Source organism: Bufo bufo, chromosome 3 (genome assembly GCF_905171765.1).
Source record: "Bufo bufo chromosome 3, aBufBuf1.1, whole genome shotgun sequence".
Taxonomy (NCBI): domain Eukaryota; kingdom Metazoa; phylum Chordata; class Amphibia; order Anura; family Bufonidae; genus Bufo; species Bufo bufo.
Window position 1 is genome coordinate 199,286,715 of NC_053391.1, and position 144,179 is coordinate 199,430,893.

Sequence of the window (144,179 nt, forward strand, 5' to 3'; positions counted from 1 at the left end):
TCTATAGACATTGCTTGTTTGTCATCATCTTTTGTTCTCTGGAATACTGAGTTCCCTAAAGTGTCAGACTCCATGCCACTATTAATGTCTCTATTGTGACTAGAAGGAAAGTCACAGTATGGTTTTAGGGTGTTAAGGGTTTATATAACAACAAAGATGTTCTGGCATGGACTAAGAAGGGACGTGCGCCCATTCACTAGCACAGATGTCTTTGAAGTGTTGAGCGTGGATTTGTACTGTCACCACAGATTTCAGTGCATTTGAACATTACTGGGGTAGCCGAATTATCTTTTTGCTCCCTGCCCTCATCTTTCGGTTCTTCAGTAATCTCTAGTGGTTGATACAATGTATCAGGGTGTAAAGCTGTGATGTGTCGGTTACTGCCACATTCTGAGCAATCCGCTTGTATTTTTCAGTCTTTGGCTATATGCTTACTGGATTCACAACACTTGAAGCAGATGCCGTTTTGTCTAAGAAAGGCTAACCTTGTCTTGATAGGTTAACTTTTGAACCCTTTGAACTTGTTTAGAGGATGGGGCTTTTTATGACGTGGGCAAAGTCTGTCAAGGCCTTCAAAGGTGTTTACCTTGTAGCTGCTTGGACAGCCTAGGTCCTCAGAGGCAATTGGTGTCTTGTGGGCGATCACTGAAGTCCTATTGTAGGATCTAGGTGGCTTTCCTGCCTTTGGCAGTTGACTGCTGGTGATGAAGGAAAAGTTGGGATCACACCTGATCTTAGCTTGCTGCTGTACAAACCTAGAAAACACAAGGAAAGTGGTGAAGGGGACATCATGTTCTTCTTTGTATTTGGCTCCAACACTCACCCATTTTTCTTGCAGGTTGTGAGGTAGTTTCTCCACTATAGGCTTAGTACCGTTGGCGGTATCTAATTGTGCAAGTGCTCTTAAATAGCCTTCTTCTTTGGCACACTGGACTTCCCAAATAACATCACCCAGCTCTTGAAGTTTCAAATTGTCTTTTCTGTTTAGCTTGGGGAAAGACTCAAGTCTTTTCATTAGAGCACCTTTAATTGCTTCTGGTGATCCATATCTTTCCTCTAGCCTTTGCCAGGCAATATCAAGTCCTGCTGAAGGGTTAAAAATGTGAATCCTGCGCATCCTTCTTGCATGCTCTGCTGACTCAGTCCCAAGCCATTTTATTATCAGGTCTAGTATCTCAGCTGCTGAGTCTGTCTAAGTCGTTGACTGCATTCAGAAAAGAAGACTTCCATGCCCAGTAATTCTCGGGGCAGTCATCAAACTTGAGAAAGCCTGAATTAACCATTTCTTTACGGATAACATATTTAGTGACATCTTGTGTACCCAGGTGTTTGGATTGCTGTAGTGAGGATTCATCTTTAATCGCTTTGGTACTGCAGACCTCATAGGTTTGTTTTCGTACACTTAGGGATTCTGCTGGTTTTGGTTTAAATTCAGCTGACTCTGGATTGGGGAACTGTTTTGTTGTATTGCTGCTTGAAAGTTCTTGGACATACTCCCTTGTGCGTTCTACTGAGGAAAGGGGTTTCTCAGGCACATCTGGGCCTTCGTAGATAGACCCACTTCCAGACCGCTTAATATCAGCATAAGCTGCAGCCTCTGCTGCTACAGCGGCAACTGCACGATGACGCTGAAGAATATGCAACCTTGCTTCCTGTTCTGATTTTTCTTTTTTTTTTCTCTTCTCTTTCCTTCATAATGGCGACCTCTTTCTCAGCAAATTCTAGCTGAACACGAGCTGCCTCTGCTTTGGCGCGAGCCCTAACTAAAAGGGCACTTGATGATGAAATCTGACTGGGCCTTGATGATCTAGATGGGTGTGAGCATGTATCATCTTGCTGGACACTTTGCATGCCCTCCCTGCCTTGATGTGTCCTGGGTAGCTGATCTTCAGTCTTATACCGTCTTCCTGATCTTAGACTCATTCTGTCTGTGCAGTGACTCCTATCTCCAAGCTTGTTGCGCTACACCTTTTCACTGTTCCGTTCTCAAAACACTGACTATGTGTGGTTCTAAACGGACAGCTAAACACTTGTCCGAGACTCCAGTAAACAGAAGCCCACTGCTTGTGTTGTCTACCAAAGTAATCCCACTTTATTTTATAAACTTTTCTTACAAGTTTGTTTTTTGTGAAAAGGTGATGGTGTCTCAAGCCCCTTGGGAGAGAAGCAGACAGGCTGCATCCATCGAGAATAGCAATCTAAAATGGCTGAAGACACCTCCTAAACCAAGGGTCACTTCCTGCCTGAGTGATTTACATAACCTGGATAAGGTTGCCACTCACTAGATGGCAGTGATAAACTACACAGCCTATATAGATGACTTAATTAGCCTGTAAAGGCAGCACAGGTACTGTGTCTGGGATTGTCATTCAGCCCTATTTAGATGAATGAGGCTGAGCTGCAATATCAGATATAACCCATTGACAAGAGTGGTGCTGTGTCTGAAAGGAAGGAGCTTTGATTTTTTAATCTCATACTGTATATCCCATTTGACAGGTAGGTCATAAGATGGATTTTATGTATGATAGATGGCATCTTGCTGAACATTGTACTAGTAAGAATTGTATATATTTTGGTTATTTTCCAATTCATTCCCAGTATTGTATTATATTGCATATACTGTATATTATGTACAGAGTTAGCTTGTTTAGTCACATTAACAGGAAATGAGAACAGCAAAAAAAAAAAAGGAAAGGATGATACAATTGTGTTTGTGACACATAGTATGGGCAAAATTAAAATGGAATGTGTCATCAGAAAATAACCTATTGTTTAAATTTCAAATTTAATTCTTGTCAATTTATGACAAGACTGTGAATCCAATAGATGGTGCTGTTTATAAGTAGTATAGATAGCGAATTTTCCATGCAAATAGTTTTTCAGCTGAAAAACAAGGCAGATTCTGCTCATTTGCATGTCCTTTCCATATGCCCATGTTTATGCAAATGAGTTTTTCTCATTAATGGCATTGGGGGATACAGCACCATGGGTATATGCCCAGCTACCACTAGGACGCAACACTAGATATCAAAAAGGTTGGCTCCGCCCAGGTGGGCTATACCCTCTCCACAGCACTCAGCTATTCGGTGTTAGTCTAGTGTCCGTAGAAGGCAGACATAACCTGCTCTTTTTTCGCAGGTCTTGCTGCTTTTTATTATTTTATTTCATTTTTATTCTTTTTCCTTTCTTCTGCAGGTGTCGACCTGCTGCAGGATGGGGCTCCATCATGGGACAACTCTTTAGTTGCACCCCCTGTGGGCACGTACTTAGGTAACTCGCAGGTCTACCAGTCCCCATTACTGCATCCGCAGTGGCATGCCAGCATTCCCACGGTCCCCGTGTTGAGTCTGCCATAGGGGTGACCCTGCGGTGCCCGAAGACGTCAGACGGTGAGTATTTCCTGTGCCCCTATCCCAGAGTTAGTGGGGGTCCCGGGCTAAGTCCCCTGTCGTGGCCAGCGGGTGGGTTCCACTTTGGTCGGAGGTCCTGGTGGTCTATCCCCTCTCTCCTAGGGTTCCTTCTCTCCTCCCTGGCCACCCCGCTTCCTTCCGCGGCCTCCCCTGCTCCCTCCCCTACCTTCCCCGCTACTTTAGTCCCCGGATTCTGCCGGGACTAGGCCGCTCTTTCCTCGGCCCATCCCTGGGCCCCATGTGCTCCATCTGACCTCGAACTGCCCCTCCCGGGCGTTGCTTCTCCCCCTCTCCCTCCTCACCTACTTTGATGACTGCCGCGATCCGCTCGCGCTCGGAGCTCCATCGCTGGCCATCTCATAAATTGAGGTCCTGGCTTCTTGGCCTGCTAGGCCATGCTCTTCCCGCCCCGCTCCTAGGTTTCCCGGGCTTTCTCTATGGCCCCTCCCGGCCTCTGGGAGGGGCTACCCTGTCCTCTGATCCCGGCCAAGAGCGGGCTTTCTGTTAGGGGGGGGCGGAACCTCTTCCCCCTCTGCCAGGAAGAAGATGCCATCCCATACTGCATCTCCCTGGTCCCTCTGCAGCTGCTGCAGCTCCTCTTTGGGACCTAGCACCTGGGGTGTGGTAGGACAGCCTATGGCTGACTTTGGTTTCCTTTTCCAGGCTCCCCCTCAGCCCTCAGTCTTCCCTTGGTGTCGCCAGGTAATTATGTGAGCCCGTTGCGCTTAAGGGTTGCCACGCGGTCAGCCTGTACCTATTTGTGCGCAGTAGCTCCCAGGCCCTCTCTTGACAGTCGGAGTAGAGTTCCCTGACCTACCCTTCTGTGTAGGTCTCTCCTGAATGGGCCTCTCCCCTGTCCTAAGCCATAGAGCAGCCTGTCCGACTCTACCAATCTTTGGCAGAGTCACTGCACCTTTTGCCTGCCCACATTGCGGCCACCTCTGCCTCTCCCAGGTACCTTTCCGCGCATGGGACACACTCTACTAGGTCCCGCTGACGACCTCGGGTTGTCACACCTACCTCAGCATCCTTGGGTCACTCCCATTCCCAGGACAGGTCTGAAGCTGGTGACAAATCCACCCGCTGCCGAGGGGGACACCTCTGCTTGGATTCTCTCTCAGTAACAGAGCATCAGGCGGTCTTTCACCATACAGATTTTCTCTGGGTGGTTAAAGACAAATGTCCACTGAGGAACCTCTCCTCTCCAGGGTTGGTATCCCCTCTAGTGGACTTTCGGATGGCACTCCCCTGGCTGCACACAGGTAAGTCAGCTGGCCACGTGTTTTGCATGCCGGCACACCTGTACGTACGCCTTCCCCTTCTCGGGGGGGGGGGGGTACTGGTACCACTGCCAAATGCTGTACCCAGCACTGCAGCTATTTCACTGTACCAGGGGCTATATTCAACACACCCTCCTAGCGTGTTTGCAGCGTACTCAAGTTGTGTTTAATAGTGTTTCTGGGTGTAGTAGTGCAATGACACTAACCTGAGACGGCTGACTCTCTGCATAGGCAGGTGATGGTAGGAAAATGTTCGTGACGCCAGTGCCAATTAAACGGTGGCACGCCGTTTACTGATAGCAGGAATAAATGAGGAACACCGTGATGTTAAAACAGAACTCCAACTTTAGTAGTTTTAAATATAGAGACATTCACGGAAGCGCAGTTCCTTTGCATACAGTCGATTTTTCAATACGGTTGATGCAGGCAATACAGATTGAGCAAGGTGACTACAGAGTGTTAAACACACAGGACTTGCAGTACAGGAGCTTGCACTCTATCTCTGACTGATCCTGGAACATAGCAAATCTTCTCCAAGGCCCAATACCTTAACTCTGGCGTATATCCTTGGTTTTAGCTTTATAAAGTACCTCCTCTGTTATCTTGAGTACCTCTTGCTTTTCTGCGCTTTTGCCTCTGTCTCTCTCCCTCTTTCCTCAGACTCTAGAAGCTTCTGAACGGTGGTCTTCCTGCTTCTGCATATATATATATTCAGGAGGGGAACCTTCTCCTTGGATTCGGAACCCGGTTACAGGGACTGCAATACCCTCTCCTGGTCCGCAGGCTTCAGGCCTGGACTTGTCTCTGACATAGTCTAAGCTCCAGCTTCAGACTACAGGCTGCAGCTTTAGACAGACACTTAGACTAGACTCCCTCTCACTTCCCTGACTGGGCCTTATATAAACTAGGGCTCTCTAGCTCCCTCTAGTGACTAGAAGCTGGAATGACACCCCTAGCAGGTCTGTACATGCAAGTGTCACAGTAACAGGGAAATACATAGCATTACATTACATGACAATTTATAAAGATGACATATACCAACTTCCCCATAAATAAGGGGGGACGACAGCACACCAAGTGACACTTTTGTAGTGACGGGCATTACAGTCCCCGTACACTACATGTTCCCGCCTGTAGCCAAAACAGCCATTCTGGTGCTAGTGTGCAACACGCAACCATATATACAGAGGTAGCCCTGGTTCACCAGAGTTAGTGCCTGTAGCCATTACAGTACACTATGCAGCCGTATTCTTCCCCTCCAGGCGAGGTATAGAGGCCGTCTTCAATTGACGTAGCTATTGCACCTGTCTGGTTCTAGTGTGCACCAAGCAGCCACATTGTCCCCTTAATAGGTCGAGTACCTGTACCATCTTTAGATGCCGTAGTCATTACATATGTCTGGTTCTATTGTGCTCCATCTCCAGAGGCTGTAGCCATACCTATGCCTAGTTCTAGTGTGCACCAAGCAGCCAGATTGCTCCCTTTAAAGGTAGAGTACCTGTACTATCTCCAGATTTGCTGTAGCCATTACACCTGTCTGGTTCTCTGTTGCACCATGTAGCCCTATTTGTCCCTTACCAGGCGAAGTAGAGAGGCCATCTTTTAATGCGGTAGCCATTGCACCTCTCTGGTTCTAGTGCGCACCACACAGGCATCGCTCCCCTCTTAAGTGGAGTTCCTGTACCATCTCTAGATGCTGTACCCATTTCACCTGTCTGGTTTTTAGGTCTGCACTACACAGCCGTATTTCTCCCTTATTGGTAGAGTACCTGTACTGTCTCCAAATACTGTAGCATTTCCTGATGCTGTAGCTATTTTCCACTCTCATTATAATGAGCACCATGCAGGCACATTACTCCTATTACAGGCGGAGTATTTGTAGTATCTGCAAGAGCTATGCCCTATAGTACAATCTGTGGCCCCTACGGCTCCTGTACTGCTTCTAGCATGCATATACCTGGTATCCATATTTTTCCCCCCTTCCTGGGCGGAGTAGAGTTGCTATTGTTAGATCCAGTATATGGCTTGCCTGGTCAGATCCTCCTGAACAAGGCCCTCTGAGTGCACCATGTCTTCTCATTGCCTCTGTACTAGGAATGATTTTCTCTTCATTGCCTGACACAATATTTAACAAGACTTCCCAGTCCTGTTATGCACCAGACAACTGCTCCCCCTCCACCGTGGGCAGGTTGTTGGCTGGCATGCTAGGGTTGTTCCTTGTCAACCCTATAAAGTAGTACTGCATAATGCGCAGCCGCGTTACCACATTTCATTATGGAGTACTCGCGTTGTTATTACTGCCTCTCTGCTTTCTTTTTACAGAGTTACATAGCACAGTCCTGGCAGAGTACAGGGATCACCACTGGATGTTCCTCCTACAGGAGTACGAAGTATTCTGAGCAGCAGCCGCTACTACAGTTTCAGGTCATCGCTGGATGTCCTCCAACATATGGAATCGTTCTGAGTGGTCAAAGAGAACAGGACTAGCTCTGAGGGAGTCTCCTCAGGTTCCTTTCGTCTCATCTGGGGGCTCATCTGCACCGATCCTTCTCAGAGTGGAGCACCAGGCTGTTCTCCATCATACAGCAGTATCTGGGTGGTCAGATGCATTCCCCCTTTAGTGAATCCTTTGTGGAACTCCTCTGGTTGTAAGGGTACCTCCTTTCCACTGAGGTATGGCAGTTTTCAGACTCTCCAGTGTGTATTGGTGCCCTCGCCTTGCCATTGGCGCGCCTATGTGGTGCCCCAGGAACGTACGCTTTCCCCTCTAAGGGAGGCTTTCATACTACTTCCAGATATATTCAGCAGTCCCTTCTGCTTGCTAGTTTTCCATTTTCAGCCAGGGTGACGGCGCTATTGTAGAGGCTCTATCTGCAGCTACTGTCGCCATTCCACCCTCCTAGGTCTAGTGTGTACCACATAGCCATTTTACTCCCTCTTCGGGTGAGTTTTTTGTACCATCTCCGGCAAACTGTGATCTATCGACCCTTGCATGACTCTTTCTGGACTTACAGTGGGCTGGCGTCGAGCTGCTCCTTCTTCAAGGTACCATCCCCAACTGCGGTACTCACCCATCCTTCCTGGTTCCAGCATGCTCCTGGAAACCTATTTCCACCCCTCTCCATCTCTGGGTGTTGTATCTGTCAACCATCCCAGTTATGGTATTTACCTGGTACCATTGGTCCCACTTTGATATGGCTGTGACAGGACTAGTGAGCGCCACACACCTGCCGGTGGGTGGAATTTTCCGCTGCTTGCTTGGCATCGGACATGGTCCCTTAGTTCATCCATGGTCCGGGTGTTCTTGGTACTCCCTTATGTTCTCTGATTAGTTGTGCTATGGGACAGAAAGGCCGTTCCCTTGGGCCTGGCCGCTGTCTGCACCTGTCAGTTCCTTCCCCCTTCTGTGGGGGTTCCATTGTGCTCTGCTGGTAGCTGGTTTCTACATGTCAGTGTAGTCTCTCCCGGTTTCCCTTGCCAACTTCTGCATCCTTTCTGACATATGGATGTCTGACGATTCTTTTACAAAATTCAGGCTGCTGTCCTTGCCCCTTCTGGGACAGTGTTATATAGTTGGCTAGTCACTACACTTGGGATGGTTGGTCAACCATGGTTGATGTTATTTCCTTGATATTCTGGCTATTCTTGCCCTTAGGTGATCCGGTTCTGTGGACCCTTCTTGAGTCCCTGACTGGGTAATCCTGCTTGGAGTCCCTGACCCCAATCATTCTTAGACCTTCTGGATGGACGCTCCCTTCTAGGGAAGCTTACCATGGCATTCTGACCGCACAGGCTTTGTATGGCAGCTGCTTCTTTGGGCCCGGTTTGGTCCTTTTCCCTCCTCGGTCCTCATAGGCTTGTTGCCCTCTTGAGTTTCCTGGTACCTTGTTGTTTATTGCTATGTTTTGCAATTTACATCATATTGGTCACTCTTGGGACGGATTTTTCCTTAGTCTAGGGAACTTTTCCTCCTTTGGCTGTTTTCTCTGGTAGGAAGGGGTTTCCACCTTCACATAGGGTGTTTCCCTTCTCCAGAGCTTTGGTCTGAGACAATCTAGAACGCTAGGTCATCCCATCTGACGTCCTTCTATATGCAGAGCTCTAGGTCGTTACCAACAGACATTGCTGCCCTCCTGTTTCTTCGGGGGGAGCCCTGGTTCTTCTAGATCCTTCTTCGGGCTCTGTAATGCACTTTTGGTCAACTCTTGGTTCTCGCGCAGGACTTCTGGCCGTGCTCCTTATCCTCTAGCATTTTATTTTTCCCACCTTTGGTGGAGCTGTTTCCCTTTGTTCCTTCTTGCATGTCTTGTTTCCCAGGCACTTGTCCTTGGGATCCTAACGGTCTCCAATATTTTTCTTTTTTCTTTGGAACCATTTTATGCTAGGGTTTCTCCTGGTCCTGTTGGGTCACATGTTTCTTCTGCACCTGTGAACCATTCTTTTTGCATGAGATTTCAATCCCACCCTCGAGGGCTGCTTTAGGATGTCCCATGGTGCTGTGTCCCCCAAGGCCATTAAGGAGAAAATTGGGTTTTTGTACTTACAGTAAAATCCATTTCTCGTTCAATGCATTGGGGGACACAGATCCCACCCTCTGTTTTTACTTACTCTCCCTAGATAATAGGAGTCCAAGATGCATCCAGCCATCCTCTTAATGCTGTTTCCAAACCATTTTGATGGGGTTTCCATCAATTTCTAACCTTTTTTTGTGAACCAGGCACCCTCTTCTCTTCCGAGCAAGGGGTGCCTGGGGTTCTCCTATTGACTTCCATTGTGCTCGGGTGCTCGGTAGAGCACACAAGCATACCGATGTGTTCCACCAGAGCCTCCGAGCACTTTGGTGCTCGATCAACACTAGTTCTATCCTATCTGCTTTATTTAAAGGTAGTTTGTTCCAGATCTTTATCCTATCTTTATACTTTCGAAACAATGGAACAAGATTAAATTCTATAAATCTAGAAGCATCTTTTGCAATTTCTAATCCTAAATATTTAAAGTTATCCTGGTAACCCAGTAGTGTAAGCTTTGGTTCCACTACCTCAACCTTATCACACAACGGAAGAAGGGTTGATTTATTCCAATTTATTGTTATACTGTACCCGAGAGATTGCAAAATGTATCCATCAGTGCCATAACATTATTTAAGGGTCTTTTAGTTTCACCAAGAGAAAAGAGAAGATCATCTGCATAAAGTGAGATTTTATCCTTATTTCCCTTCACACCAAATCCCACAATACCAGGACTCTCTCTAATCTTGGCTGCCAATGGTTCCACCACTAAAGCAAAAATTAGAGGAGAAAAGGGACAACCCTGCCTCATACCCCTCTCAATACAAAAGTTCTCAGACAAACGGCCATTGACAGATATCCGCACTCTCGGATCATTATATATAATCTTCACCCACTTAATAAACTCGTGACCAAAACCAAAATGTCTCAGGGTCTCCCACAAGAAGCCCCATTCCACGCTATATAAAGCTTTGGTCGCATCTAAAGACAGAATAGAGCAACCTTCGACATTATCTTTACTTATCCATTGAATATTGGTGAAGATCCTCAGCAGATTTAAAGAAGTATTATTATTTTTTTTTTATCAAGTCCCTCTTGGATCTTGAAGATCCAGTGGGGCTAATGGCTGTACTATACTTTGCAATGCTCTTGCATTGCAAAGTATAATACTTTTAGATGTCCTGTAGGTGGCAACACTGGACGCTTTTGCAAAGCATCTGGTTGCCATGGCAACCATCGGGTGCAGCCCCGATGGTGGAGAGAGGGAGCTCCCTCCCTCTATTAACCCCATGGATGCCGCTGCCGCGGCATCTAAGGGGTTACAGCAGAGTGTCAGCATAGAGCTGACACTCGCTGATGATGGCGGCAGCTCAGGAATGGAGCCGCCGCCATCAAACACAGCAGGGGGACCGCATCGGAGGCAGGGGGCAGCGCTGGAAAGGGGGGGTACGGCCAGCATTGAGGGAGGCAGCACAAATGGGCGCAGGAGGAATGTATGGGGAGGGGGCGGACCGCATCAGGGTAGCCTGCATGAATATGGATGGGAGCGGGGGGAACTGCATCAGGGGCAGGCGGGGACAAGGGGGATCTTGGAGGCACACAGAAGGGGGCACAGATCAGGGGGCACAGATCGGGGGGCGCAAGGACACTACCTGATTTCAGGCTCTGATCTGCAGAGCGCGGATCAGAGCCTGGAACAGGTATTTTTTCACTGCCGCGATCCGATTGGTTAGTCTGCATAGACTAACCAATCGGATTGATTGCCGGCAAGGGGCCACTCTGATTGGTCCCTTGCCGGTATTACTGCACTGTATGCTGTCCGTGATAGCAGCAGGACAGGGCAGAAGCTTTAATCCAAGTGCTTTGTAGCGCTTGGATTAAAGAGCTGGCTTGACGTTTATACACGTGGTAGCTGCACGGGGCATGTGCAAATATCACGTATATAAACGGATTTCAGTCGGGAAGGGGTTAAGGACTCGGGAACCATGCTGTACCGGTACGTCATGGGTCCCTAAGGGGTTAAGAACAGCTCAGGCAAAATGGCAGCCCCCATAATCATGTTCAGTAAATAGGATAAAAAAATCTGTAATCAGAAAATACAAACAGATTAGAAAAAATGATATATATATGGTCTTAAAGGGATTCTGTCACCAGATTTAACCCTATTAAGCTAGCTAAACCTAACTAGCCTATTCCTACTTTTATCTATGCCCCAGTTAAGCCAGAAATCTAACTTTTATAATATGCTAATTAGCCTCTAGGAGCAGGGAAGGGGGCACTGTTCCTGCGCCTAGAGGCTCCGTTCTCCCTCCTTTTTTCGCCTCCCTCCAAGTCCTGATTGACAGGGCCTGGCAGTGCTAGCATCTGTCTGCCAGCCCTGTGCTCTGGTGAAATTTCGCGCCGTTCAGCATTCCGCGCAGTGAGGGAAAGACACTCGTAGGCTGCCAGCTGGCAGCCTACGAGCGTCTTTCCCTCACCACGCCTGCGCCGGATGCTGAACGGCGCGAGATTTCACCAGAGCACAGGGCTGGCAGACAGATGCGAGCACTGCCAGGCCCTGTCAATCAGGACTTGGAGGGAGGTGACAATGGTGGGAGAACTGAGCCTCTAGGAACAACGCTGCTTAATAATGTCAGCTAACTTAATAGGGTTAAATCTGGTGACAGAAACCCTTTAACTGCAGAAAAGCTTATAGGTAGCACATTCCCTTTAAGACTGAAAGGTTGTACAGGATTTTAAGAAACTAACCAGTAGTAAATAGTATAAGATGAAAGGTTGTACAGGATTTTAAGAAACTAAGCAGTAGTAAATAGTATAAGATGAAAAAAGCATTACCCACCTGGTAAATCCCCTTCACCCCAGCGCTGCTGCTCCCGTGGGCCCCTGCAGCTATTACATCACATAAATCTTTCAAATGACTGCTGGCCTCAGTGGTCATGTGCTATACTTCCAAGCTTTGAGGCATGTGATCGGTTTCAGCAGTCATGTGAATGATGTAAGTGCTGTCAGCGCTGGATGACCATTGGGGACCACCAGTGTGGGAATTTATCAGGTGAGTAATGGATATTTTTTCATGGCTTACCATTTCTTGCTCTTAGGTAAGTTTCTTAAAACGCCCAACAACCCATTGACTCTTACACGTACCAAGATGTAACTGTATGTCATTGGTGCAGTGTACTGTAAGTGTATGGAGCGGGCTCATGTGCTAAGCACACTCTATATGTGGTCAGTGCCAGCTGTGAATACAGCCAGCACCCCACTGCGTTGACTGGGATCAGCGATAACTCAGATCCTGGTAATTCAACCCTCCCCGCAAAAAAATATACAAAAATATTAAAAAATCAAATCATTCCCCTTTCCCAATTCCACGTATAACAATAAACAATAAAAAATACAAATAATTGATATTGACGCATACAAAAATCTCCGAATGAATAAAATATAAAATTATTTACTGTGAGCAGTGAACACTGTAATGGAAAAAAATAGCCTATTTGCTGCTTTTTGGTCACCTCACCACCCCCAAAAAAAAAACTGCCACTACAAAATACAGAAAATACAGTGCAATCTGCAAACAGCAGGTTGTAGAGCAGAATGAGCTGAGCAGATTGATATATAGGTTTGTGTGAAAAGATGTAGTAAAACATGTAATTCTTTCTGATTTCATTGTTCACATGGGGAGGTGTAGTACTCTCTGTGTAAGTGTGTATACAGAGATAGCTGTCAGTCACTAACTGATGTACACAGGGGTAGATTTAAATTCAGGAGGAAGATTAGACATATAAAAGTAGAAATTACAATTTTTACTGAATTTTTCCCCACAAAACTATATATCAATCTGTTCAGCTCTTCCTGCTCTATAACATGCTGCCTGCAGATTGCATTGCATTTTGTGGTGACAGGTTCTCTTTAACCTCTTCCTAACATGCACCATTCCTGTAGGGTCTTTAGAGATTGAGCTCTCTCAGAAGTGGAACAAGAGCTTTAGCTGCTGGGTGCCTGTTGTTTTACACAGGGTGCACCCAGAGGCAATGCCTGTCATTGACAATAACGCTGATCACAGACATTTAACCACCCATGGTCAATTGCGGCCACAGCTTCTGAGAGGCCTTTTCCCAGGAGCGCTGTGCTCCCGGTCCCCAAACATCTCCCATATGTGTCAATCAAGGGAGCCCTACACTTACTATGGCAGCCTTGGGGCCTCTGAAGGATCTCAGGCCTGCCACAGCTAAATTCCTGTCACAGGGCTCCATAGCAACATAACGATTTCCCATAAGCTGCAGTGTTAAATCAAGGCAGTCTATGGGAGAAGTGTTCTAATGATGTGTGGATCAGTATTTCCCAACATGCAGATATCCTCTGTGTAGCTCCATGGCACTAAGCATGCTATAGCAATACTGAAACTTGCCACCTTGTAGGGTCTTTAGAGATTTCTGCAGCACATGTACCCGTTCATTTTAATGTGTGTATTCACATATCAGTTTTTACCACGGTCCATGGGTCCGCGTTTTCACGGATCCATCACGCCCATTATAGTCTATGGGTCCATGAAAACCACAGATGCAACACAGATGCCATCAGTATTTCATCCGTGTTTCACGGATCAATAGGAAGAGATGCTTTGAAAATTATTTGTCAGCATGTCAGTAAAACACGGATGACACACGGACAGCAAAAAACGGACACAAGGATCCTTCGCAGGCAGCTTCACTGACACATCACTGACCACCTGTTCACGGATTTAAGCACGGACACGGACGTGTGAATGAGGCTTAAATCTAAACTATGGACTTGCACCTTGCAGTTGCTCATCTATTCTGTTACACTGAAACTTGTGTATCTGAACAATTACTAAGTAAATGCAATGTACTTCTTTATATAGATCTAATACATTGTAGAACAATACATGCGAGCGCGAAAGATATGAAAGAGATTATAATAGGGCAGTTATCAGTCCATATACTGATCTTTGACAAATATTAGATATCCTATGTAGTTGTTCACGGTACATCCACCTTGCACAATGCAAATTAGTAACGTAAATATAAACAAGGTCGGTGGTGCTTTAAATGCAGCACTTTTTACACACTTTCCATAGTAAGCTCTAAAAGAGAAGTAGCTATGTCATTTATTATTCACCTAGTTTGCAGTACTATGAGGTGGTTCCTATTATTATCTAGTTACTGGGGAAGTACTACTTTACTATGATAAATAAGTAATGTAGTGTAAAGACACACCACCGATATCTGATGGGCTTGTTAATCTGTAGAACATGGGTAAACGGCCCAGCCTCTGGCCATGGATCATCAGACAGGCTTACCTGTGCCCTAAATAGTTGCAGAGAATGGTCGATTCAGGCCCATTCTGTCTTCCATGTACTGATCATAGGTATCCGGGTAGGTCTTGGCAGATATACGGTATGTGAGCACATGTAGACAAAGCACAGACATAAATATATAAATTACAAGTTTTACTGAATGGATTCCGACAAATATATATCAATCTGCTCAGCTCAGAGGTGGACTGGCCATAGACCCTACAAGTAAACTTCCCAGTGGGCCGATACCCAGTAGACCACCTGAGCCCTCCACACAGTCGGCCAATGGCAGTTTTTGGGGCAGTATTTTGTGATGCACTGTGGTATTAGGCTCGATTGGGGTGGTATAATGTGCTACAATATGATATTGCTGGCCCTGCCTACTTGTGTTGGTCCTGCCTTCTATCAATTTTGAAATGACTACAAAATGGGGCCACTTTTAGGCCTCCTGCACACGACCGTTTTTCCCCCCCGTTTACTGGCCGTTTTTTGGCGTTCCGTATACGGTCTTTATACGGAACCATTCATTTCAATGGTTCCGCAAAAAAAAACGGAATGTACTCCGTATGCATTCCGTCTCAGTATTTCTGTTTTTCCGTTCTGTTTAAAGATAGAACATGTCCTATTATTGCCCGCAAATCACGTTCCGTGGCTCCATTCAAATCAATGGGTCCGCAAAAAAACAGAACACATACGGAAATGCATCCGTATGTCTTCTGTTTCCGTTCTGTTTTTTGGGGAACCATCTATTGAAAATGTTATGCCCAGCCCAATTTTATCTATGTAATTACTGTATACTGTATATGCCATACGGAAAAACGGAACGGAAAAACGGAACAGAAACGGAAACTCAACGGAAACAAAAAAGGGAACAACGGATCCGTGAAAAACGGACAGCAAAACACTGAAAAAGCCATACGGTCGTGTGCAGGAGGCCTTCGTTTTTTTTTTTTCCAGTCCGCCCCTGGCTTAGCTTCAGGTCCTCTTTTAAACTGTCCAAAAATTCTCACCAGATTGTTAGAAGCAACAGGTTTAATGGTATTTTAAATTTAAAAAAATTGAAAATATACTGGAGATATATAGATATCCTCCACCAGATATTCTCTGCCTGGGCAATGGCTTTAAAAAAAAGTCAAAAAACTTTCTTTTTTGAGGTGCAGTTTCAGGTTTGTTATACCGTGGGTAGGGTTCCCATCTGCAGTACAGTATGAAACATGATAGACAAGGCAGGAGATGGGTAGCTCTGTAGGGCCAGTAATAGCAGTAGCAGTAGTAGCTGGAGCTATGGCTGTACAGTATGAAACATGATGAACAGGCAGACAGCAGCAGTGGCATCATTGGGTCGGTGATAAATAGCCAGCCCCCCTGTCAGCAATGGCAGATCTATTCAGTGGCATCAGCTAGAAGTGTGCGAAAACCCTCACCCATCCAAGGCTGATTCATTCTCACAAATGCCTTTTTTCATTCACGCACGGGGAGAAGCAGCAGCGGCAGTGCGGGGACCAGGAGCGGCACAGGGAGCGGGGAGCCAGGTAAGTATATTCGATGTGAGGAGCCTGGGCATATAGGGGGCATTTAATAGTCTTGGATAACCCCTTTATTAAAAAAAAGGCCAGTCATATATTTATTAGGCTAATATAGTATTAAAAGCCAGTGCTCTCTCAGGCATAGCCTTCATATGTTGATCATTTTATGATGCTCTAATAGCATTACAATGCAGTGCTCAGAGTATAATTAGGAAACGGCATTTCTGTCACATCTTAAAGAGGACCTGTCACCTCTCCTGACATGTCTTTAGTAACGACTTGCATTTATTCTCATGACTCCTATTCCTGCTAGAAATTTTTGGATAAAGGTACAGATGGAAGTTACCAGCTGTGGGGTGTCCCTGCATAGTCTGACACTGGCAGCATTGGCTGGATAGTGTCAGAATGTGCAGGGACACCCCCCCCCCCCCCCCCCCAAGTGATAACCCATCTGTGTCTATAGCCATAAACTTCTAGCAAGAATAGTAGAACAACGGTACAACATAGAGTCATGAGAATAGATGCCCCAGAATTGTTGTTATATGGGGAATATAAGTAGTTACTAAAGACATGTCTGGGACGGTGAACGGTCCTCTTAAAATTAGCTAAATTTACCATCACAGGCTCCAGGGCCAGTTACAACCTTATCTGGTTTCTAGGCAACCAGAGGCTCCATTTCCTGGTCTTCACCACAAGCTTGGAGTTGGATTGCCCAATGATGATGTACGGACTAGGGGCCTATTTAACCTCTTCAAGACACAGCCTATTTTTGCAAATCTGACAAGTGTCACTTTAGGAGGTAATAACGTTAGAATGCGTTTACCTATCCAAGCCATTCTGAGGACCGTACAAAGTGAAAATTGCAGCTTTTCCACAGACATGGCATCTAAGTGTCTAATATGCTGTGCCCAGATGGTGGCATCTGAGACACACCATGCCCTTTCAATTGTTAGGCGGGTTCTACCAGGCACTGAAATGCTAGAAATGTGGATGGAAACTGCTGTTTGGATGCGCTGCAGGTTCAAAAAGGAAATGTTGCCGTTTGGCTTTTGCAGTGCAGATTTTCATGGATTGGTTTACAGGCGCCATGTTCCTGTTGAACAGCTTCTGGCGACCAGTACAGCTATTTTCTGACAACCGTAGGTCTATTATTTTTCTCTTGACGGAGATGTGTGGGGGCTTATTTTTTTGCAGGATGAGTTGTCATTATTATGGAGCGAACCACATTGTAAATGTGTCATGATGTCATGACACCTCTCATGGTATTGTAGATATTAATTTACTATATTATTTACTTACCTGAACTGAAGGTTTGAATGGACTGTTCCAAGATAACTGCAGTTTGGCAGGAGACATCAAGATGAAGCTTGATTGGTAAATGATCAAATGGCTTTTCTGGGCCTATAAAAGAGCAGACACAACGACATTAGTGCATTCACGTAAGTATAATTTTTCGATACAGACCTGCTTGACTTTCAGCATGGAAGAACTTCTCAAGCTGATATTCAAAGCGGAAACTCACGGGGGGGGGGGCGAAGACTGGCTACGCAGATGTCTTCAATCCGGTCTGGACACAGAAGAAATCCATTTTTATTCTTCTGATACAGTCTCCGACGTAGGTCCCATCGCGAGCACTGAGTGCATCGATCTTAGCTCCGTCACTGGCGCACACATGCGCAGTGACTCTGAAGACGTATGTCCGCCAAAGAAGCGTCAAATAAAGCATAAGAGATCTTTTTCTCCTTCTCAATATGCTTCTATACCACCAACAAAGAAGACCAAACATCCATCTATCTTAAAATACATTATTCTTCTTCTGATAAGATTCAGCTGTTTAAAGAATTTTTACAATTTATGTCTGGAAAAGAAAATTCTGATTCATCATACAATGTTTGGTCTAAATCTTCTAATTGAACACAAATTACTCCTTCTCCTAATTTTCAATCAGAGTTTATTCCTCCAAGAGTATTACCAACCACTACGTGTAATCCAATTACTCTAAATCTGGAATGTAACACACTTCCTGCGCTGGAACTTGGCACAGGAATCAAAGAAGCTTCTGTAAAAAAAGCTTTAACATGACAAATGTCTCCACTAGGTTTTCATTTAACCCAGAGCGTAAAGGAAAAAATTCGAAAAAAAGAATATGTAGAAATTTTCTCTCTTTTACCTTCATCTAGAGAGAATTAAAAAATATATACAGAAAAGGATAACAAATCCATTGAAGATAACAAGAGACCTCAGCAGAAGTCATTCCTGAATTGGCTGTAAGCATTTTGCATATATGCGGCAGTATTGGGAGAAAAACATCCCAATCTGTGCACGGGCTTGTTTTATCACGTAGATACAATATTGGAAGCATATAAAGATTTTGGAGGGTTCGGTTGGTGTTTTATATGACGAGTCATTTAGACAAAAACTTTCAGTATATCCAAATCTCAATTGGGGAAAAAAGGACGTTGGGCTTTGGCTGAATCTGATGCTTCCTCAAAGGAATTATCTTTTTTGCCAACAATCCAACAGTCTCAACAACATCAAAGAAGGGATTTGTTTTGCCTTCAATGAAAACTATTGTAGATGGCAGACAAATTGCAAATATAGACATGAGTGTTCATTCTGTTCCGGATAACATCCAGCAGCCAAATGTTTTAAAAAACAAGGTATTCATTTCCCACATTCAAATAAAGATCAACAAGCAAAGTGACACCGCTGAATATATTAAGACTAATTCAGTGGCTAAATCTTTATCCAAACAAACAGATCGCCACACTTTTAATTGATGGTTTTTCAAACGTTTTTTTCATACCTGAATTTTCAGGCCCAGGCTGCGTTAAAGTTGATAATTCATTATCTGTAAAACAAAATATTTATATTGTTAAGGAAAAAAATTATTCTGAAATACTTGCCGGTAGAATAGCTGGACCATTTGTTTCACCACCAATCGATTTTCCCTGAAAAGGTATAAAAAACTAACAAAAAATCATACTTACCTCAACTATTTGCTCACGACGGACGTCCGTCGCCATCTTGATTGAGGATCTCGCACGTATGACATCACCACACCGGCCGACGTAATGATGTCATCAGGTGACGCGCAAGAATTCGCGCTAGATCTTCAATCAAGATGGCGGCCGGACCATCGTGAGTAAATGGATGAGGTAAGTATGATTTTTATTTTATTTTACACAGTGTTGTGAGATGCCGTGATCAGCTATGAACACGGAATCTGAGGGGCACAATGATGGGGAGCAGAACAATCACCGCTCCCTGTCATTGCAGCCACTAGTGATGGACGAACATCGGCCGGGACGTTTCGCGAACGCGCATTCGCGATAAAATGTTCGCGAACCGCGTGTTCGCGGCGGGCCCCATTGACTTTTAAGCAGGCAAACCTGAAAAACCTTCAGGTCATATTTGCAGCCATCAAATACTTACTAGAAGTGCACAAATAGTCCCACAACATGTGACATACCAGAGGCGGATCATTGGCAAAAATCCCCACAAAAAAAATGTATTTTAATCAGGGGCCATTTTTATGCGTCTTAAAGGGAAACTCTCAAAAATGTGCCCTGCTGGAGCCTAGAAATTTTTTATTTTAGGCCACGGGAGTACAGGCCCCAAACATTAGGCATTTACCTAACAGAAAAGAACTTGTAATTATGTGGCTGGCTGTACATTTGGCAGTCACTGGCTAAAAATTTTACTGCAGGCCAGTACAGGCCCAAAAATTAAGCATTCACCTGACAGAAAAGAACTTGTGATGATGTGGCTGGAGGTACATTAGGTGGTCACTTGATAAAAATTTTACTGTCGGCCAGTACAGGCCCCAAAAATGAGGCATTCACCTGACAGAAAAGGCCATCTATGCCGCTGTATATACATAAGACAAGGACCATTCTTTGTTTTGGGTGGTGGCGGATATGTGTGGGCTGGCATTAGGAAATTCAATTACACGTGGTCGTCAAAGGTGTTGAATTCCTCCAAGATTCATGCCTCTTTCATTTTTAGAAATGTGAGGTAGTCCACACTGTCGTGAGCTAGGTAGGTGCACTTATCGGTCATGATCCCACCTGCTGCGTTGAACGTCGGACAGGACACTTGACGAGGGGAAAGCAAAGAGTTCCATGGCAAATTGTGCCAGCTCTGCCCACAGGTCAAGCCTGCACACCCAGTAGTCCAGGGGTTTCTCGCTTCTCAGAGCTTCCACATCGGCCGTTAACCCAATGTAGTCAGACACCTGTCGGTCTAGGCGTTCCCTGAGGCTGGATCTGGAGGGCAGCTGTCGATGGGTTAGCTGCAAGAATGATCTCATATCAGAAGTGACCAACACATCTTCAAACCGCCCTCTTCTTGCAGGCGCGGTAGGATTGGTACCCGCACCTGTTTCTCTGTGCGTGGAAATTCCTCTGCCAGCAACAGAAGAATGCAGCATCTCTCGCAGCAAGGCCTGGAAATTCTGCATTCTACCAGGCCTCTGTGATGCGGGTAACATGTCCGCCAGTTTGTGTTTGTACCGTGGGTCTAAGTACGTTGCCACCCAGTACTGGTCCTTGCCCTTTATGCTTTTTATACGTGGATCCCTCTTTAAACACTGGAGCATGAAGGCCCCCATTTGCACTAAATTGGAAGCGGTGGAGCGCCCTGGCTCCTGCTCATCGCCCAGGAGAATGTCATCCTCGGTCTCCTCCCCCCAGCCACGGACAACACCAGGGATCCCCGAAAAGTTTAAAGTCCCCCTCAAAGCCTGCTCTTCTTGCTCCTCCTCCCCCCAGCCACCATCCTCCTCTGACTCCTCTTCAGACTCCTGCTGACTTGTCTCAGATCCTGCTCCTCGACGGCTTGATCAATGACACAACGCAATGCACGCTCCAGAAGGCATAAGGTACAATGTCACTGATGGTGCCCTGGCTGCGACTGACCAGTTTGGTGATCACATCAAATGGCCGCAGAAGTCTGCATGTGTCGCGCATGAGCAGCCACTGGCGTGGTGAAAAAAAACCAAGCTCCCCAGAACCTGTCCTGCTGCAGAGTTCGTACAGGTAGTCGTTAATGGCATGTTGCTGCTGGAGCAGCCTATCAAGCATATACAAGGTGGAGTTCCAATGAGTCAGGCTGTCACAAATCAGACGTCTGACGGGCCGGTGGTGTTGCCGCTGAACGCCAGCAAGGCGAGCCATGGTCATGTAAGATCTTCTAAAATGGCCAGAGATTTTCCAGGCCTGCCGCAAGACGTCCTGGACCCCGGAGTATTTGGCAATGAATCGCTGCAGGGCTAAGTTCAGGACATGTGCCATTCATGGCACGTGTGTCATTTTGCCCTGTTTCAGCGCGCTCAGCAGATTGGCACCGTTGTCGCACACCCCTTTACTAACTGTCAAACTCAGTGGGGTTAACCACTGATCGGCCTGTGACCTCTTGGCTTCCAGGCACAACAGCTGCAGCACAGCATGGCAACGTCTCACCTGGCACAACGAATAGGTTCTGGGAAGCTTGGGGGGCGCAGCGGAAGAGGCGGTAGCAGTGGAAAAGGAGGAGTCAGCAGAGGAGGAGACGGAGGATGGAGTAGGAGGAGAAGAAGAGGCAGGCCTGCATGCAATCCGTGGCTGTAACACCAAATCCACACGGGAGCCACAGGTTACATGCTTGACGGCCGTCAGAAGGTTCACCCAGTGGGCAGCAAAAGTTATATACCTTCCATGCACGTGTTTGCTAGACCACGTGTCTGTGGTCAGATGTATCTTGGCACCGACACTGTGTACCAGAGATATATTCACTTGCCGCTGAATGTGGCCATATAGCTCTGGGATGCCCTTCTGGGAGAAATATTTCCTTCCGGGGACCTTCCATTGCGGTCTGCCAATGGCCACAAATTTTCTAAAGGCCTCCGAGTCCACCAGTTTATATGCCAGTAGTTGACGGGCTAGCAATTCTGACAAGCCAGCGGTCATCCGTTGGGTAAGAGGCTAATCCAGCATCATCAACTTTTTACGCTCGAACATGTGGGCCCACGGAAGCCTGCCTTCTGCCAGATGAACGCAACGACAGCATGGTGGATGGTGGAGTGGAGGACAAATGGGAGGAGAGAGGAGAAGAAGAAGAAGAGGCAGGACGTGGAGCGCCAGGAGTGTGGCTTTGTGGGTTCTGACGGCGTTGCTCCCACTTGGCTCAGTGATGGAAGGCCAGGTGCCTTCTTAAGGCGGTCATCCCTGGGTGAGTGTTGGGCTTACCGCGACTTATGCGGTTGACAGCACAGGCTGCAGATGGCAACACTATTGTCAGCAGCTGACACGTTAAAAAAAGTCCACCCTGCGGAGCCATGTGCCGGTGACCTGGGAGCGCCAGAAGTGACCGTGCATGGTGGATGGCTCGCTCCAGATAAATTTGCAGTCTGCTTTTTGCCTCCTGTGCCCTGGGAGCTCTGCCTGCTTCTCCTCCTTCTCCTCCCTCTCTGCTGCTCCGTCTCTCCCTCTGAACTTCCCTCCTCTTCCTCTCTTTTGGGCACCCACATGACATCCTTCGACACGTCATCATCGTCACCTTCACCACCACTGTCATTTGAGATCTCGGAGTAGTCAGCGGGGACCTCCTTGGGCTGATCTGGGTACTGTCGTCAGACCGCTGGGTGGCTGCCGTTGCTACCTCCTCATCCGATGTCAAGAATGGCTGTGCATCGATAATGTCTGGGAATGGACGGAAAAATAATTCCTCTGACTCAAGTGGATGGGCTATGGTGGTGTCTTTGGGGGTGCACATAGCAGAGAGTGAGGAGGATGCAAATTCAGAGTATGAGGAGTGTGCAGAAGCAGAAGGCTGAATGGGCCACTCAACTAACTCTGGTGCATCCTTTGAAGTACCGTGATTGCACACGCCTTCTCCAACTTCCCACTTAGGCTCCGGCCTGGTGCACTTGCCCAAGCCCTACCACACCTGCGGAATGGCCTACCTCTTCTTCTGCCTGTCATTTTCAAAATCACCCTGTGCCTAAGTACCTAGCGAAGAGCAGTATTTGTGGAAGCAGGTATATCACAGGCCTCTATCAATATTTGGTGGAAGCAGGTATATCAATCCCATTAATCAGTATTTTGTGGAAGCAGGTATCTCACAGACCTTAATCAATATTTGGTGGAAGCAGGTATATCAATCCCCTTAATCATTATTTTGTAGAAGCAGGTATCTCACAGGCTTTAATCAATATTTGGTGGAAGCAGGTATATCAATCCCCTTAATCACTATTTTGTGGAAGCAGGTATATCGCAGACCTCAATCAATATTTGGTGGAGACAGGTATATAAATCCCCTTAATCAGTATTTTGTGGAAGCAGGTATCTCACAAGCCTCAATCAATATTTGGTGGAAGTAGGTATATCAATCCCCTTAATCAGTATTTTGTGGAAACAGGTATGTGACAGGCCTCATTCAATATTTGGTGGAAACAGGTATATCAAACCCCTTAATCAGTATTTTGTGGAAGCAGGTATATAGCAGGCCTCAATCAATATTTGTTGGAAACCGGTATATCAAACCCCTTAATCACTATTTTGTGGAAGCCGGTATATCACAGCCCTCAATCAGTATTTTGTGGAAGCAGGCATCTCGCAGGCCTCAATCAATATTTGGTGGAAGCAGGTATATCAAACCCCTTAATCAGTATTTTGTGGAAGCAGGTATCTTGCAGGCCTCAATCATTATTTGGTGGAAGCAGGTATATCAATGCTCTTAATCAGTATTTTGTGGAAGCAGGTATATCGCAGCCCTCAATCAGTATTTTGTGGAAGCAGGTATATCAATTCCCTTAATCATTATTTTGTGGAAGCAGGTATATCGAAGGCCTCAATCAATATTTGGTGGAAGCAGGTATATCAATTCCCTTAATCAGTATTTTGTGGAAGCAGGTATATCGCACCCCTCAATCAATATTTGGTGGAAGCAGGTATATTAAACCCCTTAATTAGTATTTTGTGGAAGCAGGTATATCACACCCTTCAATAAAAAAATTTGCCACAACAGTTATATCACACCACCCTGTTTATTTGGGACAACAGGTATATCGCAGCCCTCAATCACAATTTTGTGGAAGAAAGTTTATCACACCCCTCAATCAGTTTTTTTGGGGGAAACAGGTATATCACACCCGTTGGAAATAGTTGTTCCAATAGCGCTTGTCCCTCTATATAGCTGCGATATCGCAGCAGAAACGCACACAACTGCTGCACAATACAAATGCACTATATACTTTCTATGTTAGAAAGTAGATTATAGGTATATCACATCCCTCAATCAGCTTTTTTGGGGGCAACAGGTATATCACACCCGTTGCAATTAGTTGTTCCAATAGCGCATGTCCCTCTATATAGCTGCGGTGTCGCAGCAGAACCGCACACAACTGCTGCACAATACAAATGCACTATATACTTTCTATGTTAGAAAGTATATTATAGGTATATCACACCCTTCAATCATTTTTTTTTTCTTGCAACAGGTATATCACACCCGTTGCAATTAGTTGTTCCAATAGCATTTTTCCCTCTGTATAGCTGCGGTATCATAGCAGAACCGCACACAACTGCTACACAATACAAATGCACTATAATATACTTTCTATGTTAGAAAGTATATTCTAAGTATATCACACCCCTCAGTATATCACACCTATCGATAGCACACCTATACCAGTCCTTAAAAGGACTTTTGTGGCCCTATTAACTAGCGTTTGGTGTCCCTAACAGCCTGTCCCTGCTCCACAAAGCAACCTCTCCCTACACTGGCAAAACACAGAATGTAAAATGGCTGATAGATCGGGTTCCGTGATAGGGTGGGGGTGTGTCCATGTGCTGAAACGTCTCAATTGGCTGTCCTGTCCCACCTGATGGATGTGTCATGAGTCAAAGTTCGGCGCAATGCAAAAGAATTTGGCGCCCTGCTGCCCTCTGCGTACCATGACAGCCAGGACTTCAGTAGCGTCCTGGCTGCTGCCATGGTAACAGATCGGAGCCCCAGGATTACACTGCTGGGGCTCCGATCGGAACTGCCACCAATGAAGAAGGGGGAGGGGACCCTGTGGCCACTGCCACCAATGATACTAATACTCGCTGCCTCCTATACTTGAATTAATTACATTCATTGGTGGTGCAGTGGCCACAGCTGCTCCCCTTCTCCTCCCTGCTATCTCCCCATTGGTGGCAGCGGCAAAGCGTCACAGTGGAGAGGGAGTGAGGGACTCCCTCCTTCTCCACTGTGCTAGTGAAGAGAACATGGTAGGTGCTGAGAGTGGCGCATGCCATGTTCTCTATTATGCCACGCAGGTGCAGCTGCTTCCCATCAAAACCACAAGAGGCGCACTTGAAGCTGCAAAGAGCCGCATGTGGCTCGAGAGCTGCGGGTTAGCCACCCCTGCTATAAAGGAAATAAGAGAGCTAGAAAGGGTTCAGAGCCATACAACTAGATGGGATGGAAGGTTTCTCTTATAAGGAGAGGAGAGGCTTAAAAACTGGGCTTGTTCAGATTTGGGGGAAAAAAGCACTGTAGAGGTGATCTCATTTACATGTATGAATATATGTGTGGTTTGCACGAAGAACTTGTACATTATTTATTTATTCCAAGGGCTTTATGGCTACTTTCACACTAGCGTTGGGGGCTCCGCTTGTGAGCTCCGTTTGAAGGGTCTCACAAGCGGCCCCGAACGCCTCCGTCCAGCTACTAATGCATTCTGAGTGGACGCGGATCCGCTCAGAATGCATCAGTCTGGCAGCGTTCAGCCTCCGCTCCGCTCAGCAAGCGGACACCTGAACGCTGCTTGCAGCGTTCGGGTGTCCGCCTGGCCGTGCGGAGGCAAACGGATCCGTCCAGACGTACAATGTAAGTCAATGGGGACGGATCCCTTTGAATTTGACACTATATGGCTCAATTTTCAAACGGATCCGTCCCCCATTGACTTTCAATGTAAAGTCTGGACGGATCCGTCTGAAGCTACTTTCACACTTAGAATTTTTTCTACAATATAATGCAGACGGATCCATTCTGAACGGATCCAAAGTCTGCATTATATGAGCGGATCTGTCTGGGCAGACCCCAGACGGATCCGCTCTGAACGCAAGTGTGAAAGTAGCCTAAACCAGGGGGCATTCATTCATAGGCAATGTAGACATCGATAAATGAAAGGGTTCTTTACAGTTAGATTAGTCAAACTATGGAATGCTCTACCCCAAGAAGTAGTAATAGCAGATACTAAATTAGCATTTAAAACGGGTTAGTTGCTTATCAAAAAAACAAATGGCATTGAGGGTTATAACTAATCTAACAATGAATGAATAATTCATCCAGAAAGGTGGAACATGATGGACCTGTGTATTTTTTAAACCTGTGTAACTATGTAGCTATGTGATTGTGCAGCTGCTAATGTTGATTAAAAAAAAATTGAGTCCCCAATGTTTTGCTCAGGGACTTCTACAGACCATGATTTAGCAGTGTATGTAAGGCCTCTTCCACATCTGCGGCTGTGCTCCCCGGCAGGCTGTTCCGGCAGAGAACAGCCTGTCAGAGCTCACTGGATCAGGCATAGCCCGCCAGTCCCCATTGACTATAGTGAGATGCAGTGATTCATCCATATTTGCCGGGTAGCGGCTGGATCTCCACTAGATTATAGTCAATGGGGGCCATCGGGCACATGGTAACATGCGGCTGTACCAGATCCAGAGAGAGATCTAGGAACATCCTGCCAGAGAGCTGTAATGCTGTAACGCTAGTGTGAAACTAGCCTCAGATGGAGCATTCTATTAAAAATATCAAACAAGCTTTTAACCCTTTGAAGACCCTGAGAGTTTCCATTTTTCCATTTTCATTTTTTTTTTACTTCCCGTTCCTCCCTTGCCAGAGCCATACATTTTTATCTGTTTTTTGTAGGACAAGATGTCTGGTACTTTCTAATGGCACCATTTAATATTGCATACAATGTTGTGGGAAGCTGGAAAAAAATTCCAAATGGGGTGGAATTAGGAAAGAAAATGCAATTCTTTTTTACTTAGGTGACTATAACAAGCAATTATTAGACTGCCATTTGCATTTATTGATGGATTTTTATCAATTACCAAACACAATTCAGTAAACTACAAGGTAACAGCTTCCCTGATCTCAGCCAGGGGAAGCTGTTACCGACGCAGGAGCACATGGCTTCTGCGTTTTCACCACTCACACATATGTCCAAGGCACCTAAGAGGTTAAATTTCCGCAAATGGCATTATTGGCTACCACAGGCATTAGTCCTGGGTGTCTCCGGAGTGAAAGAGCAGGCACCCTGTGGCAGTGGCGGATCCATAGCCTGGTCTCGGGAGGGGCACTTCCAGATTATTTTTTGTCTGCCGCCACAAAACAATGGTGCTTATAGAACAGACTACACAGTGTAGCGGTATACTGTAAATTGTGTGGCACAGTGTATGCTATATGTGTATAACATAAACATATTTCACGTGAAAACTTACAATTACTTGGCTTGGTCCTTGGGGATCTCGGACACCACTTCAACACTTAGACTGGGGGCTCGGTGGAGCTGATGTTGCGTTTTATCCTAATGAGAAAGATTTCATAATAAGGATTTGGAGAAGGGGCAGAGGAATAGCAGAGCAGGGAGAGGCTGGTGCTGCTACTAGGGGGTCATACCATGGGGAGTAATAAAGCCCACTATAATGCCTTCCCCAGTAGAAATAATTTTCCTTATAATGTGCAAAAAATACCCCCTTGTAATGCCCCCAGTTGAGCTAATGTCCCCATAGTGCCCCTATAATGGGCCAGTATAAAATACCCCTATATAGTGCCCCCAGTAAATGCCCCCATAGTGCTCCTCTCCCCCCTTCCTCCTAGTGCCCCCCATAATGTACCAGTATAAAATGCCCCATATATAGTGCCCCAGTAGATGCCCTCAGTGTCCCCCATAATTTTCAAGTATAAAATACCCCTTCTTAGTGCCCCCCGTAGATGACCCCATAGTACTCCTCTCCCCCCTTCCCCATAGTACCTACCATAATGTGTCCCAGTATAAAATGCTACTGTACAGAGCCCCCCATATAAAATACCCCTTCTTTGTGGCCTCAGTAGATGCCCCTATAGTGCCCACCAATAATGTGCCAGTAATAAGTGCCCCCAATAATGTGCCAGTAATAAGTGCCCCCAATAAAGTGCCAGTAAAATGTGCCATAGATGCCCCCAATCATGTGCCAGTAACAAGAGCACCCCCCATCATGTGCCAGTAATAAGAGCCCCCCATCATGTGCCAGTAATAAGAGCCCCCCCATCATGTGCCAGTAACAAGAGCCCCCCCAATCATGTGCCAGTAATAAGAGCCCCCCCCAATCATGTACCAGTAATAAGAGCCCGCCCATCATGCCATTAGCAAGAGCGCCCCCCCCCCCCCCCATGTGCCAGTAAAAGTATTGTACATATAAAAAAAAAAAACACTTATACTTATACCTCTATGGCAGCGATGCGATGCAGGCCTCCTGTGGCCTGTGTCCGGTGCCGTGCGGCTCAGGCGGCTCGATGAGGTCATCGCGCCGCCTGCTCTGGCCTCTGATAGGCTGCCGGCCTTGTGCCGGCAGCCTATCAGACTAACAGGGAAGGGACACTCCTCTCCCTTCCATGCACCGCCGCAGCACAGCCATCTGTATCGCTGTCCTGAGGATGGCGATACAGATGACTATAGAGATGAGCGCTTCCACAATGGAAGCCCGCATCTCCCTGTGCCCTGCCGTCGCCCCCCACTTATGAGCAGGGCAGCGCCGCCAGCTCGGGGGGGGGGGGGGGTGGTGCAATTGCCCCGTTGCTCCCCACCTGGATCCGCCAGTGCCCTGTGGCCATCTTTAAATACCCAACTTGTACTGTAATAGGAAGATGGGGTTAACGAAAAATGGTTTGGAAGACATAATATTATGCAAACACCACTTGAAAAGTTAATGCTTAAAAATTGGGATCCTCACTACTACCAAACCAAAATTGTGTCATCATCTTTTCACCTGGTGGGACTTTCTGTAGGGCATCTTGAATTCTGCACCTTGGTCTGCTATATTCATATGCGCTTATGGAAAATAATGGCTACTCTAAAAGGAATCTGTCAGCAGTTTTGACCATACCAAACTGCTTACAGCACTGGGTAATCGCTGGGAAGAGCAGTACAAACATACCTTTCGTGGAGCTTTTGTTATCAGGAGTAGTGTCAATATGAAGTTTTTTTCTGCCAGATTCAGAAATGTTCTGAATAATAGGACTCGGTGGCTGAAATGTAATGACTATAGACCACGCAATATCTCGTTAGGAATCTACAAAAATGCATGATACAATGGTTAGAAACATACTAAGACCTCAGTTCAACTCATTTCCCAGATTCCGGGACTATGGACAAGTAGCATAATCTATGTGACCAGAGTTTCACATCTGGAATATTGTTTTCAGGAGGATTTCTGCTGATCATTGATAACCGTGCAGCTGTACTTCTCATTCTTTAGTTTGAATCTGTACATTAACCCTACACAAATCGTGTCCCTCTCTAGTGACTATGATACAGTTGCAAGAAAAAGTATGTGAACCCTTTCAAATGATATGGATTTCTGCACAAATTGGTCATAAAATGTGATCTGATCTTCATCTAAGTCACAACAATAGACAATCATAGTCTGCTTAAACTAATAACACACAAAGAATTAAATGTTACCATGTTTTTATTGAACACACCATGTAAACATTCACAGTGCAGGTGGAAAAAGTATGTGAACCCTTGGATTTAATAACTGGTTGAACCCCCTTTGGGAGCAATAACTTCAACCAAATGTTTCCTGTAGTTGCAGATCAGACGTGCACAACGGTCAGGAGTAATTCTTGACCATTCCTCTTCACAGAACTGTTTCAGTTCAGCAATATTCTTGGGATGTCTGGTGTGAATCGTTTTCTTGAGATCATGCCACAGCATCTCAATCGGGTTGAGGTCAGGACTCTGACTGGGCTACTCCAGAAGGCATATTTTCTTTTGTTTAAGCCATTCTTTTGTTGATTTACTTCTATTCTTTGGGTCGGTGTCCTTTTGCAACACCCATTTTCTGTTGAGCTTCAGCTGGTGGACAGATGGTGTTAAGTTTTCCTGCAAAATTTCTTGATAAACTTGGGAATAAATTTTTCCTTTGATGATAGCAATCCGTCCAGGCCCTGACGCAGCAAAGCAGCCCCAAACCATGATGCCCCCACCACCATACTCCACATTTGCGATGAGGTTTTGATGTTGGTGTGCTGTGCCTCTTTTTCTACACACATAGTGTTGTGTGTTTCTTCCAAACAACTCAACTTTGGTTTCATCTATCCACAGAATATTTTGCCAGTACTGCTGTGGAACATCAAGGTGCTCTTGTGCAAACTGTAAACGTGCAGCAATGGGTTTTTTTGGACAGCAGTGGCTTCCTCTGTGGTATCCTCCCATGAAATCCATTCTTGTTTAGTGTTTTACGTATCGTATATTCGCTAACAGGGATGTTAGCATATGCCAGAGACTTTTGTAAGTCTTTAGCTGACACTCTAGGATTCTTCTTCACCTCATTGAGAAGTCTGCGCTGTGCTCTTGCAGTCATCTTTACAGGATGGCCACTCCTAGGGAGAGTAGCAGCAGTGCTGAACTTTCTCCATTTATAGACAATTTGTCTTACCGTCGACTGATGAACAGCAAGGCTTTTGGAGATACTTTTTTTAACCCTTTCCAGCTTTATGCAAGTCAACAATTCTTAATCATAGGTCTAGTGAGAGCTCTTTTGTGCGAGGCATCATTCACATCAGGCAATGCTTCTTGTGAAAAGCAAACCCAGAACTGGTGTGTGTTTTTTATAGGGCAGGGCAGCTGTAACCAACACCTCCAATCTCATCTCATTGATTGGACTCCAGTTGGCTGACACAATTAGCTCTTGGAGAGGTCATTAGTCTAGGGGTTCACATACTTTTTCCACCTGCACTGTGAATATTTACATGGTGTGTTCAATAAAAACATGGTAACATTTAATTCTTTGTGTGTTATTAGTTTAAGCAGACTGTGATTGTCTATTGTTGTGACTTAGATGAAGGTCAGATCACATTTTATGACCAATTTGTGCAGAAATCCATATAATTCCAAAGGGTTCACATACTTTTTCTTGCAACTGTATGTAGGGAGACTCATAGTGGTATCGCTAAAAATCAGTCCACTTCTAATTCCAACTAAAATCACCCCATGGCCACGAATGCAACCTACAGTCTAGGGTGGACCTACTTGTTGGTTCCTGATAGGTGTGATTTACCAGCTTGTAAATCTTGCTTTTCCACAATACCTTGCTCAGAAGTTTCCATGATACACTATAGAAAATGGAAGTGATGACTGATAACGTATTTGCGCAATGGGTTTTTAATAATATCGAATGAACCCTCGACATTTAGGTATTCAATCGCTGGGTGAAGAAGTAAAAGTCAAGGATTGCAGGAGAGGCTCTAGATTCATTGAGGCACTCAATTCTGAAGAACTTATAAAGTTTTCCACAAGTTTCATCCAAACGATACAAAGAGTGTCTGCACCAGGTTGGCCCATCTCACACATTGGTGGCCTATTGCTGGATAGGCCACCAATGTCAGCTACGTGCAGCGATCTCCTGTATAGTACGAGGATGAGGGATCGCTATTGCGATCCCTCGTCCTCATACAGAATCATGGTTTCTGAAATGATTAGAGTATCTACACATTTTGCTCGTTTATCGGGTGATTGGCAGCACATTTAAATGGCCAGATTATCGGGAATGAGCGTTCCTAGGAACAGTCGTTTCCGATAATCTGTCAAGTAAAGGATCCCAGCAGACGTGACTTGATGCTCATAGGAAATTTATTGCAGAGTAACAATATGTCCCATATTCTAGGACGCGTTTCGGCTATGGTAGCCTTTTTCAACAGGTAAGTATCCATTACAAAGCACAGGTTCTACACCTATAATGCCTGGGGATAGGGAACCTCCCCATGACATCAGACACCGGAAGGGGTGGTACATACAAAGTAGCAAAAAATAGCAAAAAATATAGTAACCATATAGCAGCAAAAGGAATGTATCAAGACACATATATTATATATTATAGATACCATCTCAGCGGAGAAATCCTTCATTGGGTAGAAGATGTCTAAAAAATAATAATGATATATATTAGATAACCAGAATTAACAGGAATAATGCATTAGTTGACAAAGAATCTTAAATATGCATGATTTCATAGTCCCTGTTGAGACCTCTTGGGTGTAGGGTATCCAGGGTATGGATCCAGTAAGCCTCCCGGCGTAATAATAATTTCTTAATATCACCTCCCCTTCTGGGTCTAGTGACTCGTTCTATTACCTGGAACTTCAATTGGGCAATAGTGTGTTTACATTTTTCAAAATGGGAGGGAACTGGAAACAACAAGTTCTTAGTCCGAATAGTGGACTATGTGCTTTCCAATGCGATCTCTGATGGTTTGCATTGTTTCTCCAATATATAATAACCCACAAGGACATTTAATTAGGTATACTACATTAGTAGATTCGCAGGTGAAAAAACCATCCACCGGATATATACGTCCAGTATGTGGGTGATAAATATTGGGTCCTTTGATTATATTTGAGCACTGGAAGCAGTGCAGACACAGAAACGTACCTTTCCGCTGTGTGGCTAGTACACTCTGTTTGAGTGTACCTTTCGGACTCCCCATATCAGCGCGTACTAGCTTATCTCTGTAGCTCAGGGTTTTTTTTGTTACAAATAAGCGTTTTTTTTTTTGAAAATAGCACTGAGGATGAGGGGAGGGGCTGTGGCCACTGCTCCACCAATGAATATAGATAACCCCTTAATACAAATGTGGGCGTCAGGTATCGGCCGCATTACACAGCCCGCACCCCGCCTCAATGAAAGGACACGTGATCCCGCGAACTACATCAATTAACCCCGGTTCGGGGGGATCCCTGTCATTAAGGTCGCCCACATTGGTATTAAGGGGTTAATTATACTCATTGGTGGCGCAGTACGCCCCTCCCCCCCCACAGTATTATATTCATTAGTGGCAGTGGCCACAGGGTCCCCTCCCACTCAGTTTCTTCACTGGTGGCAGTGGCAGCTTCCGATCGCGATTTGACTGCTGGTGCTCCAATCGGTTACCATGGCAGCCAGAACGCTACTGAAGCCTTCCAAGGTTGCCATGTTATGCTCCAAGATGCCGTGTGCACAAAGCACAGTGTGAGATCCTGTTCACCCTAGTAGATCTCTATCCCTTCTATGTTATATATCCTCCTCCTTCTCTATTATATCATACATCCCTTCTATTTTATATACCTCCCTCCTTCTCTATTTCATACATCCCTTCTATGTTATATACCCCCTCCTTCCCTCTCTCTCTCTCTCTCTCTATATATATATATATATATATATATATAGTATGTGAATTCCAGCAGCACTCACTTTAGAGATTATCCGGTGCAAGCGTCTCGCCTTTGACAACAGGCTTGTATATTCATAGAAAATCAATGCAGCACTCTTCTTGTAAAAAAACGCAGTGTCTTTATTCACACATGTGACACAAAATAGGCGAATTGCCTATTTTGTGTCACATGTGTGAATAAAGACACTGCGTTTTTTTTACAAGAAGAGTGCTGCGTTTATTTTCTATGAATATATATATATATATATATACAGTACAGACCAAAAGTTTGGACACACCTTCTCATTCAAAGAGTTTTCTTTATTTTCATGACTATGAAGGCATCAAAACTATGAATTAACACATGTGGAATTATATACATAACAAACAAGTGTGAAACAACTGAAAATATGTCATATTCTAGGTTCTTCAAAGTAGCCACCTTTTGCTTTGATTACTGCTTTGCATTCTCTTGATGAGCTTCAAGAGGTAGTCCCCTGAAATGGTTTTCACTTCATAGGTGTGCCCTGTCAGGTTTAATAAGTGGGATTTCTTGCCTTATAAATGGGGTTGGGACCATCAGTTGCGTTGAGGAGAAGTCAGGTGGATACACAGCTGATAGTCCTACTGAATAGACTGTTAGAATTTGTATTATGGCAAGAAAAAAGCAGCTAAGTAAAGAAAAACGAGTGGCCATCATTACTTTAAGAAATGAATGAAGGTCAGTCAGTCAGCCGAAAAATTGGGAAAACTATGAAAGTAAGGGCTATTTGACCATGAAGGAGAGTGATGGGGTGCTGCGCCAGATGACCTGGCCTCCACAGTCACCGGACCTGAACCTCATCGAGATGGTTTGGGATGAGCTGGACCGCAAAGTGAAGGCAAAAGGGCCAACAAGTGCTAAGCATCTCTGGGAACTCCTTCAAGACTGTTGGAAGACCATTTCAGGGGACTACCTCTTGAAGCTCATCAAGAGAATGCCAAGAGTGTGCAAAGCAGTAATCAAAGCAAAAGGTGGCTACTTTGAAGAACCTAGAATATGACATATTTTCAGTTGTTTCACACTTGTTTGTTATGTATATAATTCCACATGTGTTAATTCATAGTTTTGATGCCTTCATAGTCATGAAAATAAAGAAAACTCTTTGAATGAGAAGGTGTGTCCAAACTTTTGGTCTGTACTGTATGTATCTATATATATATATATATATATATATATATATATATATAGAGAACAAAGAAGTAGGACTGCACTCCAAGATAGTGATAAAATCAGCAAGTGGTTTATTCACCCATAATATGGCAAGTCTTGCGACGTTTCGGCTCACAAGAGCCTTCCTCAAGCATGCTTGAGGAAGGCTCTTGTGAGCCGAAACGTCGCAAGACTTGCCATATTATGGGTGAATAAACCACTTGCTGATTTTATCACTATCTTGGAGTGCAGTCCTACTTCTTTGTTCTCTATACCATTGGGGATTGCCGTTACCCTACGTTGGACCTTGCACCCACATGCTGGCTGGTGCTCCCACTGGACTTTTTGTTCTCTCTCTATATATATATATATATATATATATATATATATATATATATATATATATATATATCACTTCTATGTCATATACCTTCCTCCTCTATAGTATATCATTCATCCCTTCTCTGTTATATACCACCTCCTTCTCTACAGTATATCATACTGTATATATACCTTCTCTGTTATCTACCCCCTCCTTCTGTATGTCATATATCCCTTCTATATTATATTCCCCTTCCTTCTTTATATCATATATCCCTTCTCTGTTATATACCAACTCCTTCTCTATAGTATTTCTATCCCTTATCTGTTATATACCTCCCTCCTTCTCTATATCATATATCCCTTCCATGTTATATACCTCCCTCTTTCTCTATATCATATATCCCTTCTCTGTTATATACCAACTCCTTCTCTATACTATATCATATATATCTCCTCTGTTATATACACCTCTCCGTTTCTATATAGTATATCTATCCCTTATCTGTTATATACTCCCCTCCTTCATTATATCATATATCCCTTCTCTGTTATATATGATATACTATAGAGAAGGAGAGAGGTATATATCTACTCTGTTATATACACCTCTCCTTCTCTATAGTATATCTATCCCTTCTGTTATATACTCCCCTCCTGCTTTATATCATATATCCCTTCTCTGTTATATACCTCTCTCCTTCTCTATAGTATATCATATATATCTCCTCTGTTTTATGCAACCCTCCTTCTCTATAGTATATCTATACCTTCTGTTATATACTCCCCTCCTGCTTTATATCATATATCCCTTCTCTGTTATATCCCTCCCTCCTTCTCTATAGTATATTATATATCCTTTCTCTGTTATATACCTCCCTCCTTCTCTATAGTATATTATATATCCTTTCTCTGTTATATACCCCCTCCTTCTCTAAGGTATATCATATATCCCTGTATCCCCCTCCCTCTCTTTAATATGATCATACATCCCTGTTACCCCTCCTTCTCTACAGTATATCATATATCCCTGTATCCCCCTCCCTCTCTTTAATATGATCTGATCATACATCCCTGTTACGCCTCCTTCTCTACAGTATATCATATATCCCTGTATCCCCCGCCCTGTTTATAATATATCCCTGTATCTCCCTCCCTCTCTATAGTATATCCCTGTATTCCCCTCCCTCTCCATAATATATCATATATCCCTATCCACCTCTATAATATATCCCTGTATCCCTCTCCCTCAATATAATATATCATATATCCCTGTATCCCCCTCATTGTCTACAGTATATCACATACCCCCTTCCTCTCTATGTTATGATCATACATCCATGTATCCCCCTCCATCTCTACAGTATATCATATATCCCATGTAGCCCCCTCCCTATCTATAATATATCCCCCTCCCTCTCTATAATATACCATATACCCCATGTAGCCCCCTCCCTCTCTATTATATATCCCCTGTAGCCCCCTCCCTAATGTCATGGCCGGAGTGTACAGATGTAGTCACAGTAATGGGGGGAGGGAGGGGATGGGGAAGTTGCACTATTGTTTCCCCGCGTCAGCTGCCTGCAGTTTGGGATGACAGAGGACGGCTCAGAGGGATGGATGTGGCCTCTCCCAGTCCTGTGTCAGAGGCCCAATCACTTCAGCCGGCTGACAGCGGCCAATCCGGGAGCTGTTTACATGGAGCCCGGCCGGAGCACAGCCTTGTCCTGATTGTGCGGGGCTGGGAGGAAACCTGACTGGAGCCTGTCTCGGTGCGTCCTGCTCTGCAACAAAGGAGGAGAAGTGTGAGTACAGCTCTGGACGACCTCTCTTCTGGGGGCTCCAGGGGTGATGATTTACGGGCTGCTGACCCGGGGGGTGGCTGTGATGCTGTACTGATGGGTATCAAGGGCCTCCTGTGCAGGGTATACACTACACTGCTGGTACTGGAGCTGGATGCAGGGACTGGTACATAGTATATGGTGTGTGCCAGGGTGTACACTACACTGCTGGTACTGGAGCTGGATGCAGGGACTGGTACATAGTATGTGGTGTGTGCCAGGGTGTACACTACACTCCACTACACTGCTGGTACTGGAGCTGGATGCAGGGACTGGTACATAGTATATGGTGTGTGCCAGGATGTACACTACACTGCTGGTACTGGATGCAGGGACTGGTACATAGTATGTGGTGTGTGCCAGGGTGTACACTACACTGCTGGTACTGGAGCTGGATGCAGGGACTGGTACATAGTATATGGTGTGTGCCAGGGTGTACACTACACTGCTGGTACTGGATGCAGGGACTGGTACATAGTATGTGGTGTGTGCCAGGGTGTACACTACACTGCTGATACTGGAGCTAGAGGCAGGGACTGGTACATAGTATGTGGTGTGTGCCAGGGTGTACACTACACTGCTGGTACTGGAGCTGGATGCAGGGACTTGTACATAGTATGTGGTGTGTGCCAGGGTATACACTACACTGCTGATACTGGAGCTGGATGCAGGGACTGGTACATAGTATGTGGTGTGTGCCAGGGTGTACACTACACTTCTGGTACTGTAACTGGATGACTCCTGTGCAGGGACTGGTACATAGTATGTGGTGTGTGCCAGGGTATACACTACACTGCTGATACATACTGGAGCTGGTTGCTTCGTGTTCAGGGACTGGTACATAGTATGTGGTGTGTGCCAGGGTGTACATTACACTGCTGATACTGGAGCTGGATGCAGGGACTGGTACATAGTATGTGGTGTGTGCCAGGGTGTACACTACACTGCTGATACTGGAGCTGGATGCAGGGACTGGTACATAGTATGTGGTGTGTGCCAGGGTATACACTACACTGCTGGTACTGGAGCTGGATGCAGGGACTGGTACATAGTATGTGGTGTGTGCCAGGGTGTACACTACACTTCTGGTACTGTAACTGGATGACTCCTGTGCAGGGACTGGTACATAGTATGTGGTGTGTGCCAGGGTATACACTACACTGCTGATACATACTGGAGCTGGTTGCTTCGTGTTCAGGGACTGGTACATAGTATGTGGTGTGTGCCAGGGTGTACATTACACTGCTGATACTGGAGATGGATGCAGGGACTGGTACATAGTATGTGGTGTGTGCCAGGGTGTACACTACACTGCTGATACTGGAGCTGGATGCCTCCTGCACAGGGTATATATGTGTGTGCCAGGATATATGGTATTACCTATGGACACTTCCTAAGCAGGCTATATATGTGTATGCCAGGGCATACTCTATTAGAGCAAAGAATATATATAGGTGTCTACCATTTTGTACACATGAGAAATGCTGTATCTTTCTACCTCTTATGATGTTGTGTGTGTGTGTGTGTGTATGTATGTATGTGTGCGTGCGTGCCGTTTGTGCACCTCTGTGGCGTCTGCGGCCCTGTGTGTGGCGTTTGTGGGCGCCTGTGTAGTTTTGCTTGTTCTTAGAGGCTGCATTTTTAGTGAGATTGCTCCATACAGTACATCTATCACCGGAGAAGGTATCTGCAGCTGAAGGGTTACACCGTGTACCAGAGGAGCCCTACAGGATTTCTTCTCACCTGACAGCACCATGTTGTGTCCTAGACCTAGGGTACACCTAGTCAGTGACAGGTTCACACAGTAGTCAATGTTCGGCCCGCCATCCTGAGAGAAAAGCCCTTAGTAAACATGGGCCCCCTGCTGCACTGTATTATCACATTTACTCCGGGTCCATGGGGTTGAGTCTTTTTTTTTCTTCCCTCATGAATATGTGTTTGCTGGTTTTTGTTTTAGCTACTAGGGTTATGGACCTGTAGCTGTGATGTGCTGCCACCTCTAAGGGTACTTTCACACTAGCTTTTTTGTTTTCCGGTATTGAGTTCCGTCCTCGGGGCTCGATACCGGAATAGAACTGATCAGTTTTATCCTAATGCATTCTGAATGGAGAGCAATCCGTTCAGGATGCATCAGTTCAGTCCCACTTCTGTTTTTTGGACGGAGAAAATACCGCAGCATGCTGCAGTTTTATCTCCAGCCAAAAATCCTGATCACTTGCCGGAATGCTGTATCCGGCATTAATTTACATTGAAGTGTATTAGTGCCGGATCCGGCATTAAGTGTTCCGGCAAAACGGATCCGGCTTTCCGGTCTGTGCATGCGCAGACCTTTAAAAATGCGGAAAAAAATTAATACCGTATCCGTTTTTCCGGATGACACCGGTATTTCAATGCATTTGTCAGACGGATCCGCCTCCGGATCCGTCTGACAAATGCCATCAGTTTGAATCCGGATTTGCTTCTGGCGACGGTACTGCCTCCCGGAATCCTCTGCCGCAAGTGTGAAAGTACCCTAAGCGCATTTTATTTTATTTATTTTTTTAAACGGACTCGCCAATTTTTTTTTATAAATATGAGACTATGCAGGAGCCTTATCAAAACTGGTGTAAAGTAGAACTGGCTTAGTTGGCCGTATGAACCAGTCAGATTCCATCTTTTATTTTCCAAAGGAGCTGTGGAAAATGAAAGGTGGAATCTGATTGGTTGCTATGGGCAACTAAGCCAGTTCTACTTTACACCAGTTTTGATAAATTTCTTCCAATGAATTTGTTAAAATGATAGAGTTTGGCAGTTGCAGAGAAAGCTGAACCTCTAGGAGTAGGGGTTTCCCGGGAGTTCGATAATGATGAGTTATCTTGAGGAATCCATATCAATATCGTCCGTATCTGATCTGTGGGGTTCCGACAACAGCTGTTTGAAGAGGCTGCAGCCTCTTCTTAGGCCAGTGACATCACGTTCATCAGTCACATGGCCTTTATGCCGCTTAGGGCTCTTTCACACTTGCGTTCTTGTCTTCCGGCATAGAGTTCCGTCGTCGGGGCTCTATGCCGGAAGAATCCTGATCAGGATTATCCTAATGCATTCTGAATGGAGAGAAATCCGTTCAGGATGCATCAGGATGTCTTCAGTTCCGGAACGGAACGTTTTTTGGCCGGAGAAAATACCGCAGCATGCTGCGCTTTTTGCTCCGGCCAAAAATCCGGAACACTTGCCGCAAGGCCGGATCCGGAATTAATGCCCATTGAAAGGCATTGATCCGGATCCGGCCTTAAGCTAAACGTCGTTTCGGCGCATTGCCGGAGCCGACATTTAGCTTTTTCAGAGTGGTTACCATGGCTGCCGGGACGCTAAAGTCCTGGCAGCCATGGTAAAGTGTAGTGGGGAGCGGGGGAGCAGCATACTTACCGTCTGTGCGGCTCCCGGGGCGCTTCAGAGTGACGTCAGGGCGCCCCAAGTGCATGGATCATGTGATCACATGGATCACGTCATCCATGCGCATGGGGCGCTCTGACGTCATTCTGGAGCGCCCCGGGAGCCGCACGGACTGTAAGTATACTGCTCCCCCGCTCCCCGCTCCTACTATGGCAACCAGGACTTTAATAGCGTCCTGGGTGCCATAGTAACACTGAACGCATTTGGAAGACGGTCCCGTCTTCAAATGCTTTCAGTACACTTGCGTTTTTCCGGATCCGGCGTGTAATTCCGGCAAGTGGAGTACACGCCGGATCCGGACAACGCAAGTGTGAAAGAGGCCTTAGTCCCATTCAAGTGAATAGGCCTGGGCTGAACTGCTAGCTAATGTACAATGCGGTGCTTGGTTAGCACACAGGAGTGAGCGGCCTCTTCTACCTGCTGATGGGTGGGGGTGCCAGAAGTCAGCCCCCACTGATTAGATACTGATGACCTATTTTGATGATAGGTCATCCATATTCTACTCCTAGAAAACCCCTTTTAATTGTTTCTCTTCTAAAAACCAACTGCAATCATTGTAAAAAAAAACTGAACATGTAACCCTAGCCCCAGTCTGTTTTACTTAAACTAACTCATAATTAGGCCTCATGAACACGGCCGTTGTTTTGGTCCGCATCCGAGCCGCAGTTTTGGCGGCTCGGATGCGGACCCGTTCACTTCAATGGGGCGCAAAAGATGCGGACAGCACTCCATGTGCTGTCCGCATCCATTGCTCTGTTCCGTGGTCCGCAAAAAAAATTATAACCTGTCCTATTCTAAAGAATAGGCAGTTATATTAAAGGCTGTCCATGCCGTTCCGCAAAAACTGCGGAACGCACACGGACGCCATCCGTGTTTTAGCGCATCCACGATTTGTGGACTGCAAAACACACAACGGTTGTGTGCATGAGGCCTTAAGCAGATCCAAAATCTTGGTACCTGTGCCATGTACTAAAAATCAGGGCCCTCACAAAGTCCATAGATGTAGACCTAGCAGCTGGCATTGTTCATATAGTGCCCTTGTCCTCACGCTTTGCAGGTGCGATAGAGGTCTTTGAGAATGCTTCCTCAGCAGCGTGCTGCGCTAAACTCTTCTACCGCTGTAGGTAGGTTCACTACTCCCACCTGTTATGCAGATTAGAAGACGTATTTAAAGTCGGGATCCTGCTGTCAAACCAGACACATTGGAGGTGATTTTCTGCTTCATACCAACGGGAACAGTATATTGTGAGTCATCCTCTATTTATAGAGCTGTGGATGGCGAACCAGACGGTGATACCTGTGAGTGACAGCTCGAAAACAGCGCGTTCCAGTCTTCTCACCAGAGCAGTATTTCCAGTATATAACGCCTCATGTGCCATCTGGCCGCCTGCCAGCTTGAGGAGAGCACATCACTCATGTCCATAGACCTCTCCTATACATCAGTTTGCTGGGTCTGGACAGTGGTTATAAGACATACCTACGGTGTGCTCAGTCACCTTAGGCTACTTTCACACTAGCGTTTTTCTTTTCTGGCTTAGGACTCTTTCACACTTGCGTTGTCCGGATCCGGCATGTACTCCACTTGCCGGAATTACACTCCGGATCCGGAAAAACGCAAGTGTACTGAAAGCATTTGAAGACGGAACCGTCTTCAAAATGCGTTCAGTGTTACTATGGCAGCCAGGACGCTATTAAAGTCCTGGTTGCCATAGTAGGAGCGGGGAGCGGGGGAGCGGTATACTTACAGTCCGTGCGGCTCCCGGGGCGCTCCAGAATGACGTCAGAGCGCCCCATGCGCATGGATGACGTGTCCAATGCGAACACATGATCCATGCGCTTGGGGCGCCCAGACGTCACTCTGGAGCGCCCCGGGAGCCGCACGGACGGTAAGTGTGCTGCTCCCCGCTACACTTTACCACAGCTGCCAGGACTTTAGCGTCCCGGCAGCCATGGTAACCATTCAGAAAAAGCTAAATGTCGGCTCCGGCAATGCGCCGAAACGACGTTTAGCTTAAGGCCGGATCCGGATCAATGCCTTTCAACGGGCATTAATTCCGGATCCGGCATTGCGGCAAGTGTTCCGGATTTTTGGCCGGAGCAAAAAGCGCAGCATGCTGCGGTATTTTCTCCGGCCAAAAAACGTTCTGTTCCGGATGAAGACATCCTGATGCATCCTGAACGGATTTCTCTCCATTCAGAATGCATTAGGATAAAACTGATCAGGATTCTTCCGGCATAGAGCCCCGACGACGGAACTCTATGCCGGAAGAAAAGAACGCAGGTGTGAAAGAGCCCTTAGAGTTCCATCACAGGGGCTCAATACCAGAAAAGAACTGATCAGTTATATCTCCATGCATTGTGAATGGAGAGTAATCCGTTCAGGATGTCCTCAGTTCAGTCGTTTTGACTGATCAGGCAAAACATAAAATCGTAGCATGCTACGGTTTTATCTCCGGCGAAAAAAACTAAAGACATGCCTGAATGCCGGATACGGCATTTTTTCCCATAGGAATGTATTAGTGCCGGATCCGGCATTCAAAATACCGGAATGCCGGATCCGTCCTTCCGGCCTGCGCATGCGCAGACCGGTAAAAATGTGAAAAAAGATACACGACGGATCCGTCTGTCCGCCTGACAAGCGGAGAGACTGATCCGTCCTTGCAATGCATTTGTGAGACGGATCCGCATCCGGATCGGTCTCACAAATGCTTTCAGTCAGCGGCAGATCGGCGGATCCGGCGGGCAGTTCCGACGACGGAACTGCCCGCCGGATCACACTGCCGCAAGTGTGAAAGTAGCCTTATTTGTGTAAGTGTCCTCCATGTATTATGTGCGATCATAAAACCTATATGCAAGGTGCCGCCTCTGGTTACTACCCACTGTGTTTCCTCATTGTTGGCTTCACTGTCATTAATAACTGCAGAATGGCTGCATCATTTTGGCCTCCTGCACACGACCATATGTGTTGTGCGGCCCCCAAACGGCCGATCTGCAAAACACGGATACCGGCCGTGTACATGCCGCCATGGTATACTGCCCGCATATTTTGTAGCCCTATTGAAATGAATAGGTCCGAATCCAATCCCCATTTTTTGTGGCTGTGTTATCAGTCATTGATAGCATTGTGTGTATAGTGCGATAGCTGTCAGTCACTGATAACACCTCCTCCCTGTACCGATAGCTCTTCACAGGAGGTGGAAAAAGCAAAGATATAAATGTATACATTACAGGTTTTACTGAATCTTTTCCCCTAACTAAAAATATCAATCTGCTCAGCTTCTCCTTCTCTATAACATGTTTTTTTTTTTTTTGGGGGGGTTTTGTGTGTCTGGCTGATGGAACCCTGGTGATCGGCGGATACAAATGGGTGTCGTGTAATATACTGTAAGACCACTTTCAGGCTCTCGCTATTTTACATTAGAATATCAAAGCGAAAAACCAAGACGGGGTCTAAAACATGGAAGAGGTACACATCTTTTCTTTGGAGGTTCTTCAGTATTTTCTTAATCCTGCATTTAGACATATAGGACATATTGATTGCTGGCCTAAGGGACGAAAAAAACAAAACCCATTTATCCTAATTACAGGATTACCCTAAATGATAGTCAGGTCTGTTCTGACTCATTTTCCCTGAGGTTTTAATGTCCTTTCTCCGCTCTGTGCCTGGTCTTTGGTTACAGTAGTAAAACCAGCTTTTTGATTAGAGTAATATTGACAAAGTGTCTCAAATTAGACAGCTGTCAACTGTGTGTAAACGGCCCCATAACTGTCCTCTGAAGGGAGAGATTGGGGTAAACGGGGAACGGTCTTATCTGTATGGCTTGTCTTAACAGGTCAGCTCTGAAAAATATGTTGGTGCCATATAAACAGTGACCATAACAAAGGATATGAGACGGACAGCCATGAGTATACAGTAGTTGTTGCTTACTGTGCCATGATTCGTGTCTCTACGGGTGAGTCCACTTCTAGGCAATGAAGGTGTGCAGTCTCTTCCTGTCCCAGGCTTCTGCTGTGGCTCTACTATTTGGCGCTAGAAGGTGACAGCAGACCAGGTGGCTATTGAAAGCAACCTCAGCTTGTTGGATGCCACTTGGAGGTTCAGGTAGTTCCTTTTCAGGTCCAGTTGTTATGTTGTTTTGGTCTTCATCTCTGATTCCAGACTTTGGCTTATTTCTGACCACTTTCCTGCTTAACCTCCCAGATTCTTGTCTGGACTGTTTTCTGGGATGTTACCTCTACTTGGATTGACTTCTGGTTGCCTATCTCCAGCCTATTTCTATTTACACTGCTCTACAGTTGCCAGTCTCCGAGTACCTGAGGGAAACCCTGCAGCAAAGTCCACATCTTTCAAGGTTAAAAGGTGAAAACCAGAGTGTCCCTTACATTACTCCCCTCAGTGCAAGTCAGATTGTGGCGCAGAGGGTACACTCTCTGGTCTGAGATGTAACAATGGTATAAATCAGAAAGCTGGGAAAATGCCCCGAGCTAGGTTGTTGATGTCTTTGGATGTTCTTATTTTTGAAGCAACTAAACAATGTAGGTTGGCTCCTGGAGTGATCAAACTGGTTCTTAAAAGAATACAGGAACCCGATCGATCTCATTCGCCATATGTTTTATGTTCTATTTTCCTTGAAGGGAATGAGTTAAAATGTTGCACGCCAGAATTACTTAGACTGTATGCAGTTATATACACTACCCACCTGAAAGCAACACAAGATATGTACTGGTTTGCGGCCTAAAGTGTATGTTTTCATCCATAGACTGATGTTTTTATACAAGGATGCAATCCACATGACTTCATAAATACGGCAGTGGGGGAGGATTCCCCTTTATTATTTGGGGGGGGGGGGGCGGCGAGAGGATACCACTTTTTTTAAATGAATTTTATCTGAGTAGATCCTTGTTCCCTCTCAATATTAGGTGGGGATATGGCTGAGTTCACATCACCGTTTAGTTTTCTGTTCTTCTGATGGATCATAAAAAAAATGGATCTGTTAGGCTTGCATGCAACGGTTTTCGTCCGATTGTGGCTGGATCTCCATCATTCGCAATTATAGTTAAAGGACGACTATGATTTAGCTTCCAGCAGTGCCGGAATATAGAGAGATCTAAACTCTAATGTGAAACCAGCCTTTGAGCATCACTTGTGATATGCATCAGTTTGTGTTATTTTTGACGGGAGAAAAAGTACTGCATACAGGACTTTCTCCTTTCAGAAATAACTGATCTCTGACGGAACCGACACAAACTGATCATAACCGAGGCTCGAAATAAAGGATTATGTTTCTGTTCTTCTGATCAGTGATGTGAACTTGACCTTAGATAGCTGTTCTCATTCTCGGTACCACAGATTGCCATATAGGCTGACTTTCAAACTTGCTGTTTTCGGTAGGACCGGCCTGACAGCTGTTAAAGTTGTATGGGCAACTTTAAAAGTCCCTGTTTACAATCAGACGATTAGGGCAGTTATCAGGTAGGAGTATTCCTAGGAACGCTTATTTCTGTTTATTGCCCTGTGTAAAGGTGCCACCGATTAGTAGATGAATGAGAAACGGTCGTAAAAGTATATGAAATGAAAGCGCCCTCGATGTGAACACCAACAACGTATTTTCTGGGCTGCAGATCATTCTGTGTTCACAGGGATCTGCTGCCCAGAAACAATGAATTGGTATAGGGAGAAGTGATCGCAGTAGTGATCACTTGTCCCCACACAGAGGAGGTGATTGCTGCATGTAAATGCAGTTCTCATCTCTGCTCACGATCAGGCAATTATCAGACACAAGTGGTTCTTTTCTCCTAATTGCCTGTGTAATGGCAGGGCCGATTATCGTGAATGTACGAACGCTCGTTCCAGATAAAGTGCAGATTTCAAAACAGAAATTCCACCTCAACTCCACACCAAAAACCACGTGTGGTACTTTCAGTTTGCAATGCAGAAAATCCGCAGCAAAAAGGAAGAAATCTGCACACAAAAACTGCAAAACAATTGGCTTTCTGTGGATTTCTAAATCTACACGGCAGGTCAATTACCGCATGGAAAAAAAAGCCTGTCAACGCAGTGTAAATGCACCCGGATGCAGACCTGTTCATTTCATGGGGGTTGTAAAAGATGCGGACAGCACACCGTGTGATGTCCACATCTATGCTTCTGTCCGTGGCCCTGCAAAAAAGATAGAACATGTGCTATTCTCGGACAAGAATAGACATTTCTACACAAGATGATCCGATCCGCAAAATTCAGAACGCACGCGGCTTGTGTCCATGTCTGTCGCATCTGCAATTTGCGAACCCCAAAAAACTGATACAGTTGTGTGAATGAGCCCTTGTTGTCCGCTTTTTATTATTGATTACCTATTCCCATGACAGGTCATCTATATCAGATCGGTGTGGGTCCGACTCTCGGCACCCCCGCCGATCAGCTGCTTGAAGAGAATGCAGCGCTTGTATGAGCATTGCCTTCTCTGTATTGTTTACCTGCTCTCCGGAGCAATTGCTGGTGAACAGTGTGACTACAACTAGGGCATCCCCATTCATTCTATGGGACGGCTCTGTCCTATTCACTTGAAAAGATGGACCCGTCTCATAGACGTGAATGGGGCCTCCATACTTGTAAGTACACTGCTCACCACTGCAATTGCTGCGCAGAGAAGGCAGTGCTCGTACAAGCGCTGCAGTCTTTTCAAACAGTTGATCAGGGAGGTGTCGGGGATAGGTCATCAATAGTAAAAAATAAACAACCGCTTTAAAAGTATCCTATTTTTTATTTTATTTTTTGTTCCCTAGGGTATTCATTTAAGATCTGCACCTCCATTGTTTCAAAAGCTGACCCAGACAACTGAATGCTTAAAATTAGGGCGGTCTCCATAGACATTAGATGATGTACCCCTGAAATCAGGATGTTGGGTTGTACAGCCAGCATAAGGTTGGTACTTGCACATAAATGATTGCTAGTGCTAATGTAACCATTGTCCTTTATAAAGGACCCCTTCTGCAGCTGATTTCCAGGCAGTTCTGGACATCTGATTGAATCCGTATGAAGCAGGACGATATTTAGTCATGAATGCAGCTCTGCCTGTTTATTTTCCTTACATTCCTCACTGACCCAGAGTCCTAGGGCTGAAATTTCCATTATGTGTATGGAGAATGAATGGGGCATCTCATCACTGGAGAGCGGGTTACATTGCTGCCAGGTTTTAAAAAAATGTCATTTTAAACGTGTGATAAGTCCTACTGAGCATAATGCTGCCTATGGTAGAAAGGTATCCGAACACGCAGTGCCGCTTGCTGTGTGGCTGCAGACCGTCGGAGTGCCCCTGCTGACCCCTTCTTATCGCCTTATTCACATAAAATCCCTTGAAATTATTTAGAACTGTCCTCTCCCATTGAGAATATTTCTATTAAGTTTACTGGGTGTGAGTTGGACTAAAGACACGTCCATGGCAAGTGTAGAGTCGCTAAACACTTCTCCTGCCAAGGTGATAAGTACTGTCTACAGGAGGCATGACGCTCTCTGTAACCTACGTGGTCTTCAGAGCCTCTCCTCAACAGGTCTTCTCAATTCTTAGGTATCGTCGGCAGCGTTCGATTTCACATAACACAAAATCCTAAGAGGATAGGTCATGAAAATCATGCATGCCAAGACATTCACTTCAGGTTTATCAGCATAATTAAAAATATAACTTGCCTGGGCCGTACTGCAATCCCTTACATGTCAATGTGAAGTATCAGGTAGCATTGAGTACTGGTAGCAGTTTAGTATTTCCTCAGTACTACAGAATAATGTCTTAGCACTGTAAGGCCTGCTCTCCAGTAGCTTAAAGCGAACTTTTCACCTGGATTTCACTTAATAAACTATCAAAAGTACCTTATAGATCATCCTCATTGTGTTACCATACAGTCTTGTCCCGCTTTTCTGTCATGTATATGCATGAAAAAATCGCCTTATAAAGTACTCTTCTCCAGCTCCACAAGTCACGGTAGAAGTCAAGGGGGTAGCCCTTCCCTCACTCCAGGATGTAACTCCCCTGCCCTAACCCCGCCTCTATGCAGTCTAATTGACACCCGGCTTAGTCGCCGGGACCGCGCTTGTGCAGGCGGCGCATGCGCCATCAGACTCAAGCGCGATCCTGTAACTGAATCGCGCGTGAGGAAGAGAAGAGAAGACAGGCAGGCAGGCAGGCAGGCAGGCATCGGGGACGGCGCATGCGCGATTCAGTTGCAGGATCGCGCTTGAGTCAGACGGCGCATGCGCCGCCTGTACAAGCGCGGTCCCGGCGACTGAGCCAGGTGTCAATTAGACTGCATAGAGGTGGGGTTAGGGCAGGGGAGTTACAGCCTGGAGTGAGGGAAGGGCTACCCCCTTGACTTGTGGAGCTGGAGAAGAGTACTTTATAAGGCGATTTTTCCATGCATATACATGACAGAAAAGCGGGACAAGACCGTATGATAACACAATGAGGATGATCTATAAGGTACTTTTGATAGTTTATTAAGTGAAATCCAGGTGAATGGTTCGCTTTAAAGGGGTTGTCCCATGAAAAATATTCTACAGTTTTCAAACCAGCACCTGGATCTAAAAACTTTTGTAATTACATGTAATTGAAGATTTAGCATAGCCACTGAGTTATTCAATAATCTGTATCTGTATAGCGCCACCTGCAGTTTGTTTTCTTATTTCCTTGTCCGGCTCACTGAGAAGGCCGCACATGCGTTTCATCTTTCAACTGCCTCCTGAGCTGTGATAGGGAGAGCTGAGACACGCCCCCTTAACGGTAGCAGAAAAGACACTCCCCTGAGCTGTGATAGGGAGAGCTGAGACATGCCCCCTTAACTGTAGCAGAAAAGACACTCCCCTGAGCTGTGATAGGGAGAGCTGAGACACGCCCCCTGCGCTGCAGCAGAAAAGACACTCCCCTTGAGCTGTCAGCTTAATATAAATCGGAGCAATGAATGTGGAGATCTCTGGATCCATGTGAGGTACAGGGCTGGTTCTAGCTTTGTTAGAAAGATGACATCATGTCCTATATGATGGCTAATTTTAATTTTTTACATTAGTCATGGGATAACCCCTTTAAAAAGGTATTCCCATCTCCCATTCGCTTCTGTGAGAGTTGTGGAAACGGGGTAGTACTGCCCACCCAGCTGTTTCTGTAACCCCAGCCACCTGGCCACCGCATATGCTGGTTGTTTCAATCTCAGCCACTTTGACCATAATACTAAATTAATAGAGATTGACACTTTATGACTGTATAGATTTGTACATAGTGTATGCCGATTGCGGCACATCTCGAATAACCCCTTTAAACAAAGGCCTCTACAAGATACCTATCAAGAGTTAACGCTTCAGTAGGAGGGGAGTATTGGTATTCTATGCCTGACATCCCGGAAAAAAGTATATTTGAGTGTAGTATTGCTGAGAAATCTTGTGGGGGTTTTTTCTGACAGCAGATTACGACTCAAAATATTCCTCCTACTTGTCCTTTCCAGCTGGATGCCAGGTACCGCATACAGCCCACACAAACCCTGGTACTGAGCGTTTTATAGAGTGATCTCTTGACATCAGCTATTTTGGTGTATATTAATTAATGGATATCCTGTGCATTCACTGGCTGACGGTGGGGTCCTCTGTCCAGCTCTTTTAACCCCTTCTCTTAGTGAGACAAATGGAATGATAGCATGCACTTTAGTCTGATTTCTTAGTAGGTATGACCTCTTTCTATCATGTGTAGAGAATTTCTGTGGTTTATTCCCTCTCCCGAAGCCTTATTATCAGGTTGTAGCCTTCAGATTTCCAGGATGTTCTCAGTTCCTGAATACACAGTGATTTGTGTGGAGGAGGTCCGCCAGGTGCTCACTACATAAAGAACTTCAGTTTCTGCTCAGTGGAGAGGTAAAGCACCATATGATTATCTGCCATTATGTCCTGTGCACTTTTCCTTTCAGGGTTGAAAGGAAGTATTCTAGTTGAACTGTTTGCCTAGTGTGGGACGGAGTTATTTCCGGGGGCCATTCTTTGTTTGCAGCTTGTTTTAAAAAGGTAATTTTATTGAAGGGGCAAACGTTTCAGTATGCATCAGTAAAACCAGATATAAAGTACCGAACCCCCAGAAATAAGCCCCTTGTAATATGCATTACATTAATTTAATCTTTATTCAGAATTTTTTTAGTTTGAAAGCGGAGTTTTCAAATAGACACGTGTAATATGATGTTCCTCACATGTTAGGGCCAATTAACAATTCAGTTTGATTTTGGAGCCTATGGAGTACCCAGGTGAAACCCACGCAATACATTCAAAGTCTCTATAGATGTTGGCCTTTGTCAGATTTGAACCCAGGACTCCAGTGGTGCAAGTCCACAGTCCTAACTATTGAGCCACTGTGTTCTTTAGAAGGGTTGTCCCACCATAAAGATTTTGCAGGATAGGCGATGTCTGAGAAATTTTGACCTTTTACAATACTGTTGGATCATTTTCGACAATTGTGTTGCCTTCACAGTTTGCAGCGCGACCTCATTGACAATCATGAGATGCGGTGTCCCGGTGCAATATCACAGTCTGCATGTTACTGTGTAGCCCTAGCTTTAAGGTACCTTTTATACCTTGGTGTATTGTCAGCCGAACCGTGGCTATGAGGAACTCCAAACTCAACCCCCGACTGATGTTATCAGGGGAGAGAAGGATTGGGCAAAATAAATGTTTTCACCCGATCCTTTTATTCTCCTGGGAGATAAGCCATGTCCAGAGGTGTCTGGCAATGGCTTTCTCCCGTCTCCCTATTGAATACACACACACGTTCTGCTGAGCCGAATGTTTGTGTATGAGAGAGTCAGGAGAGATAGCAGTTGGCCCAACAATCGTTTGGCTGACAACCATTAAAGGGATTGTCCAGGTTCAGAGCGGAACCCGGACACCACCCGATCTGAACTCATTCACCATGAATGAGTGGAGCATCTGAGCTTTTCACGCTCAGATGCTCCCCCTTGCCCTGCGCTGAATCCGGCAGGGCAGGGGAATTTTCTTGAGATCTGGTGACATACCGGGCTCTCCATGGGTAAATCTAGGCAGAGGCACTAATGGGTGGTCTTTAGCGCTGAGAGAGCCTGTTTTTACAGGCTACGGCAGCACTAAAAACCACTCATTAGAGCCGGTGACGTCTTCCTCCTAGCTGTGTCCAAAGGAGTGCAGATCAGGTTGGGTCCAGTTTCAGCTTTGAACCCAGACAACCCCTTTTAAATGTGTATGGGTGCCTTTAGTCCCTAGAGGAAAAAAGTTCCAAGCGACCTTGTGTCTATCATAAAAGTTTGGACCAGGAAGTTGCATTTCCTCTGCAGTTTTACCCTGATTGTCAGCTGTTGTGTAACCCGTCCCTAGCCTAAATGCGTATACACAGCTATGTTTGTCTGCAAATGATTGCATGTGAACAACATTCACGAGCCATGCTGGGATTAAAATAAGCGGTTTTAAAATGTGCAATTTGTAGCTGTAGTCAGGCATTATGGAATTGAAGAGGTACCAGTGGGTCATGAGCCTCCCACGGAGAGAAGCTTGTGTAGGTGGAGCATGTAAATCCCATTATTCACGTAGCATTACAGCTGAATGACCTCCCAGGTCCCCTTACGCAACATCGCTTTCCCTTTGGTGAAATTCCTTTTTTTTCTGTTAGGTTGGTTCAGGATCTACTAGATGCAGAGCAGTACCCATCTCTAAAGGGAGTTATCAAATATTACCTTCACATTCTTGATTTGCTGCATCGTGGAAGGTGACGTCATTGGCTACACTGATGACAAAACTGGCATGGTGAACTAATGTGTATTGTGGGGGTGGATAACTTGCAGCCAGGTTAATGTGGATATTGGGTGAAGGTAGCCACATCAATATTTAATTGGACATTATCTAATGAGAAGTTAATAGAAAGACCACGTGGAACCTCCATCTTCTACCCAAACGGGAGAGTGGCTAAAAAGAGTGTCTCTCGCTGTGGAGGACCCAGCATGTCCGTGGATTACACGGACATCCCAATGGAAAATGAGCAGTGCATCATGTCTCCTCTGATGCTACAGGGATATTGAACACTTGCTTCCAGGTTCCCGAGTGCCAGGAAAGCAGGTAAGTAATCTTTTTCTTAACCGGTCCAAGTCAGGGGGGTTGTCAAAAAACCCTTTATGGAGGTTTCACTATGTCTGGCGGGCCAGGTGTTTACTACTCCAGGTCCTTCTTGAATCCTAGTACTGTGGGTGGAGGTGTGGATGGCTGGCAGAGTGATGCAAACCCCGTTCCTGCCGTAGTGAAACTCTGAGATTGAACTGGAGCCAAGATCAGGGAGGTAGTCACTGTAAAGACGGAGGGTGCGACACACAGAAGTGTTCAATAATTACTGCCTCCATGGAAATCATTGCTATTGAGATGTAAACATTTGTAAAAACTTGATATTTGCTGAGATGAATTTATTCTTACACCTCTACCTGTACATCCTGCCTATATTATACCACAATTATGGTACATGGATCCAGTTATGGGGTCTAGTAACAGGTGTAGCTTCCAGTAATCTGAATCAGATTTTTAAAAAGAAATCCATGCTTATTTTGTAGAAACGTGTTGATGAAAAAAGGTATTCAGATTCAGTGGCATATGCATAGACTTTAATGGATCAAATTAGTAAAAAAAAAAAAGTACACGTGCCTGCCCGTAAGACGCACCTAGGTTTTAAAAGAGGAAAATCGAAAAAAAATATTTTTCATCAGACCCCAGCTCAGAGCCCTAATTAAACCCCCAATATTAATCAAACCCCAATCAGATCTCAGTTCATACTCCTGTTAATAAGACTCCTATTCAGACCTCAGATCAGACCTCCATTGTTAATAAGACCCCTTATCAGACCTCAGATAAGAGACCAAAAATAAATCGACTAACCTCTCCTGCTCTGGACCCTGACGTGGCTCCTGAGATCCAGCTTCCTGCTGAACTGTGACCCGATGTCTCACTGCATGATGTCACCGAGTGCGCCAACGTCATCACACTGTGCGCAAGTCATGGCCCAGAGCGTGGCTGAGGAAGACCAGGAAGCGATGAGTACAGAGCCAGCACAGGTAGCGCTGCATTTTCACCCTGGTCCTCCTGTAATAATGAGGAAAAGTATTCATTTTATTGATAGGTTTGGTTGAAATAGTCTGTTTTAGTAAACTTTAGACTGTGACCTTAAGGCTACACTCACACGACCGTAAGTGTTTGGCGGTCCGCAAATACCGGCTGTGTGCGTTGCACATTTTGCGAAATGCACACTGCCAGCACTATGATAGAAATGTCCATTCTTGTCTGCAATTTTAGACAAGAATAGCACATGCTCTATATTTTTGCATTAAAATGAATGGGTCCGCACCCGTTCCGCAAAATTGCGAAAAGTATGTGGACCCAGAACTACGGTCATGTGAATAGACCGTAAAGGACCTTTTAAGGACTGTGACCTTTAAATAGAAGAGTCCTCTGCATGTGATCTACATGTCGTAGTTTTATTCCGGCCGCCTCTTGGCATGTTTGCCGTGCTGCCGCTGTAACTCCGGCCCGCCCCCACTGTAGTCAAAGGGGCCTGAGTGGTAGTCCGGGGGTATGTGTGCACTATTGGCAGCACGGATCCGACAGGCTGTTCACCCGCTCAAACAGCCTGCCAGAGTTCCTTGCCGCTAGTGTGAAAATACCCTAAGGCTACATTCACAGGAACATGAAAAATGGCCGCGTGATGACTGTTTAAGTAACGACCATGACATGGCCATTTTTAGAACCAATTGAAGTCAGTGGGGCTATTCACATGGCCAGACTGACCCCACTGAAATCAATGGGCCCATATTAGCAGCCTTATAGACAGGAGTGCACCGTCTACCGGACATTTAAAACGGCTACAAGGGTCTTTTTAGGAGTTAACGTAAAACGTGTGGGGACACTCACTCGTCGTACTCTCTCTCCCCACTGGATGCAGCAGGACCTGCACTCCCACTGTGATGACGTCACATGATCATGCTGGGAGCGCAGTGAGGAGCGAGTGTTCTCATGCGTGCAAGTGGATAAGGCTGGGGCGGTTGCATAAATAAAGGGAACACTTAAACAACACAATGTAACTCCAAGTCAATCACACTTCTGTGAAATCAAACTGTCCACTTAGGAAGCAACACTGAGTGACAATCAATTTCACATGCTGTTGTGCAAATAGGGTAGACAACAGGTGGAAATTATAGGCAATTAGCAAGACACCCCCAATAAAGGAGTGGTTCTGCAGGTGGTGAACCCAGACCACTTCTCAGTTACTATGCTTCCTGGCTGATGTTTTGGTCATTTTTGAATGCTGGCGGTGCTTTCACTCTAGTGGTAGCATGAGACGGAGTCTACAACCCACACAAGTGGCTCAGGTAGTGCAGCTTATCCAGGATGGCACATCAATGCGAGCTGTGGCAAGAAGGTTTGCTGTGTCTGTCAGCGTAGTGTCCAGAGCATGGAGGCGCTACCAGGAGACAGGCCAGTACATCAGGAGACGTGGAGGAGGCCGTAGGAGGGTAACAACCCAGCAGCAAGACCACTACCTCCGCCTTTGTGCAAGGAGGGACAGGAGGAGCACTGCCAGAGCCCTGCAAAATGACCTCCAGCAGGCCACAAATGTGCATGTGTCTGCTCAAACTGTCAGAAACAGACTCCATGAGGGTGATATGAGGGCCCGACGTCCACAGGTGGGGGTTGTGCTTACAGCCCAACACCGTGCAGGACGTTTGGCATTTGCCAGAGAAGACCAAGATTGGCAAATTCGCCACTGGCGCCCTGTGCTCTTCACAGATGAAAGCAGGGTCACACTGAGCACATGTGACAGACGTGACAGAGTCTTGAGACGCCGTGGAGAATGTTCTGCTGCCTGCAACATCCTCCAGCATGACCGGTTTAGCATTGGGTCAGTAATGGTGTGGGGTGGCATTTCTTTGGAGGGCCGCACAGCCCTCCATGTGCTTGCCAGAGGTAGCCTGACTGCCATTAGGTACCGAGATGAGATCCTCAGACCCCTTGTGAGACCATATGCTGGTGCGGTTGGCCCTGGGTTCCTCCTAATGCAAGACAATGCTAGACCTCATGTGGCTGGAGTGTGTCAGCAGTTCCTGCAAGACGAAGGCATTGATGCTATGGACTGGCCCGCCCGTTCCCCAGACCTGAATCCAATTGAGCACATCTGGGACATCCTGTCTCGCTCTATCCACCAACGTCACGTTGCACCACAGACTGTCCAGGAGTTGGCAGATGCTTTAGTCCAGGTCTGAGAGGAGATCCCTCAGGAGACCGTCTGCCACCTCATCAGGAGCATGCACAGGCGTTGTAGGGAGGTCATACAGGCACGTGGAGGCCACACACACTACTGAGCCTCATTTTGACTTGTTTTAAGGACATTACATCAAAGTTGGATCAGCCTGTAGTGTGTTTTTCCACTTTAATTTTGAGTGTGACTCCAAATCCAGACTTCCATGGGTTGAAAAATTTGATTTCCATTTTTTAATTTTTGTGTGATTTTGTTGTCAGCACATTCAACTATGTAAAGAACAACGTTTTTCAGAAGAATATTTAATTAACTCAGATCTAGGATGTTATTTTTGTGTTCCCTTTATTTTTTTGAGCAGTGTATATACACTCACCTAAAGAATTATTAGGAACACCTGTTCTATTTCTCATTAATGCGATTATCTAGTCAACCAATCACATGGCAGTTGCTTCAATGCATGTAGGGTTGTGGTCCTGGTCAAGACAATCTCCTGAACTGCAAACTGAATGTCAGAATGGGAAAGAAAGGTGATTTAAGCAATTTTGAGCGTGGCATGGTTATTGGTGCCAGATGGGCGGGTCTGAGTATTTCACAATCTGCTCAGTTACTGGGATTTTCACGCACAACCATTTCTAGGGTTTACAAAGAATGGTGTGAAAAGGGAAAAACATCCTGTATGCGGCAGTCCTGTGGGCGAAAATGTCTTGTTGATGCTAGAGGTCAGAGGAGAATGGGCCGACTGATTCAAGCTGATAGAGCAACGTTGACTGAAATAACCACTCGTTTCAACCGAGGTATGCAGCAAAGCATTTGTGAAGCCACAACACGCACAACCTTGAGGCGGATGGGCTACAACAGCAGAAGACCCCACCGGGTACCACTCATCTCCACGACAAATAAGAAAAAGAGGCTACAATTTGCACGAGCTCACCAAAATTGGACTGTTGAAGACTGGAAAAATGGTTTCTTGAACATGACAATGAGTTCACTGTACTAAAATGGCCCCCACAGTCACCAGATATCAACCCAATAGAGCATCTTTGGGATGTGGTGGAACAGGAGCTTCGTGCCCTGGATGTGCATCCCTCAAATCTCCATCAACTGCAAGGTGCTATCCTATCAATATGGGCCAACATTTCTAAAGAATGCTATCAGCACCTTGTTGAATCAATGCCACGTAGAATTAAGGCAGTACTGAAGGCAAAAGGGGGTCCAACACCGTTTTAGTATGGTGTTCCTAATAATTCTTTAGGTGAGTGGTGAGTGTGTGTGTGTGTGTGTGTGTATGTGTGTGTGTGTGTGTGTGTGTGTGTATATATATATATATATATACACACACATTAGGGTTGTTGCGGGTATCGAAATTTCGATACCCAATCGATACTTTTGTCCCGGTATCGATACGATACCGGGATTTCCGTTTTTTCGATACTGGGCTGCGCTTCTGCGCAGTCTAGTATCTCTGAACATGAGCGCGCTGCTATCGGCGCGCTCATGTTCTCTCTCAGCAGCACGGGGAGAAGGAAGCTGTCCTCCCTCCCCCTGTGCTGCTGCCGCTGCCACCAATGAGAAGAGAGGGGCGGAGGAGGGGCGGCAATGAGAAGAGAGGGGCGGAGGAGGGGCGGCAATGAGAAGAGAGGGGCGGCAATGAGAAGAGAGGGGCGGAGGAGGGGCGGGCGCACTGCGCCACCAATGATAGGATTACTATCGGAGCGATGGGAGGAGACATCAGCTTCACTAGTGGGCGTTCCTTTTCCCTGCGCTGCGATTGGACAGCGCTACAGCCAGGGAGAAGGAACGCCCACTAGTGAAGCTGATGTCTCCTCCCATCGCTCCGATAGTAATCAGCAGCATGTGGAGCAGGAGAGGAGACAGTAATGGGGCACTGCGGGCGAACGGAGCGGCGCCCAGGACTAAATGGTGAGTGCTGAGACATCGCTGGGCGCCGCTCTGTGTGGCCTAATAGTGAAAGTCTGGACTCATATACAGTAGTCAGTCTTTAACACATACAGGAGGCGGGTGCCGGCAGCAGAATCGCATTGCCGGCACCCTGCCCCTGACAGGGAGCTGCGATCAGCGGCAGTTAACTGCCGCTGATCTGCTAGTACCCGCCTCCTGTATAAAGGGGTAAAATCATTGGTGGTGCAGTGTGCCCCCCCCTCAATCCCCCCATCCCATTAAAATCATTGGTGGCACAGTGCGCCGGCCCCTCTCAACCCTCCAGTATTAAAATCATTGGTGGCAGTGGCCACAGGGACCTCTCCACTCCCCCTCATTGGTGGTGCAGTGGCAGCTTCTGATCGGAGCCCCAGCTGTGTAAGCCTGGGGCTCCGATCGGTTACCATGGCAGCCAGGACGCTACAGAAGCCCTGGTTGCCATGGTAACATCCCTGATGCTGTGTGCACAAAGCACAGAGCAGCAGGGACAGTGTGGAGTCCTATTCACCCTGATAGAGATCTATCAGGGTGAATAGGAAAAGGGATGAAAGATCCCAGGTTCTAGCCCCTAAGGGGGGAAATAGTTATTAAATAAAAAGTGAAAAAAAAAAAAACACTAAAATATGAAGTATAAATCACCCCCCTTTTTCCAATTTCACATATAAAATATATAAATAAACATATTACATCGCCACGTCAGAAAAGTCCAAACTATTAAAATATAAAAAAAAAATCTAGGTGGTGAATGCCGGAACAGAAAAAATAAAATAAAAACTGCGCGATTCGCCATTTTTAAAAATGAGGAATGCACGTGGCTTTTTTTGTTTATTTTTTTCGCGTGGTATCGAATGGTATCGAGTATCGCAATACTTTTTCATGGTATCGAAACCGAATCAAAAATTTGGTATCGCAACAACTCTAATACACATACACACACACACACACACACACACACACACACACACACACACACACACACACACACACACACACACTCACCACTCACCTAAAGAATTATTAGGAACACCTGTTCTATTTCTCATTAATGCAATTATCTAGTCAACCAATCACATGGCAGTTGCTTCAATGCATTTAAGGGTGTGGTCCTGGTCAAGACAATCTCCTGAACTCCAAACTGAATGTCAGAATGGGAAAGAAAGGTGATTTAAGCAATTTTGAGCGTGGCATGGTTGTTGGTGCCAGACGGGCCGGTCTGAGTATTTCACAATCTGCTCAGTTACTGGGATTTTCACGCACAACCATTTCTAGGGTTTACAAAGAATGTTGTGAAAAGGGAAAAACATCCAGTATGCAGCAGTCCTGTGGGCGAAAATGCCTTGTTGATGCTAGAGGTCAGAGGAGAATGGGCCGACTGATTCAAGCTGATAGAAGAGCAACGTTGACTGAAATAACCACTCGTTACAACCGAGGTATGCAGCAAAGCATTTGTGAAGCCACAACACACACAACCTTGAGGCGGATGGGCTACAACAGCAGAAGACCCCACCGGGTACCACTCATCTCCACTACAAATAGGAAAAAGAGGCTACAATTTGCACGAGCTCACCAAAATTGGACTGTTGAAGACTGGAAAAATGTTGCCTGGTCTGATGAGTCTCAATTTCTGTTGAGACATTCAAATGGTAGAGTCAGAATTTGGCGTAAACAGAATGAGAACATGTATCCATCATGCCTTGTTACCACTGTGCAGGCTGGTGGTGGTGGTGTAATGGTGTGGGGGATGTTTTCTGGGCACACTTTAGGCCCCTTAGTGCCAATTGGGCATCGTTAAAATGCCACGGGCTACCTGAGCATTGTTTCTGACCATGTCCATCCCTTCATGACCACCATGTACCCATCCTCTGATGGCTACTTCCAGCAGGATAATGCACCATGTCACAAAGCTCGAATCATTTCAAATTGGTTTCTTGAACATGACAATGAGTTCACTGTACTAAAATGGTCCCCACAGTCACCAGATCTCAACCCAATAGAGCATCTTTGGGATGTGGTGGAACGGGAGCTTCGTGCCCTGGATGTGCATCCCTCAAATCTCCATCAACTGCAAGATGCTATCCTATCAATATGGGCCAACATTTCTAAAGAATGCTATCAGCACCTTGTTGAATCAATGCCACGTAGAATTAAGGCAGTTCTGAAGGCAAAAGGGGGTCCAACACCGTGTTAGTATGGTGTTCCTAATAATTCTTTAGGTGAGTGTATATGTATGTGTATGTGTGTGTGTGTATGTATGTATGTGTGTATGTATATATATATATATATATATATATATATATATTACTGAGGGGGCAATTATTCATACTGGAGGGGGCACTATGGGGGTCATTTGATGTCCACGGGGCACTGTAGAGAGCATAATATATATTGAGGGCATGCAGGGGTTGGGATGTAAAGAGAAAAAGCCAATGAAATTCATCTATTTTTAATGACCATTAAAAATGGATGCAAAACGGCCGCGACAGACGGACAGAAAATCAGAAAATGGATGCACAAAAAACTGTCATGAAAAACGTGTGTGTGTGTGCGCATGTAGCATGTAATGTATGGGGAGCGGATGAAGTCGGGGAGAGGATGTCAACACCTGATCCTTTTGTTCTCCTGTGAGATGAAGCGCCACCAGAGGCGCCTGGCAGCGGTCTTCTCCTCTCTCTTACTAAAACGCATACAGAGTGTGTGTATGAGGGATTTGGGTGAAACAGCCATTGAAGGTGTATGGGCCCCTCCAGACTCTTCACACCGGTGTTGTACTCATTCCATCACATTTCCATTGCTCTGACAGTAAGAGCAATACAATTTGCAGTCGTCCTGACGGACCCTGTTGAAATCTGCCATTAGAAAAAATATCCATTAAAGCTGTCAGGGCTCCTTTAAGAACAGAAGCCATGACTGTAATGTGCACAGAGCCCCCGTAAGTTGTTTCTTTTTAATATTCTACATCTCTTTTTTTTTTTTTTTTTCGGAGTCTTCGTGTCTCCCTGCTGGATGCCTGTAATAAATTGTGCCTGCATCTTCTCAAACCATTCATTTGTAATATGTATTGAAGGACAAAGGAAGCGGTTAGTCGATGTTTGTGGTTGCCGTACTCGCAGGATTATTTTGTTCAGTACGTCTAACCAGAAAATGAATTTTCAAGGAAGATTCTAGTTATGGTTTGAATTACATTCCACTTTAGCAGACGTCCTCCGACAGTGTTCCTCCATTGTGTATAGCCCTGCCGAATAGATGATAAGTATCCATTGCTTCCTTGGGAATACGCTGAAAATCCGGGGAAGAAAGGCAGGATAAATGTCCTAGGTCTCAGGTGCTAGATTGTGTGAATGGGCAAGAAGTCTATTCAGCATGTGTTTCATTTGGTTACCCGTATGACTACTATACCCCAGGGAGTAGTTGTTATAAGGATGTAACTCTGCATATCCTATCTCTTGTATGATATATCTCGTCCTACTGTACGTATATGGCTGTTTGTATTACACTTGGGCGCAGCGGGTATTTACCTTTTTGTGCCTTTGAGACAGCAGTTGTAACTGATTAAACATTAACCGACAGGGTCAGGAATGTAGCCGCATTAATTCTGTAGCCTCGGGCTTTAGACTCCATTTACAAAAGACATTGGTGTTTTGTGTGCCTGCAGCGAGCCAAAAAGAAAGTAGTCCTAGTAGATGAAATTAAGAGGAAGTGCAGATCCGAGATCTGCATGTATAAACATGTGAGCGTTGTGCCTCTTTATATTCCCGTACGTTTTCTAGATTTATCTATTATACTCACTTATATAGCGATGCTATATTCTGCAGCGCTTTACAGACATTAGCATCACACTGTCCCCATTGGGGCTCACAATCTAGGTTCCCCATCAGTATGTCTTTGGAGGTAACCAGAGTACCCGCAAGAAACCCACGCAAACACGAGGACAACCTACAAACTCCATGCAGATGTTGCCCTTGGTCGGATTCGAACCCAGGACCCCAGAAACCTACTTTTATCTTTAGAGTACATTCACACGGCTTAATTTCCAGGGAGAATTTTTTACGTGCAGATTTGATATCAAGTCACTTGTTGATTGAGGAACCACAGCCAAGTAGCCTCATGCAAAGTAGCCCCTTCAGGAAGGGGAAGTGTAAGTCCGTACTTTATTTTTCCCTTTCCTTTTGAATCCACATTTGGCTTTTGGCTAAAAAAAAACTGTATGAAAACTGCACTAAAAATTGCGTGTGAGATTCCAGCCTATTTGAAGCAGTAGTTTCTAAATAAATAAAAACATATAAACTATCTCAGTAAAGTTTATTGAAGAAAACACATGACCGGTTCAACGTTGTAGACCGTTTTTGCTGTTGTTGTCCAAAGTTTCTGGGGGCGAGATGACAGATGGATATGAGGGTCAGTGACTGAATTTAAAGGGAGTCTGTCACCAAAATATGACATTGTACACCACTTACATGGCTGTCTAGCACACTTATCCATGATTCAAATGATACCTTTGTAATGTTCTTCTGAGTTTCACCAGCAGGAAAAATGCACTTTAATCCATATGCAAATGAGGGCTCACAAGTGCCCAGGGGCAGCGTTCTGTGTGTAGGCACTGCCCAGGCTGCTCTGCCTTCTTTTTACATTACTCCTCCCCAGCCTCTTCCTTGGCCCTCCCTGCAAGTCCCTTGCGTCATCCACAGGACCGGCCGATATACCGTGCATGCGCAGTGCGCCACCGGCACTGTGATGCCAATTGTGGGCACGGCATCGCTTAATGTAGTGCGCATGCGCCAGCACAGGAATAAAACCAGTGACTAGAGGGCGGACCAGAAGCAAACAGGAGGACTTGAGGCCGGCGCATGCGCACTACATGTAGCGATGCCGTGCTTACAATGGGCATCACAGTGCGCATGCTCCCGCCGGCGGTGCACTGCGCACACGCGGGATATCGGCCGGTCCTGTGGATGACGCAAGGGACATGCAGGGCGGGCCAAGGAAGAGGCTGGGGAGAAGTAATGTAAAAAGAAGGCAGAGCAGCCTGGGCACCTACACACAGAACGCCGCCCATGGGCACTTGCGAGCCCTCATTTGCATATGGATTAAAGTGCGTTTTTCCTGCTGGTGAAACTCAGAAGAACATTACAAAGGTACCATTTGAATCATGGATAGGTGTGCTAGACAGCCATGTAAGGCCTCTTTCACACTTGCGTTGTCCGGATCCGGCGTGTACTCCACTTGCCGGAATTACACTCCGGATCCGGAAAAACGCAAGTGTACTGAAAGCATTTGAAGACGGAACCGTCTTCCAAATGCGTTCAGTGTTACTATGGCACCCAGGACGCTATTAAAGTCCTGGTTGCCATAGTAGTAGTGGGGAGCGGGGGAGCGGTATACTTACAGTCCGTGCGGCTCCCCATGCGCATGGATGACGTGATCACATGATCCATGAGCTTGGGGCGCCCTGACGTCACTCTGGAGCGCCCCAGGAGCCGCACTGACTGTAAGTACACTGCTCCCCACTACACTTTACCATGGCTGCCAGGACTTTAGCGTCCCGGCAGCCATGGTAACCACTCTGAAAAAGCTAAATGTCGGATGCGGCAATGCGCCGAAACGACGTTTAGCTTAAGGCCGGATCCGGATCAATGCCTTTCAATGGGCATTAATTCCGGATCCGGCCTTGCGGCAAGTGTTCCGGATTTTTGGCCGGAGCAAAAAGCGCAGCATGCTGCGGTATTTTCTCCGGCCAAAAAACGTTCCGTTCCGGAACTGAAGACATCCTGATGCATCCTGAACGGATTTCTCTCCATTCAGAATGCATTAGGATAATCCTGATCAGGATTCTTCCGGCATAGAGCCCCGACGACGGAACTCTATGCCGGAAGACAAGAACGCAAGTGTGAAAGTGCCCTAAGTGGTGTACAATGTCATATTTTGGTGACAGACTCCCTTTAAAGGGGTATCCATAGGATTGGGTATAACTGTTAGATTGGGGAGTGTAACCACTGGGACCCCCACAGATTCCAAGAACCGGGTTGAACAAAATTCTCTCGAAGTACTGTAGAGAATGAATGGAGCAGCAGCTTGCATGATCAGCTGGGACCCCTATTTTTTGGTTTTGGTGAGGGTCTTGATAGTTGGACAGCCACCGATCTAACAGTTATCACCTATCCTGTAGATATGGTACGACTTCTAACCAGAATACTTCTTATTAGAGGAAAAAAATATATGAACTTGTACAAAGCATGTCATTTGCTGTGCTTAAAGGCATATTCCCGTTTCAGCAAATCTAATTTATTGTACAATGACAAGTTTTATAGAAATTTCCTATGTATCTTCCGTAACGTTTTTTGATTGCTTCCAATGACTAGTCGACCAACCATTCTGTCCTGGTTGATCGACAGAGTAAGGCTACATGCACACGACCGTTGTGTGTTTTGCGGTCCGCAAATCGCGTATCCGCAAAACACGGATGGCGTCCGTGTGTGTTCCGCAATTTGCGGAACGGCAAGGACAGCCATTAATATAACTGCCTATTCTTGTCCGCAAAGCGTGGACAAGAATAGGATATTTCATTTATTTTTTGCGTACCACGGAACAGAGCAACGTATGAGGACAGCACACAGAGTGCTGTCCGCATCTTTTGTGGCCCCATTGAAGTGAATGGGTCTGCATCCGATGCTCGGATGCGGACCAAAACAACGGTTCAATTATGAATGCTCTGTCTAGTAATGAGTGTGTGTCACATGACCAGACCGCAATGCTGTTTCCTGCCCTGGTCCCAGTCATCATATGACACATGGGGGACGGCTGTCTATACGAGCTGCTGGGTCTTAGCAGACCAGGTTTAGCTCTGCAGTAAGGCCCAGCAACTTTGTTAACCACTTAAGGACCACAGGTTTATACCCCCCTAAAGACCAGGCCCTTTTTTACAAATCGGCACTCCACAACTTTAGCGGTTTATTGCTCGGTCATGCAACTTACCACCCAAATGAATTTTACCTCCTTTTCTTCTCACTAATAGAGCTTTCATTTGGTGGTATTTCATTGCTGCTGACATTTTTACTTTTTTTGTTATTAATCAAAATTTAACGATTTTTTTGCAAAAAAATGACATTTTTCACTTTCAGTTGTAAAATTTTGCAAAAAAAAACGACATCCATATATAAATTTTGCTCTAAATTTATTGTTCTACATGTCTTTGATAAAAAAAAAATGTTTGGGTAAAAAAAAAATGGTTTGGGTAAAAGTTATAGCGTTTACAAACTATGGTACAAAAATGTGAATTTCCGCTTTTTGAAGCAGCTCTGACTTTCTGAGCACCTGTCATGTTTCCTGAGGTTCTACAATGCCAGACAGTACAAACACCCCACAAATGACCCCATTTCGGAAAGTAGACACCCTAAGGTATTCGCTGATGGGCATAGTGAGTTCATAGAACTTTTTATTTTTTGTCACAAGTTAGTGGAAAATGATCTTTTTTTTTTTTTTTTTTTTTTTTTTTCTTACAAAGTCTCATATTCCACTAACTTGTGACAAAAAATAAAAACTTCTATGAACTCACTATGCCCATCAGCGAATACCTTGGGGTGTCTTCTTTCCAAAATGGGGTCACTTGTGGGGTAGTTATACTGCCCTGGCATTCTAGGGGCCCAAATGTGTGGTAAGTAGTTTGAAATCAAAATGTGTAATCCGAAAGGTGCTCTTTGGAATGTGGGCCCCTTTGCCCACCTAGGCTGCAAAAAAGTGCCACACATGTGGTATCACCGTACTCAGGAGAAGTTGGGGAATGTGTTTTGGGGTGTCATTTTACATATACCCATGCTGGGTGAGATAAATATCTTGGTCAAATGCCAACTTTGTATAAAAAAATGGGAAAAGTTGTCTTTTGCCAAGATATTTCTCTCACCCAGCATGTGTATATGTAAAATGACACCCCAAAACACATTGCCCAACTTCTCCTGAGTACGGCGATACCAGATGTGTGACACTTTTTTGCAGCCTAGATGCGCAAAGGGGCCCACATTCCTTTTATGAGGGCATTTTTAGACATTTGGATCCCAGACTTCTTCTCACGCTTTAGGGCCCCTAAAATGCCAGGGCAGTATAAATACCCCACATGTGACCGCATTTTGGAAAGAAGACACCCCAGGTATTCAATGAGGGGCATGGCGAGTTCATAGAAATTTATTTTTTTGGCACAAGTTAGCGGAAATTGATTTTATTTTATTTTTTCTCACAAAGTCTCCCTTTCCGCTAACTTGGGACAAAAATTTCAATCTTTCATGGACTCAATATGCCCCTCACGGAATACCTGGGGGTGTCTTCTTTCCGAAATGGGGTCACATGTGGGGTATTTATACTGCCCTGGCATTCTAGGGGCCCTAAAGCGTGAGAAGAAGTCTGGAATATAAATGTCTAAAAAATTTTACGCATTTGGATTCCGTGAGGGGTATGGTGAGTTCATGTGAGATTTTATTTTTTGACACAAGTTAGTGGAATATGAGACTTTGTAAGAAAAAAATTATAATTTCCGCTAACTTGGGCCAAAAAAATGTCTGAATGGAGCCTTACAGGGGGGTGATCAATGACAGGGGGGTGATCACCCCCCTGTCATTGATCACCCCCCTGTAAGGCTCCATTCAGATGTCCGTATGTGTTTTGCGGATCCGATCCATGTATCCGTGGATCCGTAAAAATCATACGGACATCTGAATGCAGCCTGACAGGGGGGGTGATCAATGACAGGGGGGTGATCAGGGAGTCTATATGGGGTGATCACCCCCCCTGGAAGGCTCCAGGGAGATGCCTGTATGTGTTTTGCGGATCCGATCCATCTATCAGTGGATCCGTAAAAATCATGCGGACATCTGAATGGAGCTTTACAGGGGGGTGATCAATGACAGGGGGGTAATCAATGACAGGGGGGTGATCAGGGAGTCTATATGGGTTGATCACCACAGTCATTGATCACACCCCTGTAAGGCTCCATTCAGACGTCCGTATGCGTTTTGCGGATCCGATCCATCTATCAGTGGATCCGTAAAAATCATGCGGACATCTGAATGGAGCTTTACAGGGGGGGTGATCAATGACAGGGGGGTAATCAATGACAGGGGGGTGATCAGGGAGTCTATATGGGGTGATCAAGGGTGAATAAGGGGTTAATAAGTAACAGGGGGGGGGTGTAGTGTAGTGGTGCTTGGTGCAACATATTACTGAGCTACCTGTGTCCTCTGGTGATCGATCCAAACAAAGGGGACCACCAGAGGACCAGGTAGCAGGTATATTAGACGCTGTTATCAAAACAGCGTCTAATATACCTGTTAGGGGTTAAAAAAATCACATCTCCAGCCTGCCAGCGAACGATTGCCGCTGGCAGGCTGGAGATCCACTCTTACCTTCCGTTCCTGTGAGCGCGCGCGCCTGTGTGCGCGCGTTCACAGGAAATCTCGGCTCACGCGAGATGACGCCAATCGGCGTTAGTGTGACCTGGGAGCGCCGCAGAAATGACGCCTTTCGGCGTTAGCGCGGCGGCAAGTGGTTAAAAACTGTAGGGTCTGTATTCCCTCTGCAACTAAATGAGCAATAAAAAATGTCATGTTAAGGCCGTGTTCCGCGGCCGAGAGCGGTCCGTGGTATGACGGGCTGGATTCCTGTTCAGAGCAGGAGCGCACGGCGTCATTGGTTGCTATGACGCCGTGCGCTTCATGCCGCCGCTGCACTACAGTAATACACTCGAAAGAAGTGTGCATTTGGCCTAAAGAGGTTGTCCGGGCTTTTACTATTGATGTCCAGTCCTCAGTATATGTCATCAATATCAGATTGGTGGGAGTCCGACACCCGGCACTCCCGCCAGTGAGCTTTATGAGGAGACTGCGCATGTGCTGTCTCCCCTTACCCTTCCTCTCCGCTGCTTAGGCGGCAGCAGCAGACAGGAAGAGAGAAGGGAGACGGCACGTGTGCACTGCTGCGCCGTCTCCCCATACAGCTGATCGGCGGGGGTGCCGGGTGTTGGGACTCCCGCCGATCTGATATTGATGAGCTATCCTAAGGATAGGTCATTAATAGTAAAAGCCCAGACAACCCCTTTAAATGTCCCTAAAGGTTTTGTATGACCTTATGGGGGACATAAACTGTTAAAAAATCTTAGGTTCCTCTTCTCTTCTATTATGTCGCCTCCTCTCCTCTGGTCAAATTGGCGTTGGTCAGGAATTACTTGGTTCTATAGTCTGTTCTCAAGAGATTTGGTAAATCTCACGATAACAGGACATCTACTCCCTGTCCGTGAAGTCTGCACCTATTGAACAGCATCACAGCCAGGGAGAAGAAGCAGTCCACTGAGGAGAGCAGAGATCTCCTCCTCCTGGTACCTTTGCTAGTCAATGGCATATTAGGTGCCAGAATAGAGAGGAGGGCAATGCGCTGGAACAGAGGGACCTATCGGGGATGGGGGGGTAGTCTGGAATCTCCTTAGGAGAGACAACAGCAAGAAGTATTAGGTTTGAAAAAAAAAACTGATGACAGGTCCTCTTTTAAAGAAAGAAAACAACTATATTTGTCTATGCAAAGTAATTTTTTTGTTTGCCTACTTTTGTCCTGAAAGTAAACGCTTTTGTCCATGGTCTAGGTGTGGTGTGGCAGCTCAGCAGAAAAAAGGGGGGACCAAAGTGTGTGATATTACAGCTCAGCAGAAAAAAGGGGGGACCAAAGTGTGTGATATTACAGCTCAGCAGAAAAAAGGGGGACCAAAGTGTGTGATATTACAGCTCAGCAGAAAAAAGGGGGACCAAAGTGTGTGATATTACAGCTCAGCTCCAAGTGAGGGAGACTGAACCGCAATACTGTATTCTGCCTGCGGATGAGAGCGGTGCTGTTTTGCGAAACAGACAGCAATGTTTTCTTTATTTCAGCCAACCACTTGTATCGTTGTTTTGCATTAACAAGGTATCGTGTTTATTTTTTTGTTTTTAGCAAAAAAGGCATCCATATGGGATTGTTACAGTATACAGCAAATTTTGATATACAAATATAAATGGCAGGAGTATGGTATGCCACAAACCTGATGTAAATTTTCAAACCCTAGAATATGTAACGTGTGTCCCCCTTTGTCGCTGACAATAGACGCTTACTTCTACCATGTCTGTGGCATATGTGAATGGTATACATAAAAGTTGATATGTAGAGAGCCCATTTACTAAGAGCCTGAGTTGATGTACAGTGAGATTAGTAAATGGTTTTGATCATTTCAGATGAATCTCTTCTGAAAGTCATTCTTCTATACTTAGCTTTTTCTGATGGATCTTTTTAAGGGTCACTTGAGTTTTCAAAAAACTTTTGATCAGTGGGAGTCTGAGTGCTGAGACCCCCACCGATCGCTAGAGCGAGAAGAGAGAAGCTCTTGTTTATCTCACTGCAGGTGACGGGCTCAGTAGAAGTCTATGGTCCCGTCTCGATTCCATCCTCTGCAGAGAGAAGAGCGCTATGAGAGCGCTTCTCTCATCTCGTTCTAGGGATCAGTGGGGGTCTCAGCACTCAGACCCTAACAAAGCATAACTTTTGTTATGTCTCTGACATGAAAAGTTTTTGAAAACTCAGTGACCCTTTACGTTTTTGACATTTTGAAGATGGCACGCTCAGGAATTTAGGAGGCTTATGAACAAATTCCATATATACTATTTTATTTTTCTAACCTTATTCCTTGGGTTGTACAAACATCACTTGGCAGTACTATTAGATAGTTGGGTTTTTTATGTAGCATGGGATGATATGCCACGACTACAATTCCTTTTCCAGCTAGTTATTGTTTTGAATGTGTTTTAGGGTAGTTCCCAAGTTTACGTTATCTCGGGAAGCTGATATTTACCTTTTTTATTGTGGTTTAGGACTATAAAAAAATCAGTCAAGCTTTTTAGTACTTTGACATTTTGGCGCCAACATGCATGTGCAGTTGTCATTGTGCATTGGCTTTTAAAGTTTTTCTATGGACTCCCGAGGTCTACATACCTGATAATTGCTTTTGAGAAAATCTTTTCTGTGGATATGGTTAGAACATGGGCCTGGAACACAGAAGAAAAAAGTGGATCGCTCGTTCGGCGCTGTCACAGCAATGTCTCAGCAGTCAGCTTCATGGTATGAAGACGGCTTTTTATTAACATGTAGTCAGCGCGTTTCGAGGGCTTTAGTGCCCTCTTCCTCAGGACAATACAACATAGTAGGTTTAGACATAATACACGTGTAAAAAAAATCAGCACTGGCTCTAAGCCGATTTTTATGCCTCAAAATTGCTCCTATTTATGGACGCGTTTTCGGAAAGCATTTTTCAGGCAAGTTTTCGACTTTATTAAATTCTATAGTGCTTGTGGTAAAAGTATCTTTTGGCACATTTACGCGCAAAAAAATGCGCATATATGTGCACATTTTAAATAGTGTTTTTTTTTTTTTTTTTTTTTGCTTCCAGTTAATTTGAATGGGAAGATCAGCGCTGCTTCTGTCCCAAGATAGGATATGCTGCTCCTTTTTTACACCTGTAAAAAAGAAGCAAGTGCTGCTTCCCATTGAAATTAATGGGAGGCTGTTCTGAGGTGTTTTTGGAGCAGATTTGGGGTTGACTTTGAGGCAGAAACGCTCCAAAATCAGCGCCAAAAAGTTCTACGTGAACTGACCCTGATAAATCTGGCGCAGCTTTAAAAAAAAAAAAAAAATTACAAACTTCTGTCTACAGATGTTACTCCAGATCTTTTTATTTTTTTGAGGACCCCCCCCCCCCCACTCTAGAGTAAGGCTACTTTCACACCTGCGTTAGGTGCGGATCCGTCTGGTATCTGCACAGACGGATCCGCACCTATAATGCAAAAGTTTAGATCCGTTCAGAACAGATCCGTTTGCATTACCATGAACAAAAAAAAAAAAATATATATTTTTTTTTTTTTGTTCATGATAATGCAAACGGATCCGTTTTGACTTTACATTGAAAGTCAATGGGAGACGGATCCGTTTGAAAATTGAGCCATACTGTGTCAACTTCAAACGGATCCGTCCCCATTGACTTACATTGTAAGTCTGGACGGATCCGTTTGCCTCCGCACGGCCAGGCGGAGCCCTGAACGCTGCAAGCTGCGTTCAGGTGTCCACCTGCTGAGCGGAGCAGAGGACAAACGGAGCCAGACTGATGCATTCTGAGCGGATCCGCATCCATTCAGAATGCATTAGGGCTGGACGGATCCGTTCGGGACCGCTTGTGAGCCCCTTCAAACAGAGCTCACAAGCGGAGCCCCGAACGCTAGTGTGAAAGTAGCCTAAAGCTACTATTACGTTGGCCAGATCAGTGGTAACGAGCTCTCGTAGGAAGGCTTAAAAATCATCGCTTGCTGGCAGCAGATCATGCTATCTAATCACGATTTGCTGCCGGCAAACAACTAGTCTGGGGACGAGCGATGGCATTAGCGATCTCTCCTCCCCATACTGTGGGGCAAATCACTGCATGTAATTGCAGTGGTCTCCTCCACTAACGAGCAGGCGATTGGCGGGAAGGAACGTTTCCTTCCCTACAATTGCCTGCAAAATCTGCTAGTGTAATACACTGCCCGAGTTTTCGGCAAATAATCGCTAACACGTGTTCACATGAATGCTCGTTAGCTATCTTCTGGCAGGATAATACTGCCGCCGATAGCCCGATGAACGAGAAACCCTCGATCATTGGGCAATCCAAATCTTTTGACATGCTAAATAAAATATCGTTTGCAGGTTGCAGATCGTGGTGTCTAATAACGATCTGCCGCCGACATACATCTATACAGCATGGGGACGAGTGATGGCATCACGAGCGATGGCTTCGTAAAACGCGCTGGTGTGTTTAGTATGATTAATGCTTAGTTTTTTTTCCCTCCTATTAAAAATTGTCGCGATTGTGGCTGTACAGTTCGTAGCATGTAATGTGTTTATTATCTCTACTATGAGGTCTTAGCACTCCTTGACACAGTTTGTAAATGCTTGTAAATAATTATAATAATAAAAAAACTACCAAAAACACCATAAATTACAAAAGCGATTTGTACAAGTGTTTTGGGGGCATTTTATTGTATAACATAAAAATTGTGCATTTTTTTTCTAGTGCTTCTCAAGTTTTGTACAGATGCCTAAGGGAAAACATCAATAAAAAGCGCCACACTCAGAGTATGTTACGTTTTAAAAAAACTTCCCCAAGCTCCTGAACGCTGCGAAAACACTTTCTCAGATTTACTAAGGCTAGTTTAAAACTAGCACACTCTGCATTTCGCCTGTGTTCACCTCGCCAGTTTATGGGGCCGGGCAGAAACTGTCAAGCTTCCGGCAATGCCGGCATATGGAGAGATCCGGCAGGCTGTTCCCTGCCAGAACAGCCTGCAGGATCTCTAGCGCTAGTGTGAAACTGGCATAAAGTGGACGGTAGAACAAAAACACCGATGCACATAGTCACAGTTCGAGGAGAAGTCGACTTTCACTGCACCTAGAGTCTGTCTAATGGCGCAGTAATAGTTGGTAGAAATTTAGATAAGTGTCTATACCTGTATCAAATTTATTATCCGGCCTGAGCCCCTGTGATAAATCTGCTGCAAGTCTAGACATCTGGTCTAAAGCCTGTAATACACTGGCCGTGGATGTCCCAAAACATTGCTAACAAGCATTTGTGGGAACACTCGTTAGCGATGATCTGTCTGTGTAATTACCCGATGAACGAGCCCTCGTGCATCGGACAATTGCATCTTTTATGCAGTCACAAAAATAATTGTTTGCCGGCGGCAGATTGTGCTATCTAGGGCTACTTTCACACTCTCATTTTGGCTTTCCGTTTGTGAGATCCGTTCAGGCCTCTCACAAGCGGTCCAAAACGGATCAGTTTTGCCCTAATGCATTCTGAATGGAAAAGGATTCACCCAGAACGCATCAGTTTGCCTCCGATCAGTCACCATTCCGCTCTGGATGCGGACACCAAAACGCTGCCTGTAGTATATTGCTGTCCGCTGAGCCAAATGGATCCGTCCTGGCACACAATGTAAGTCAATGGGGACGGATCAGTTTTCTCTGACAAAAGGGGTGGGCGATATGGCCTAAAATCTATATTGCAATATAATTTGAAGCATATGCGATATATTGAGATATATTATGTCCCCTAGAGCCAGTGCCATCAGATCAGCCCAATGGCAATCCTTTGCAAATAGATTTACCCCCGATCCTCCAGAAGAATCGCTGTTGTTATACATACCTTTCCTGCGTCTTCTTCCCAGCATGCATTGGGCGGGACCTGACATCAGCCAGCGGGCTGATGCTGTGTGCACGCCAGGCCCTGGCCAGTACAGCGCGGTGCGGAGTCGGGAGGCCACGGAGCGTTGAGTGAGAAGCTTCTTCAATTCACTACCGCTCCGTGGTCATATCGCAGTCCAGCGATATAGACAAAATCTGTATCGTTGCACAAATTCATATCGTGCATATCGCCTATATCGCCCACCCCTATCTGACACATAGAAAACGGATCCGTCTCTCATTGACTTTCAATGGAGTTCATGACGGATCCATCTTGGCTATGTTACAGATAATACAAACTGATTCATTCATGACGGATGCATGCGGTTGTATTATTGTAACGGATCAGTTTTTGCAGATCCATGACGGATCCGCTTAAACCGCGAGTGTGAAAATAGCCTTACAATGATTCTGTATGGGGACGAGCGATGGCTTTAGCGATCACTACTCCCCATACTGTGGAGGAGATTGTTGCCTGTAATTGCAGTGGTCTCCTTTATGAGGGGGCGATTGCTGAGGAGGAACGCTTCCCTTCCGACAATCATCTGCTAAATCTAGCGGTGTAAGGCTACTTCTAGCGGTGTCCGCCTGGCCGTGCGGAGGCAAACGGATCCGTTCAGACTTACAATGTAAGTCAATGGGGACGGATCCGTTTGAAGATGACACAGTATGGCTCAATTTTCAAACGGATCCGTCCCCCATTGACTTTCAATGTAAAGTCAAAACGGATCCGTTTGCATTATCATGAACAAAAAAAAAAAAAAAAAATTTTTTTTTTTTTTTTTTGTTCATGGTTATGCAAACGGATCCGTTCTGAACGGATCTAAGCGTTTGCATTATAGGAGTGGATCCGTCTGTGCAGACACCAGACGGATCCGCTCCTAACGCAAGTGTGAAAGTAGCCTAATACAGCCATAAGTTTACACCATTTACAGTAGTGAACCTGGGCTTGTATGTGTACACTTTTTCAGTAACTTTAAAGTCCATACCGAGTAACCTCTGTCCGTAGTTGTTTACACTAGCTGAAGCAAGGTGAATGGGATTCGATTGATGGCTTCCTCAGTTGTTCCTCCCTCATTCAGTTCTGTTGATTATGGGCCACACATCCCTGATTACACAAGATGTTCTGCCCTATAATTGTGTACCTTCTATCCTAATGAATGATGCAAATCAGCAGACAAACTGTTTGCTCGTGTATTGGCTTGTTGGCAGCAAGATTATATGGGTCAGTTATCAGGAACGAGCCTTTAAATTGTTCAATCTAAGGCCTCATGCACACAGTCGTTGTGCGGCCCGCATACGGCAGTTCTGCAATACATGGGGCACCTGCCGCGTGCACCGCGCATCACGGATGCGGACCCCTTCACTTGAACGGTTCCGCAAACCCGGAGATGTGGTGCGGAACGGAGGCACGGAACCTGTGTTTCTGACTGTCCGCACCGCAAAAAAATCGAACATGTTCATTTGTTTTTGTGGTGCAGACTAATCACAGACCCATTCAAGTTGAATGGGCCTCGATCCGTACCGGCGGCCGCACCACGGCCGTGTGCATGAGGCCTAAAAGATGTTTTACATGGATTAATGTTTCAGTCAATTATTGGGAACAAACCAAAAATTTCAAGTAGTTTCCTGATCGTCTTTGGAGTTGAGGCCTACCTTTACATTCAGCAATTGCCTCTGCTGTATGGGGACAAGCAATGCTAGTGGCAGGCTCGGACTGGCCCACAGAGAAACAAGGGAATCCGTGGGTGGACCCCTGAGAAAGCACAGAATCTCAAATAACCTATATCAGTATAAAAAAACTTAGTAGACTTACCAGTTGATTATTATAGACGCATCAGAAGGTTAAGATGGCCTCTAGGAATAGAGGCAATACGTTCTAGAAAGGAAGATCTATGCCACACCAAAGGATTCTTTTTCAAGCGATGCTTTAATACATATTTGTTTAATTACCGTACATCATTTTGTGTTTAATTTCCATCCAGAATATGCAACAATATATGGGGCCATCAAAGAGTCCCAACGTTTCAGTCAATAATGACCTTTGTCAATGGATCTGGAAGGGATAAGAAGAGCATATGTAGGATATCTGAATTCTCAAAATGCTTGTAAGGCCTCTTTCACACTACCGTATGGCTATTTCATTGTTTTGCGGTCCGTTTTTCACGGATCCGTTGTTCCGTTTTTTGTTTCCGTTTCGGTTCTGTTTTTCCGTATGGCGTATACAGTAATTACATAGAATAAATTGGGCTGGGCATAACATTTTCAATAGATGGTTCTGCAAAAAACTGAACTGATACGGATGCATTTCCGTATGCATTGTTTTTTTTGCGGACCCATTTTGCGGAGCCACGGAACGTGATTTGCGGCCAAATATAGGACATGTTCTATCTTTGCACGGAACGGAGATACGGAAATTGAATGCATACGGAGTACATTCCGTTTTTTTTGCGGACCCATTGAAATGAATGGTTCCGTATATGGACCATATACGGAACGCAAAAAATGGACCGCAAAACGGAAAAAAAAAAAAACGGTAGTGTGAAAGAGGCCTAAGGATGTGGTATAGTAGAAGACACTCGCTTATAAATAAATAATACATCATATAAAGAGGGAAAAATATATTAATAGATATCTGTGTATATGCATATATATTGCTGGGGTCCAGGATAGTGTAGGAGTAAGCTAGGGGTACTGAGCAGCATTGGGTCAAAGAAGGGCAAGTAATTGGGGGGATGGTGTAAGGTATATGGAGGTATATGGGGCACCCTATGATGATGATAACTGGCCATTGGACTCAGGGGTCGCAAAGAGGTGTTTTCCTGATCAGGTAACTGGGAGAAATATGAACGATTTATATAATGTAGGTAAGTATGTAAGGGGATATATATATATCACCTTGTAATATTATTACATAGCTGTAGGTCTTGAGAGTAGCGGAGGGAATTGGTAGAGGAGAGAGAGAGGTATTACCTGGCCCATGTGAGGAGCTGATTCTCCTGGATGCGTACGCCGAAACATAGGGAGTTAGATTGTAGTGCCTAACAGGAGTTGACGTACAGAGGGGCTGACATAACCTGCCCGGGAGGAGTGCGCATGCGCTCAGCGATTTGTAGCGCTGTAAAGGCAAAAGGTTTGCTCATACTTTGCGGCAAGAAAAACATGGTATACATTGGGGGCAAGGTAGTGGCTGCAGATAAAGGGGAGATATGGGATGTTAGTTGTAAGGTGGTGTACATGGTATAAGACTAGGAAAGTATATGTTAGGGGTGTTATATGATAAATAATCTGAAAGGGGGTGAATATACACTCACCTAAAGAATTATTAGGAACACCTGTTCTATTTCTCATTAATGCAATTATCTAGTCAACCAATCACATGGCAGTTGCTTCAATGCATTTAGGGGTGTGGTCCTGGTCAAGACAATCTCCTGAACTCCAAACTGAATGTCAGAATGGGAAAGAAAGGTGATCTAAGCAATTTTGAGCGTGGCATGGTTGTTGGTGCCAGACGGGCCAGTCTGAGTATTTCACAATCTGCTCAGTTACTGGGATTTTCACGCACAACCATTTCTAGGGTTTACAAAGAATGGTGTGAAAAAGGAAAAACATCCAGTATGCGGCAGTCCTGTGGGCAAAAATGCCTTGTGGATGCTAGAGGTCAGAGGAGAATGGGCCGACTGATTCAAGCTGATAGAAGAGCAACGTTGACTGAAATAACCACTCGTTACAACCGAGGTATGCAGCAAAGCATTTGTGAAGCCACAACACGCACAACCTTGAGGCGGATGGGCTACAACAGCAGAAGACCCCACCGGGTACCACTCATCTCCACTACAAATAGGAAAAAGAGGCTACAATTTGCACGAGCTCACCAAAATTGGACTGTTGAAGACTGGAAAAATGTTGCCTGGTCTGATGAGTGTCGATTTCTTTTGAGACATTCAAATGGTAGAGTCCGAATTTGGTGTAAACAGAATGAGAACATGTATCCATCCTCTGATGGCTACTTCCTGCAGGATAATGCACCATGTCACAAAGCTCAAATCATTTCAAATTGGTTTCTTGAACATGACAATGAGTTCACTGTACTAAAATGGCCCCCACAGTCACCAGATCTCAACCCAATAGAGCATCTTTGGGATGTGGTGGAACGGGAGCTTCGTGCCCTGGATGTGCATCCCTCAAATCTCCATCAACTGCAAGATGCTATCCTATCAATATGGGCCAACATTTCTAAAGAATGCTATCAGCACCTTGTTGAATCAATGCCACGTAGAATTAAGGCAGTTCTGAAGGCAAAAGGGGGTCCAACACCGTATTAGTATGGTGTTCCTAATAATTCTTTAGGTGAGTGTATATGACGGAGAGGGGGATACTAAGATGGAATCGAATGATATGGATAAATAGGAATAGAGGCAGGCTAGCCAGTATTCTCTCTTCCTTGGGACCCACCTTTTGAAGTTGTTGCAGAGACCTCCATAATCGATCATCTTGTAGCGTCTTGTTGCTGTCTGCCTCTATGTAAGCAGGTAATAATTGCATGTTGCTTTACAGTCTGCCCCCAGAATGAATTTTACTGGTGGGCCTTAGGCATCCCAGTTCGACACTGGCGGGTGGGATCCCTTGTACCCAAAGGAGATCATTGTTCATGAGCAGCAGATCCCTGTTTATACATGCACAAAAACGTTGATTTTGAAAGAAACGATCATCAGATGAATGAGCATTTGCCCGTTCCTCAGGTGATCACCGGCACTGTTAGACATGCCAGTTATCAGGAACGAGTGTTTCTACGGACGTTTATCCCCAATAATTGGCCTGATCGTCATTCTGTGAAAAAGGACCATAATAAGGTCCTTTGTGTAAAGAGGACTTTTCTAAAATACATGAAAAAATGTGACTACCACTTTACTTTCTAATTGCAGATTTGTGGCAAATTTCCACCACATCTCATAGCTAGCTTCTTGATAGGGAGGCATAGAAGGCCATATATAAAATGGAGCACTTTCCCTTCAGAATCCAGCGAGTGAAAGTAGTCAGCAGGCAACTCCTCCACTTTTTTCCCCCCTCCTCATGTGTTTTCATAAATTCCTTCTCCATGTAACATGAAGTACTGCTGAGGTGCAGAAGTGAAAATTGCAAACCATAGACATAAGATATAAATACATATAATTTACCACTCCCTCAGACAGGCTCCAAGCAGAAATGATAAAGTTTTTTGTGAGAATACACTTGATGAACACACAAATGTCCACCGCCTCCCAATACGCTTCTCACTGTGACATTTGTTCTCCACTACGAAATCCTTTGAGAGAAAAAGTACGTTGAGCATGTCTCTGAGTTATGTCTGCGTTTCTGTTAGTGAGGAGTGAATCACTGTCTGTCTGAGAGTTTCCTCACCTGGGTATGAGAGAAGGGACTCGTCGGGGCGTGGTATGGGAGCTAGGTCTCCTGCATGCTTCCATGATGCCACATGTATTCTAGAAGTCAGCCCATACCTGTATGTCAGATATCCTCTCAAAAACTGAAGTGTAACAAAGCGATGGTTTTACCATCAGCTCCTGAGGACATCTTTGAAAGATGACGACAACCATTATGGCTTCCCTTCTAGTTGTCACTTTTATAGGTTTTGGGTGAGAATTTTTTCATCTAATTGGCTCCTAAATTCTGCATTATTCTGCCGCATGGTCTCTGTGGGATGCTATGTTTCTAGAGATTGCTCCATCAAATGCCATATGTACTGAGGGAGGTGTTCATTCTATACCTGACAGAAAATATCTCTGGGTGTCTCGAAATGAAATGTGAGGCATGTGGAGTTTCAGTAGAGGTAGTTTACTTTCAACTATTGATAATATGCTCAAAATATGTTGTGCCTTCCTTGACAGAGCCACCCATGATGCAGATCTGATTCCTTGAGGGACATTTATCAACATTTTTACACCACTGTTGTGGTGCACACCATGTTTACATTATATGAGACTCTTCGCTAGGGATGAGCGAACTTCTTTTGTTTTCAAGTTAGGGGTACAAGGTTCCGGTTATCTAAAAATTCAGTTATGGATTCCGCTACCACGGCCATAAGTTATGGTCTGTGGTAGCAGAATCCATAACGGAATTCTTAGATAACCCGAACCTTGTACGCCAAACTTGAAAACAGAAGTACGCTCATCCCTACTCTTCACTGAAAAGTGAGCATGGTGTAGAGGAAGGCACGTGGTCTCCTGTGGCATGACACATTTATGATTTAATTATGCCATAAACTGGCAAAAATGATGGTTCAAATGTCCGCTAGCTCATTTTCATCACATAGAGATACATTTTGTAACGCTAATCTTAGTACATCTCGCCCCATTGTGTTCATTGACTGAATGCTCGATAGTTTCTGTCAGGCCTCATGCACACAACTACCGTACAGTATATTATGACTTCTTCATACAGAGCGGGTTTTTTTTCTGTCAGGTTCTCTGTTGTGCTATGTTTCATTGGATGCTATTATGGAGATATGCTTCCCTCCTATGAGAGACTACCTCTGAGATATGGCACTGTTTGGAGGCTTGGTGTGGGACCATGCAAACTTTGTTGTGTGTGTAATTCCATATGCTGATAAATGAAAAAAAAAAAAAAGTAGGCAATACCTATATATAACATATAATACATTTCCTTCAAATTCAATGTCCAGAAAAATCAGGGGGACACAAGTGTCCTCTAGACTTCCACAAATAAACAGTTGGATTCCATCCTTGGTCCTGTCCTTGCAGCTAGGACCAGATCTATACCACTGTCTTTTGTAGAAATTCACACTCCTGGCAAACCTATAAGACTGCGTTTTTTTAAATATATTCTAGTTGTACCTCCATTATGTTTTGTTATATTTACCATTGATGTTTTATATTCCCACCATGTAAGTTGTGCTTTCTTCCTTTTAGGGGGTCACAATGAATCTAGAAAAACTCAGCAAACCAGAATTGCTGACGCTACTGAGCATCTTAGAAGGGGAGTTGGAGGCCAGGGAGCTTGTGATTGAGGCAATAAAGGTAAGTTCTGCATTACGGCTCATTGATCTTGTATAACTTTACCCGTGGAAACATAAAATTGAAAGATAAAAGCAGCAGTTATTGGATCTTCCTTATCTGAGGCGGTAGCTATCAACCTTTTAAATCTGTCAGAAGTTTTACTTAGCTTTTTTTTTCTTCTCTCCATTTTTTTATACCTCCTCAGAATCGACTATGTTTCTCTCTGTATATGATAATGATCACAGTCCCAGGAAAGACATATCTCCTGCACATGACTTTTCTGGCAACCCAATGTAGAGGGGACGGCAGCACCATTCCATTCTAGTCAAAGCCTCTCTATTGTATCCCCACGCACAGCCGGTTGTTGAGTGTTAAAGGAGTTGTCCAGCTTTTACTAAGTGATGATCAGGGTAGGCCATCGATGTGGGTCCGACATCCTGCACCCCCACCAGTCAGCTGTTCAGGTGCAGCTTCATAGCCAATAGTTAGTGCCGGAACAACACAGCTCTGTCTACTTTGTAGTGGACAGGGCTCATCACTGTAGAACGAATTCCATTCCACTGTAGAACTAATTTTAATGGAAGCTTCCTCCAATACACCACGGATGGTGCTGTGCAGATTTGGTGTGGACTTCCAGTGAGCTACATCAAAACAGCTGATTGGTGGGGTTCTACACCCTGGACCCCTTCCAATCAGCTAGTGACTGTCTGCACATAGTAAAAGCTGGAGAACCCCTTTAAGGGCCTTTTACACAGAGCAACCGCCCAGTTGACTGATTGGATCTTTTATATGGGTATCAGAGTTCTCTTCTCTCTGCAGCACATTATCCCATTTAAACAGGGGATGTGTCACCAACATAATGTACATGAATGGCTGTGTAAGTGGTAGGCTGTTTGCTTGGGCAGTGCTTGGGCAGTTCTTGCCCATGTTAAAGATCCTTAGAGTCACTGTACATTTACTCAAGTTCATTTCATTTAATGTAGAATGATGTAAATAGCAAATCACTCCATTGCACTGCCTGAATCCACCTAAAAAAAGCTGTAAAATCATCGCCACTAGTGGTCTTCCACAGAATTTGCAGTCCATTGCTTGTTAGGCAAGATCCGTCTTTAGTAACAGAGACACAAAAGACGGCAGAGAGGAAATGGGGGCATATCAGAGCTAGCTGAGATCCTCAGCCTGATAAAAGAACTGCTTCTACACTGCTTCTGAATTCACAGGAGCGTCCTGCCTTTCTGTAAGTGTGAGTTGTCCCTTATCTGTTTTGTGAGCGGAGCTGAAAACAAACATAGTAGGAAGTAAGGGAAAGGGCGTCCCAACAGTACAGTGCTGGCAGATTCCACAGGGGAAAGAAGCCCCCTGCTTCTGAGAGAAGTGCATCTAGCTGTGCAGCTGAAGCGGGGAATAATTAGGCTGAAAAAGACATTAGGGAAGTCGAGAACAATAACAAACATGTTCCTTTAGAGATGTTATACAGAAAAGCACACCCCATATGCAAAAAAAATTTGGAAAACTTAGATACACTTCATAAAAGCACTTTATCAACTGCTTTATCAAGGATTTGTTGGGACCCCAACAGTCGAACCCTAAATCAGTAAGTGATAGTATAACCTAGCAAAATGTCAATTACTATACTATATGGCAGGGATCAGCAACCTCTGGCACGCCATCTGTTCAGAAACTAGATCCCAGAATGCTTCATTCACTTTTATGTGAGTTAGAAGAACAGCAGAGTATGTTTGCATGCTGGGAGTTGTAGTTTCAGAGAAGCTGGAGTGCCTAAGGTTGCTGATCCCTGCTATATAGCTTTCTAGAAGTTCATAAACAGAAATGAGCATCAGAAGGACTGTCCTCTTCTGATATAGGGCCACTAAATAATTGGAGACACTTCCTGATCCATATACATAAGGTTATTTCTAAGGATCTATAACTGATCCCCAATCCGTCCACTGCCATTGGTATTAGTCTTTTTCTTTTTTATGCCAGTTTCTGAGATAACCAGTAAGGTTGTAGGTAGATTTTCCACAATCCTTTTCCTTAGTGTCCTATACATCTTTTATGCAGTACTGTTGCGTGCATGCTTGTTTGCAGAAACTGCTCTACTTAAAGGGGTTCTGCAGTTTGTTTAAACTGATGATCTATCCTCTGGATAGATCATCAGCATCTGACCGGCGGGGGTCCTACACCCGGGACTCCCGCCAATCAGCTGTTTGAGAAGGCAGCGGCGCTCCAGCTGCACCGCGGCCTTCTCGCGGTTTACCGCTGGCCCAGTGACGTCCCGACTAGTATCAACTGGCCTTGGGCTAAGCTCCGTTCACTTGAATGGAGCTTAGCCCCGCCCAGGCGATACTAGTCGTGACGTCACTGGCCCAGCGGTAAACCGTGAGAAGGCCACGGCGCCGCTGCCTTCTCAAGCAGCTGTTTGGCGGGGGTCCCGGGTGTCGGACCCCCGCCTGTAAAATGCTGATGATCTATCCAGAGGATAGATCATCAGTTTAAACAGACTGCAGAACCCCTTTAAGGAAATGCGAAATAGAGTTTTTGAGAACTTCGCTGAAAGGCCATCTCACAACGACTTGTTTTTTTATTATTTTGAAGAGGCGTTTCGCAATTTTTTTCCCCACAAGCTTATATATCTCTCACAGAGTGACATAAGTGGATGAATCATATCATTGCATTCCTTACTTCAGTTTGCTCAGAATTGTTGCCGCTCCTTATCTGTGACACACGACTGAGCTGGCCTCAATCTGTCATCTCACCTTCCTTTTAAACCTCACTATATCACATAGGCTGTCGAGCTATTGCTCTCGCTTGTCCTCCCAAGGGTTAATTCTGTCACGTAGCTCTCCAATACAGTGCACTTCCTCCAGCGATTAGTAGAATTCCTGTGGTCTTTTCCTACGTTTTGAACAATTTCCAGCACGGTTATATCCTCGCCTGCAGCGGTATGTGTGGAGACGCAGTGAAGCGCCATCGCATTGCGGTATAGAGAGACCATTTAACACACCTGCGACTTTAAGATAAGGAATGGTATCATCCATTTATTTATCTTTGCGCACATCCCAGCGAGACTACCCTACCCACATGCTCTGTGCACGCTATTCCAGGATTTGACTTCCCAATATGGGCCATTAGCAGAAGCGCAGCCAAGCTCTGAGCTCTTTAGCAGGACTCTGAAAGGCTTGTGTGCCAAGATTAAACCACTGAGCTGATTTAAATGCCTTAATAAGGGCTCGGAGCAGTAAATATTTAAATCCACTTGTTAGAAACAGAATTTGTTTTCGTCCTGTGCTGTGATCAGCCGCAGTGGCCCTTAAGTCGGCGTATCCGGAGCTATTTATGCAGATGCTGGTTTCTGGATCCAGTACTTTACCGTTGTTTAGACATTGTAATTTAAAATCCTATTTAGTCTATGAAAATCCTTCCTATCTCTACATCACTGCCGCCTTCTTGAAAATAAGGTGAAGTACAACTGTATCGGAGGTACTCTCACTGTGTGTGATCATAGGAGTGCTTTAAACTATTGGAGTAGGAGGCACTTGGCTCTAAAGAGCACATGGACCTCATAAAAGGTGTCCTCCCATTCGAGACCCATGTCTCCTGGACCAGCAAAAATTGTCTGACAGTCTATGTATTATATGGTCCGCCAGTCATATGAATGTGTGAAGTGGCAACTGGCATACAGGGGAACACTTTCATCAGATTGCTAGTGACGACCCATTTGTGTAAGGCTACTTTCACACTAGCGGCAGGCTGTTCCGGCGGCTGCCGCTAGTAAACGCGTGCCGCCGGAGGTCGTAGTTTTATTCCGTCCGCCTCTCGGCATGTTTGCCGTGCTGCTGCCAGATCTCCGCCCCCCCCCCCCCCTTATTGTAGTCAATGGGGCCGGAGCAGACCTCTGGCAGCACTAGCGGCAGCATGGATCCGGCAGGCTATTCACCCACCAGAACAGCCTGCCGGAAAAGTCTGCCGCTAGTGTGAAACTAGCCTTAGACTAAATAATGTTTGTGTTTAAAGGGGTTTTCCAGGACTTGGATACTGATCACCTATCCTCAGAGTAGGTCATCAATATCAGCTGAGTGGGGGGTGAAACCCATTCCCCTCACGAACAGACAGACTGTTGTGGCCATGTCAGGATATTGCACCTGAGTTTCCATTCACATGAATCCCAGCTGAGCTGTTATTAGTATGTCAGCGCCAGAGCCTTTTGCTTCTGCTCCATACACTGTATGGTTTCCAGCATTGCAGCTGCCCAAAACAGCTGACGCCAAGTGTTGGACCCTCTCTGATATGGTATTGATGACCTACCGTGATGACAGGTAATCAATATTTGTAGCCCAGACAACCACTTTAAAGATGCACTAAATCCAGCATTGTGCAACATTTTAAAAAAATTGGGTGCAAATTACGGCAAGGCAAAATCCTGCAAAACTAATTAAAAAAATTCTCCCCATTATAAATCTCCCCCACACTATGTCCAAAGATTTGCTTTTGTGTCCTTTGATTATTGTTACAGCCTAAACCTTTTAAAGCGTTTTAGGAGTTGATGACCTTTTCTCTGGATAGATCATCAATATCAGATCGCTTGGGGTCCGACTTCCGGCACCCCCACTAATCAGCTGTTTTAGCCAGGCTGCCACCAGCGTAGAGCAGCTCACTTGAATGGGACAACCTGGCACAACCACTGTACAGTGGATGAAGCTTTCTGCATCTGGCTCCATCCACTATATTGTTTCTGACAGTGAAACAGCTTATATGGGGGATTGTCCGACTATTAATGTCCTGTCCTGAGGATAGGTCATCAATGTCTAAGTCTTGGAAAACCCTTTTAAAATTCAGCTTCAGCTCACAAATACGTAGATAAAATAAGTCGATGAAGTGTACCTTCTCTATTGAATGCCATCACCATGTTTCTTTGGTATTCTATATATGTAGTTGGGGTTTGATTCAATTTTGATACTATGAAAAAGTATTGCAAAACTCGATACCATTTGATACCACACAGAAAAAGCTGTGTGCATTCTGCATTTTATGGAACGTCCGGCAGATAATAGAGCATACCTATGCTGTTTTGGGGGGGTACAAGGTGACTAAAAATAGCAAGTCGCGAGGTTTTAATTTTTTTTCTGTTACGGCGTTTACCGCATAGGAGATATTTTTTTTATATTTTAATAGCTTGTACTTTTTCAGACGCGGCAATATGTTTTATTTTTTTATTGTTTATATATTTTATATGTAAAATTGGGAAAGGGGGTGATTTAAACGTAATATTTTGGTGTGTTTTTAGTTTTTTAAGCTTTTTTTTATTTTTACTTTTTATTTAATAACGATTTCCCCCCTTAGGGGCTACAGCCCTAGTATCATTTGTCCTATTCAATTATAAAAATATAGGGGATGCTCACCATTTGCACTGGAGCCCAGCCCACTGCCCACCCCTCCAGTGAATTTATAAACTCAATTTAATGTAAAAATAAATAATAAAAATGATTGAGCTCTATTAGGGTGAATAGGACTTTACACTGTTCCTGCTGCGCTGTGCTTTGTGCACACAGCAGCAGGGAGCTTACCATGGCAGCCGAGGCTTCAGTAGCGTCCTGGCTGCCATGGTAACCGATTGGAGCCCTGCAATTTCATCAATGAAGATAATGAAGACCTGTTAATACAAATGTAGGATGCAGGTGCAAGCACTATCACATACCAGGCACCCGCCCTCTATGACAAAGTGCTGCAATCACCGTCAATTAACTCCTCAGGTGCCGCGGATCGCAGCGACCTGTCATAGAGGGCTGGTTCCAGGTATGTGATACTGCCGGCACCAGCATCCCACATTTCTATTAACTGGTTAATTATCTTCATTGGTGACACAGTGGCCACAGCCCCTCCCCTACTCCTCCCCTCTCTTCTCATTGGTGGTAGCGGCACATTGTGGGGAGGGAGGGACTCCCTCCTCCATTGTGCTGATGAGAAGAACATGGTGGTAGCTGAGAGCAGCGCGTGCCATGTTCTATAACTGATACTAGGCTGCACAGTATGCAGCCTAGTATCGGAAATTAGTAAAACCCAGTATAGAATCAATCTGGGTCAAAAAGTATTAATTGGGTATAGATACTTCGATACCTGGTGCAACCCTATATGTAGTTATTAGAACTTACAGTATTTTGCACAGATAGTTCAACTTTAGTCTACAAATGTAAATGTTTCCACTCCAGACCGCTCAGAGTGGTGCTAAATTAATATTTTTGCCCATTGTTTTTATTATTATGGCATTATTGACTTGTGCCGATACTAGAAAGGTTTCTTTTTCTGTGACTGTTCTTCTTGAATGTTTTTTTATTTCCTGCATGAGTTAATGCTGCACGCCTGGGATTATTATGGCAAGCTGTCCACTCCTGGGAAATCGTCCTCATTTGGTTCTCATGGTGGTTTGATGAAGTAAAGCCTAATAAATTTCCGTAGCTTATTTCTTACTACACTTTATTCACATGGGTTATGGGAGATAACTGACGTTGTTCCTGAAATCTCTTATTAACCTGAGCTGTACTTGGCAAGTATATATGGACAGTACAGTTTTGACTGAACATACCTTGGCAAAGTTACTTGTCAGGGATAGGCCTCTGAACAAATAGTGGGCCCGCTATTTGTTCTGACTTGGTGCTAATCTTTACCTTTTTGAAGTTTTTTCATTCTCCCGCCTCGCTGAACCTGTGGTGGCAAACGTGGCCACCGTCTGTGAGAACTAGAGTACAGCGAAAAAAGCGTTAGACTGAACGAGCTGGAACCAAGCGGCGGGAAGCAGGTAAGTATGCTTGACTCCACAGCTCCTGCGGGGTGAAAGGAGCATTTAAAAGGTTGAAAACCCCTTTAAAGTGATTTTCACGCATATTGGATACTCTACAGATTTGGAATTGCTAAAACATATCTGGCACCCACCCTCCTGTCAGCTGATTGAAGGGGCCACAGCAATGAAGGGGCAATGGCGTTGCAATATTTACTGAGCTGTTGCCGTTAAATAGTAACAGGGCTTGTGGTGCTTACCTCTTCAGTCAGCTGTATAGTAGGTGGGCTGAGAGTTGGTCCTCCACAATCTGATATTAATGTCGCCAAGTCCTGGAAAATGCCTTAAAAGGGGTATTCTAGTTAGGGGACAACCATTAGATCAATGGGGGTCCTACTGCTGGTACTCCCACTGATCACGAGAGCAGGGACCCAAAACCCTGTGGAGCTCCCTGAAATGAATGGAGCCCGAGGTCGGAAATGAGCGAGGCTGCTTTATTCACTTCTATGAGCGTTCCAGAAATGGCCGGGTACAGCGCTTGGGTATCTCTGGAACTTCCATAGAAATTAATGGAGCGGCTGCGCGTATTTCCGACCACCTGCTCTATTCATTTAAGAGGACTCCACAGGGTTTGGGGTCCTCATTCTCGTGATCGATGGGCGTCCCATCGGTAGGACCTTCACTGATCTAATAGTTATCCCCTATACTGTGGATAGGGGATTACTGGATACAACCGGAATTTTCCTTTAATGTGTCCCTCACTGGAATATGGACTTTACGTTACTGGAATAGACTTCAGTAAACTGTGGAATTCCAAAGCACGGTACCAGAATCTATTGGCAGAAACTTGTACAAATCCCAGGTCAAGACAGCACAAGTTCATACAAGTCTTGGCAGGCCATGAGCAGTAAAATCTTTACAAATGAACAACAACCAAGGAACCTTGTTGCTGAAGCATCAGTTAGACAGCAAGAAATTAGTAATGTGTAATGTCGGCACTAAATAGATATATTTTTTATTTTATAAGTTTATTCAGTACAAGTTACGATTTCCAGTGCATCTAATAATGCAAAAATGAATGATTGATTTGTATATGGGACTTCAAGAAGAGGAAAGAACTTGTTGTAGTTAATTGATCTCTTGTATTACACTGTATTTGTGTGTTTGTTCTTCGCTAAATGCCTTGCTGCAGGCCTGGATGGAGGGTGAATCAGCCTCAGAATAGGAAGTGTTTAGTGTGCTAGGCAATGATTTCATCAGCATCTGGAGCTGTGGCCAGCAGCAGAAGTGACAGACGGCCAGGAAAAAGCCACAAAGACCAGTTCAGCAGAACCGAGATGTCTTTGTCTTTCGTTTCTGTGCTCTGTAGTCCTTTATGCTCTGAGCTTCTAGTTGACATTTCTCTGCATGAAATCTCAGAGGGTTAGTGATAATTCAGTGCTCATTCGGTATGTACCAACTAGTGATTCCATAACAGATTTATACTTCTGGTATTCTGGAGACTGGGATCCGCAAGCAAGATGTATACAATATTTGTCATGGGATAGGGTTGGGTAACTGTGTTTGCATAAGTACTTTTTAATCTGTTTAATTGCTAGCTTTGTTCCATTCCTGAAGTTCTTTCAAATTTTTCTTTAATTATACCTGAAGCGCTTAAAGGCTTTTCATTTATACGATTGTGATCTTAAGATTCCTTACAGGATGTATTAGGTAATTGATAAAGATCTTTTCTCATTTATATAATGTGATGCATTGCCATGAGGGTGTTACAGTAGTAACCTGCTCTGTGTTGGATACCCACAAACAGGTAACACTGCAGTGTGTGGTAACTTTTAATCTGATGACAGATCTATGTTCCCCAAACCTCTCCTCAAAGAGCCCCTGCAGGCAGTGTCTTAAAAGTTTTGTACTATTTTCACAGTTTGGATTTTTTATTCATTTACTTTAACTTTTTTAATTTTACCTCATTAGCAGTTTTCTCTTATCCCCCATGCTTGAATCCTACTTCCTGGTTCGTCATGTGACTGCTGTCCCATCAAGCCTTAGGGCAGTGAGATGTCTTGACATCAGCAGATCACGTGACATTAAACAGACCGCTGGTTCTTACCAATGAGGCTTCCTACATTCTAAGGCTGCAATGGAGGATGTAAAAAAAAAAGCAAGTGAAAATCTAAACTAAGGCTTCACTAGTAGGCTAATCACTTTTCATAAAGGCAGTTTGGATTAATGGTGGTATTTGGGGAAAGTGATATAACAGCGATATCTGTTTGGCAGCATACATTTATATTGCTGGCACCTTTAAGGGTATTATTAGGTCATGTTCATACATAGTCTATTTATTGCACAAAGTACAGTACTTGGCGAGGAAATGGGCGTCAGTGGTGGTGCATGATGCAGTGCTTCTCTTTGGTGTATTATAGCATATAGTGCTCTTTGTACCCTTGGGCCAGTCACCTCATTATCATTAGTGGGCGCTATAAAAGGTAACTCCTTTATTATTAAGATGGAGTCAAATCACACAATTCACAATAGGTAATGGGGAGCTCTGCTCCCTCTCTTCCTGCTGATATCTAAACATGTCACAGAGCATGCCCACAATACATTCCCTTGTGCCTTTTTATCTTCTTATGTGCTCATCTGACACAAAGGCTACCCCCATAATCATATAAAAATTAGAATAAAAATATGCAGTCAGAAAATGTAAACAGATTACGTTTCAGCGTATATGATTAAGTCCTTAGTTTATTTCAAGCTTCATTTAGGGTCACCAGTGGATGTTTTAATAATACTTAAAGTTTGTTTAAATTGATCAGCATCTGATCGGCGGGGGTCCTGGGTGTCTGAAACCCGCCGATCATATGCTGATGATCTATCCAGAGGACCGACACCCGGGACCACCGCCGATCAGCTGTTTGAAAAGGCAGCGGCGCTCCAGGAGCGCCACGGCCTTCTCACTGTTTACCGCAGGCCCGGTGACGTCACGACTAATATCAACTGGCCTGGGCGCGGCTAAGCTCTATTCAAGTGAACAGAGCTTAGCCGCGCCCAGGCCAATTGATACTAATCATGGCATCACTGGGCCTGCAGTAAACAATGAGAAGGCCGCGGAGCTCCTGCAGCGCCGCTGCCTTCTCAAATAGCTGATCGGCGGCGGTCCCGGGTGTCTGACCCCCGCCGATCAGATGCTGATGATCTATCCAGAGGACAGAAAATCAGTAAAAACAAACTGCAGAATCCCTTTAAAGAGGTTAAGTCATTGTTAAATTTCTGGGTGTGGTTTAATAGTCTAATTTAGTGGAGCATTTGTAATTTTTATGCCCTAATTATAAGCCTTTCTTTTCCTTGTTTGTACGATCTGCCAAGCCTCGCAAAACCAGCCATCCTCCAACCCTCCATTGACATGGCAATTGTCATGGTTTTCACAGTGCAAAATTTGCAACGATATACAGTACAATACACTACTCGCAAAAAGTTAGGGATATTTGGCTTATTGGTGAAACTTCAGGATGAACCTAAAGTGCACTCTGACCTTTACAGGTGAACTTAATGTGACCTTCTCTAAACTTTTGAATGCACATGTCCAACTGTTCAATGTTTCAGTACTTTTTGCACAACTTGCTGTTCTCTATCAAGGAGCTTAACAGCAAAATTCGCAACAGGTGTTTGATCCATGAATTGCCAAATAAATTTCCTGATTCAATTAGAATTGATATTTAAACAGTCCTCCTCATCATGCTGTTCATATTTTGACATCATGAGACCAAGACAACACCTAACAATTGATCAACAGTACCTAGCCATTGCGATTCTTCAAGCAGGATGCTCTCAGACGGAAGTGGCCACTGAGCTTAGAGTATCAGAGTGCCATCAGCAGGTTGCAACAGAGATACAGAGAGACTGGAAGAGTAATAGAAAGGTATGGAAGTGGACATCATTTGGCCACATCCCACACTAATGACCGCTTGATTGTGAACAATGCCCTACAAAACTAGTGGATAATTGCCACACAACTCCAGGCACATTTAAGGGAGGTGAGAGGCATCCAAGTGTTACGTCAGACCATTCAAAACTGTTTACATCAATGTGGTCTGCGTGATAGACGACCTGCAAGGGTACCTGACCACAGGCGTCATCATCTTGCATGGCCAGGGAGCATCTACGCTGGACAAGGGACCAGTGGGCCTCAGTGCTGTTCACTGATGAAAGTCGATTCCCTCTGAGCAGAAATGATGGCCGCCAACGATGTTGGAGACGTCAAGGAGAGCACTATGCATCAGCCACTGTTTGCCTTTGGTGGTGTTGGTGTTTCAGTGTGGGCAGGTGTGTCTAGTCAATATAGAACTGCCCTACACTTTGTGAATGGTACAGTGACAAGCCATGCTACTTGAATAGCCTCATTAATCCAGTCGTTGAGCCTCTGCATGTAATACACAGGCCTAATTTCATCTTCATGGACAACAATGCCCCAGCTCATCGAGGTTGCATCATTATGGAATGGCTGCTGGAGACTGGGGTTTCTCATATGGAGTGGCCTGCACTCTCTCCAGACCTAAATCCTATTGAAAACCTATGGGATCAGCTGAGTCGCCATGTAGAGACTTGTAAATCTGTACCCCAGAACCTTAATGACCTGAGAGGCGCCCTTCAAGAAGAGTGGGAGGCCATGCCTTAGCAGACAATGTGAACAGCATGAGACATCGTTGTCAAGCTGTAATTGATTCTGAAGGCCACATGACACGTTTTTTGAGACATTGACATTTTTTGTGGGGGTATACCCACCACTGTTGTTAGCTTTTGTTTCAATACAGTAAATTGTTTGAGATGAGGAAATCATCATTGCATACTTCCACTTAAGTGCCCTACTTTCATGATATACGGTAATATCCCTGGAGCGTGAACTTTTTACGATTTCCCAAAATTTATCCCGGAAACCAAATATCCCTGACTTTTTGTAAGTAATGTACATGCAAATCTGGTTTTTAAAACCCACTAGGTAGGTAGCAGAAACATTCTCCGCACACTTTGCAGTGCATAGAGTGTAGTCAACTGTGAAAACCACGAATAACACAAAATTTTTAGGTGGGCTACATATTGTGTTTGTTTTCCTCCAATTTACCGTAACTTTCTAAGGGTGCATTCTCAAGGCATGACTGTGCAGTCTGCAAATCGTGGATCCACAAAATAAGGATGTGGTCTGGTTGCATTTTGCACTTTTAGTGGGCCCCTTTGAAAAAATGCCTATTGTTGGCCAAACGAACAAGGATAGGACACTTTCTGCAATTTGCAGCTAGACCGCACACATGCGGACAGAACATGGATATTTTTGCGGACACAAAAAATGTGTAGCGGACACTGATACAAAATTCAGTGAATGCACCCTAAGAAAAAAACGTCTGTCCTCTTTTGTAATAATCTTTTAAATTTCCCGGAGATGTGAGACGTATAGGTCTCCTGCACTTTGAATTTGCTGCATAACCGTCTGTGTGCGATAAATGCACATATTATGAATACTTGGAATATTTCTGGTTATATAGCCACCTATAAATCGGCAGCGTGATAACATGTATGTAAGGTTTAGTTGAAGAGTGTTATCAAGCGCTGATGGTATAACTCCCCCATGTCAGGTCTATCTGGCTGAACTCTCCCAGGCCCCTTCTCCCGGCTCCCCTTCCTGTTTACTGTGCCTCGTATCATAAAGGCCTCTCTTATACGGGCAGCAATGACATTTCCAGGCACAGAACGCCTTTCATACAGCACTGGCTTTTAGCCCACTTCAGCTACTGTAAAGTTGGGCTCATTTTCTCCGTGCTTAGCAGTGGCAGATAACAGTTTGCTCCCAAGGGTGTTCTACCACAGAGCCCGCTTTCCTGGAAAAAATACCATTTATACTATAGGGGACATATAAATCATCGGTGGCGGACGTTATTTCATTCTGCTTTTGATACAGTTATAAGGCTTTTTCAGCGGCATTCCACCTGGAATATAAGAGCGAGCCACACGAGGACTTGTCTCTGTGCCAAGCTGTGTGCCACACACACTGTCAGGGTTTTGGCGTCCGATGCCAGCGTCTTAGTCTCACAGTAACCTCTTAGCCACACGCCGACAATTCTCGTAGACTAAATACAAGCATAAGGTGGTCTTATAAAAACTGTGTTTTCCAACCAGCAAAAATGTCAACAGCATTTTCTTCAGAGTTGTGCATACAGTGAAACACAAGATCTCATTCAGTAACTTTCTGTTTTCCTAGCAAAATCTTATGGGGCATTCTTCATATGTGGCTTATTATTTTTTTGAATTTAAAACCCAAACTGTTAAGGCTCTATTAGACTGTACAATTTTGGGCCAGTTATCGGATACGAATGCTCATTCCCAGTAATTGGCCTGTATAATTGATGAATGAGTAAAGGATTGTTTTTTGGCTGATATCTTTCAACTTTCTTCTCTATAGAATAGAACGAGGTAGGAACGACTGCAGCTGAAATTGTTCCCCTCTCATTCAAAGTTTGCGTGAGGCGGTGTAATCATCCATCGGCGCTTCCACTGCCCAAAGATTGGGCAGTGTCATTCCACCCTTATTCATCTACAAAGTTGTCCACAGTCCTGGCGCCTTCCTACATTTTCACCATAGTCTCTGTCTTCCAAACCCACCACGCACTTCTGTAAGGTAATAATTTATCTTATGCCCGCTCATCTCCAGGACCGCTGCCATGCTGCACACTTCCTGTGGAACTCTTTGCCATGGGCCATTAGACTTGCTGCTCACATGCCATGAAAATTCATTTCTTTAAAGACCTTTACAGGGAACCTGTAATTCTGACCATGGTGTCTGAGCTTAGGCAGCATGTTATAGAGCAGGTGGAGCTGTAGTTTTGTGTGAAAAGATTCAGTAAAACTTGTAAGTTATACATTTACATTCCTGCTCATTTTGGGCTTTGAAGTCAAGGAAGTGGTCCATAACTATGTAGAAATTACAAGGTTTACTGACTCTTTTCCACTAAAACCATATATCGATCTGATCCTCCTGCTCTATAACTTCATCATTTTCATGGTGGCAGGTTCTCTTTAAAGGGAATCTGTCACCAGGAAATTCACTGTTAAAGCAGGATACCTTTCAGTTTGTGATCATTTGCTTCATTCTGAATAACAAGTCCATTTAATTAATCCACATGAAAATAAGTGAAGTGCACTGATGGTGGTGCCAAGCCATTCTGTGCTCCTCCTGCTTTTTCTGACAGCCCATCTATCTCCTGTCTCCAGGGCCAAGTGTGATGTCTGTGCAGGAACTGCCAATCAAGAAGGAGCTGGCAGAGGACACAGGAGGAGCAAGGGTGCATAGAGCGGCTTGGGTCCACCCTCAGTACACTTAACTGCTTATTGGCATATGTATTAAAAGTACTTTTTCTCCAGAATGCAGCAACGTATCGCATCATTATTTCATCTGAGCTAGCCCTACAAGGCATTATGCCTGCTTTAACCGTGAATTTTCTGGTGACAGATTCACTTTAGCACAACTTTATTACAGCTACAACCATCATTTTGTGTTCAGTCCCCCACAGATTTTTCAGTGTGTTTTCTCCTCTGTCACGGACTCTGAGTCCTCTATTCACACAGTGCCCATACATCGTCCGATGGCAGATGAATGCTATTTTTTTCTGGCCCTGAGCATGTGTTTTCAGAGGGGGGAGGTGAATAAACTGCGTCCTGGTTCAGCTGACTCTCTGCTAGTGTGCATGGGCACCTGAATGGTGTTTACTCTGACATGTACATCCTCCTCGCCCCCCCCCCCCCCCCCATGTCCATAAATATAATATTTACTATAATGCGTGACATCCGTGTGCTATCTGCGTTTTTTACAGACCCTTACAAATGAATGGGTCCGTGTGCTATCCGCAAACAATGCGTATCGGGCGTGGACCCAAACAACGGTCCTGTGCATAAGTGCATAAAGCCTTAAAGGGATTATCCACTTTCTTCAACAGCCCCCCCATGTGCCAGGCCCCTCACAGGTAATCTACTTACCCCGCTCCTGGTCCCCGCACCGCCGCCGCTGCTGCTTCTCCCTGTACACTGATGAAAACATCCGGTGTTAGGGGGGAGCAGCCAATGGCAGACGGGGACGAGTCTCCCTAGCATGTTTTCATCCGTGTACAAGGAGAAGCAGCAGCGGCGGTGCGGGGACCAGAAGCTGAGTGGGGTAAGTATATTACCTGGCAGGGACCCGGCACAATAGGGGGGGGTGGGGGGGGGGGGCTGTTGGAGATGTTGAATAACCCCTTTAAGCTGGAATCATAACTATGTCTAGACAACTATGTCCAGACAAACATTACTCATAGTTACTAACTTGCACATCACATTCAAAACTAGCTGAATGTTAAATTTCAAGTGGTATTCAGGTCACAGACTTCATCTACAGGATCTTCCTTAAGTGTCTGATAGATGCATCTATGAGAAGGTCAGGACTCCCTCAACCTGCCCAGTGAGGCGGCTAGAGGCTGCCACATCTGGTCAGGAATGAATGGAGAGTTGGACAGACGTGCGTGACTCGTCTGTTGATGTCTCCAGTCATTCTCTGTCTGGAGACCCAATGTACTGTATATGGGTTCAAGTCAAAGAGGTGGGAGCCACATCTATCAGACATCTGTGCATGTACCATATATGTCGATGTTAGGAAAACCCCTTTAAGCATTTTGTATCATGACCAACTTTTTTCTCAGTGCAAAGAAGGCCCATGTTTGTTGCCTTTATTTTATACAGATATGGTGGCTGATAAATGTTTTTGGAGTCTCTCTCAGTCACATAGAGAGCCCAGCCTGGTAAATTTCCCAGTTCTTTGGAAAGTACTTTCCCGCTTCTCATCTCCCCAGTCGTTTCCTGTCATTCTTTGATAACACAGAAGTATGTGCTGCTCCTACTTCCAGGACCTTTGTTTATTTCCTTCCCTGCTCTTATTTATGGAACAAAAGCAACGTAACCACTCTTACTGGGAAAGAGATACTGGGATAAACCATCAACTTACCTTGACACTTCAGAGGAAAGCTGTTGAATACCGTATACACTGATGAGCAAAAGGGTAACAATATCTCACCATCCACTACAGCTTCGAACGTGAGACTAGCATTATTTTATAGACAATCACCTTGACTATCTCATACATATGGACTTAAAACTTTTTAGCATATGATTAGTTATTCAAATTGTTGTCATGTAACTGCATTGTTACTGTTTTGCTCCTGGTGGTGGAACAATCTTTTTCTTCTTGAATACTACAAATTACAACCTGTTCTCACATTCCCTAATAGCTCAGTGTGTTATTAGGTTGATTCCCAAGCGAAAGGTCACTGGTTTAAATCCAGGAGCAGCCATGAAGAATATTTCCCAAGAAAAGAGAAACGGCATAATTCAGCTCATCAATAACTGTATCTCGACCAAGAAAATTGACAAACTGCATCATGTGAGTGCCATGACAGTTGGAAGAATACGAAATTAAGTCCATCCATCTATTCCAAAGCCAAGAGGTGGACGTCCAGGCAAAATATGACCTACTTTCATGATATAATATCACTGGAGCGTGAACTTTTTACGATTTCCAAAAATTTATCCCGGAAACCAAATATCCCTTGCTTTTTGTGAGTAATGTACATGCAAATCTGTTTTTTAAAACCCACTAGGTAGGTAGCAGAAACATTCTCCGCACACTTTGCAGTGCATAGAGTGTAGTCAACTGTGAAATCCACCAATAACACAAAATTTTGAGGTGGGCTACATATTGTGTTTGTTTTCCTCCAATTTAACTTTCTAAGGGTGCATTCTCAAGGCATGACTGTGCAGTCTGCAAATCGTGGATCCACAAAATACGGATGCGGTCTGGGTGCATCTTGCACTTTTAGTGGGCCCCTTTGAAAAAATGCCTATTGTTGGCAAAAACGAACAAGGATAGGACACTTTCTGCAATTTGCAGCTAGACCGCACACATGCGGACAGAACATGGATATTTTTGCGGACACAAAAAATGTGTAGCAGACACTGATACAAAATTTTGTGAATGCACCCTAAGAAAAAAAACGTCTGTCCTCTTTTATAATAATCTTTTTAATTTCCCGGAGATGTGAGATGTATAGGTCTCCTGCACTTTGAATTTACTGCATAACCGTCTGTGTGCGATAAATACACATATTATGAATACTTGGAATATTTCTGGTTTATATAGCCACCTATAAATCTGCAGCGTGATAACATGTATGTAAGGTTTAGTTGAAGAGTGTTATCAAGTGCTGATGGTATAACTCCCCCATTCCAAAGCCTCTATTCCAAAGTCAAGAGGTGGACGTCCAGGCAAAATATCGGAGTCACAAGTCTGCTCATCACAAGGTCTATCAGTTTTGGGGCGACAAACCCAGCAGTGGAGGTGGCTTGCATGCTTCACAATAGTGAGATCACAGATGTGCATGCAAACACCGTGTGACGTGCGTTAAACAAGTCTGGAATGGTGGCCCCAAAAAAAGTGAAGAAGCCTAGATTTGAATATAGTCATCCGGGTACTCCGGTTTCCTCCCACACTGCAAATACATACTGATGGGGAACTTAGATTGTGAGCTGTCCATTTCCCAGAAAGGCATCAGTGAAAAAAGTCACTTAAAAATTGACAGTTTATCCGTTTTTAGGGGTCACTGGTTTAGGTGACTGGTCCTCTTGAGCTTGAAAAGTAGACAGTTTATCCGTTTTTTAACAGACACTTTTTTTTTTTCATTGTCGTGTGCATGTAGCCTTAGTGCATAAAATAAATAGAAGATTGGAAATGGGTGATTTGGAGCAATGAGACGAAAGTCAATAGACTGGGCTCTGATGGGTGCAAATGGGTCTAAAAGAAACCAGGGAAAAGGGGGCTAACGGATCGAGAAATTGAAGGAACTGTTTAAGTTCGGCGGGGGAAGCCTGATGATATGGGGTTGTTTCACAGCCAAAGACATGGATACTTGACCAGGATCAATGGTGCTCTTAATGCTGAGCTATATGTGAGTTTCCTACAAGACAAGTTACTTTGTATACTCGAGTACTAGGACGACATAGTTTTCTAGCAGGACAACAACCTAAAGCATAAATCGAGATTGGCGAAGAAATTATTCACTGACAATGAAGTAGAGGTGCTAGTTTGGCCCCCACAGTCCCCAGACCTACAACCCAATCGAGCACAAGTGGCTAGAGTTGAAGAAAAAGCTGTGTTCGTATCCAAGTGAGTCGACCAGTATACACCAACATTGGGAACCTGTAGACCTGGGAACAGATTTTGGTCGAGACATTCTTGAATCTGATCAAGAGCATGCCCAGAAGGATTCAGGCAGTGTTGAAAGCCAAAGATGGATTTACAAAATACTAACAATTATAAAAATTTAGAATTTTAGGAGCAGACAATAACAATACAGTTACATGTCAAGAATCTGCATAATTAATCATATGCTAAATAGTTGCAAGTTCAATTTATGTATGAGATAGCCGAGATACTTGTCTATAAAATCATGGTAGTCTCACATTCGAAGCTGTAGTGGATGGTGATTGTTACCCATCTGCTCATCAGTGTGTATGTATGTGTGTGTGTGTAATATATATATATATATATATATATATATATATATTACAGTCAGCACCAATTCACCCACGTCCCCAGTTGGCAACCCACTTTTTACCTTTTTGTTTTAGGTTCTATAGTGATCTCTTTTTGTGGATGTATATAGTGTATATATAATATTTTTAAGCAACCTTAAAATTCCATTCCGTTGTGTAGCATGATTTTCTTGGTCTCCTGAACATATGTTTGACCCGAGAGTAAGGACTACTTCCTCAGGGGAATTTGAGAAGCAGAGGTCAGAAAGCTCCCAAACAACTGACATTATCTTTGACTAAAAGCTTTTGCTTGGAGGCATCACCGCCACACGTGGGTCAGTGTATAGCCTGTGCACCACTTTAGGTAGTAGAAAGCAGGTTGGGACCCTGTATCCGTGAGAAAAAATTTTTTGAATTTGTTCCTCTTTTTACTTATTCATGCCTCATGGTGGCAATATGGGCTAAAATGCATTTTCTTATAGTTGTTCTCTGTAGATGTTTGTCCCAGTTTTTTTTTTTTTTTCCCATGCTTGTACAATAAGGAGGTATTCCCAGATATGTGCTGACAAGGAGGGCATTGTGCATAAAGGTAGTCTGAATGGGAGAATGTTAAATGTTTCGGTGATTTTGTAGTACAAGAACGTAGTCCTGAGGGGTTTTTGGTGGGTTGGACTTTTTGGGAAGAGATCAAAGATGTGAGTTAGCTGTCTGTCTGCAAGGATATGATGGAAATGTAAGGTTGTAAATGTATAGTGTTCTAGAAATTAATATTTAATGTAGTCTTATGGAAATTGGTTTTCCACAAGCGTAAAGTGAAGGGGTCACTGGTTTAAAGTACTGCTCACACACTGTTTTTCATCCGGTGAATTGGACTTCTGTCTCTGCAGAGTTGAATGGTATCCAAAGTGTGCTGTGTAGCGCTTCCATAGTCTAATTGAATAGGGATAAATTTGGCATCAGTCATGTGACTCCATTGGGGTATGTGACCCATGTGCTCATCTGAGCAGTGCAATATGCAATTAACGAAATAGTACATTTGTTTGGTCAGTGCATACGAACACCAGTTTACCCCCTTCAACCTGGAACCTGTTAGTATGGTCTGTACAATAGGGCATCTGTGCAAGTTACTGTCAGTTTTGCAAAAGCTTCCACATAGGTAACACAAAAATGACAATTTAGATGAGTTCTAAAGCTAAATCACAGAATACAGTGGCCTAACTGGGAGGAAATGCTCAAACCCCAAATACTGTACCGTATTTATAACCGTGGTGGCAGATCCTCCACATGTGATCCGTTGCTAACGGCAATCCCCAGCAAAAATGCCTACAATGGAGGATGCCGGCAGCGGACCACATGTACCACAAAAACATCCTACACAAGATGAAATATTGTGTGGATGAAAATGAGTTTTTAGCCAATATATTCCTGTCAGGAACATATCGGAGCCCGCGCACCACGCCAAGGTATCTCAGTGTAGTGCGGGACCTACCGCTAAGCGCTAACCTACCTATAGTGTGTGAACACTGTCCTATAGGTGCCAAGGTCCGACTCACAGCCAAACTTCCACATACCTCCAAAGTAGGATCACTAATACAATGGGAGGAGGCTGCAAGCCCCACCTATAGCAGGCCATGTGACACAGGCTACCAGGATTTCTAAAGCTACCTGCCTGGGAAACCATGAGGTCAAGATATTGGCTGTCATCGAGAAAAGAAAACCTTAAAAAGCCCTTGGTGTGTTCTGGCTGTTATAATATAAAAATGCTTTTATGGTGACTATGGGATGGGTGAGCGTATTGTAGCTACTGGAACATCTTATTAAAAGTCAGTGTGTGGAAGTTGAGAGACATTAGGTTATTTATTAAAACAACAAACTCCATCTGGAACTCATCTGTGGTCCTGTGACCTCAAAGCGCTTGCCAGTTCCCATGATAGAAAAACAGTGGTATCAGTGGAGGAAAACACAATATTTGCCCACAGGGTAGTATGATCATATGGAATGTGGTGTGATCTCCACAAGAAGCCTCCACAAGTACTTGATTAAAGCCATATACACAGCCACCAAAGTCTCCTGTCTGTGACGCGCAGAACCCAAACCCTTATTAGTAATACTTGTATAATATGTTGTCATGTCTTTAGAGGGGATTTCTTGGACTACAAAATTGATGGCTTATCCTTCACTCTTGGCACTCCAACTATCTGAATGATGGAACTGCATTGCTCCTCCGATTACTTCAACCTTCACATTCTGTACATGAGCAGGAAAATCAGTGAGTGATGGGAGGATGGCGTGTAGGAAAGCTAGGTTTATTGGGCAACTGCAGCATACGTTTTACGGCACACCCACTATGACAGTACAATAGGTTCCAAAGGTCTTCACTCAGCATTTGATCAGGGCGGTTACTAGCAGCAATAAATAAGTGATTGTATAGCACACGAGATAAGGGTGTGGTGACATGCCATTCTTCAGGGACTGATCTGTGTCTGAGCTGCGTTCTTTTATAGTGCTATGGGTCCTTCAAGTGCTGTAAACCCTTTTAATGACTTTGTTTACCACCTCGGGACTATTATTACTAGACCTATGCTTGCTTGATAAGTACAGAATTTTATTCATTCACAAGATCCAGTTAGGTTTTTGGGCTTTTTGAATGAAAAGTAGCACAGTAAGATTAAAGCACTTCATATAATCTAGGGATAACCTCTTTTATATGGAACAGGAGACACCGTGATGGGAAGCCGCTGGAAAGTCTTCATTTCCCGTGCATCCATGGGCCTTTCCTTCTAATACAGAGAAAAGCCGGATCCTGTGGGAGAAGACACTCATTGTTAATAGAGGGATTCCTGAGCATGAGACGCTTACTTATGTCTTATCCATATACAATGCATTCAGAAAGTCTTCAAAGTTCAAACCCTTTCACTTTTTTACATTTTGCTATTTTGTATTTGTGCTAAAATAAAATATTTTTTTTAAAAAAAATCAAGTTTTCTCCCATCATTCTGCACTGAATATCCCATAATGACAAAGTGAAAGCAGAATTTTAGAAATGTTTGCAAATGTATTAAAAAGGAAAAACTAAAATGTTGTATGGACATAATTGTTTAGTGCCTTTGCTAGGACACTTGAAATTTTGCTCTGAGGGCCTCCCATTTCTCTCGGTCATCTTTTGAGATGTATCAACAGCTTGATTGGAGTCCACCTGTGATAACAAGTTGATTGGACATGAGTTGGTAAGACACACACCGCTTTCTACATAAGGTCTCACAGGTGACAATGCATATAGTAGCAAAAAAGCAAGCCATAAGGATGAAGAACTGCCTGTAGAAATCAGAGACAGGATTGTATAGAGGCACAGATCTGGGGGAGGGGGGCAAGAAATGTTCTGCCCCACTGAAAGTTTTCAAGAGCACAGTGGCCGCCATAATTCTTAGGTGGAAGAAGTTTGGAACAACCAGGACTCTTCCTAAAGCTGGCTTCCCTGCCAATCTAAGTAATTGGAGGAAATAGGCCTTGTTAAGAGAGATGACCAAAAATCCAAGGGTCACTTAGGCCTCATTCACACGGGCGTCCCGGATTTGCTCCAGATGCGTTGCGTGTGCATTACGGGAAACCCATGCGAGTAAGCATGCAATTGCAGTCAGTTTTGACTTTGATTGCGTTCCGATGTTCAGTTTTTTCCGCGCGAGTGCAATGCGTTTTGCACACGCGTGAGAAAAAACTGAATGTGGTACCCAGTCCCGAACCCGGACTTCTTCACTGAAGTTCTGGTTTGGGTTAGGTGTTCTATTCATTTTATTATTTTCCCTTATAACATGGTTATAAGGGAAAATAATAGCAGTCTTAATACAGAATGCTTACTAAAATGTGGATTGAGGGGTTAAAAAATAAAAAAATGAACTCGCCTCATCCAATTGAATGGAGCTTAGCTGCGCCCAGGCCAGTTGATACTAGTCGTGACGTCACTGGGCTGCGGTAAACAGTGAGAAGGCCGCGGCAGGGGTCCCAGGTGTTGGACCCCCGCCAATCAGATGCTGATGATCTACCCAGAGGATAGATCATCAGTTTAACCCCTTAATGCAGAACGCCGTGCATGTACAGCGGGGGATGCATTGCCAGAATGCATTCCGCCGTAACGGCGGGATCATCGGACGGGTCCCTGCTAGCCGGGCCCCTGCTGTAAGCGCTGTTAAAAGCGATGCCGACAGATTAACCCCTTCTATGCCGCGGTCCGCGCTGACCGCGACATAGAAGTGGTTTGCGGCGGGTGAAGCAGTGCATAGAGTCCCCGCGCTGCTGTGACGGGGACTCGATGCATGACAAGGCAGCCTGATGCCGTGCAGAGGCAGAGGCTGCACGGCAAAACTGTGTAAAAAAAAAAAAAGGCATTTTTTTTGTCACCTTACATCACAAAGTGTAATAGCAAGCGATCAAAAAGTCATACGCACCCCAAAATTGTACCAATCAAACCAATGAAACCGTCATCACATCCCGCAAAAAAATTATACTGAACTGGTCCTTAAAAAGTGGGTTTTGGAAATTTTCAGAAAAATGTCAAGATTTGCTTCTAAATTTATAAGCCTTCTAACGTCCCCAAAAAATTTAATGGCATTCACAAAATGATCCAAACATGAAGTAGATATATGGGGAATGTAAAGTAATAACAATTTTAGGAGGTATCACTATCTGTTTTAAAAGCTGAGAAATAGAAATTTGGAAAGTTGCAAATTTTTCCAAATTTTTGGTAAATTAGATTTTTTTTTTATAAATAAAAATTCCATTTTTTTTACTCCATTTTACCCCTGTCATCAAGTAAAATATGTGATAAGAAAACAGTCTCAGAATGGCCTGGATAAGTAAAAGCGTTTTAAAGTTATCACCACATAAAGTGACACATGTCAGATTTGCAAAAATCAGTCTTTAAGGTGAAAAATGGCCCAGTCCTTAAGAGGTTAAACAAACTGCAGAACCCCTTTAACCAGAGGAACACGGGCCCTTGTTCTCATGATTGGTGGTGTTCCAGCGGTAATGCCCCACCAATCAGATAATATTATTATAAGTATTGTTTATAGGAAAACCCCTTTAACAGGGGAGTAAAACAAAGAACTTATTGCATTTCTTCAGATCCTGGACAATTCCATTAAAGGAGTCGTCTGTTTTTCTGATATTGATGACCTATCCCCAGATGAGCTGTTTTAAGGCTTTGTGAGAGCGCTGCGTTCTCTTTAATGTTCGCCTGCAAGCCATTACAACCACTCCGTCCCATTCACTTGAAAACAGCTGATTGGAGGAGGTGCTAATCTGATACTGATGACCTATCCTGAGGGAGTCCTTTCGCTGGGGGCATGGTCCTCCTTCCTGGGTAAGAACATATGGCCATCTCTGTATCCCAGGCCATCAGAAGTGCACTCTGAGAGATGCCTTTATAAAGCACGTCTGCGAATAAGCTGTCTGGCTCGTAGTGTAATTACTCAGCCTCCGACATACAGAGTACTCATGGCTTTATTACTTAATGGGAATGATCCCACACAAATTAAATGTGTAATGCATCACCCTGAAGTTTCATTTCGCAGTTGTGACAACAAGTTTTACGCGTCTGTTTGGTTTTAAGTTGCAGTCTAGTAACACGAGTTTATGGGGAAAATCATACATTAATGGTAGATTGTCGCCACAGTCCCACCCAGTCTGGTATATTAGTCTGACTATACTGTACAGTCCCCATTTTAGCCTAAATAAAGGATAGTAGTGTTTTATTGTTTGTTGGAAGGAAGGTGACATTTTTGAACATTTTAAAGGAAACCTGTCACCAGGATTTTGTGCATAGAGCTGAGGACATGTGCTAGCGGCCATCTAGCAGCCCATCTGCAATACCCAGTCCCCACAGTTTATTGTGTTAAAAAAACGTTTTGATCCATATGCAAATGAACCTGATATGAGTCCTGTGTCCGGAGATGAGTCCAGCGGAAAGGAGCCCAGCACCGCCCCGCGTCCTCCGAATCTCCTCCTTGCTGGCTGAAGTCACAGAGCTGGAGCGCCGAAATCTCGCGATGCGCGAGCTAGCGCATGCGTAGTTCGTTCCCTGTGCTGATGCCAGCACAGGGAATGAACATGATGCCGACACTGCGCATGCGCTAGCTCGCGCATCGCGAGATTTCGGAGCTCCAGCTCTGTGGAGAAAATCTGGTTCATTTGCATATGGATCAAAACTTTTTTTAACACAATAAAAGCACAGAGAGCTATGGGGACTGGGTATTGCAGATGTGCTAGTGGCCATCTAGCAGCCCAAGTCCCCAGCTCTATGCACAAAATCCTGGTGACAGGTTCCCTTTAAATCTGTGTGAAAGGGAGCATAACTTAAATACTTTGCTCTAGCCACTTTATTAACTTTAGCTTATATGACTCATTCTTCTCTGTTTACATCCAAAGCTAATTCAATTATAATTCTAAATCTAAGTCCGATATCATGTAGTACATGACAATTTCTATGTAACCTAGCTAGAACCAGGGCTTAAAGGGCTTGTCTTTTCTGCTGCAGGTCTCTCCCTGTAACAGCTCAGAGGCTATGGCCTTTCTGCTGCTGCAGCTCTCTTCCTACGACTGTCACAGCTTCTGTTAATAGATATGGCTGTTGGCAGTTGAAGAACAGAACAGTGTATGTGCGACCACCTCAGTAGGTGGACATGCACGTTACTATACAGAATAAATACCAGGATGTGCCATTATAATGAAGGGAAGACAATAGTTCACGTCTGGAACATTTTGTAACACAAAATAAATTACAAAACTGGTTTTTCATGCTGAATTATATTAAAATAACATTTAATGGTGGCACAGCCCCCTTTAATATAGTATTTATTTATTTTTTACCATAGGTTCCATATAGAAAACCATGGTGTCTTGTTGCATGCCATGGTATTCTCACCTAGGCAATCTTTTGGAACCATGCACCAGCACATAGTGCCTGCAGTTTTATATGGCACTGCAGCTGCACAGCTTATGTATACAATGTTTTTATATCTTGACATAATTCGTTTTGCAAATTTTTTTTTGTTCTTTATTATATATATTATTTTTTTTCCAGGCGCAACATAAAGACAGATTTATTGAGGAACGCTATGGCAAATACAACATCAGTGACCCCTTGCTTGCCCTACAGAGGGATTATGAGACCCTGAAGGAAGACAATCATGGACAAAAGCCACCCCCTGTGTGTTCCAATCCCCTATACATCTTGAGTGAAGTGATGAAGCAATGCAAGACCATGCAGGAGCGGATGCTGGCCCAGTTGGCTGCGGCTGAAAGCAGACACAGAAAGGTGAAGGTTTGATATATGATGGTATTATATCTTTTCTCCTTGGGTGTCCTGGAAGTTCCTCAGGGCTTTCAGCTGTGTTTCCTACCAAGATCTTCGAAAGCACTGATGTGTGCAGCCATTTCTATCTAATTCATGGTTGTCTAAGCCTATATACTACACATGAAGTTTAAGGTCCACAATGAGATCTCTTTTATAAAGCCTTACAAAACATAGCCTCATGTGTCTGAGCCTTGCCAGCCCGATGGAATGTCAAGCACTCTGTGATGTCACCTACTCGGCTTTGTTTATTCCTGAGGCGTGTGATGGACATGACCTCTGCACAAAAGAGCGTTCTTCTAAAAGGCAATCCTCAAATGTCAGAATCGTTTCATCTCCTACAAACGAAAGAGCAAAACTAATCGGTACAGTTTAGGAAAACACAACTTCAGAACTTGACAGTCAAAATCAATGCATAAAAATCAGAGTACACGCTTTCCTTAGCTTGTACTTACTGTGACCTATATGTTATTTAACCGCTTCTTTACCAGAGTGTTTATCCCCCTTCCTTACCAGGCCGCTTTTTCAGTTGTAGCAATGTGTCTATCTAACTGCAAATAATTTCTGGGTCAGCCTACATGTATCTGATATTTTTTCACGGGACACCTGCCAGCTTTTAGATTTTACAATGCTACAAGCGTCTGTTATTACTGCCTGACCGCTCCCGCTGGCCACGGCACACCTCCCTGAGACCGCAGCTGTCTAAAGACAGCGCGGTCGCAGCGATCTTTGGCGGCACAGGCCGCCGGCAGATCACGATGTAACCCAACGCTTTTATATGTCGGGTTACAGATAAGAGCCTACCGCCACGACGTATAAAGTGGTTCATTTGACACTCAAAGCAAAGCTATAAAATTCTGGTTCCCTCTTGGAGTTTGTATGTGGTTTATTTGCACTCCACATTTATGTGACCCAACAGGTTCGTTCTGTGCCGTCTGAGCTTTCACATCGGAAACCAACAGACCTTTAATTTTAACTTCGGTATGAATAAGAAAAAGCATGGGAAGATAACTAAAGCCAAGTATATACAAAAGATATTCAAGATTTTATGCAAAGATTTGAACATTGAGTTCTTGTAACCGTGGTTCTCCTTGGAGAGATCCAGCTAGTGTTGAGTCTTACAGGCCACACTTCCTAGGGAAACATATTCATATTGGCTCTCCTTCAGAAGGAATAAAACAGTCTCTCTAGTGCCAGCTACTGTATATGTAGCTACCCTGTATCCGGTCTACCCAATTAGTGTCTGACCCATTAAAGAAGCATGACCAGAGATCAGAGACATCCATCTGATACACTGTTTCTATGTTCTTGTTCGTCATCTGTACAGAGTATAGTACCGGTTAGCCAGGGGCCTTTGACAAAGCTCTTGGAAGGTATTTGTTCTACTTCCGAAAGTGGAGTTTTTGATACTTGCTTGGCCAAACATGTATCTGTTCTCACCTCAGGTGGTGGCTTATTTCCTGGGAGAACAAAAGAATCGAGCATTAAGATCCTCCTCACCCAAGAGCATATCATTTGAATGTTGGCTGCTCCTGCCCAAAGTGGTGGGTTTGGCCATTGTTAGTATAATGTGGATGGGGGCCTTTAGCCTTGTGGAGAACATACAAGCCAAATGCCAACTGTGCCACTGGTTATTGTGTAAGAGAGGGTTCTAATTGTCACCTGTAAAAGGATTTGTGTGTCATCTCTTCTTAAGTAAATTATCTTATTATCACTTTGGCAGCTAAACACCCTTTTTACACTTCTAAGGCTCCCTCTAGTGGCTTTCCTACAAATTGCTAACAGAGAAATAATATAGTTGTGTTTCTGTTCAATTTTTGATGCTGTCGTTTGTTAACCCTTTTGTTGGAACCCACGGTTTAGGAAAACCAAATGCTACTTTCACACTAGCGTTCGGAGCGGGTCCGTCTGATGTTTCATCAGACGGATCCGCTCCTATAATGCAGACGTTTGCATCCGTTCAGAACGGATCCGTCTGCATTATAACTTAGAAAAATTTCTAAGTGTGAAAGTAGCCTGAACGGATCCGTCCAGACTTTACATTGAAAGTCAATAGGGGCAGATCCGTTTGAAGATTGAGCCATATTGTGTCATCTTCAAACGGATCCGTCCCCATTGACTTACATTGTAAGTGTGGACGGATCCGCTCGCCTCCGCACGGCCAGGCGGACACCCGAACACTGCAAGCAGCGTTCAGGTGTCCGCTTGCTGAGCGGAGCGGAGGCTGAACGCCGCCAGACTGATGCATTCTGAGCGGATCCGCGTCCACTCAGAATGCATTAGGGCTGGACGGCTGCGTTCGGGGCCGCTTGTGAGACCCTTCAAACGGAGCTCACGAGCGGACACCCGAACGCAGGTGTGAAAGTAGCCTTAGTCTCTTAAAACTTTTTTAGGGTACCATACATACAATGTATCTTCTGTAAAATCTGCAACGAATCTGGGGCAATATCTGCATGCAGATATCCACATAAATTACATAGGGATTACAATATAGATTTGACTCAGATTTCACCCTCTGCATTACAGAAATCCATAGCATAACTTGACATGCTGCAGATTTAAATTCCACAGCACGGGTCAAGTTAAGTTTGCATTCTGTTGCAGAAATTTTCCAAGGTGTGTAGATCAGATTTTTTATATTTTTTTTTTTTACTTTGACAGATTTTAAGCACAGAGTTCTGCTTTGGAAGGTCCACCGCATGCCATGTGTGGCTGTACTTAGTTTCACAGCACCTTCCCTCTTGATCTTACATTGAGTGCGGCAGGCCCAGACATTATACTAGGTGGTACACTTCCTACAGTTCCTTGACAGAGCAATGTGTTTCCATCTTAACAGACAGCAAAAAAATCCTGCACAGTCTGACTGCAGTCATACTCCCTGCTATCTGTCCTGTACTACTTTTTAACCTAAGAAATGTATATTAGCATAAAATAGGGGACAAATGTAAGGAAGTATAACTGCACAACTTGACTACACAAGGTTTGTTTGTTTTCTGTTACCATGGAAATGCATTGTATGCTTAGGAGAGAAAAGAATTGGTTATTACCTATTTACAAAGTTTTTCATTTTAGTCATTGAGATAATAAAAAATAAAAAATTGGCTGTGAAGTTGGATATGGCCTTTATGCTCTCTCTGTCTGCTACATGTTTGGTTACAACCTGTCTGTCATCTGCTGCAGGTTATTTTAGACTTGGAAGAAGAACGGAGGAGACATGCTCAGGATGCAGCTGATGGGGATGATGTGACATACATGCTAGAAAAAGAGAGAGAGCGACTAGCTCAGCAGGTGATCACTCTCTTTTAGAAATTCTACCAGTCCTCTTGACTGACTGTTTGAAATGATACAACTATCTGCATTGTTTTTCTTTTAGAACATTTATTACTTTGGTAAACCCCAAGATTATATTGTGTTACAACTATGTGTTTTTGAGGTGGTCTCATCAGTACATTTAGTTGACAGCCAGATGGTTTACTTATTTAGTATCCACCACATCTTGTCGTAATGCAACAGCAGTAGAGTCAATGAGCCATCCTGGTACCTTTCCTGGACTATACAATACATTTTGGGATCACTATATACATATAGGCACATTTCTTTGAGTTTTGTAAATTATTTCCGTGAACTTTTGTTTTTGCATTTTTTGCTGTTTCATTGACTTGAAACGTTGACTTGCACATAAGTACTTATTTTTGCCAGGTTTGTAGAGTCCAGTGTATGCATAATACTGTAGTTGCTATGTGGCATAGGCTTCCAAAATTAATTAGACTATATTGCATCATAAAATGGCCACCAAGAAATATGTAACCAACATTTGTTTTCTCTCTTTTTTATCGCTGTCTACAAATGATTCCAGTTGGAGTTTGAAAAATCCCAAGTGAAGAAACTTGAAAAGAAACAGAAAGAGGTATCAGCTCAGCTTGAAGAGGAGAAAGCTCGTCACAAAAAAATGTCCTCAGTTCTTTTGAAAGAATGCACAAAGGCAAATAACAGAGCGGCAGAGGAAGGACAGAGGGTGGAAGATGTCAACTTAAAGCTGGAGAAAGCCAGGAGCAAGGTGAGTCAGCTTGAAGAAGAGTTAACCCTTGAGAAGAAACGTAGCCTACAGATGGAAGCCCAGGTGGAGAAGCAGCTTTCAGAGTTTGATATTGAACGAGAACAGCTAAGGGCCAAGCTCAATCGGGAAGAGAATCGCACCAGAGCTCTGAAAGAGGAGCTGGAGTCCTTGAAGAAACTTATACAGGACATGATACCTGGGTCTGATGTCAAAGAGACCTCTGCAAAGTCCAACAAGGAAATTGTATCTAGTATAAGTGTGTCTACAGAGAAGCCAGAGGTTTTATCTGTATCGTGCCAGACAGAAAGTGTACACCAAGAGAAGAACAGTATTGATGCTTTACCAAAAGCTCATATTTCCTTGTCAACACCTACTAAAATTCCTCAGCTTTATTCTAAAGTAAATGGACATTGTGGCACAGCTACACAGAATAATGAACATGCCCTAAAGTTAAATGTGGGGGAGGGCCTGAAAGAGAAAGTGGCAAGTCATGACAGTTTATCTGAGAACGGAGGTTCGCCTGTCAGAGTGGAATCTCCTTTACACATGATTATGCCTATTCCATCTAGCGGGGCTTCGTCCTCTCCCAGCAGTACTGCAGCCTCCTCCTTAACATCCTCTCCATGCTCCTCTCCAGTTCTCTCAAGACGTCTCGTTGGGGCAACTGGTAGTCCTGGTTACCAGTCGCCTTATCAGGCTGGCATCAACCAGCGGTTTCATGCTGCCCGACACAAGTTTCAGTCTCAAGCTGAACACGATCAACATGTTTCTGGACTCCAGAGCCCCCCTTCTAGAGACTTATCCCCAACCTTGGCAGATAACTCTGCTGCCAAGCAGCTTGCTCGCAATACAGTCACTCAGGTGTTGTCCCGTTTTACCAGCCAGACCACTGGTAAATCTGTGCCTCCCAATAGCTCACCCTTTGGTACAGACTACAGAACCCTTGCCAATGCCTCCAACCAAAAAAATGATGGGAGCCACTCTCCAAATCCCTTGAAAGTTTCCAGTCCTCTCAGCCCTGTATCTCCAGGTATAAAATCCCCTACCATATCAAGAGTGGAAAGAGGAAACCCCCCGCCCATCCCTCCAAAGAAGCCGGGTCTAGCCCAGTCCCCTGCATCTCCTCTCCCACCAGCCAAAGCTTCGACACTACCCTCAACACTGGCAGCTTCAGTGGATGTATCCAGTAGCCACTGCTCCAACAATGGCATTATAACAAACGGGCAGGAAATTGAAGTAATGTTACCGTCTGGTAGCTAGTTTTATTCTGCAGTTATTTGGACTTTAGGATGCTGTCGATGGGCAGCTCATACCTGTATAATCTACAGTCTAGACGATCAAACTTATTTATTTTGCTAGTAGAAAATATGGTATATTATATATAGGGTCTGTTTTTTATTTTTCAATTTGTAGCCCACGTACAAATTTTTGTCTTAATTATGTTAAAAGCGCAAAAGGAATTTTTCCCTGCCTCTTGTCTGTTATGTTAATCAGAAGATGACACTTGACGGTGACAAATCACTACCGTGTAAAGTTAACTACAATTCCATGTTTTTCACACCCTGGACGATGATGGGAAAACTGGTGCTTGCTTTTCAAGAATCATCTTGGACATTACCGAATAAGAAATACAGCACTGACCTGTTGGCAGTCAAGCTTTATTCTGTATGCCAGGAGGCGTTTCATTTTTCTATTGTAGGATTAAAGCACTTCTGTCAACACGTTGGACGCCTTCAGGGTAACGGGACTTTTTTTTAGGGAACTAGGATGCTTATTACTCTTAGACCCACGTCACACTTTTGCTTTTGAACACCGTGTGCGAGCCCAACAGAAGTTCTCCTATGTACTCAGTGGAGAGCTGATGCGAGATGGCACAAACACCAAAAAGCTCTAGAACAGTTGACTACAGGTTTCCATGAATCTTAATATGGAAGATATTTTATCTGTTTCAGTTCCCCATCCCCCAGAGATCACTTTCTTTCAGCTCGATTACATTGGACTTACAAAGTATATTGCAAGAACGCGAAGTTCTGAAATCCTGTGCCAAGTTTCTTGCACACATCTGAAAGGGAAAATCTGTATTTTACTGAAACAAAGCACAAAATTACAGCATTTCTGATAAGTGGAAATTGTTATTTATCACATGTATTACATAAAGTCAGATAATTTGGGGCTATTAAGTGGTGTTTTGCTACCCAAGAATATGGATTGTCTACATGATGCAGTAAAAATAGTATTTTCAGCTTTAATCTTTGTGGTTAGTAAAAAGAGACCAACTTGAAATACAGAAGAAATGGTGATTGCCCATAGTTTAATCTATATGTGCCACTCGTATAACCACATATTAGTGGTGACCAGTCAGTCCTTAGTATACGTACAGAATGTCTGATTACGTGACAGACGGGTTGGAATGCCACCATTTAGTGGCACTGTACTGGGCGGAAACTCTGAGGGGGATCATGGTGGCGCTGAACATTCTGGTGTCTCCAACATTTTTAAAATGCTGTACAGAATTTCATAGGTTTGACTAGTCTGTCTTGCCCATCTGCCCTCTCGTTGGTGCACCCAGCTGCCGTAATGAAACGATACTTGTCACAATGTGTCACCAAGTATGTGGAAGCAAAATGGTGGACTATGTTGATAAATTCAGTACATGTTTTGAAGGGGAAATCCATCCAAATTGATCTTCTAACGTCTTAAACGGGTTGTCCGCTCCTTTAGAAGTCAAGGTCTGTCCTCGGAAAAGGACTTCACGATCTGATCGGCCGGAGTCTGACACCCCAAACTCCCAAAGATCAGCTGTTCTGCAGTACCTCCAATGATGGAACTCCACAGCTCTGTTAATTATGCTGTGGATGGAGCTGGTAAAAGTAACCTGCTCTGTCCACACCACGATGGATAACGCTACTGCAGAACAGCCGATCGGTGGGTTGTCATACCCCTGAAGATCATATACTGATCCTCAGGATAGGCCAGCATTTGCAAAGGGGTAGACAACCCCTTTAAACTGTCCATACTCTTCAGATAATTGTTGGCCAAATGCTTGTTGCTCCTCCCACCTCCCTCCAATATATGGGCATGTGTTCTCAATAGATGGAAGGAATAAGGCGATGCCAGGCACTTGGATAATGTGTCAAAAGTGTAATCTTTGAGGTGGGACCAGCAGCATTTTCAGGAAATGTGACATATTCTGAAACGTAGCAAGCAGAAGGCCATTTAAACTTCACGATCTATTTAAAATCTCTAGAGTTTATGTGAAAATTACATACATTTTGAGTGACTTCCCCCACTAAGACCTCATGCACACGACCATATGTGTTTAGTGGTCCTCAAAACATGGATCCTGGCCTTGTGTATGCTGCCATTTTTTTTTACTTCTGTAGAAATATCTGATACTTGTCCGCAAAACAGACAAGGATCAGACATAATCAATATTTTCCGGGCCGGCAGAACGGACATGCATTCTTTTCAGTCCCAGTGAAATAAATGGGTCTACCTCTGATCCACAAAAAATGGACTAAAAATACGGTCATGTACTGTACATGAGACCTAAATGCCATATTTTGAGAATATTTGCCCTTTTTTGTTTTTACAAATATATGAGACCCTTTTATTCTTATTTTTGCCTGAATATATAAATGATACATTCCAGTATTCAGGTCCACTTTCTGTATTCACAGTTTATATTCACCTGCACACGGGGCAGGCATGTTACTCAGTATTATTATAATTACAAGTATACCCAATATCTTGGGTATTTGTTTGCCAGATCTGGTATCGCCACATATTAAATTCAGGGCAAACTGTGGCAGTGACCATTTCAGAAAAAATGATGGGCAATAATGACCACCACCCTAAGACTTATTGTAGTCACATCTTCATATTCTTGCACTACAGCTGACTGCACTGGAACCATGAGCTAATTGCACGATAAGTAAGGATCGGTTTCCCCACCCAAGTGCCTTAAGATGATATTAAATGATCAATTGTTGCAGGTTGAGGACATTTTATTTAGGCAGAGGCAGCACTCAAGCCATCCTCTATGAATAGAATGTTGTGTGCTGCCTCTGTGGATGAGGGTCTTCTGGAGGCCTGCACCAGATCTAATCAGAATTTCTCCTTTTATCTCCTATGTGTTGTAATCTTATTTTGAGAAGCCTATAAAAATGTATGTTACAGGTCTGGTTTATGTTGTAGCCACAATAATCTGGCAGCAGATAGGACCAGCATGATTGCCGAATGATTTGTGAATACCGTCAGTGACTATGCAGGTGCGGAGTAAATGTAGTATTCTATTAGCGTGGAGTCACGTATCCTAGGTGGGGAAAATGTCATAGCCAAAGGTTATATGAAAGCCAATCAAGAATTATGAAATGCACAACAAACAGTGCATTTTTCTTTGTTTTAGTTTTTTGGTGCATTCTATGGGGCATTCACAGGTAGAGAGAGTTTGCTACTATGGGAGCAATTTTATATCTTGCCATATTAACAGGAAAAAACACTGTCCTTGCCCACAGTGCCACAGTGGCATCAACTGCTGTGCATCCTGCCATTAAATGGAACCTGCAGGCAGATTCAGTGTAAGGGGCTGTTCACATCTCATTTACATTATACGTACCTGAAAAAAAGTATGCAATTTTGGTTGTTTCTCGGTTTGTTTGTTTTTTCCGTATACATTTAACAGATATGCATACGTTTTAATGTGTCAGTTTTAAAAGTGACTACAGTGTAAAAAGAACTACACGTTTCTACTGTATTTTTTGTACAAGACAGAATAGTGTGGTATACTAGGCTCATTTGAAAAAATGTACAGAAACATAAACGGGGACAAACGGAGTCAAAAGTATGCACTTTTGAATTATGTTTGCTCAGTTAACGTCTTGGCATGTCAAGTGATACGTTTCAAAGTGTTTTTACTGTGTTTAGGCCTCTTTCACACTTGCGTTGTCCGGATCCGGCGTGTACTCCACTTGCCGGAATTACACTCCGGATCCGGAAAAACGCAAGTGTACTGAAAGCATTTGAAGACGGAACCGTCTTCCAAATGCGTTCAGTGTTACTATGGCACCCAGGACGCTATTAAAGTCCTGGTTGCCATAGTAGTAGTGGGGAGCGGGGGAGCGGTATACTTACAGTCCGTGCGGCTCCCCGGGCGCTCCAGAATGACGTCAGAGCGCCCCATGCGCATGGATGACGTGATCCATGTGATCACATGATCCATGAGCTTGGGGCGCCCTGACGTCACTCTGGAGCGCCCGGGGAGCCGCACGGAAGGTAAGTACACTGCTCCCCGCTCCCCACTACACTTTACCATGGCTGCCAGGACTTTAGCGTCCCGGCAGCCATGGTAACCACTCTGAAAAAGCTAAACGTCGGATCCGGTAATGCACCGAAACGACGTTTAGCTTAAGGCCGGATCCGGATCAATGCCTTTCAATGGGCATTAATTCCGGATCCGGCCTTGCGGCAAGTGTTCCGGATTTTTGGCCGGAGCAAAAAGCGCAGCATGCTGCGGTATTTTCTCCGGCCAAAAAACGTTCCGTTCCGGAACTGAAGACATCCTGATGCATCCTGAACGGATTTCTCTCCATTCAGAATGCATTAGGATAATCCTGATCAGGATTCTTCCGGCATAGAGCCCCGACGACGGAACTCTATGCCGGAAGACAAGAACGCAAGTGTGAAAGAGCCCTTAAACGTATGCGCTCGACGAGGTGTGAACAGCTACCAACTTGTATTTCCTTCATTTAAATCTCTGCTGAGCTCTATAATGCGCTTCCCACAGAGGGAAGTGCGTGTACAGCATGACAGGTTCCCTTTAAAGGGGTTATCCCATCATTATAGAGCAGGGATGCTCAACCTGCGGCCCTCCAGCTGTTGTAAAACTACAACTCCCATCATGCCCTGCTGATAGCTGTAGGCTGTCTGGGCATGCTGGGAGTTGTAGTTTTGCAACAGCTGGAGGGCTGCAGGTTGGGCATCCCTGTTATAGAGCATCTGCCACCATGGTCAAAGAAGAGCTCAGCTGCTGGAAGGATCGGGAAGCGCTCTCCCACCTACCCTCTCTCTGTTGTCCTGATGCTGCGCTGCCACCAGTGAGTGCCAGGATTGCATGTGATCCACAGGATATTAGCAAGTCATGAATCCTAATGGAATGCATGATTTTGAGAACACACTGACCTTAATTTGGCATTGTTAGTGGTTCCACACCCCTGGACCACCAATGACTATTACATTTCTATTGTAAGACCACTCTTTCATCAACATGAGCAGGTGACTTCTGGTTACAGTATATGGCTGCACCATTTTTAAAAAAAAAAATTTTTTATTCGTTACTCAGGGGCTGATGAAGACAAGATGTACTCTAGCCCTGTCAATCACAGGGTAGGGGGGGAGTGCACAGCGAGGATGGGCGTTACAACAGCGGCACTCGGTGCTCCAACCAGCTAACTTACGTAATAGTAAAAATCAAAAAATTAGTTAAAATGCGGGACAAACGTAACTAAGGTATTGTTTTAATCAGCATGATCAACCCTACCAGGTAATATGCCTGGTTCAATAGGGTTGTTAATGCTGACAGATACTCTGTAATGTAAAAAATGAAAATCCGTCATCACACAGCAACAATATCTTTCTAGCAAAGCTAGAACCAGCCCAGTGCCTCACGTGGATCCAGAGATCTCCCCATTCATTGTTCCAATTGCTCAGCTAGATTTTCTTCAGGCTGGCAACTCAGGGGGCATTTCCTTTCTCATGAGATGTGTCCTTTCTTCTACAGCTCTCTCCATGTAACGGTCACAGTAGATAGGGCTACTGGTAGTTGAAGGATTGAACTGAGCATGTGTGTCCACCTCAGAGATGTTCCTGAGGTGGATGGAGGAATATGGAAAATAAAAAGTATACAAAAGTATTCACAGTAATATGCATTATACATACATAAATCAGGCTTTATCCTCCTAAAATGGATCATTTTGAAACATTGCACACAGTTTACTAGTTCATACGTCACAGAACAAACATGACTGATCTTATTGTACAGTATATGTCAAATGTTAAACGGTCATGAAGTGACTTTTATTGTGGTCTGTGCTAACTAGGCACTGGGATTGGAAAGCTACTGTCATGATATCATTTTAAAGTAACATTTGCTACATATTAAATTGGTTTAGCCCAAAAAAATTTGACTAACTCACGTGATTCCCATAGCCAGTCAGGATTTTTTATGCAGTTTTTAAAGCCAAAACCAAGTGTGGATTCAAAAAAAGAGGAGATGTAAGAATCTTTCCTTTACGGACAAGAATTGGACTGTTCTATTAGGGGCCGTTCAGTTCCTCAAGATGCAGAATGCACACGGCCGGTATCTGTGTTTTGCGGATCTGCAATTTGCGGACCGCAAAACATCCAACAGTCGTGTGCATCAGCCCTTACACTTTATATCCTTTTATGAGCCACTCCTGATTTTGGCTTTAAAAACTGCATAAAAAAACCTTATTGAGCGTGATGTCTCCCCATATGACTGCTGGAGCTTGTGTGTAAGGCCATAGTATGGATTATTATATTGGGGATCATTAATATAGTAGCCTATACCTCTGCGTGCCTGAAAAAATATGTCTGCATGTCCAGCACATGCTATTTTTCTGAGCTATTATCCCTTAGGGCCCATTCCCATTGTCTTTGTTGCTGGTGGAATTTTTGGCGTGGACACCCGTACTAAAATTTCGCCAGCAGCCGCGTGGTTTCTTCCTTACCATTCATTTCAATGGGAGGCAGTGCTGAAGATCACAGAGTGGCGGTTTAAAGCCGCGGCCACGCTGGGAAGCACAATGTTGCTTCCAAGGGCGGGGGATACAAGGCCTCATAGGGCCATAATGCGGAGGCACAATTAATGGCACTGTAACGCTGCCCTGTACAGGGTCAGTACAATAAGTCTTTACAGAAACAATGAAAGAAACAGATTGCTTGATCTTGATTTTTTAGCAGGTCACAGTTAAGAATTCATTGCTGCAACTTTTGCATACAGGACCAATACTGACAATATACGTTAAATACTGAAGGCATCTGTGTTTTAATTAAAACAAAAAAGTTTGTCAACTTGATGTTTCATTGCCTTAATAGCTACAGATGAACTTCAAAAGAGCATGGTAAAGAAATTGTGGACCATCCATTGTATTTGGGATCCACCTTAAAATGGGAAATGCTATTAGCAGTGACCACAAGACCTCCCAGAAATGACTTTTCTTACAGTTAGATCTGTATGCATGCTACTAGGGTTTCATACACTGCCTGTTTAGCCCTGAAAAAAAACATTATTCTCAACCCTAATTTTTCATAGCCGACTACAACACTCTATTTCTGGCAGGTCCCATAAAGATGAATGGAGCAGCAAGAAGCATGCTCGACCTCCTGCTCCATTTATTTGGAGGGCATTATCACTAGGGTCCCCCGCCAATCTAATATCTTCAAATTAGCAGAAGGAATTTTTTATTCCCCTAAAGTGGGGAAAATTGGCTTCTACCTCACAGGGTTTTTTTTTGCCTTCCTCTGGATCAACTTGCAGGATAACAGGCCGAACTGGATGGACAAATGTCTTTTTTCGGCCTTATATACTATGTTACCCCTTTGAAAAGGTTTTCCAGATCTGCTCATGTCGTTGCTTACCTTATCTTCATCTTCCCAATGCTTTTTCTTTTTCAATGTGTACTATCCTGACCAGTTTTAATCATGGAAACCAATCACTTTGGTTTGTTGCATCCTGTAGGTAGCACTTCCTGTTCCTGTACCCAACCAAACCCATGATGCACCTCTCCTTTCTCTGCCACAGCTGCAGTACTGCCCCTAACACCCAGCTAGTTTTTAGCTCCGCCCACTGCCTAGTTACATAGACACTTCCCTATCACTGACACACCCATGGACTTAACATCACAGAAAACAAGAAAGAGCTGCATGGACATTGTCATGTGACCACAGCCCAGAACGGAAGATGGGAGCGAAAAAGGGAAAATAAATATATTATAAAATGACAGCTCCCTTTTACATATGATTATTTAAAAGGATGCTGATGCAAACAAAAAAAAAAACTTTAAGCCTGTCCAGGCAATTGACCCTGTTCTGTATTCGAACCACTAGCCCACACATCACGGATCAGTTTATCTGGAGATTTTAAGATGTGAAAATGTTTCAATCATTTTTCTTCAGGTTGAGTAAATTTAGAAGTTTGAGTTTCGAAGTAACACATGTTTACAAAGGTAAAAACCTGAATATTTTCTGGGAGAGTCTTATGTTCTTTTCTGGCCTCATTTTTATTCTTCTAATCTTTTGTGCTGCCTATACTGAGAACAAAAATTCTTACCTGTAAATTTCATATATCTAAAGAAATGTATGAGGTTATTGTATATTTATTAGGAGATGTACTGACTCTTCATGTATTCCTTTAATGGAAAACCTTTTTATTTTTTGGTAAATGGACATGAAATGCCTTGTTTATTCCGTCTTGTTTTGTTAACTCTTTAATTAAGCCGTACTTTATATAGGATGAAACTGTATTGTTGCCCTAAATTTCACATCTATATTACTCTGCAGCTCTTTAAACTGTTGTGAAAGGATGCATGAAACAGTGACCATTCAAAGTTGGGACTTTTTAGGGAATTGTCATTGTTTTTCCCTTCCAAACACTGGTCAGTGTTGTGTAATGAATGTTATAACAGTGGATTTGAATTGCCCCACAGGTGGATCTTCCAGTGTCCCCAGTACACTGGAAACATTAATCATTGCCAGGTGGGCGGGGAGAGGAAGGGCTCATGAATAACCATGACTCTTCCCTGGCAGCCAGTGACTCTTCTGACAGTGTTTTTTTTTTTTTTTTTACAAATAACCTATTAAACTTTATTGATATAACCTCATTGTGATAACAACATGTACAGATGTAGCAGGGGTAACACACACGCTCTTAACTCAAATTTCCTAACTCCTCGCGTTATCTTGAAACAAAAGCCATTGAAAAGCAATTGCTTAACGCATTTAGTTGCATTTAGTTTAGATAACAGGTCTCATAAAGCATGTGTGTTAACCCTGCTACATCCGTATCTCAACATGTATATGCTGTGTAGAAGAAGGGGGGTGGAGTGGACAATAATTTCTAATGGTGGAGGCTGGTGATATTGAACACTAATCTTAAAGGGAGTCTGTCACCACTATATGACCATATACAGCACTTACATGGCGCTGTAGCACACCTATACATGATTCTAATGGTACCTTTGTTATTTTCTTTGTATAGGTGTGCTACAGCGCCATGTAAGTGCTGTATATGGTCATATAGTGGTGACAGACTCCCTTTAACAGAAACGTGTTTGTGACAATACATCTAAGCTTTGCAATGGTTTGAAAGCTCAGTAAAATATACAAATAGTATTTAGGGACCATGGCGAAAGCTATTGCCGTGCTTATTGTGAGCTTTAAGGGTCAAATAGTACTACACAAGCGATGTAAAAATAGGCTCTACCTGATCATTGGTGTTCAAAGGGGGGTTTATTGTAATTTGTTTTAGTTGATGGCTGGAAAAGTAAGTGGGTCTCTGTCCAAATCCCACCTCTGTTTCCAGGAGGAAGTTGCTCAGCAGTCTGGGATTTAGATTACCCGATTTTAGTTATTTCTTGTATTATTTCTAAAAGTTTCATGACTACCTTAAAAATCTTTCTTGAAGCTTTCGAAGAGCAGTAAAAGGTGAACAGCCTGTCGGATCCGTCCTGCCGCTAGTTCACGTGTGCCCCCGGACTGCCGTTCCGTCCCCATTGACTATAATAGTGGTCAATGGGGACGGAGCGGCATTCCGGGGGCACACTTGGACTAGCGGCAGGTCGGATCTGACAGGCTGTTCAGCCTGCCGGACTCCCCTGCCGCTAATGTGAAAGTACCCTTATACAAATGTTAGTTTTATAGCCCCTGACACGTGATGCAGATTGACCAATGTCAGACTCACTCCATGCACCGAAAAAGAAACTTATGTCAGTGGACCAAGTGCTCCACTTGGCACTCCTCAATATTGTATGCATTATAGTAGTGTGTACTCTAGGTTGCAGGCTGATCCTACAGTTTTTCTCCCATTTTAAAGGGAACCTATTACATTGAACATGGTGACTGAGCTGAAGGCGTCATGTTATAGAGGAGAAGCTGAGCAGCTGGATATATAGTTTTATAGGAAAATATTCAATATAACTTGTAATTTATCCAGAGAGCTGTCAGTCACTGATAAGACCACCTTCACTTCTGAGCTCAGAATAAGCAGTCAGAGAAAAATTTTACCGAGTCTATATTAATCTGTTTACCTTGTCCTGTTCTATAACTCGCTGCCTGCAGTTTGTTTCACATTTTTATGGTGACAGGTTCCCCATTAATGTATCATAAAGAAAATAAGTCATTTAATATATTTTTTATATGTAATTCACAAAGAATACCCCTGAAATCTACCCTATGCTCAGCTCAGGATTCCACTGCAAAGAGCACCTACTATGGCATGGTCAGCATGACATTTATAACCTATAGGTGTTGTGGGTCTGATCTCCCAAATAGTGCAAACTTGGGAGGAAAGTTCCAACAAATACTCTGCTCGAGGGATGGGAAGAAGGGACAAATAATTGGCAATGTGGAGGAATGTTTCTGAATCAAATGGGAGCCACGCTTACATTTTTGTTGTTGGTTTTCCCTCCTCTCTTCTAAAAGCATCTTGTAATTCTATATTACACGTCTAGAAAAATTACTGATATTCAGGTCATGTGACAGAGGAGTCCTACATATAGGCAGTTGCTCAGCATGTTAGAGGGAAGTAAGTATTTTTGTACCAATTCCCAAACTTCATTCCAAAGATGTCAATACACAGTACTGTGCTTTAAAAAACATATATTTCTCCCTTTCGGATGTCAGTAGCCTGTTTATGACAACTAGGGTTGATCGAATTTCATGTCGTGAAATTCGTTTGGTGGTAAAAGCAAAATTGCGTTATGGATTCTGTTAGCACGGACCGTAACGCAGTTCTATGACGGAATGTATAATGGAATGCCTTTAGAGGCATTCCGTTATTCATTCCGTCATAATAGAAGTTTATGGCCTGCATAACCGATCTGTCCCGTTTCTGTTATGCAGGAGAGGACTCCCTTCTATTATGACAGAATGAATAATGCATTCCGTCATAGAATTGTGTTATGGTCCGTGGTAACAGAATCCATAACGCAATTCTGCTTTTACCACCAAACAAAGCACAAACGAATTTCACTCATCTCTAATGACAACTAATGTAAACTTAAAGAAAACTTTCCTTTAGGGCTCATGCACACGAACGTATTTTCTTTCCATGTCCGTTCCGTTTTTTTCAATTCAATGGGTCCGCCAAAAAAAATGAAGTTACTCTGTGTGCATTCTGTTTCCGTATGTTCGTATTTCCATTCCGCCAAAAAATAGAACATGACCTATTTTTGTCCGCATTACGGACAAGGATAGTACTGTTCTACTAGGGGCCAGCTGTTCCATTCCGCAAAATACGGAATGCACATAGACGTCATCCGTATTTTTTGCGGATCAGTTTTTTGCGGACCGCAAAATACATAGTCGTGTGCATGAGCCCTTAGTTTGTGTAGACTCTTAGTATTTTTAAGTGATCATCAGTAATAAGTTTGGACATTACACTGCAGCCATTTAATACCTTGGACATCTGTGTTAAGTCAGGCATGTCCTCCAGAAGGAGTGGTTACACAATTTATAACGTGACGATGTGAACAATGGTAGTCTAACCTTTGGGACCTCCAGTGATCCCGAGAAAGAGATGCAGCGCTGGTTTAGCATTGTGCCCCATTCTACATTTTTCATACACAGCGGCGATCATAGCACTAAACCAGTGCTTTGTCAGGATTGTTGGAGGTCCCTGGAGACTGACGTCTTAGACTTATGACATCACTTTAAGGCAAAGCCCTTTAAATAGGTATCCCAAACAAGAGAACCCTTCTATTACATTGATATGTTCTTAACAGGGTAACAACTTTTAAAGATGAAAAACTGTTAATGCAACTAATATAATATGATTGGGGACATCTAGACGGTGACAGATTATTTCTTCATACTGTAGCATTGTATGACAATATCTAGATTTATCCGTACAAGGAATCATTTCTGAGTGAAATAATTGCACATTTTAAAATGTATAGGAACATAATCCATTCAGTGTACTGTTTTTGAATATTGCGTTTGTATATAATGCCAGATTGTGATTCTTGTATATTTAATTTTTTTCTATACAGTTAAGTTGTAAATCACAGTATTCAAATCGGATATTGTCTTGAAGACTAAACTAACATTCATTGATTTTTAATTCTGCAAAATGATGTACTGCTGAGGACTTTTATCTTGGAGCTTTCATACTAAATTCTTAGTAGCAGTTACTCCTAGGTGGCAACCAATGCATTTGGTAGCCCAGTATCATGTAATTCACATTCTTACTCGGCACCTGAACCAGGGTCCCAGTTTCCGATAGCCGGGTCATTGTGCAGAATCTATTAGGCAATGATACGCCATTGTTGGAAATAACCCATATAAAATTGTTATGACGCTATCTGTCGAACTGGCTTAAGTGAAGGCTAGGTGGATGGTGTAAATATAAATCGCATTAGTTGTGCTGGCTTTCGTGAGTTTATATGGGGTTCATTATTTTAAGTGCCTTTTGTGATGGCCTACATGTAAATATAATACTATTAGAAAAATGCAAATTGTTCTCAGCAATACGTCAAGCATTACTCAATAAAGATTTTTTTTCTTCAAATTCAGTGATGGATTTTTTTCTTTGCAAATTACGGAAGGCTACAAGAGTTTGATTTATTTTCTCATGGTAAATGCTAGATAAATTGCACTTTCATATCGTTTAGCTTCCTAAGGCCCCTTTACACAGGCTGACAATTATTGGACATGAACCATTCCTTCCCGATAATTGCCTGCTTGTCACAGGAGGTGAGAGCTGCATTAACATGCAGCAATTATCTCCTTTTGTATGCGATCGCTTGGCCCCATAGAGTATTGTTGCTTCTGGGCAGCAGATCGCTCTTTTACACAGAGCGCCCTGTGCTGCCCAGAAACATTGATTTTAGTGTCGGCATCAACAATGCTTTCACTAGATAAACAAGGATTATTTACGCCATCTATAGGATGATTTTTAATAAAAAAAAACTTGATTTTATGATGCACAAGTAGTAAAATCATTAAAAGAAAAAGCTATATAAATTGTCATAATCGTATCAACAAGCAGAATTCAGCAATCATTTTATTTACCACAAAAGATGAAGCCCATAAAATTTAAAATTGCTATTTGGTTGGCACCTGACCTCCCAAAAAATTAAAGAAAACATTATCAAAATTCATATGTACCCCAAAAAGGCCCCAATTGAAACTACAATTTCGTCCCTCAAAAAACAAGCATTCATAAAACGCGTTCAACAGAAAAAAAAGTTAAGGCTTTTTGAATATGGTGACTTACAGCCCAACACGGTGCAGGGCGATTGGCATTTGTCAGAGAACACCATGATTGGCAGATTTGACATTGGTGCCCTGTGTTCTTCACTGATGAGAGCAGGTTCGCACTGAGCACGTATGACAGAGTATGGCGAAGCCGTGGAGAACGTTCTGCTGCTTGCAACATCCTCCAGCATGACTGGTTTGACAGTGGGTCAGTAATGGTGTGGGAAGGCATTTCTTTGGTGGGCCGCACAGCCCTCCATGTGCTAGCCAGAGGTACCCTGACTGCCATTAGGTAATGGCATGAGATCCTCAGTCCCATTGTGAGACTATATGCAGGTGCAGTGTTCCCTGGGTTCCTTCTGATTCATGACAATGCTGCTCCTCATGTGGCTGAAGTGTGTCAGCAGTTCCCGATGATGATGAAGGCATTGATGCTATGGATTGTCCTGCCTGTTCCCCAGACCTGAATCCACTCGAGAACATCAGGGAAGTCATGTCTTGTTTCATCTACCACAGACTGTCCAGGAGTTGACTGATGCTTTAATGTAGGAGGAGGTCTGGGAGGTGATCTAGGTCTGAGAGGAGAACATTCGCCGCCTCATCAGGAGCATGCCCAGGCTTTGTAGGGAGGTCATACAGGCACGTGGAGGCCACACACACACTACTGAGACTCATTTCCTTGTATTGAGGCATTTCCACGGAAGTTGGATCAGCCTGAATTATTTTCCACATTTGATTTTGAGCATCATTCCAATTCCAGACTTCCATGGGATATTAATTTTGATTTACATTGATCATTTTAATGTTTTATTGTTTTCAACGCATTCCACTATGTAATGAATAAAGATTTGCAACCGGAATATTTCATTCCTTGAGATCTAGGATGTGGTATTTTAGTGTTCCCTTTATTTTTTGAGCAGTGTATAAATGTTATTGGTGTTACAATATGGCACGAATAATAACTACATCCGGTCCCTAAAAAAAACCCTCATAGAACTATATCGATAGAAATTTTTTAAAGGTATGGCTCTTAGAATGGGGGGGGGGACGGGACAAAATTAAGAGCGCTTTTTTGATGCAAAAGTAGGAAAGTGTAAGAAAACAATAATCATCAATCCACAGAATAATTTTTACATGTAATTTGTACTGCACAGTTAATGTTATAAAAAAGTATTGGCATTTAAATTTTTGGCCACCTTATCTCCCAAAAAATTAAATAAAAAGTGATCAAAAAGCTATTTGTGCCCCAATAATTGTACTACATGTTCTCCTGTAAAAAAAAATAAAAAGAGTAATTTTACAGCTCAGTTGGCAAAAAATAAATACTTTCTATTGGGGGTGTAGTGATGGGGTGCTCCCTACAAGCCCAGCTGACTTTCATTGGAGGGGAGGGGGGTATAGTTTCCAAAATGAGCTAATTTCTTGTTGGTTTCCACTGTACTGGTGCCTCAGCAGCTCAGCAAATGCAACCTGGTATCCAAACCCATTCTATCAAAATCAGTGCCTCAAAGACAAATGGCGCTCTTCTCCTTCTGAGCCCTAACGTTTGCCCAAACCGCATGTTACGACCACATATGGAGTAGTGCAGTACTTGGAAGAAATTGCATAACAATATTTGGGGTGCTTTTTCTCCTGTCAAGAGCACATTTTTTTAACGAATGTATGATGGTCGTGCTCATTTTGTAGACTGACCTATTTCTGCCTGCATGTTGAGGATCGCGAACTCATTGAAGTCAATGGATCCACCTCACAGTGCGGAGTGACCACGACTGGTGTCTGTGTTTTGCGGATCCATAGTTTGCGGTCTGCAAAAAGGGCACGGCCATCACACATTCGTGTGAATGCACCGTCACCCTTGTGAAAATGCTAAATTTTGAGGATATTAGGACCACATATGGGATATTTCTAAAAACTGCAGAATCGGGGTAATAAAGTTGACTCCTATGTCTTTTTTTAAAATGGTGTTATTTATTGTGGATTTCTATTTTGTAGGCTCCTCAAAGCTACTTCAGAACTGAATTTGGTGCTTAACCTCTTCAGGACACAGGTCGTACCGGTATGCCCTCATGTCCTGGTACTTAAAGACACAGGGCGTACGGGTACGTCCTGTGTATTTCCAATCACCGCCCGCGGTGATCGGAACAAGGTGCCTGCTCAAATCATTGAGCAGGCACCTTGGCTAAATGTGCGGGGGGGGGGTCCTGTGACCCCCCGTGTCGGCGATCGCCGCAAACCGCAGGTCAATTCAGACCTGCGGTTTGCGGCTTTACCTTCGGTTTGCGGCGGCGATCGGCGGTGCCATCGGGTCCCCATGCGGCTGTAGGGGGGACCCGATGGCATGGAAGGCAGCGTGATGCCTAAGGAAGGCATTGTGCTGCCTTCCGGTGACGAGCCTGTGAGATCCAGCCCCCTGGATCTCACAGGCCGGAAGCTGTATGAGTAATACACACAGTATTACTCATACAGCCAATGCATTCCAATACAGAAGTATTGGAATGCATTTTTAAAGGATTAGACCCCCAAAAGTTCAAGTCCCAAAGTGGGACAAAAAATAAAGGTTTCCCCCCCAAAAATTTAAAGTTTCAAGTAAAAATAAACAAAAACGTAATTTTCCCCAAATTAAGTTAAAACAAATTGTTAAAAAATAGGGAGAAAAAAAAAAAGTATACATATTGGGTATCGCCGCGTCCGTATCGACCGGCTCTATAAACATATCACATGACCTAACCCCTCAGATGAACACCGTAAAAAATAAAAACTGTGCTAAATAAACAATTTTTTTGTCACCTTACATCACAAAAAGTACAACAGCAAGCGATCAAAAAGGAGTTTGCCCACCAAAATAGTACCAATCTAACCGTCACCTCATCCCGCAAAAAATTAGCCTCTACCTGAGACAATCCCTCAGATGAACACTGTAAAAAATTTCTATGTGCTAAATAAACCATTTTTTGTCACCTGTAAGTGTAATCGCAAGCGATCAAAAAGTCACACGCACCCTAAAATAGTGCCAATAAAACCGTCATCTCATCCCGCAAAAATCATACCCTACCCAAGGTAATCGCCCCAAAAAATTATGGCTCTCAGACTATGGAAACACTAAAACATGATTTTTTTTTTGTTTAAAAAAATAAATCATTGTGTAAAACTTACATAAATAAAAAAAAAAGTATACATATTAGGTATCGCCGCATCCGTGACAACCTAGTCTATAGAAATATCACATGATCTAACCTGTCAGATGAATGTTGTAAATAAAAAATAAAAAGGGTGCCAAAACACTTTTTGCTTCACAAAAAGTGTAATCTAGAGCAAACAAAAATCATATGTACCCTAAACTAATACGAACAATACTGCCACCCTATCCCGTAGTTTCTAAAATGGGGTCACATTTTTGGAGTTTCTACTCTAGGGGTGCATCAGGGGGGCTTCAAATGGGACATGGTGTCAAAAAAAACTGTCCAGCAAAATCTGCCTTACAAAAACTGTATGTCATTCCTTTCCTTCTGCGCCCTGCCGTGTGCTCGTACAGCAGTTTACGACCACATATGGGGTGTTTCTGTAAACTACAGAATCAGGGCCATAAATAATGAGTTTGGTTTGGCTGTTAACCCTTGCTTTGTTACTGGGAAAAATGAATTAAAATTAAAATGGAAAATTTGCCAAAAAATTTAAATTCTGAAATTTAATCTTCATTTGCCAATAACTCTTGTGGAACACCTAAAAGGTTAACAACATTTGTAAAATCAGTTTTGAATACCTTGAGGGGTGTAGTTTCTTAGATGGGGTCACTTTTATGGAGTTTCTACTCTAGGGGTGCATAAGGGGGGCTTCAAATGGGACATGGTGTCAAAAAAAACAGTCCAGCAAAACCTGGCTTCCAAAAACCATATGGCATTCCTTTTTTTCTGCGCCCTGCCGTGTGCCCGTACAGCGGTTTACGACCACATGTGGGGTGTTTCTGTAAACTACAGAATCAGGGCCATAAATATTGAGTTTTGTTTAGCTGCTAACCCTTGCTTTGTAACTGGAAAAAAATTATTAAAATGGAAAATCTGCCAAAAAAGTGAAATTTTTAAATTGTATCTCTATTTTCCATTAATTCTTGTGGAACACCTAAAGGGTTAACAAAGTTTGTAAAATCTGTTTTGAATACCTTGAGAGGTGTAGTTTATAGAATGGGGTCATTTTTGGGTCGTTTCTATTATGTAAGCCTCGCAAAGTGACTTCAGACCTGAACTGGTCCCTAAAAATTGGGTTTTTGAAAATTTCTGAAAAATTTCAAGATTTGCTTCTAAACTTCTAAGCCTTGTAACATCCCCAAAAAATAAAATATCATTCCCAAAATGATCCAAACATGAAGTAGACATATGGGGTATGTAAATTAATAACTATTTTTGGAGTTATTACTATGTATTGTAGAAGTAGAGAAATTGAAACTTTGGGTAATTTTTTTTTTTTTTTATAAATAAAAATGATTTTTTTTTTGACTCAATTTTACCAGTGTCATGAAGTACAATATGTGACGAAAAAACATTCTCAGAATGTCCTGGCTAAGTAAAAGCGTTTTAACGTTATCACCACATAAAGTGACACTGGTCAGATTTGCAAAAAATGGTCTGGTCCTTAAGGTGAAATAAGGCTGTGTCCTGAAGGGGTTTAAAAAATGGGTTTTGGAAATGTTCTTGAAAAATTGCTGTTAAAATTATAAGCCTTCAAATGTCCCCTAAAAAGACAAGTATGTTTGAAAAATGATTCCACCCTAAAGTGGACATATTGTAAATGTTAATAATTAACTATTTTGTGATCTGTTTAAAAGCTATGCCTAATTTTTTTTTTTACTTGAAACTTTATTTTTTTATTCCAAACACTTTTTTTTTTACTTTTTTTTTTTTTAACTTTATTTCTGTCCCACTCTTTTAGGGGTCTGATCCTTTCTGCAATGCATTACAATACATCTGTATTGTAATGCATTGCCTGTTAGTGTATGACACTGAGTCATACACTAACAGCGATGCCGGCGGATACAGCAGGGGCCCAGCTACCAGGGACTGCCGGACCCCTGCAGTGATCGGGTGCGCACCGCTCCGGTGCCCGCCCGATCATCCCGCCGTACATGTAAGGCGGAATGCATTCTGGCAATGCATCCCCCGCCGTACATGTACGGCGTTCTGCACTAAGGGGTTAAGGTGAAATAAGGCTGTGTCCTGAAGGGGTTTAAAAAATGGGTTTTGGAAATGTTCTTGAAAAATTGCTGTTAAAATTATAAGCCTTCAAATGTCCCCTAAAAAGACAAGTATGTTTGAAAAATGATTCCACCCTAAAGTGGACATATTGTAAATGTTAATAATTAACTATTTTGTGATCTGTTTAAAAGCTATGCCTAATTTGCAGTCTTGGTATATGTGCAAGACATACTGCAACCCCCATTCATTTATATGCTAGCACAGCTACACTGTAACCCTTGGACATGACCAAGATCGCCGTTTAGCTAAATTCTATATTCTACCCATTTATTTTATTAATTAGTTTGTATTTTAGGGAAATTAGCCATTACCATCAGAACCCAATGGGGGAAATATTGTATGCAACATGACTGAAGGGGGTATGTGGAACGGTAGAAAGTGGTGGCAAACCAGGAAGTTAACTAGTAGCGAGAGATTTGAAGATTCATTTCACAGCAAATCCATACCAGATACTAAGTAGTTAGGATCTGTCTCAGATGGCAGTACATTTTAGTAAAGGGCTCACCAGCAATTTAGTAGATCAGTGGTAAAGTACTGCGGTCTTTTCTTCTGGTAGGGGTGAGGTTCATACTGTAGTATCTGTGTGTTACTACACTGCTCAAAAAAATAAAGGGAACACTTAAACAACACAATGTAACTCCAAGTCAATCACACTTCTGTGAAATCAAACTGTCCACTTAGGAAGCAACACTGAGTGACAATCAATTTCACATGCTGTTGTGCAAATGGGATAGACAACATGTGGAAATTATAGGCAATTAGCAAGACACCCCCAATAAAGGAGTGGTTCTGATGGTGGTAACCACAGACCACTTCTCAGTTCCTATGCTTCCTGGCTGATGTTTTGGTCACTTTTGAATGCTGGCGGTGCTTTCACTCTAGTGGTAGCATGAGACACTGGAGTCTACAACCCACACAAGTGGCTCAGGTAGTGCAGCTTATCCAGGATGGCACATCAATGCGAGCTGTGGCAAGAAGGTTTGCTGTGTCTGTCAGCGTAGTGTCCAGAGCATGGAGGCGCTACCAGGAGACAGGCCAGTACATCAGGAGACGTGGAGGAGGCCATAGGAGGGCAACAACCCAACAGCAGGACCGCTTTGTACAAGGAGGAACAGGAGGAGCACTGCCAGAGCCCTGCAAAATGACCTCCAGCAGGCCACAAATGTGCATGTGTCTGCTCAAACGGTCAGAAACAGACTCCATGAGGGCCCGACGTCCACAGGTGTGGGTTGTGCTTACAGCCCAACACCGTGCAGGACGTTTGGCATTTGCCAGAGAACACCAAGATTGGCAAATTTGCCACTGGCGCCCTGTGCTCTTCACAGATGAAAGCAGGTTCACACTGAGCACATGTGACAGACGTGACAGAGTCTGGAGACGCCGTGGAGAACGTTCTGCTGCCTGCAACATCCTCCAGCATGACCGGTTTGGCATTGGGTCAGTAATGGTGTGGGGTGGCATTTCTTTGGAGGGCCGCACAGCCCTCCATGTGCTCGCCAGAGGTAGCCTGACTGCCATTAGGTACCGAGATGAGATCCTCAGACCCCTTGTGAGACCATATGCTTGTGCGGTTGGCCCTGGGTTCCTCCTAATGCAAGACAATGCTAGACCTCATGTGGCTGGAGTGTGTCAGCAGTTCCTGCAAGACGAAGGCATTGATGCTATGGACTGGTCCGCCTGTTCCCCAGACCTGAATCCAATTGAGCACATCTGGGACATCATGTCTTGCTCTATCCACCAACGTCACGTTGCACCACAGACTATCCAGGAGTTGGCAGATGCTTTAGTCCAGGTCTGGGAGGAGATCCCTCAGGAGACCGTCCGCTACCTCATCAGGAGCATGCACAGGCGTTGTAGGGATGTCATACAGGCACGTGGAGGCCACACACACTACTGAGCCTCATTTTGACTTGTTTTAAGGACATTACATCAAAGTTGGATCAGCCTGTTTTTTATTTTTGTGTGATTTTGTTGTCAGCACATTCAACTATGTAAAGAACAAAGTATTTCAGAAGAATATTTAATTAAGTCAGATCTAGGATGTGTTATTTTTGTGTTCCCTTTATTTTTTTGAGCAGTGTATATTCAACACAATGTTTTCCAATATCATTCTTTTTTGCAGTGCAAACTGGCAGTATCTAAATTAGGAGTCTCAGACTTGTCCGGATATATGGGCTGCAGATATAAAACATTTCCACTTGACTGGCCGTATTCATTTTATATACAACACAATATAGATGTATATGCAGTGTTGAAGTGCAGTACTCACAGCCGACACAGGATCCCCACTTTTCTGTGTTATTCGTGTAATAGTCAGATATATCACATGTATATCACATCTGTGTGTAACACTCGCTGCCCCCTGAGCTTCACTTCAGCTGGCAACACGAGGGAATGGCACCAATAGCTCCCCTTGTGGTGAGAACAGTGGCATGAGAGAAGTATCACTACTATTTTGTGGCATTCTAATCCGTTTTCAAAAATAAATTTCACATGACTGGACAACCCCTTCTTAATGCCAGCCACAGATGAGACTCCATAATTTATGCAGACTCCCAGCCAGCCCCCAGAAATAATACAGACTCCCAGACCAGACCCTAACATTAATAAAGAGCCCAAAATTCACACAGACTTACAAATAGGCCCTAAAATTAATACAGACCTCCAGACCAGACCCCAAAATTAATGTGTACTGCAGATCAGCCCTCAAATTCATACAGACCCTAAATCAGTCCCCCAGTTCAAACAGACCCCAGATCAACCCACACATTCATACAAGCACCAGATCGGCCTCCAAATTCATAAAGACTGCAGTTTAAACCCCAAATCAGCCCACAAATTTATTCAGACTCCAAATTTACAGACCTCAGATCAGACTCAAAATCAATCCAAATTTATACATAACCCAAATCAGACTGATGTCCCCCGATATAAATGCTGCTCAACCACTTAGTCCCCTAAATGCAGAACACAGACCTGACAAAAAAAATACCTCTCCTCTTCTGGACACCACCACCAGTCTGGCCCTTCAGCACAGCACTGTATCCAGATGTCACACAGCATCAGGTCATAGTGAGTATCTACACCTGAACATTTTTCAATTAAAATTGCAATTTTTTTTGTGCTCTCCTATTAAGCAAACCAACCCCCTCCGCTCTGATTCTCCCTGCCATAATGATGTGCCCATACACCCTGGACACTACTGCAGCCAATCACCGGCATTAGTGGTATACAGTACAGCATATGACTGCTGATAGAAATTTTGCCATTGTGGAAGCGCTCATCCCCATAGTCATCTGTATCTTCATCCTCAGGACAGCGATACAGATGGCTGTGCTGTGGGACTGGGGAGGGAGAGGTGTGTCCCTTCCGTGTTCCTCTGATAGGCTGCCAGCCTAGTGCCAGCAGCCTATCAGAGGCCGTTGCAGGCGGCGCAATGACGTCATCGCGCCGCCTAACCCGTACAGCGCGGGACACAGGCCGGAAGAGGCCTGCATCGCATCGCTGTCTGATGAAGTATAAGTGTTGTGTGTTTTTTTTTAATTTATTTTTATATATATGTGTACAATACTAGCGGCTACTGGCACATGATGGGGGGGAGGGCTCTGGCAACTGGCACATGATGGGGGGGGCTCTGGCTACTGGCACATGATATGGGGGGCGGCTGTTTCTACTGGCACATGATTGGGGGGCCTTCGGCTACTGGCACATGATATGGGGGGCTCTGGTTACTGGCACATGATATGGGGGGGCTCTGGCTACTGGCACATGATATGGGGGGGCTCTGGCTACTTGCACATGATATGGGGGGGCCTTTGGCTACTGCCACATGGGGCTCTGGCTACTGGCACATGATATGGGGGGGGGTTCTGGCTACTGGCACATGATATGGGGGGGCTCTGGCTACTGGCACATGATGGGGGCACCTTTGGCTACTGGGACATGGGGCTCTGGCTACTGGCACATGATATGGGGGTTTCTGGCTACTGGCACATGATATGGGGGGGCTCTTGTTACTGGCAAATGGTGGGGGGCTCTTGTTACTGGCACATGATGGTGGGGGGGCTCTTATTACTGGCACATTATTGGGGGACATCTATGGGGACACTTATTACTGGCACATTATTGGGGGCACTTTTTACTGGCACATTATTGGGTGGCACTATGGGGGCACTTCTTACTGGCACATATTTGGTGGGCACTATAGGGGCATCTACTTAGGCCACAAAGAACGGGTATTTTATATGGGGGCTCTGTATAAGGGTATTTTATACTGGGACACATTATGGTGGGTACTATGGGGAAGGGGGGAGAGGAGTACTATGGGGTCATCTACGGGGGCACTAAGAAGGGGTATTCTATACTTACAAATTATGGTGGACACTGATGACATCTACTGGGGCACTATATATGGGGCATTTTATACTGGTACATTATGGGGGGCACTAGGAGGGAGAGGAGCGCTATGGGGGCATTTACTAGGGGCACTATATATGGGTATTTTATACTGGCACATTATCGGTGCACTATTTGGAACATTAGCTCAACTGGGGGCATTACAAGGGGGTATTTTTTGCACGGTCACATTATAAGGAGAATTATTTCTACTGAAGGGGGGGGGGGGGCATTATGGTGGGCTTTATTACTCCCCATGGTATGACCCCCGAGTAGCAGCACCAGCCTCTCCCTGCTCTGCTATCCCTCTGTCCCTTCTCCAAATCCTTATGAAATCTTTCTCATTAGGATAAAACACAACATCAGCTCCACCTAGCCCCCCAGCCAAAGTATTGAAGTGGTGTCCGAGATCCCCAAGGACCAAGCCAAGTAATTGTAAGTTTTCATGTGAAATATGATTGTTATGCACATATAGCATACACTGTGCCACACAATATACAGTTTCTTGTGTATGAACGTCCACAAATTAAATCTCCAGAGTCAATACGGGACGTTTAAGTCAGCAAGTGTCATGGGGGGGCCCCCTTATTGTTTTTCGCCCCAGGGCTCCATTTCACCTAGAACCGGCCCTGTTACCTGTGGTACCTGTCCTGTATAATGTTTCCTCATCACAAATACCTTTGTAAATTGTTTTGCACATACACTTCCAAATACTAAGCTACTGTACACATGACATACTTTCAAGCATATATCACATTTAAAATGAAGAAGGCGAGCAGTAAGGGAAGGGGAACTGCTGTGATGTTGATGGTGCACGCAGAGATCGTGGCCCTGGGCGTGGAGAAACAGTGCCTGCTGCCAGAGCACAAGAAAAACAATCGTCCAAGATGCCTAGGTTCATGTCCCAGTTTGCAGGGTGGCGCAGGATACCACTTTTGAAGTCAGACCAGTGCGACCAGGTCGCCAGTTGCATTGCAGCAGATAAAACTTCCAGTCGGTTAAGCACCACCCTGTCTTCCACCAAGTCCAGTCTCAGTAGCTAGGAGTCTGGTCAACACAATCCTCACCCTAATCCTCCTTCCTCCCACCATTTACAGTCTGTCCAAACAAGTGATCCCACACTTAGATATTCCAAGGACCTCTTTTTATCGCCATTACTTGATTTGGCCCTCTCGTCAAGCATGCTTGAAGAGGGACATGAGATCTTGTGCCCTGATTCCCAACCTCTTGAGCATCCACAGTCCCAAGAACATGACGGTGGGGATCGGAAATTAGTGTTTAATGAGGTGGATGATGATGAGACACAGTTGCCAATGAGTCAACCGCAATTACTGTCTCAAGAGGTTGATGAAGAGAATGAGATACAGTTGTCAATCACTGACGTTGTGGTTAGCTCAACAAATCAGGAGGATGATCAGAGTCAGGAAGTGGAAGAGGAGGTGGTGGATGATTAGGTCTCTGACCCAACCTGGGAAGGTGGAAAGCCGAGCGAGGACAGCAGTACAGAGGGGGAGGGAACTGCAGCACCGCAACAGGCTAGAAGAGGCAGTGGGGTGGCAAAATGGAGAAGGCGGGCCACACCACACAGGCCCGCAACAAGAGCAACATCTTGGGGAAATCTCCTTTGCCAAGGGGTAGATGTTCCGCAGTATGGAACTTTTTTGAGGAAAGTGCGGACGACAAAAGAATAGTAGTTTGCAACCTGTGCCATACGAAAATGAGCCAGGGCATGAACACTAGTAACCTCACCACCACCAGCATGATCCGCCACATGGCATCCAAGCACCGTAATAAGTGGGACAAATGCCTGGGTCCACAATCTGTGTCTGCGGGTCACACCACTGCCTGCTCTTCCCCCTGTGTTACGTGCTGGCCAATCCCCTGTCGAAAGGCTCAGGCCCGGATGCATCCCGCCCTGCACCTGGACTTTCGTAAGCACCATCAGCAACCACATCAACTTCTGTGTCCCAGTGCAGTCCTTACCCAAGGCATTTGAACGCAAGCGCAAATACCACCCACCTGCCATAGTACTAAATGCGCAATTTTCCAAATTACTGGCCCTGGAAATGTTGCCATTTAGGCTTGTGGACACTGAGGCCTTCTGCAGCCTGATGTCGGCGGCCATCCTTCGTTACGCAGTCCCCAGCCACCACTATTTCTCACTGTGTGCCATGCCCGCTTTACAGCAACATGTGTCCCGTAATATCACTCGTGCCCTGACCAACGCAGTTACTGGGAAGGTCCACTTAACCACGGACACATGGACAAGTGCATTCGGCCAGGGACCCTACGGCATTTCCCTGACTGCACACTGGGTGAACGTTGTGGCGGCCGGGAGCAAGTCGTACCCTGGGATGGCACAGGTGCTACCGATGCCAAGGATTGCGGGCCCTGCGTCGATCAGGGTTTCCGCCAGCACTTATGTTAGTGGCTCCAACCCCCATTTCTCCTCCTCCACTTCTACCTCCGAATTATCCGCATGCAGCACCAGTCAGTCATCAGTTGGTAGCTGGAAGCAGTGTAGCACTGCAGTGGGGAAGCGGCAACAGGCTGTGCTGAAGCTGATATGCTTAGAGGACAAACAGCACAACGTCACAGAGCTGTGGCAGGGGTTAAGAGACCAGACTGAGCTGTGACTCTCGCCACTCAACCTAGAACCAGACATGGTTGTGTCTGATAATGGCCATAACTTGGCCTAGCCCTCGTGTTCAACCTTGTGGTTCAGTGGTTTCTAAAATCCTACCCCAATTTGCCTGAGCTACTGATGAAGGTGTGCCACGTGTGTGCACATTTCCGCAAGTCACCAACAGCTTCAACCGGTCTGTCAACGCTGCAGCAGTGCTTGAAATTGCCAGCTCACCGGCTGTTGTGCGATGTGAGCATGGTCTGGAGCTCCACATTCCACATGTTGGCCAGGCTTTGTGAGCAGCAGAGGGCAGTAGTGGAATACCAGCTGCAACATGGTCATCGCCTTTCCAGCTTCAGCTACTGCTCTTCAGAAGCGAGGAGTGGGCATGGATGTCTGACCTCTGGGAGGTTTTAAAAAGCTTTGAGGAACAACACAGATGGTGAGCGGTGATAACGCCTCTGTATCTACTCAAACGCTCGCTGCTCACAATTAAGGACGACGCTTTGCATGTGGAAGAGGTGGAAATGGGGGAAGACAGTACACAGGGTGATAGCCAGACCACCCTCAGTTCGTCTTCTCAGCGCGTATTGGACGAAGAAGAGGAGGAGGAGATGGAGGAGGAGCAGGAGACGGTTGCCTCCGCTACAGAGGGTAGTACCCATAGAAGTTTAATTCCATCTGTTCTGCGTGGGTGGGCAGAAGAGGAGGAAGAGGATGAGGAAATTGAGAGTAATCCTCCTGATGACGACAGCAATGTCTTGCCTGTTGTTACTCTGGCACACATAGCTGACTTCATGTTAGGCTGTCTTTTCCGCTACTAGCTAGTTATACGCATTTTAGACAACACAAATTACTGCTTGTTCACCCTTCTCGACCCCCGCTACAAAGAGAACTTCTCATCTCTCATTCCTCTGGTGGGTAGGACTAGCAAAACGGTGCAATACCAGAAGATCCTTGTTGAAAAATTGCTCCAAAAATTTCCATCTGACAACGCTGGCGGCAGAGTCGGTAGTTCCTTGGCCAACCGAGAAGGGGAGACGAAGGGAACACACAGCAGTTCCAACAGAGGCAGGACAAAACTCTCCAAAGCCTGGGACAGTTTCATGACACCCCTCCAGCACCCTCACCCTGATGTGCGGCCTAGTGTCACAAGGAGGGAAAAATTTTGGAAGAAGGAGTACATAGCAGACCGTGTCAGCGTCCTCAATGATTCCTCAGTGCCTTACAACTACTGGGTGTCCAAGCTGGACATGTGGCACGAACTGGCGCTCTATGCCTTGGAGGTGCTGACCTGCCCTGCCACCAGCGTTTTGTCTGAGCGGGTATTTAGTGCCGCTGGTGGCATTATAACAGATAAGCGTATCTGTCTGTCAACTGAAAATGCTGACAGGTTGACTCTTGTAAAAATGAACAAGGCCTGGATTGATCATAACTTCTCGACTCCACCAGAAGAAAGCAGCTGAACATAAAGGCACTTTAAATGTGTTGTTTATTATGTACTGAATACACTGTATTCCCATGCACCCCTTCAATCACAAAAAAGGGTATATGGTTCAATGTTCCTTTTCTTGTCCTCCTTCTCCTCCTCTTCCATCATATCAACATGCTTATTCGTCACATATAATGCCCTCGCATATAATGTTTTACAGGGTCAGCTCACATGCAGGTCCTCGCATATAATTTTTTTAGTGGGTCAGCTCACCTGCAGGCCCTCGCATATAAATTTTTTAGATGGTCAGCTCAGCTGCAGACTCTCGCATATAATTTTTTAGAAGGTCAGCTCACTAGCAGGCCTTCACCTACAATCTTTTACTGGGTCAGCTCACCAGCAGGCCCACACCTAAAATCTTTTACAGGGTCAGCTCACCAGCAGGCCTGCACTTCATATCTTTTACAGGGTCAGCTCACCAGTAGGCCCACAACTAAAATCTTTTACAGGGTCAGCTCACCTGAAGGCCCTCGCATTTCATTTTTTTACAGGGTCAGCTGACCAGCAGGCCCGCACCTCAAATCTTTTACAGGGTCAGCTGACCAGTAGGCCCACAACTCAAATCTTTTACAGGGTCAGCTCACCTGAAGGCCCTTGCATATAATGTTTTAGAGGGTCAGCTCACCAGCAGGCCCGCAACTAAAATCTTTTACAGGGCAGCTCACCAGCAGGCTTTCGCATATAATTTTATACAGGGTCAGCTCATCAGCAGGCCTTCACCTTCAATCTTTTACAGGGTCAGCTCGCCAGCAGGCCCGCACCTAAAATCTTTTACAGGGTCAGCTCACCTGCAGGCCCGCACCTAAAATCTTTTACAGGGTCAGCTCACCTGCAGGCCCGCACCTAAAACCTTTTACAGGGTCAGCTCACCTGTAGGCCTGCACCTAAAATCTTTTACAGGGTTAGCTCACCTGCAGGCCCTCACCTAATTATACCTAATAGGTAATTTGCGCGCATGCTGCCTTGTTTGGATGTGGTAGCCGTAGCTGTTTCTCAAGCTCCCTCTCCGGAATCGAACCATGATTCCCCCGTTACCCATGGTCTACATGGTTTGGGCTGAAAATAACATCGAAAGTTGATAGGGCAGACATCTGCATGGATCGTCGCCGTCACTGGGATGTGTAATCGTCCCCAGGTTATCTAGAGTCACCAAAGCGGCAGCAGGCCCTCGCCTATACTGTTTTAGATAGTCAGATCAGCAGGCCCTTGCTCCAAATGTTTTTAATGGTCACCAGCAGGCCATCAATCATAATTTTTCAAGGCTGTGTATGATGCCCTCATTTATGTGTAACAAAGGGTGTATTGGAGTGCCGGTTCCTTGTAATTTTTGGCAGCCCTTTCACTTAGTGCATAGGCTTTATGAGTGTAAGAGTCCCACTACATGAACAATTGTACCACAATGTGAATGAGGCTCTCCTTTATGTGATATACAGTCGTGGCCAAAAGTTTTGAGAATTACATAAATATTGGAAATTGAAAAAGTTGCTGCTTAAGTTTTTATAATAGCAATTTGCATATACTCCAGAATGTTATGAATTGCATAAATGTTATCAGATGAATTGCATAGTCCTTCTTTGCCATGAAAATTAACTTAATCCCAAAAAAAACTTTCCACTGCATTTCATTGCTGTCATTAAAGGACCTGCTGAGATCATTTCAGTAATCATCTTGTTAACTCAGGTGAGAATGTTGACGAGCACAAGGCTGGAGATCATTATGTCAGGCTGATTGGGTTAAAATGGCAGACTTGACATGTTAAAAGGAGGGTGATGCTTGAAATCATTGTTCTTCCATTGTTAACCATGGTGACCTGCAAAGAAACGTGTGCAGCCATCATTGCGTTGCATAAAAATGGCTTCACAGGCAAGGATATTGTGGCCACTAAGATTGCACCTCAATCAACAATTTATAGGATCATCAAGAACTTCAAGGAAAGAGGTTCAATTCTTGTTAAGAAGGCTTCAGGGCGTCCAAGAAAGTCCAGCAAGCGCCAGGATCGTCTGATAAATAGGATTAAGCTGCGGAATCGGAGTGCCACCAGTGCAGAGCTTGCTCAGAAATGGCAGCAGGCAGGTGTGAGCGCATCTGCACACACAGTGAGGAAGACTTTTGGAAGATGGCCTGGTGTCAAGAAGGGTGTCAAAAAAAAATCAGGGACAGATTGATCTTCTGCAGAAAGTATGGTGAATGGACTGCTGAGGACTGGGGCAAAGTCATATTCTCCGATGAAGCCTCTTTCCGATTGTTTGGGGCATCTGGAAAAAGGCTTGTCCGGAGAAGAAAAGGTGAGCGCTACCATCAGTCCTGTGTCATGCCAACAGTAAAGCATCCTGAGACCATTCATGTGTGGGGTTGTTTCTCATCCAAGGGAGTGGGCTCACTCACAATTTTGCCCAAAAACACAGCCATGAATAAAGAATGGTACCAAAGCACCCTCCAACAGCAACTTCTTTGAAACAATCCAACAACAGTTTGGTGAAGAACAATGCATTTTCCAGCACGATTGAGCACCGTGCCATAAGGCAAAAGTGATAACTAAGTGGCTTTGGGACCAAAACGTTGACATTTTGGGTCCATGGCCTGGAAACTCCCCAGATCTTAATCCCATTGAGAACTTATGGTCAATCCTCAAGAGGCGGGTGGACAAACAAAAACCCACTAATTCTGACAAACTCCAAGAAGTGATTATGAAAGAATGGGTTGCTATCAGTCAGGAATTGGCCCAGAAGTTGATTGAGAGCATGCCCAGTCGAATTGCAGAGGTCCTGAAAAAGAAGGGCCAACACTGCAAATACTGACTCTTTGCATAAATGTCATGTAATTGTCGATAAAAGCCTTTGAAACGTATGAAGTGCATGTAATTATATTTCACTACATCACAGAAACAACTGAAACAAAGATCTAAAAGCAGTTTAGCAGCAAACTTTGTGAAAACTAATATTTGTGTCATTCTCAAAACTTTTGGCCACGACTGTACAGGTTGTATCGGAGTGCCTCTTCCTTGTAATTTTTGGCAGCACTTGCACTTTACATACAAGTAAATATACAGGAAAGAATGTTTCCTAGCAATTTTTTGTGCGTGTTAATGTCAGTCTGTAAAAGTGGCGTACTATTCGGACAACATCGTTCCCAGCAGCGACCTGCGAGTACAAGATGCATCCAGACATCCTCCCCATGCTGTTCCAGAACCATTTTGTGGTGTTTCCATCAATTTCTGACATTTTCCTATGAACCAGACACCCTCCCCCCTTCAGAGCAGGGGGTACCTGGTTTAATACTCCCATTGACTTCCATTATACTCGGGTGCTTGGTCGAGTACCCGAGCACTACAGTGCTCGATCAAGACTACTATATTCAAAAGAAAAAAGTAGAATTCCAATATAGACACCACTAACTCAGGCAAGCAGATTTTTGGAAAATTATATATGCAACGTTCCATTGTCTTACTTTACATTTTGAACCTTAGAGATATTTACCTCATACTATATAATCCAATTTATTGATCTTCCGTTTCTGGTCCACAAACTGATTTAATATCGAAGCTTGTACCTCCTTTTGTTTAGGGGAGCAGTCTTAGTAATGAAACAAGTAACCCCTGTAGTATATCCATAATAAATATGTCTAACATTAGAGAAGAGGCTATAAGATCCACAAAACCGAACATAGGAATTTATATTTCATAGTTATTATTCAGTCTTCTTTATGGATCCTTTATATTGTGCATTCCTTTAATTTCCTTTAGTTTTCTTTTACATTGTTACGTTGATTAACTTACTAAAAATGTTGGTTCTAAATATCATTACCCTAAAATTACCACTAGAGGCCAGTGTTGACCAACTAAATCAAAGAACAAACACTGACTTGCTCTTCTAGAAATAGATACTACATTTTAGTTGGTTTCATTGCTTGCATCTACTGTCAAATTAAGAGCATAGTGGTATGTCTTATGGGAAAATGTGTCTTTACTTATTAAGAAGTTTTTTTTTGTGTTTTTCTCTGAAGCACTAACCTAAACTACTTTCTTAACAGGTGATCTGGACTGAGGACATTTGGAGGAGACAACCATTGTAGTACTGAAAGATGGCACTTGATTGCTGAGACTGAGACAAGCATTGGAATGTACATAGATTGCTGGGGAACTGATTTTTTTTATTAATATAGTGATCCCAGTAAATGTCACACATAATATACAGCAAATTATCATACACCTTGCATGCCAATCTGAACACAGGGATCTCATGCGAAATGTGTACAACATACTTTGTATGCTGAATCCTCTAATATCTTGCAGAAAAAGTTGACGGCACCACTGTGCAGCAGAGGGTGTTATGAATGCATGATCGGTCTCGATGAAGTCCAGGGGATACCAAATAAAGATCATTATTTATATAATAATCCATTTTGCCTTTGGATTTGACGACAGGTACCGTATGGTGTATGTGGAGTTGATACAATTTTTGGTGTCTAGTGGGTAGTAGGTAGGTAATGTCCTTACGCCTGGAGAAGGAGGATCTACTCAGATTTCTTTGGTGCCCTGCGTTTTGTCCTATCACTAGGATTAGACAGATCGGACAATTTTTAAAAATATATATATTTTTTTAGTTTATAATGTTTCTAATGAATTGGTTTGTCTAGAGGGCAATCGGTGGAGCAATTAAAATGGCTGCTGTCAGATTCCTAAACATGGAATCCGCCCTGATCACAGAGCGGGATGGCCTGTGTCAGAATACAGGGCAGCAGCTCTATCTGAAGGTAGCCATTGACATCACATAGAAGTTGGTTGATGGTTAAACAGCAGTTCAACAATATCTGGTTAACGTTCCTTTCGCAGACACGGCCACACACTTTTCAGTCCATATTGGCTGTTAAAGTTGTTCAAACTGCCCATACATGTTCAGTGAAACCAGGAGATGGATAAAAGATTTTTGTAGGTAAAGTTTTTCAAAGAAAGATCTTTCGTTCACGAACAATCTTTGGACGGAAGATCTTTTGTCAGACGATCAGATGGAAATATTAATCATGGACAACTTCTTTTCAAATGATAATGGTCTGTCATCGGTCGTCAAAAATTATCATTCATTGTTAAATTTCAACTGACAAAGGTTCGTTTGGGTTAAAATCATCCATTTGATCAAATTTAGGCTAATGTATATAGCATTGCTCTGTTCTCTGCCTGTATCAGCACTGTGAAGCAGGATCACAACTGAGATAAGCGCTTATCTGTGTGCCTCAGAGAACAGAGCTCACTTCGTACTTACAGGCTGAAGTGATTTCTAATGATAGACCTATCTCACAGCAGTGTATCTGCTTTTCATTCCTATATTATATTGCTGTGATATGCACATATCGTGCCTCACAGTGCTGATACAGGCAAAGAACAGAGTATACATAGAGCTCCTGCTCTGTGCTCTGCATTTTCACACAGGCCGTCCTGCGGCGTGATCAGGACGGATTTCATGTTCAGGAATCTGACAGTGGCCATTTTAATCTTTCCACTGGTGCATATTAAAGATAATTAAGGGCATTTAGGAGTTTATTCATAATACACATGTATTTTGAGTATTTTATTGGGGGGTAGGAAAGGGGGTTGTTTCCAAGAGAACCCCTTAAAATATATAATTGTTTCATTGTAATTTTCACTCTTTTTAGCCTCTTTACTTACCCCTCTCTTCACTTTTCTGTGGGTGGGCAGCAGCTTGCCACATTTAACCATCAAGAAACCTGCATCTCTCGGGAGGGCGTTGTAGTCAGCTCTTGCTAACCCTGTCTCTTCTTGTTTCTGTAGCTCTACTCTACTCTACTTTCCTGTTATCCTCCCCTTCGCAGAAAATGGTAAACACACAGTGCCAGTGATTCCACTAATAATTGGCATTATAGATGTAATGCCCTCCAACTTTCTTTCTCTGCTGTCTAGGGAGAACTTTAGCTATATATCTTTGAATTTAGAAGCAGTGATTAATGAAGGAAAGGTTTCAGGGCTGGTTCACTAGGAGAGCACTACTCTGGCACTGACAGTGGGAAGGGAGCAGGGAAGCTACCGCACATGTAGGTCCACCACTGAATGCAGAAAAAGGTGGACCAGAATTTTAGCCACAGGAGAAACAGCAAGGGGTGCAATAGAGCCGGACTGTGGTATGCACTCTGACGCCAAATTATGCAGTGGGTCAGGATATGGGTATAATAGTCTATTAGTTTGTTCATGACGCCAATTGCAGCGTGCGCAGGGTACTGTTGCAGGGCCCTTTAAGATGTAATAACTCACGTACCAGGTTAGGAATGCCAGAGTGATGTAATGTCTCTGTGTGGTAGTAGTAATGGTGTCAACAGTGTCTCCTACCTGGGTACGGCTGGACTCCTGGATCCTGGCTCACTTGCAATAAAATAAGTGTGTTGCTAGTAGGAG

At 44.3% G+C, this 144,179-nt stretch overlaps 1 protein-coding gene across 1 annotated transcript; it reads left to right on the forward strand.

Moving 5' to 3' along the window:
* The first annotated feature begins 36,626 nt into the window (after window positions 1–36,626).
* CTTNBP2NL (CTTNBP2 N-terminal like) lies at window positions 36,627–114,443 on the forward strand. Its single transcript, XM_040423875.1, has 5 exons — window positions 36,627–36,782; window positions 79,663–79,770; window positions 105,198–105,431; window positions 108,648–108,755; window positions 109,324–114,443. The coding sequence occupies exons 2-5, from the start codon at window positions 79,672–79,674 to the stop codon at window positions 110,782–110,784; spliced, it is 1,902 nt and encodes a 633-aa protein (XP_040279809.1). The 5' UTR covers window positions 36,627–36,782; window positions 79,663–79,671; the 3' UTR covers window positions 110,785–114,443.
* Window positions 114,444–144,179: the final 29,736 nt, after the last annotated feature.

What these genes read in the sequence shown, in the direction of transcription:
- CTTNBP2NL (XM_040423875.1), top strand. Translation starts at nt 79,672, where the DNA reads ATGAATCTAGAAAAACTCAGCAAACCAGAATTGCTGACGCTACTGAGC. An exon ending in TTGTGATTGAGGCAATAAAG is followed by an intron (nt 79,771 to 105,197) that starts GTAAGTTCTGCA and finishes TTTTTTTTCCAG; the next exon opens with GCGCAACATAAAGACAGATT. An exon ending in CTGAAAGCAGACACAGAAAG is followed by an intron (nt 105,432 to 108,647) that starts GTGAAGGTTTGA and finishes CATCTGCTGCAG; the next exon opens with GTTATTTTAGACTTGGAAGA.